Here is a 141,158-nt window from a genome sequence, read left to right as displayed (position 1 = left end):
TTCAAAATATCCTCATTTGTCCAGGCAGGTCTTGTCAGACAAATCTGATTTTAAAGAATGTTGACTGGGTGACCAGAGAATTGGAGGAGTGCTTTAGATGTGGTCTATTTAGATTTTAGCAAAGCCTTTGACAGTGTCCCACATAGGTGTCTAATAAATAAACTGAGTACCCCCCGGAATGGGCCCTAAAGTGATGGACTGGATCAGGAACTGGTTGAATGGAAGGCAACAGAGGGTAGTGGTCAATGCAGATCTCTCTGAGGAAAGGGATGTGCCAGTGGTCTGCCTCAAGGTTCTGTTCTTGGGCTTGTTCTTTTTAACATTTTTGTAAACAAAGAGGCAACTAGCAGGGAGGAAATACTCCGCAGAATAGCATTTGATCGCTCTTCAATGAAGGTTCTTGACTAAGTGTTCAAAGGCAAGGAGGTAACACTCCAAACGAAGATCAGACTTGTCCAAGTACTAATTTGCTCAGTGGTCAGTTACAGAAGTGAAAGCTGGACACTACAGAAACAAGACAGAAAGAAGATTGACTTATTTGAGCTTTGAAGGGCTGACTGGAAAGATTTGCCTCTTTGTGGATGATACCAAAATCTGCACTAGGGTAGACATCCCTGATGGTGTGAATAACAGGAGGAAGGACCTAGCAAAGTTTGAAGAATGGTCTGAAATTTAGCAGCTAAGATGCTAAGAAATGCAAGGTCATGCAAATGGGCTGCCAAAACCTGAGGGAATGGTACAGTTTAGGGGATGAAGAACTCTTGTGCATGAAAGAGGAACAGGACTTGGGTGTGATTGTATGTGACAGTGAAAACTAGAAAGATGCTAGGTTGCATAGGAAGAGGTATGGTCATTAGGAAACAGGAGGTATTGATGCTCCTGTACAAGACCCTGATGTGGCCTCATTTAGAATATTGTGTACAGTTCTGGAGACCACATCTACAAAAAAATATTCTGGACCTGGGAGGAGCATGGGTGGTCAGGGGTGTGCCTAGGAGTTACTTGCGCCCCTTGGCGTAGTAAGAGGGGGTGGATGGAAGACCACCCCAGGCACTGAGGAAAGCCAACACTGGCACGGGCAGTAAGTTAGAGATGCTGCTCACACCGGGAGTCAGTCCAGAGGAAGGCTACTAAAATGGTTCGTGGTCTTCGTCATAAGGTATATGGGGACAAACTTAAAGATCTCAGTATGTATACTTTGGAGGAAAGGCGGGAGAGGGGAGATATGATAGAGACATTTAAATACCTACGTGGCATAAATGTGCACGAGGTGAATCTCTTTCCTTTGAAAGGATGCTCCGGATAAGAGTGCAAGGATGAAGCTGAGAAGTAATAGGCTCAGGAGTAATCTAAGGAAATACTTTTTTATGGAAAGGGTGGTAGATGTGTGGAATAGTCTCCCAGTAGAGGTGGTGGAAGAGGTCTGCTGCCCCTGAGGCCCTGCCCTGAGCAGACACGAAGTCAGTGGTGTGCTTCAGTCACTGATACCAGCACTTCTACACATGCTTGGGTGGTAGACCGCTTCAGCCGTGAAGCTTGGGCATCCCTACCAGCAAAGGCAGAACTTCAGACTGCTATTGGGGGTGGGGGAGGAAAGGGGGATAGAAATGCTGAGAGGAAATGTGTGGCCCCTCAGTCCACCCCTGAGCCTCTCAAAAAAAAAAATAAAAAATGGACTTCTCCCTACATTCCTGTTATAGAATATTGAAGTATGTCCACAGTTCCACACCTAACGAACATCAGCTAAAACACTGTTCTAAATGCTTAGACACATAACTGATGATATTCTATACTGGCGCAGGCAGTGGCATAGCAAGGATGGGAAGCCCCCTTCGCCCTCTACTCCACTCCCCACGCCTTCCCCGCTCCCCTGCTGTGTGTGCTCCCCTTCCCCTCTATTTAGCTTTCCCCGGTGTCAGCAGCATCTCTAATTTGCTGCCTGTGCCAGTGTTGGCTCTCCTCGGTGCCCGGGGTGGTCTGCCCTCCATGCCCTCTTACTACACCAATGGGTGCAAGTAACTCCTAGGCACACCCTTGACCACCCGTGCCCCTCCCAGGTCCATGCTCCCATGCATTTACCAGTATGAAACTTGCAGACCCAGAGCTAGATGCACTAAAAATGGTTATTAAGGCCATGCAGGTTATTGTGGGCCAATTTTTTTGGGCTGATTTCTAAACAACAATCGATGTTCAAACAGCTTCCCACGCAAATGAGTTTTGCGGAGGTCTGCCGTAATCCCATCCAAACAGTCTTTTAGAAACTGGCTCTCACGCCCCCTCAGCTCCCTCACCAACAAGCCCTGAACAGTTGAGTGGCAGGAGGCAGCTTTGGGGCTTCCCCTGCCACTCAGCTGTTCGGGTTTCCTCAAATCGGCTCTCAAGCCCCAAAGCAGCCTCCTGCCACTCAGCTGTTCAGGGCTTTTTTCTTTTTCTAATCACACAGATGTTGTGCATGTGTTACACATGCACAATATCTGCCCCATAAAAAAAAAGTGAGTTGAGCCAAGCTGCCCACCCCTCCAAAATGGCAGGCCTTTCTCTTCCCAGTGCATCCTGGGATACACTGGAAGGAGCTTGGGAGGGCCTTAGGCTTCTGAGCCAATCAGGGCCTTAGGCCCTTTCCTATGCATCCCTGTGAAGATCTCCCAGAATATGTTGAATCAGAGGCAGTGATGGTGGCAGTGAGGGGGGTGGGGCTGGTTATCTCTACAGGGTCGAGGGAAAGGATTCTCGCTTTGTGGACCTCCCCCCCCCCCTACTATGCCACTGGCTGCAGTTTTGATTTTGGCCAAAACCTTTCAGATAATTTCAGTGGCAGTTTTGGTTTTAGCTGAAAGTGATAAAGCCTCCTCCGTCAGCTTCTAATATGGAGTTAGATTTAAGGATTGGAGAAAGGTAAGATGTAGAGTTACCAGATGCATCGCTGGGGCCGGCACAGTTAAATTCATTTCTGGTGCGTTACCGGCATGCGCAAGTTGACCGGCGGTGTAAATTACTGGCCGGCACTGTTAAATTATTTTATTTTCAATTTAGTGTTTGAATTGTGTCAATTTTGAGAATTTTAATCTGCTGTCTATATTTTGCATTGCTCAGAAAGAAATACATTTTTTTTCTTTTTTTCTGGGGGTTGTACTGCATGCAGAGTCTTGAATCTTAGGGTTTCTTTCTTATATATTAATACTTTTAGTTTTTGGCCCTGTATTTGCATAGTGGTTATCTGTGTTCTGGTAGGAATGAATGTTGAGAAGCATACAATGTACTTTGTGTAGTTTAATTTTGTGGTTCACTATTATGTTAATAAGATTATTGTGTGTGTGTGTGTGTGTGTATACATATGAAAAATGAATGGAAAAAATTGTTATAATTAGTACTATTATGGGTACTATTATAGTACTGGTCTGCGACTTAGCCTGTGTTTTGGATTTCAGCCTCTTAGTGTTTAAAACCCCTACTCTAAGGTACAGCGTGCACAACCACACACTATTCTTAATGTGGCCATGCATCATTCCTGAATCTGCTGCAGGAGAAGTGTAGAAGTCTAGGCTACTGGAAATACTTCTCAATGAAATCAAATGAAGCTGCAACCTTGTTCTGGATCTTTTCCAGATAAGCCCCGCCAAAAAGTTAACCCCCGCCACAGTTTTAACTAACACCATGCTAAGTGAATACTTGGGGAAAGTGATATACAAGGGGGGGCTCATATGAATAATTTCCTCGGAGGGCTTCAATAGTTTAATAATTTATAAGGTGGCGTGGCTTAAGTTTTCGCCCGTTCACTTTTTTGCATTAGTGGTGGCGGGGCTTAAGTTTTCGCCCGTGCACTTTTTGCAGTAGTGGTGGGGCTTATCTGGAAAAGACCCCTTGTTCTTAAGTATGAGTCGTCTGTAACTCGGGGACTGCCTGTAGTTGTGTCTGATCTTTTAATGTGGCCCTAGACTCAGTAATCACAGGGTGTTATATGCATCATAGCTGACATAAGAAAGATGAACACAACGAAAGGATAGTTCAAGAACTTTAATAGATGCACTAATGAATGAAGAGAAAAGTGATTTAGAAACTGAAATTTCAAATCATTTACCGGTATTTTCCTTTTTTATGGTGTCTTCATTTCATTTCATTTGTACTTTCACTTTCATTTTGGAATGGATAACTCCTTTCCATTTTCTTGGAGATTTATTAGCTGACTGCACTTGGGAAAGCTTAGTAGCTGTGTGTACGATGATCAAGACTCCAGCCCAAGACCACAGTAGAGACAGGAACAGTGTGTGCATGGCACCTTAAAGCGTTATCTCCCCTAAAGGACAGTCCTCCTGCTTGCTGCCCTCAAGAAACAAACCAGAGCATTGCAAGCAACACAGTAATGCAAACCATTCCAGCTAGCTTTCTTATAAAGCCCAGGGAACTTTATATTTTGGGCAGAACAGTTTTCAGATGGTTTCTAGTGATGGATCTCAATTTCAAAAGCTGCTGCTCAGGATTTCCCTGTGAAAGTCTCCCAGAATGTGTTGAGGCAGAGGCAGTGATGGTGGCAGTGAGAGGGGTGAGGCTGGTTATCTCTGGCAGGGTCGAGGGAAAGGATTCTCTCTCTGTGGACATAACACTGGTAGAATACAGTTCTGTGTGCTTTCCCAGGTTCCTGGCTGATGACTTCCAAGGCAAATGGAAACGCCTGTTGGTTTTTGAGGATGCCCATAGAGGATGAGATGCCAAGCAGTTTTCTTCATGTAAGGATAGGGGTTGCATTAAGATACGGGATTGCGCCCTCCTCCGCTTGCTTCTAATCTGAAATATTCTTTCAAGGTGAGGATTTGCGAAAGGCTTCGTCATAACCCCAATTTTGCCTTCAAGACTTTTTTCGGTCTTGTACTTGTAGACCATAAGCTGGACAATATTCTCAAGGATACATTCCAGAACCTCCTCTGCTGAGAAATACTGAAGGGCTGAGAAGTCAGTGGATGAGGTGCTGGGACAGGTCATCCTTGATTCAAATCTTCCAGTCGAGGACAGCCAGCTGAAATAGTCATGCTCCTGTGATATGAGCTAGAGTTCAATAGCAAAGAAGGAAAGAGGAAAAATAACATATTAGCAATACAAATTTAAAAGGTTAGTCTTATTACATTACAGATTTCTATTCCGCCTTTACCTTTCAGTTCAAAGCGGATTACAAAAAGAGTTATGGAAGAAGGATTACAACGTTAGATCAGAGAAGGTTTCCAAGAGAGGGAAAAGTAGGATCTGGGGTTAGAGAGGGGATGGTAAGAGGGGGGTTAAGCTTTATCATGGCATTAAGCTTTATTAAGGGATTTCTTGAAGAGTATAGTTTTTATTTCCTTTCTGAACATCTTATAGTCTGGGGTTGTTGTCAATAGGTTGGAGACTTGGTTGTCTATCTTCGCTGCCTGAGTGGCCAGTAGTCCGTTGTATAGTTTTTTCCATTTTACTTTTTTGATTGGGGGGTAAGTGAATGGGGTGTGTGTTTTTCTATGCCTGGTAGAGGTGGTTTGGATGAGGCGGTCGATTAGGTAGGTTGGGCTGTTTCCATTTATAGTTTTAAATAGTATACAGTAGAATTTAAATTGTATTCTTTCCTGGATTGGATTAATAAAATATTTTTAGTTTCTTAGAAAAAAAAGCTCTACTGTAAAGGGATGCACAAATTAAAAATTGAATATATGTAACAAAAACTTGCAGGACAAATAGACAGCTTCTTTCATCAATTTCACCTTCATTTCCCGAGATATGCACTAAATTTGATATAGGTTAAAGCAATGGGATTCAACCCAGTCCTCAGGGACCACCTGGCCATTTGGGTTTTCAGGATATCCATAATGAATATGGATGACAGAGACTTTGAAACCCCGACTGGCCAGGTGGTCCCTGAGGACTGGGTTGTATACCACTGGGTTAAAGTATTTCATAAGTGAAAGATGGCATTTGTCCCCAGATATCAATGTATAATTTGGGGCAAAGTGTCTCAAGATTCAAAGCTTGAATTCTGATGTGTCTTACAGTAGCTCCACCAGTCTCTTACACCAAAAGGTTATGATGACTTTTAAGGGTTAACCCACCACTCTTAGTGTTGGTAAATAAGTGTCATTGTCGGCTCAAGCCCCTGCTCTTCCCTTCTGTTGTTAAAATAAGATTTCCAGTTTCTCTGCCCATGGCAGAGCCAAATACAACATTAGGCCTTAATGCAGGTTTTCTGGTAATTGCTCAGAGGAAACAGCTGGAGTAAAGTGTAAACAGAGTTGCATCCCATTCCTGGAAGAAGGGGGAAGGGGGGCAACAGTATTCTGCTAACCTCCTTTTCAGGTGTAGCTATTGGATCCCATAGGCCTGACATCTACTACAGCAACAATTTAATTTAATTCTTATATACCGCTAATAACCGTGAGGTTTCTAAGCGGTTTACAAAAATGATGCATTAAAGATACAATAAATAAAAACTAAATAAGATAGGTACTTGGAAATTCCCTAACTGTCCCAAAGGCTCACAATCTAACTAAAGTACCTGAAGAAACAGTATGAAAAATAAAATAAAAAGACAGAGATAGAGATAGAAATGAAATATTCCAACAAGTAATGAATAAATAATTTAAAGATAGAATTAAAATAATAATTAAAGTAAACAAAATAGAGATAAAATTAAGCATAGAGAGAAACAGAAACACACTCCAAAAAAGCATCAAGATCTTTGACTTGTAATCATTTAACACCAGATCTTAAATGCCTTTCCGGAATACATCATATCCCTATCCCTCTCCATACCCACCTCCATCTCCACCCCAATTCACTTCAACCGCCATTCCCATTCTATTCTTTAACTGCCGTCAACCCCAGTTCCGATGGCTATCATCTGGGTCCCGAGTTTCCTCCAAGAACAATATATTGTCTGACTTCCCAAATGAAATAATATCCCATAATACTAACTTTGAATGAAAAGACTATTAAGATTGATAAATAATGCAATGTGTTGATTTACAATTAGGGAGGGGGAGGATTCATCAAAGGGCAATAAGCATGTTAGCGTGCACTAACTTATTAGTAACAGCTGTGATAGCACGTGCTAACCGCTAAAGATGCCCTTTATATTCTATGGGCATCTTTAGTGGTTAGCGCGTGCTATCGTGCTTATCGCCCTTTGATGAATCCCCCCTTAATGTTTACTATTGAGCAGAATATTAGACAAATGGGAAGGGGGGAGGGGGTCAGAAGGGCAGTGTCCGGTCATTGTTAAATTCTGTAACCTCAAATAGACCCAAGCATATCAGAGTCAGAAGAATACCTAGCTGTTTAGAAAAGTACCTGATTTAATACAGAGAAACACCCTTAGCTTAGGATTCAGTATAGAAAAGTTCTCTCTGCTTGAGTACAGGTTTTCTGATTCTGTGCAGGGTTCCATATTTTAAGATTACAGTTTTTCTGAATTTTGTTAAACTCTTCTTCTGGACTCTGATCTCAAAATACAGAGGAGTACAAACACTCAAGGGACAAAATAACAAACAAAACTGAATTTTAGTTCTGACAGAAAAAAAAAAAAATACCTCTTTGGATCCATGGCTTGAATCTTTCCTCTCTGAAATACTCTTAGAAATTTTTGGTGAAATATGTTTAGACTTAGATGTTTTGGCAACAGATTTTGCTGATATCACCTGGCTAGAGCGTGATGAGGTTGACTTGGGTTTTGCAGGTGGCACACGTGTAAAACCTGTTGTCATTTGCTTGGATTTTGTTGATGTCACAGATGGTGGCTTGGGCTTGAATTTTGGAACGACCACATGCACTGGTGAAGTGAACTTTGCTCTTGATGATGAATGAGATAAAATGTTTGGGTTAGTAGTTGAAGATGAAGTTACACTTACTTGGGAGGTATTAAGTGAACTTTTGATTGACTGAGGCTGACTTAGTATCGATGACCCATATCCAAGACTCTCCGTATACTGAGTAACTATACCTGGAAGTACTTCATCAATGCTACTCTCTTGATCCACAAATAAGGGCGGTGGCAGGTAGCCTTGGTCCTCCAGCTGTTCCTTCTGTCTAGGTGATGAGGCACGTATGAGATTTTGTGGCTCTAAAAAACTTCCGTGAAATGAAGACAACTCCTTTTTAGCGTCAGAATCAGTTTGCAGTTCTGGCTCTAGAGCGAATGAGTGGTAGCTTGCTGAAGGAAGGCATCTAGAAGACTCAGACATTCCAAATGAATCAAATTTGTTTTCACTTGGGATTGCTTCAATTAAAAGTGGACTCTCTCTCTTGTCGCCTCGAAAAGAAGCAGATTCGGTGGATGTGTTCAGAGATGAGCTTTCTTCCTCTTTCATTGGTTTAATGAGCTTATGAACCGCTTCATCCACAACATCCTGAAGAGCCACAAATACCTTCATTTGTTCCAAGAAGTCTAAGAATGCACCATAATTTTCATCAGATGAAGACAGTATGACGTCTAAGGATGCGTTATGACTTGAAGTCAGGATGCATTCGGTGTCCCCTGATGATCCAATGCTTGCATCTGGCTGCAAATCAGATAACCTAGATGTACCGATGCTTAACATTTCGTGATCTGTAGAGGATAGATTTAGTTTTTCTGATGCGCCAAAAGGAAGCTTGTTTGAAGAATCACCAGTGGCACCTTTTGGGGGAGGAGCATGTCCTGCTGGTTGTGATGCCAATATCTGTAACATAATAAATCTAAATTAATAAATATGAACAAAGAAGAGATCAGAGATCCCACTCTCTTCATAGGGTTATACTCCAGTGCACTGAAAAGTGATATTCAAAATTTCACAAATTAATTTACACTTGACTGTGACCTGTGGTTTGAGATACAACCTATAGCAAATACTGCCTGAAAAAATATGTAACTTTGCTAGTCTAAGTGCTTTGAAAATATACCTTCCTATCTAGTTCCTTTTTCTTCCTAATGGTGTGTCTTATGGAGGGACAAGATTATCCAGAGGAAGGTGAAACACCCTGCTCACTTCTGTTCAGTGCCCCCCTCCCCCCCACCCGTTTCTACACAGTGCATTGATCACTGAACCAACAGTTTCCTACTATTGGCTGTGCTACGCCAGTGATTTTCAAACCTGGCTGGGAAACTTCCAGACAGTTGGATTTTCATGACATCTGCAACAATTATGCATGAATTATATCTGACTATCACCATAAGTGGTGTGTGATGCTGATTTATCACTTAAGTGTTTTATTCAACTATTTGTGGAACATCAGTTAGTGATGCAGTAATCCTTCATATCTTTTTAAGGAAAAAAAAACTGCTTAAATTGTCATTGATCCATTTCTTACTATTTAAATTATTTTGTTGTATTTTTTTATCCTTACTCTTAACTAGGGCACTTATCTTTTAAGTTGCAGTTCCTAGTTGTAGCTCTATCAGCTGGGGAGTTCTGCCGACATGTTTCGCCCCTTGGGCTGTATCAAGACCATCCCCAGCATGCCAAAAGATATTAGTTACTACATCGCCCACTGACATAACGATAGCAGCTATATATGATTAAAGTCTTTACTTACTGCAACTTAAAAGATAAGTGCCTTACTCTGGCTCGGCCCAAAGTTAGAACACCTGCCCACCATCTTCGCACTACCCACAGGCGCTGCTCTGCACTTTGAGTTCTCAAGCAAGGTCCTTGGCATCACTATTGATTCTTCTCTCTCCCTCAACAACCACCTCAACTCCTTGGCAAAATCATGCTTTTTCAGCCTCCACATGCTGAGGAAAGTAAGATCCTACTTTCGCCAAAAACATTTCGCCGTCCTTGACCAATCCATCATCCTCTCCAAACTTGACTACTGCAATGCCATTTACTTATGCCTAACAAAAAAAAAGTCTTCAAAGACTCCAGCTTATCCAGAATACTGCAGCCAAGTTGATCTTTGCAAAACGCAAATCTGACCATGTCTCCCCACTCCTGTCCAATCTTCTCTGGCTCCCAGTGATTTCCAGAATCCATTTCAAATGCTCCTATCTGGCTTTTAAGATCATTCACGGCATCCTTCCTACCCTAATCCCACTATCCTTTAATTTCTCGAGTCCTGACTCCACCAGACCCGCCCAAAGATATAAACTATCCTTCCCCTCTCTACGCGGTATTCTCTATGCAGGTAAACTGGGAAAATCTCTTCTCTTCAAAATCACAGGTCTCTGGTACGACCTTACTATCCCGTTGCGGAACCTGGGCTCTCTCCAACTATTCCGCAAGCAACTGAAAACTTGGCTCTTCTCTAACATGTAATTCTATTTTCCCCCTTACTCTTCCATTCTATATATAAGCTCATGTAAACCTTTTCCTTTCTCTTCTTATATTTTAAGTTCTTGTAAACTGTGCCGAGCTCCACTTCCGTGGAGAGGATGCGGTATATAAACTTAAGGTTTAGTTTAGTTTAGTTAGTTAAGAGTAAGGGTAAAAAAATAATAATTAAAATAGTAAGAAATGGATCGATGACGATTTAAGCAGTTTTTCCTTAAAAAGATATGAAAGATTACTGCATCACTAGCCGATGTCCACAAATAGTTGAATAAAACACTTAAGTGATAAATCAGCACTAATGGTGATAGCTGTATGCATAAGTGTGATTACTAAGCTGCACAGCCAAATTTGGAAGCTTGTTGAATTATATTTGAAGCGTTGGAGCCCCTGCATGCAAAACATTCTCATGCATAGTCACTACAGATATCTAAAAAAAACAAGACAAGGGCGTCTTAGTACAGGTTTGGTCAATCGTTTTCTTCCATAGATGGTTTATTTTGTACAGATTAACTAGGTCCTGTTCATTGATAGCTCAAAGCTAAGTTTCATTTAGGCCAGGGGTGTCCAATGTCGGTCCTCCAGGGCCGCAATCCAGTCGGGTTTTCAGGATTTCCCCAATGAATATGCATGAGATCTATTAGCATACAATGAAAGCAGTGCATGCAAATAGACCTCATGTATATTCATTGGGGAAATCCTGAAAATCCGACTGGACTGCGGCCCTCGAGGACCGACATTGGACACCCCTGATTTAGGCACAAGTATTTCCTTGTCCCCAGAGAGCTTACAACTTATTTACTAATGTACCCTAAGGCAGTGGTTCCCAACCCTCTCCTGGAGGACCACCAGGCCAGTCGGGTTTTCAGACTAGCCCTAATGAATATGCATGAGAGAGATCTTCATATAATGGAGGTTGCCAGGCATGCAAATCTACTCCATGCATATTCATTAGGGCTATCCTGAAAACCCGACTGGCCTGGTGGTCCTCCAGGACAGGGTTGGGAACCACTGCCCTAAGGTTTTTCAGTTATCACCTAGCAGTAGTCAGAATTAATGTATGGTAACTGGTTCATAGACAGTGGCGCGCAAGACGCCAGCACGCTGACAATCCAGCGCCGACAATTCGGCGCAAGACAGAAGCGCGCGGGGGAAAAAGTAATTTTTAAAGAGCTCTGACTGGGGGTTTGGGGTGGCAACCCCCCACTTTATTGGTTAGTGTTTGCGCTGCTGTTGGAGAGGGGTTCGGGGGGGTTGGAAACCTCCATTATAGCGAAAACGGAACTTTTTCTAATTTTTTTCGGGAAAAGTTCCGTTTTCTCTATAACCCCCCCCCCCCCGCAACGGCAGGGCGAACACTAACCAATAAAGTGGGGGGGTTGCCACCCCAAACCCCCAGTCGGAGCTCTTTAAAAATTACTTTTTCCCCTTCGCGCTTCTGTCTTGCGCCGAATTGTCGGCGCGCTGGCGTCTGGCGCACGATTATCCCGTCACCATGGTAACTGCAAAACCTCTGCATTAACTGTTGAGACATTCTCGTCAATTTGAGAGGGCTGCCTTCCAGCTAGCTATAGAGAAGTCGCATTGATAACAGTTTGTGCACTATAATTAGGGTTAGCAAACATCTGCGTTTGCCTGGACATCTCCTTTTTTTAGAGGCATCCGACAGCTTTTTGAACCCCGGCACTTTGTCCGGGTTTTGAAAAACTGTTGAGATTGGGGGCCGAGTCTGGATTGAATTTGTGCGCGTATGGAATGCGATGTGGTGATGTCGCATGCATGCATGCAACATCATCGCATTGCATCTGTGCATCCAGACTCAGCCCAAAGAGACGAGGCTGGGGTAGGGTTGTGGCAGAATGGGGTGGGGCCGCGCAGCCTCTTTCTCCAGATGCAAAATCTGGTAACCCAAACCATAATGACCTCCACGTTCGTTGTTAGCAGTTCCCGCACATTCCCTGCATTACCCTCTTTAATGCGGAAGTGCTCCTGCTAAAATGAAAATAAAAAGTGTTTAAAAACCATATTCAATTGTGAACACAGCCTAATAAAAGGTCTCTCTTTACCTGAGAGAATAGATGATGAAGGTGACTTGCTCTAGATCAGGGGTAGAAAACTCCGGTCCTTGAGAGCCGTATTCCAGTCGGGTTTTCAGGATTTCCCCAATGAATATGCATTGAAAGCTGTGCATGCAAATAGATCTCATGCATATTCATTGGGGAAATCCTGAAAACCTGACTGGAATATGGCTCTCGAGGACTGGAGTTCCCTACCCCTGCTCTAGGTCATAAGGTGCACCAGGGGAATTTGAACCGTGGTGTTTAAACTACTGCTATAACCACTAGACTACTTTTCCACCAGTATGCCAGTTACTGAATGACAGTGGCATAGGCTGGAAAGCCAGTGGCGGTATAGCTTAATGCAGGGGTGTCCAATGTCGGTCCTCGAGGGCCGCAGTCCAGTCGGATTTTCAGGATTTCCCCAATGAATATACATGAGGTCTATTTGCATGCACTGCTTTCATTGTATGCTAATAGATCTCATGCATATTCATTGGGGAAATCCTGTAAACCCGACTGGATTGCGGCCCTCGAGGACTGACATTGGAAACCCCTGGCTTAATGATTAGTGCAGACATGGGCAACTCCGGTCCTCGAGGGCCAGAATCCAATCGGGTTTTCAGGATTTCCCCAATGAATATGCATGAGATCTATTTGCATGCACTGCTGTCAATTCAATTCATTGGGGAAATCCTGAAAACCCAATTGGATTCCGGCCCTCGACGACCGGAGTTGCCCATGTCTGAGTTAGTGCAATGGAATGAGAGGCTGAAAACTGGGCTCAATTCCCATTCAACTCCTTATGACTCTGGGAAGTCACTTAACCCCTGTGGCGCAGTAAAGGGGGGGGGGGGCAGACATCCCAGGTGCTGTCTTCGTTGTATTTGCTGGCGCCTCTCCACCCTCCCTTTTACAAAAGTGCACTAGCGTTTTTAGTGCCTGTCATGGCAGTAACAGCTCCGACGCTCATAAAATTTCTGTTACCACCATGGCTGGAGCTCAAAACCACGCTATGATTTTGTAATAAAAAGAGGGCCGTTGGGCCCAAATGTTTACTGGCACGAGCAGCATCTTCCACTTGCTACTCACACCAGCCGTGGCACCCTTCTGCCTTCTGACATTGCTTCCTGGTAGTGGGGCCAGAACGTAATGTCAGAAAGGTGCTGAGGCTGGCGCAAGTAGCATGTGGAGGATGCTGCTTGCGCCAGCAAACCTTTCATGAGGTATGCTGCCGGGCGCCATTGCCCTGGGCGCCAACCTCCCTCGCTATGCCACTGCTTAACCCTCCATTGCCCCCCAGAGACAGAAAAAGTGCCTGAATGCAATATGTAAAGTAGAGAATGACACGGTGACAAATTTTCCCCCGTCCCTGCAGGAACTCATTTTCTCATCCTGTCCCCACGAGTTCTTTTCCTCTCCCTGCCCCATTCCTGAAAGCTCCATCCTCATCTGCACAAGCCTCAAACACTTTAAAATCATAAGTAGCAGCATTCTAGAGCTCAGACTGTGATGTCATAATGCCTCATTCCACCAATGCCTAAGCTCTGTCCTCATCTGCACAAGCCTCAAACACTTTAAAATCATAAGTAGCAACATTCTAGAGCTCAGATTGTGATGTCATAATGCCTCATTCCACCAATGCCTAAGCTCTGTCCTCATCTGCACAAGCCTCAAACACTTTAAAATCATAAGTAGCAACATTCTAGAGCTCAGATTGTGATGTCATAATGCCTCATTCCACCAATGCCTAAGCTCTGTCCTCATCTGCACAAGCCTCAAACACTTTAAAATCATAAGTAGCAACATTCTAGAGCTCAGATTGTGATGTCATAATGCCTCATTCCACCAATGCCTAAGCTCTGTCCTCATCTGCACAAGCCTCAAACACTTTAAAATCATAAGTAGCAACATTCTAGAGCTCAGACTGTGATGTCATAATGCCTCATTCCACCAATGCCTAAGCTCCGTCCTCATCTGCACAAGCCTCAAACACTTTAAAATCATAAGTAGCAACATTCTAGAGCTCAGATTGTGATGTCATAATGCCTCATTCCACCAATGCCTAAGCTCTGTCCTCATCTGCACAAGCCTCAAACACTTTAAAATCATAAGTAGCAACATTCTAGAGCTCAGACTGTGATGTCATAATGCCTCATTCCACCAATGCCTAAGCTCCGTCCTCATCTGCACAAGCCTCAAACACTTTAAAATCATATGTTTTCGAGGCTTGTGTGGTTAAGGCAGACAGAGCTTACAAGAATGGGACAGTGACAAAACTCATGGGGATGGGACAAGGAAACTGAGATCCTGCGGGAACAGGGACAAATTTGTTCCCGTGTCATTCTCTAATGTAAACTGCTTAGGTTGTACCACAGAAAAACAGAATCTAATAATGAAATGTTTGTTTCATGTTGTTTCCAGGAATATTCATTTTTGTTTGCCCATTTTGTCATCACAGGAGCAAAATCATTGAGCCTATTTTCTTTCAAAAGAGTACGCACTGTTTACAAAGAGGGCACCTATTTGGATAGAGTATGCAGTCTTTCATAGCAGCACAAAAAACGGGGGGGGGGGGGGGAGAGAATGGAGGGAAGTGTGATCCAAAAATCCCAAAATATCACTCCAAGACAAAAGCACCACACAAGCCAAGAAAGCTAGCTTATTATTTAAGTGAAAGAAAAGCCTCAGACAAACGGAGAGGTGTACCCACACTCTTCCACCCAAGTATCATAGACAAAAAACTTTTGCACAAGTTTAAAGTTAGCAGGTGGGAGCAAAAAAATAGCTGAGAATGATTAATGGTAAAAAACACTGAACACAAACAGGCCAGGCCGACGATCGTTTTGTGGCTGGTAACCACTGCTTCAGGGCCTTAGCGCCAAATCCAGGCTATCAGTACGCAGGTCCTAACTGCTGCTTTCGCTTAAGTAATAAGCTAGCTTTCTTGGCTTGTGTGGTGCTTTTGTTTTGGAGTGATATTTTGGGATTTTTCTCTTCCACAGCAGTGCATACAGGCATGCATTATTCATACGTGTGATGGTTTGCATATGTGCGTTGGTTCAAATGTATGCACTGTTGGGAAGAAAATGTACGCTATACATTTATTTCTCAATGCAATATACTGCTCACCCTCCCCAGATGAAAGTGATTTGCAAAATTGCAGTTAAAAACAATTAGAATAAAAAAGAGCTCCATTAAATATAGGACAGACCTATCACTCTAGAAACACCAATTCAACAATATATTCCTACCACCTAAAACATGATAATTAACCATATCAAATGCTTCACAGCTTCCTCCCTCCCCTGCATTTGGAGTTACTAAAACCGTCCTTTACAAAGCTGCACTAATGTTTATAGCGCGGCGGTAAGACTTCTAACGCTCATAGGAATTCTATGAGCGTCAGAGGTCTTATCGCCGCGGCTGGCACTAAAAATGCTAGCACGGCTTTGTAAAGGAGGGGGGAAGTTAGCTCAGAAACCAGCTTAAAAAGATCTTCAGTCGGTGCATGTTAGCACATGAAAATGGCATTTTTTATTGCTCATTTTTATGTGTTAATGACATATGGCAGACTACAACCCATTTTCACAGCAAAATGTCTCTTCTCATCCTCTCCTCCCATTCATTCACTTTAAAAAAAAAAAAGCCTTGCTTATTCTGCCAACTGAGGGAACCTGAAATAAAGGCGAAGAAAGCCCTATACCAGACATGGGCAACTCCGGTCCTCAAGAGCCAGAATCCAATTGGGTTTTCAGGATTTCCCCAATACATATGCATTGAATGCATATTCATTGGGGAAATCCTAAAAACCCGACTGGATTCCGGCCCTCGAGGACCGGAGTTGCCCATGTCTGCCCTATACCATATGTGCTAATATCTCAAAATTCTTGCGGTGCTAAACATAATATAAATGATCCCTTCCTCAATAATGGTTGTACTTAGCATCCATCACCTACTGACAGCCACATTACTGGCACCTGTAACTCATACCATTCCAGAAGTCATCCAGGTAGCAGGTTATTCTGACAACAAAGCATGTTTACCTATCTCGGGGGGGGGGGGGAAGACATCTTATACTGAAACTTAGCAAGTAAAACAAATAGTTACTGGTTCATTTACTATATGTATCTTAGAAGATGATGTCCAAGCTTCATTTTTACTCCTTCCTGTTTTTGTTAACTTCACTATTTTCCAACAAAATAATTATAACTTCATAGCCAATGCCCTCATCCCCGCCCCACTCCCAAAATCATTGGCTCTAATTGAAATGAGAGTTACAGATTCAGGTTTGCTATCCATGTTTTAAAGATCTGCATTTTTGAAATTCAAGCAGTGGCATAGCTAGGATTGAATGGACCCCCTATAACACTATTGCTGCCAAGATAGTGGGGATTGAAAAGGGGGAGGGGAGAGTAAACCCCTTCGGAGCTCAGGTAAACAAATCTTGTAAAAAGCAAACACATTCTATACCTATAGAAAACCTGTCATGGTGATAGAAACTGAAATACAAGATATTAGAGATACACATTGTCGAAAGCTGACATATTGCAATTAATACATTCAGAAAAAAATTCATTTGTCTACCTTTGTTGTCCGGTGTCTCTTTCCTGCTTTTTCTTAACTCTGTTCAGGGTATTCTGTCCTTTTGACATTTCTTCTGTGTGTCCACCATCCATCCTATCTGGCATCTCCCCCTATCTATATTGTCCCTTATGCTCCCTCCATGCCCTGTATCTTGTCTCTGTGTCCTGCCCCTCCCATGCTTAGCTTCCCATCTCTCTTCCTTTCCTCCTGTACCTTAACCTTAACCTTGACCCCCATCCCCAAGGCCAGTATCTCTCTCACCTTCTCTTCCTTTCCTTTTTGGTCTCTGTCTTCCCTCCATTTCCCCATGAGTATCTCTCTCCCTTCACCCCACTACTCCCATGCAGGCTTGACATTTATTTTTGCTGCTACTCCCTTACCCTGTGTGAGTCTGGCAGCTCTTTCTGATTCCATGTAGGTCACCATCTCTTTCCTACTTCACTGCAGGGTCTGCATCATCTTGTAGCCCCCCTCTCGTGGTCCTCCTGTGATGTCACATCCTGTGAGCAGAACAGCAGAGGGAAGGCCCTGGAGGGTCTGGGCACAGGAAGAACTGTTTACATCACTGTCTCTGCCAGTCAGCCCCTTGAACTCTGGAGGACCAAAGAGGTGGAGCGGAGAGAGGCCTCAAGCTGATGATGATCCACGCAATAGGAAGGAAGAGATATCGGACATGGGGGAGGTATCAGGAAGGGAGATAGGGAGGTAACAAGTGGGATGGAGAGCAAAGGGTAGCAGGAAGTCCTTACCATTTGGTGGCCCTGGGCATTTTGCCAGGCTCGCTCAATGGTAGCTATACTCCTGAATTCAAGGTCCCAGGTTGAACCTACCAAAGACCTCAACTCTAGGTTGAATACAGTGTGTGGATGACTCTTCTTGCCAGTTTAGTTTCTTATGCTATTGATTGAGTATCACAGGTCTAGACAGAAAAACAAAGCCCACCTTTCTAAAGTAAAAACTACCATCTTCTAGTGACTTATCCTGTTCCATGGTGGGAAATGGTTCTGAAGATTTTACAAGCCTTGTTTGATGTTCACTGGACATTCTGGAAGACTGATACTCAGACTCGCTAAAGTTGGACTTTGACATTTCCCGACCTAAAGTGGACTTGGTGTTGAAATTGTGCTCCCTTTGGCTTTCATAACCAGACACTGATGAAGTTAATTCGTCTGCTAGAAAACTAGTGCTATTTAAAATCTCACTGTCAGGGTGGTAATTGCTGAATGACTGGGACTTGCTGGCTGAAGTTATGCTACATCTCTCCTCCTCCTCTGCTGACTCTAACAATTTGTCTGCTGGATCTGTCTTATCCTGGAGGGATTCTGAGGTCCTTTGTTCTTCTAGGAGCTGTATCAGTTCATTTAAATGCTCATCATTCAATATCTCGGGCATGTCGGAGGAAGTGAATTGCTGAAGAAGCGATGGCATCTGGCTGGCAATGACTGAAAGGAAGTTGTTTTTTTCTCTCCGTGTTCTGCTCTTAGCCTGAGCTCTGTTACCAACAGTTATATCTGACAAGAAACTAGATGATTCACTTGAATTCTGTTTCCTGCCAGTATGAGATCTTGGTACATTTGCTGAATTCATAGTTGGAGAAAGTCTCTTCCTACTGGGGGTTGATTGGGACATCTGAAAAAGACAAATCAAAAGGATAGTCACATGGAGGCATTAAGATGGGCAGGGGAAAGAAATTAACTATTTATTTAAGATACACGAGTACTGTATATGTTGCACATCCCATAATCCTGAATGGCTTACAAATAAACATAAAATGATGCATTATAACAAAAACCATGGAACATTGAAGTAGCATATCAATAAATCAAAACATACCATGTTCATTAAATACATTTCAATTGCAACACTTCAGAAGTAAAAAGCATGAGAAGATGGGGAGGCCATACATAGCATTATACAAAATGATAAAAAGTTGGGCATAGACCTGAGGTTTCTGGGAAGAGAATTCAAAATCTGTAGTGCAAAGACAAGAGCTCTTGCATGGTTAATCTGCTTAATCACCTACTTTGCTGTTGGCACCACAAAAGTATTTAGATGAGAGCACAGAACAAGTAGAAAACAGAAGATCAGAACTCCATGCAACACACGAGCAACACAACAGTGGAGATGACAAAAAGGCCAATGGAAGATGTTAATATACTCTTTTTTTTCAATATTCTCTGCCTCAACACGGCCATGTATGGGCTACAGTACCTACCTTAGGAGTATGAGAATGAGCCGTCGATCTGCCTATACCTGTCAGTAATGTGCAACCCTCATACTAGTCTTCTTCATCAATCAGGCTATAAGAATGACCAATGAGCATCAGTAGAATAAAACACCGCTCTCTTTCTTCTATATCAAAAACCAAGAGAGAGTAGTGTTTTATCCTACTGATGCCCATTTTTCTCTGTTAAATAGTACTGCCCTTAAGGCAGGTCCCTCAGAAACTCCATATTTAACCCCAGTACAGTCTGAAACCTCCTGACCAAATCTTGTATGCATGGATAGCTTAAGTAAGAATGAAATCAAGGCAGAACATGAAAAGAATTTGAAAGGAATGTATTGTGTGTACGAGGGACCACTGAAAAGTTCTCAGCCCAGCCAAGACAAGAATGATGTGGAGCCATGAAACTTACAAGTGATTCCACAATTTTCTTGACACTTTTAGTTTTGTTTCATATTATTGAAATGAAAAGTGTCAAGAAAGTGTGGAATCACTTGTAAGTTTCATGATTCCACATCATTCTCTTCTTGGTTGGGCTGAGAACTTTTCAGTGGCCCATCATATGTGAGATCTCTTAGGGAGAGGAGGAGATAATAGATGCTAAGACTGGATATGCCATTTGTCCTTTATCTGCCTTCATGTTTCTATGAGGGGGTGCTGAAAAATTCTCAGTCCAACCAACTTCCTAAATTCTGAGTGTTATTTTGCCACTGTAGCTGAAAAGAGTATCTTATTTCATTAAGTACCAATTTGCAGAAATGAAATTCTGTATTTTGATATTGTTTCAGATCATTGATTGAACCACATCTGACATTCTCTTCTAGGTTGGCTTGAGAACTTTTTGACACCCCCTTTGAATTGCATGATTTACCAAATCAAATTAAAGACTGAGGCCCAGATGCACTAAAGTCAGCGATCGTCTAACGATCATTGCTAAACTGGGTTTGACTGGTTTAGTGATGATCGGATTTGCTGACCCGATGCATGTGATTTTTTGCATAATTGCTCATTCTCTGATCTGACCATGCAACTAAGGTCATTAATATTGAAATGTCATGTAAACTAGCTGAGCGATTGATGCTTTAACATTGGTTCGTGATGCACAAAAAAAGTGATAGTTTTTAGCAATCCGAAAATTGACTGGTTATGTCTTACTGATAGTTCAGCCCTGAAATGAATATAGAATTTATAACATTGACTAGTGTTTAAGCCCGTTACATTAACGGGTGCTAGAAAGCAGCCCCCTTTCCCTCTCCCCCTCCAGTTCCTCCCTAACTGTCTCTCCGTGGCTCCCCTTCTGTCTTCCCCCCCCTAAGCAAAACGATCTGCCTCCCAGCACACCCCCTCCCCCCGAAGCAGCCCCCTTTCCCTCTACCCCTCCAATTCCTCCCTGACAGTGTCTCCGTGGCCCCCCTTCTGTCTCCCCTCCCAAGCAAAGCTGTCTGCCTCCCAGCACACCCCTCCCCCAAAGCAGACCCCTTTCCCTCTACCCCTCCAATTCCTCCCTGACTGTCTCTCCGTGGCCCCCCATTTTGTCTCCCTTCCAAGCAAAGCTGTCTGCCTCCCAGCACACCCCTCCCTCAAAGCAGATCCCTTTCCCTCTGCCCCTCCATTTCCTCCCTGACTGTCTCTCCGTGGCCCCCCTTCTGTCTCCCCCCCCAAGCAAAGCTGTCTGCCTCCAAGCACACCCCTCCCCCAAAGCAGACCCCTTTCCCTCTCCCACTCCAGTTCCTACCTGTCTCTCCGTGGCCCCCCTTCTGTCTCCCCCCCTAAGCAAAACGATCTGCCTCCCAGCACACCCCTCCCCCCGAAGCAGCCCCCTTTCCCCTCCTGTGAGAATGTTTACCTGCATGGGCCACCTGCAGCACCCTCCAGCCATTCCTGAGCTGAAACTCCTTCAATCGCCTCCCACCTACACTTTTTTGAAGATGCGCGCCATCCCCGCAGTCTGGCCAGCTCCCCTAGTCCCTTGCCGCCGCCACACCCTTCCCTTCCCTTCCCGCGGTCGACAAACCTCTTGGCTCCAGCACTGGCCGCAGCACTGTAAACACACTGCTTTGCGGCCTCTACTGCCCCGATTTGCTCTGCCGCGTCTCTGATGATGTCATCAGGGACACGGAAGAGCAAATCAAGGCAGTAGAGGCCGCCAAGCAGCGTGTTTACAGTGCTGCAGCCGCTGCTGGAGCCAAGAGTTTTGTCGACCACGGGAAGGGAAGGGGGTGGTGGCGGCGGTGGCAAGGGACTAAGGGAGCCGGCCAGACCGCGAGAAGAGAAAATCGGGTGGGAGGCTCAACGTGGATTGGGGGGAGGGGCGAAGACGACGATGATGAAGAAAGAACGCTAGGCGCACATGCGCACTCCTGCAATGCCACGGACCTACAGATCAGGGATTACAGATCACGCAGGTCTGAGTGCGCATGCACGGCTAGCGTTTTATTATATAGGATACCATAAATACAGTTTTCACAATAGCAGGAACGTATATGTATATGCATGTTATATGCACATTGTGAGCACATGTGTTAAAGGTGTGTCTTATGTTTGCCCATTAAAAGCGTAAAATATAAAAGAAAGGGTAGCAAAAAAGATGAGACCAATGAGAGAAGGCTAAAATTTTTGTTCCTCGTGATTAAAATATGTACAAGTTGGGCCAGGACTTTATACAGCACCACCTTCATTTATGACTCGCATTTGCATAGTCTGCTGCTACCTCTCCTCAAAGCATCAAGGGATTGCTCTTGCTATACTATTTAAAAGCATGTTAAACACCAGTATTTGTTAACTGCATGTGCTTTGTGCTCCACAAGATGTGTGTTCTTGTACTCCAGTGGTCAACATTATGGACGGTGGTTGTAGGCTGATTTATGCAGGCTACCCTTTCCCTGGGAGGAAGAAGAAACGATGATGGTGTTCGAAGGAGGGAGGACCAGCTGCCCGAGGAGTCTGACGTAGTAAATCTGGCTTATATATACATTGTCACTGTATCAACTGGATTATTCTGAGTATGTGTGAGAGTCACTCTCATGGTGATCGATCAGACGGGATTGAACAGATATTATGGTGAATCTCTGTTCAAATCATTTGCATGCAAACTTGTTTGAGCATCAATCGCTGTCTTAAAACATTGGCCCACAGTGATCCACATGGTCTTACCAACTGTTTAGTGCATCTAGCTCTGATTGCAATTTTCCCCTATATAAATTTATGACCATTTACAATTCATAGTTTTCAATGTCACGTAGTGTAATGATACCTGGACTTTCAAAATCCTTAGTATTGTCATGTTCAAGTGTAAAACAAAAACAAAATTTATTTTTTTTTTTTGCTATTTGGTCTGTGATAGGAAAACTGACTATTGGAAGGGACTTTCCAGCTACAATTATACATTGTGACAAACCCAGCCCCATTTCCAGATTTGTCACCAAGAAATAGAGGGAAAACACATTCCCCAGGGTCAGAAGAGCTGACCAGATTAGCAATGAAGAGTTGGAATTAGCTGACTACTCCTCTACGAATGAAGGAGAACAGAATAGAAAGAGTGTTATTAAAAGCAGACAACAGGTTCCTTGTGGGAATAAAACTACTTTAAAACCAGATAGGGTTTCATTCTATAGGGAGAACTCTGTCCCTTTAAGACAGCTCACACAGAGCCCTAGAGTGCTAGAACTCAATCCCCCTCCCCAGAAGGATAGGGCATGGTTTCATGGTGTATAAAGAGAAAGCTCTGTAGCCAGAGGCAGAAGGGTCTGAGCAGGAGAAAAGGGGACACATGCCCCTGGAGCAATAGCAAGGGAGCGAAATAGAAATGCTGGAGGAAAGTGAGGATTGCCAGCTTGAACCCACAGAGAGTCCAGAAGGTTTGGAAGCTATGGACACTATGGAAGGGCCTGCTGAGTCAGGTATACTGGAAGATAGCATGGAGGTGGGTCCCTAATGCTTGGTAACAGTGAACTTTGCTTTAATCGTTAGTGGTATGGTTTTCTTTTGCCTCTCCAAATTTTTTAATTTAAAAGAGAGGAGGTTCAGGTCAGTGAACTGTTTTTCCCTTTTGCCAACCTAAGACTGTTATGATCAGGACTGGGTGCAACCTGAAGCTTGTGGGTGAAGAAAGCAGCCCTCTTCAGTTATGTTTCAAATCAGTGATGGAATAAAAATAAAAAAAAAAGTTAAAAACCCCCCAAACTTTTGAATTAAAGCCTTTTCATGTGCTATCAAGGAGAATAAATGTTTATCACAGCTCTAGTACAAATCAAAGGGCTTTGGAAGTTATGTGAAGTTAGAGGTTTGTGGGGAAGCCTGTATTATAACAGTGTGAGTTTTGGGATCCAGAAGATTTCCTTTCCCTTTTTGCCAGCAGGAATGCACAGGTGCTGCAAATACCTGATTTAGAACCTTAGAGTTTCATGTTTTTTTCTTTTATTTTGTTCAATTTTCTATACCGTTCTACCCAGGGAGCTCAGAATGGTTTACATGAATTTATTCAGGTACTCAAGCATTTTCCCCAAGTAATGCACATATTATAAGTGTTTTTCTACTTGGAAAGTAATATTTCTGTTTGTCACCATGCACCAATGCTGTGAAGAATGGTTTTTTTGCTGTATGTTTTTCCTTCTTTCATTTATTGAATGGTTTGAACTGTGGACAAATAAAGATCTGAATAAAGGTTTCTTAGTTTAAGTCTGAAGTTGTACTGGTGTATCTCATTTTGGGGACAATTATACTATAAGATTTATTGTAAAGGGTAACCCAATTCCAGGGGAACAGGCCTAGATCTGGAAGGTCTTTCAGTGCTAGTGCAGCCTAGTGGTTTGGTCAAGTGACAACATATGGTTTAACAAAATTATTAATTTCATATCATAGAATCTTAGGAAGTTGTCCTTGATTTCTGAATCTTTGGGACATTTATTATTTTAGAATAATATACTTGTCATAGAAAAAAAAAAAGGAATAAAGATAGAAAGAGACCACTAGTATTTGACTTGGGGAGGGGAGGGAGGGAAGAGAGTGAGAGTGAGAGAGAGAGAGGCCAATGGTTTATATTCTTCTTACAGACATTTCAGGAGAACTTTCGTCATCTGCATAGTAATCAATCTGTAGTTCTGAAGGCCCTTCGGACTGGTTCAGCTCTCCTTCCTTGCTGACGGGATTCTCGTCTGTGATGCACGAATTTTGGTTCTTGTTCCAGAATGGTTGCTCTTTTGCCCCCAGCCTTTGGCTCTCTCGACTGGGGTGCTTTCCTAGAAGTTTCTCCAGTATCCACTGATACGGCTGATACTCCGTGCCCCGTCTGTTGTCCCGACGTTGTTGCATGGCCTTCTTCTGTAGCTGGCGTTGCAGTGTGACGTGTTTGGGCTCCATGGCTTGTTCTTCCTGTTGCTGCAGCAAAATTGCCTGCGGTGGTGATTTTGGTCCCACAGTTGCTGCGGCTCCGTTGTTTTGGTTTTTTTTTCGGTGGGTCTGTGGTGCTGAATGGACAGCGCCTGTCTCCTCTTTTCAGTCCTGCCGCTGCCTGGGTTGCACCGTCTCTGAAACGAGATTGGCCAAAACAAGTCCTGAAACAAAATCGATTCGAAATGACGCTACTGTTCCACCCCTCATACCCCGCCCTGCCCACCTCTGTGGCGCGCACAAATTACTTGCCAATATATCGGGGAAAGAGTGCGGTGCAGACACCGGGGAAAAGCTGCTAATTTGTTACCAAGCGGTAAACATTCCATTTTGAGTTAAGTAGAACGAACACACGTCTTACCGGATATGTTACTTGAGAGACAGGGGGTGGTATTTATTTCCTAGCTGCCATGTCACCTGTACACAACTGCCTCCAAGTTGCGGAGAATAACATCCAGGGCTCTGGTCTCATCCTCCCCTTCTTTGGAGTACTGAGTCATCAATTTTTTTACTTCGGTTAAAGCCATAGAACAAAAAGAGGTGTATTGAAGGCCATCCCACCACCCCTTCCCCGAATAATAAATGCAAGGTGACTTTCTGAGATGGGTCAGGATGACGCCATTAAGTTACTATGGTTGCCTCAGTGACCTCATAATTGCTCTACCTCGTCAGGGACTAAAACGTCCTTCCACCGTATAGGCACGCCTAGGTCTCATCAATTAGCCTTGCACAAACCCTCCTTTTACCTTGGACAATAGCTTCAGTTTTGCTGGGAAGGACTGAATGAGGAAAGGGATCAACGTAAAAACATTTCTGTACTAGGTTTACGCCACCACAGTGCATTTTATAATACCCGAGGGTGATATCACTAAGTGTACAGGTGGGAGTGGGAGATGACTCTGCATTTTCTTAAACTGCTCTCACACAGGTTTGTGACGATCACAGGCGAAGAAGGATCAGACATTGAAAGGTTGCTACAATGTTGGAACTCGAACCTTTGAATTTACAATTGAATTGTATCCATTGGTGGTGGTGCTGGGGGGTTTCCTTCGGTTTCTTACTAATAATTGCTACTGGATGGATTAATGTTCCTGAAAGGGGGAGGGTGAACCCCCAATTCTACTATGACAATGAGCGGTATATGAGTAATGCTAGTGAGAACAAGTGAGGTTCATTTCTGTCACGATATGCATTAAAATTACGAAGAAACTACCCCCGAGGGAAAGCATATGAAGTCAGATTTCTTTTCTCTGGCAGCACTTCCCAGTGAGTATTATATTTGGAAAAGTGAAAGCCAGTGAGTGACTGACAAAATCTGTATCCTTGCTGTTGGATAATGAGAAGTGGTTCTTCTATATCGGGAAGGGGTAAAACACGGACCTCACGGACTTCGCAGATCTAAAACCGCACGTCCTTAAAAAGCTGAGGTCCGTGCCCCTTTCTGGTTCTGACAGACCTCGATGGCAATTGAGCTCTGACGGATCCGTCGAACATGCCCATCGTATATTCCTCATGGCTGTAATGTATCCACATCCTAGGGTTTTCATGGGTCCTTGTTTATGTTCTGTATTGGGTATGTTTTCACCCTTTTGTTTTATTTTTTTGCATTTAAATTCCATAAAGATACCCAAACTTAAACAAATGAGTACCCGCGCTCTGGTTCTCTCTTGCTAACATCCTGCTAGCTGTCATTATCTAAGAACATAAGAACATAAGAATTTGCCTCCGCTGGGTCAGACCAGAGGTCCATCCCGCCCAGCGGTCCGCTCCCACAGCTGCCCCTCAGGCCTATTACCTGTGCAGTGGTCCCTGACTATTCCTATAACCTAGCTCAACTCCTATTTGTACCCTCAATCCCTTTATCCTCTAGGAACCTATCTTAACCTTTGAAGCCCTGTAACGTGCTCTGGCCTATCACAGCCTCCGGAAGTGCGTTCCATGTGTCCACCCCCTCTGGGTAAAAAAGAACTTCCTAGCGTTTGTGTCAGCATAGCTATCGCTAGCATTCAGCATTTTCAGTTAGCATTACTAATGTCAGCGAAGGCCTATGGGAAATTATATCAATCTGACTCTGGATGCAGAATTCTGTGCTCCTGCACAGAATTCACATACATTAATCATTCAGCCAGACTGGATTGTTTATCAAGAAGATAGACTGCTTGAATGGGACAAAGAAGCCAGAGACTAATCCCATCTACCTTGCCTGCAAGTATCACACCCTCCTTATCAATTAAATTAACCATTGTTTCAAACAGTTTACAAATTCTAAACAGAAAGATACTGGGACATACAATAGTTTCTATACACAGAATAAGATTCCAAGCTATAAAAGCCTCCTTTCTGCAACACATCTGCAGCTCTCTCTCTCTTTCTCTGTCTATCCTTCTCTTTATCTATGGAACACGAAGCTTGGACCATCACCCCATCCCCCTTTTCTCTCTGCCTTTCCCTGGAACTTCAGGCTTCTATGTCTCTCTTTTCCTCTGAACTCTGTAAGGCTGGGAAACTGCGTTGCTCTCTCATTAATTGTAATGCTTATAAATATTGCTTTTCTGTAAGACTATTTCTATAATATATTCTTTATGCAATCACCTCTGGCTGTGCCTCTTTGATTCTACTTCCTGGTGAATCATCTGTGAGGGAACTGAACCTGGGACCTGGCGTTTGTAAGGGCGCCTCTCAAGTGACCCCACCAACCATACATTGTGGGGGCCACTAACAAACCTTACAGTTTGTTCTAAACCTGTCCCCTTTTAATTTCTCCGAGTGCCCCCTTGTACTTGTGGTTCCCCACATTGTGAAGAATCTGTCCCTGTCTACCTTTTCTATGCCCTTCAGGATTTTGAAGGTTTCTCTCATGTCTCCTCTAAGTCTCCGCTTTTCCAGGGAGAATAGCCCCAGCTTCTTCAATCTATCAGCATATGAGAAGTTTTCCATACCCTTTATCAGTTTAGTTGCTCTTCTCTGGACTCCCTCAAGTAATGCCATGTCCTTCTTGAGGTATGTCGACCAGTACTGGACACAGTACTCCAGATGCGGGCGCACCATTGCACGATACAGTGGCATGATTACTTCCTTCGTCCTGGCAGTGATACCCTTTTTAATGATACCCAAAATTTGGTTTGCTTTCCTTGAGGCCGTCGCGCATTGTGCCAACGCCTTCATTGTTGTGTCTACCATCAGCCCCAGGTCTCTTTCAAGGTTACTTACCCCTAGCAGCGATCCCCCCCATTTTGTAGCTGAACAACGGGTTCTTTTTCCCTACATGCATGACCTTACATTTCTCTATGTTAAAGCTCATTTGCCACTTTTTGGCCCACCCTTCCAGCCTCGTTAGGTCCCTTTGCAGGTCTTCGCAGTCTTCCGCAGTTCTAACCCTGCTGCAGAGTTTGGTGTCATCCGCAAATTTGATAACCTCACATTTTGTTCCCACCTCCAGGCCATTAATAAATATATTGAACAGGAGCGGTCCCAGCACCGACCCCTGCGGAACTCCGCTCGTGACCCATAGCCAGTCTGAGTAGTGGCCCTTTACTCCAACCCTCTGTTTCCTGCCTGCCAGCCAGTTTTTGCTCCATTTCTTCCCACTTCTTAGATCGAATTCAGCGCGAGCCCTTCTGAGGCTGCGGACCCTTCTGAGGCTGGGAGAGCAGGGGCTGCAGGTGCCAGGGGGAAAGAGAATCAAGGGTGGCGGGTAACGATAATAAGCATGTGCATCGGCGCCCCCAGTCGGGGCAGAGATCGGGTGGCTCGGAGCAGGTAACAGAAGCGGTCCCTCGGTTTGGGCAGATTTCATGGACTGGGGGGTGGGGTGGGGGGAGCCCTAGAAAGGCGAGGCAGACGAAACTTTTCCGATCCACCTTAAGCGGCGGCAGTTGATTTCCCCCCTCTGCTGGGATTCTCCCCCGCTGGTGACGCGGCGAGGGTTCCGCGGTGAAAATTGCTGTGTCGGGGCGGGAGCCTCATGTGTGCCTCGCATTTGCATGCATCCTCCTCCTTGCGAGCCTCATTAGCGGATCTGATGGATCCGTCAGAGCTCAATTGCCATTGAGGTCTGTCAGAGCCAGAAAGGGGCCGGGCCTCAGCTTTTTAAGGACGTGCAGTTTTAGATCCGCGAGGTACGCGTTTTACCACTTCCCTACTATATCTGCATTTTGTAAAACAAGTTGTAACCAGAGATATACTCCGCAGAGTAGTACTACTAATCGTTTCTATAGCACTGTTAAACATATGCAACGTTGTACACATTATAAGGGACCACTGAAAAAGTTCTCAGCCCAGCCAAGAAGAGAATGTGAAATCACGAAACGTACAAGTTACTCCACGCATTTCTTGCCACTTTTTGTTTCAATGATACGAAAGAAAAGCTGTCAAGAAAAGTGTGGAATAACTTGTAGTTTTCATGACTCCACATCATTCTCTTCTTGATTGAGTGGCTCCTCCTATGCATATAAATGGGCCCTTATAAAATCTTTTATTATTATTATTAGAAAATATAATTACAGATATAACACTTGTTTAAGGAAAAGCAAACAAAACCAAAGAGCTTATCCAGAAGCAGTCCATAGGAAACATAAAATATGACCACAATCAAGTGTGTGTGTGTGTGTGGGGTGGGGGGGGGGGAGGGGGTTTCTCTGTCCAAATAACAAAAGAGTGTAAAGAAAATACATGACAATGAAAAGCTTAACATGAACATATCCTCCTAACACCATTTACCCAGAAGAGATCTTCTTGGAATCTAGAAAACCCTTAAATTGGTCTGGCATAAAAAAATAAGCAAAGTTGCTTACCTGTAGCAGGTGTTCTCCATAGACAGCAGGGGAATGCAGCCACACTTGCCTGTCCTCAATCCCCGCATGTCAACTTATTAATGAGTTAGAGACATACTGTCAAACTCGGGGGTGTAGCTACACAGGCAAGGTGGTAGCACATGCTCAGTAGGTTAAAAAAAAAATCCTACTGTACTAGGGGAGAGTTTCCAGGGCACAGGCTCAGTCCAGGGACTTTACCATCACGTGGGGCTGCATTACCCTGCTTATCTATCAAGGAGAACATATTTTACCCCAGCAAAATGGACAAAGCATTTACAGGGATATATATGCAAGCAAGAAAGTTGCTTCCAGATTCCTTGTTTCTTGCTGCAAGGCAAGTAAAAGCCTTTCTTCTCTCCTGCATCTCTTTAGTCACATCTGGATAGCTCCAAACCCTGGGTCCATAATATGGAGTCTGAGTATTATGAAAGTAAAATCTCATTACTGTATTAATATCTTGTTTGAATACAAATGTGAGCAACAAGGTAGCTCGCTCCACAATTTCCACTACTGAGTCCTCCAACATTGTTGATAAATTATTGAGTCAATACATTCTTCTTGATCTTGAGTTTCTTCAGTCAAGCCTCCTAGATCACCCCCTGCCTCTTTCTTTGAGGCAACTGGTGAAAAGAAAATTTTGCTTAAGGGAGGAATTGCTTCAGCAGCAAAATGCAAATTCTGGATCAAATATTTGCGGAATAAATCAAGTTTCAAGTTTTTATTAAAATGTGATTAAATCGCTTATTTATTTCCTAAGCGATGTACAAATATAAAATAGGGTTAAAAATTACAAAGTAACTAGCGGACACAGAAATGACCAAATAAACATCAAGAACAATATGGAAAAGGGGGAGAAATACATTTCTTAATAGGATAGAAAAACAATTAAGGTAAATCTGCTGGGGTTATATCAAGTGGCATGGGAAAATTCAATATACGCAAATTACGTCTCCTATAATGATTTTCTGATTGTTCCAATTTTCTATGCACTAAGGCCCAGATTCTGTAACCAGTGTTGTTGTTGGCGGCTGCCTTAAAAGCAGCTGCTGATCGTATGTCAATCACACAATAGCGCCAGGTACAGAATTGCAGCTCCAGCACAGGTAGGTGCCAAAAATGTAGGCTAGGCCTTTCTAGGCCATTTCTGTTGCCTACTTTTGATATGAATTGCCCCTCCGTAGGTGCTTTAGGCCGCCTAACATTAGCCACGCCCACAGTGTTTTAACCTGTTTGTCTCCCTTCTTCCCGCCCCACTAAAGAGGCATGGCACCTCCTCCTGAACCCTTCTAGCACCTCCCCCTTCAACCTGTAGGTCCTCCCTGGGATTATTTTAACATACCTGGTGTCTAAGGGTGTAGTTAGGACAGAAGCAATCCCCTGTTACTCCTGTCCATTCTGGCTGTGCTCTCAAAATGTCTAGAAGACTCGACCCTGACAGTGTTTTGGCATCTATGCCTTTGTTAAGAGTCTCAGTGGCTTTGGATACCAGATATTTTTCTGCTTGCTTCTAAATTTGACATGTATTGCTTTATTTATGTGATACCACTACCAGCCATTGAGAAACACTGTCAGGGTCAAGTCTTCGAGTGCTATCAATAAAGTGAACTTTGAACTTTACACCTGTGGCTGAATTATTGACATCTCATCCTCATGACTTCTTTGTTGTGTCTTGTCTCATCGTTGAGGCCTCCTTGGGCTCCCTTTTTGGTGTCCTCTCAAAATGTCTGCCATAACTGCGGTATAATTTCTGTCCTGATCGCACCATTAGACTACCAGAGATTGTGTGTGGAGGTGGTGGGGGGGCTACTCTGTGTATTTTGTATGTATTGCAGTTATGATCGTTTACAACAGTTCATATGGTAGAGTTCCAAATAAATGCTTTTGATACAAAATTTTAGCAGGAATTGAAGTCTTTAAATTTGGGATGATAAATTTGTTAGGAATTAGCCTCTTTGTGGAATTATGATGTCAGCTGTCATTCCAAGTGTGGCAAAAAATCAGCCATTGTAAAAGCACTGTGGCTTTTAGTTTCAGTTTTCATTAGCTTTGGTCCATGTATGTGGAGACTATTTTGCTTGGAGGTAACATCTGGTCTTTCATTATTTAAATTGCTATATTCTGGCTTGGATACACAGTGGGAACAGACTGCAATCTCTGACAATCCCCAGTGGCCCTCACTGCTTCACATTCTCACAACTATACTTGAGTTTTCAGTTTCAAGCTGAAACGGGGTGATTTTCAACTGCAGTTTTGTTTTCAGCTGAGAGCTTTCGGACAGTTTCAGTTGACCTCTAAAGCATACATGTAACACAAACTCTGTCCAACTCTCCCTTGGAACACTCACTCTAAATATGTCTAAATAGGATTACCATAGTTTTCTCTGGGAAACCCCTGGACACATGATCCCGCCCAGTTCCGCCTCCAGCTCTGCCCCCACAAAACCACATCTGGAGAGTCTGGAGTATGTGTGGATGTGTGTGATGTCATCTGTGCATGCTTAGAGGCCCTCCAGATGCGGCCGGAGCTCATCAGGGCTTTCCAAAACCTGAACAAATGTCGGGTTTTGAAAAGTTCATCTGGGAGCCCAGATACTCCTCTAAAAAGAGGACATGTCCGGGTTTTCCTGGACGTCTGGTAACCCTATGTCTGAAGGAAAATGTAGGATAACTCTCTCCACATGTGTGTATGTATGAAGCCTTGCATGTTTGTGTTTGATAAATAGCTTAAATTTGTATTTGTCAGTAACAGAGATCCTACCACAGTGCGTGCACATGTATGTAAAGGAAAGGATAGCCAGATGCTTATATATGTTGGTGGGTACACTTGTGTGGCCTCATTAATTTCAACTTCTGTTCTTTTTTAACAGTAAATGTGTAATTTTCTATTGCTGACCAGGTTCTGCAATAATGATAAACAAGGCATTGATGTGACTAGTTTGCTCTATTTGATAAGAGTTGGCATATTCATTCACTCATTCTATCAATGTGGTTGAATTTATATGTGTAATTTTGAAACATACACATCTGCATTGAAAAAAGGACACGGGCAGAAATTGGTGTGAACATAAGATTTCTTCAGCACTTTCCGAAAATAATTGATTTTTATTTTTTTTATTAACTTTGATCTTTATTGATAGTTTATTGAACATCTCCAATTTCACACAAAACAGTATCAATATAACAAATATCTCAAATCTTTGCAGAGATACAAGGTAAAATAAAGAACAAAACCTATATTCAAATATTAATAAAAAAGAATCACTCAAAAGTAACCTAACTTCCCTTCCCTCTTCCCCCTCCCCAAATATAGTTATAATACATTTGACTGTGTGGAATGGCCATTTATGTATAAGATGTTGGAGAAATTTGACGTGGATGATAGTATTTGCACTACATGAAAAGCCCAACAGTAGGATTATGGTGAATGGGGAATTTCTTTTGCATCAGGAAGTCCAGCAGGGTTGCCATATGTCAATTGTTTTTTATAATGGTGATAGAACCCCAAGCAATGGCAATTTGTAATAAAGTACAAAACTGGTTAGAGTGGGACCAACATGATAGAAACTAGGAGACATGATAGAAACTTACAAGATCATGAAAAGTATAGACAAGGTAGAGAGGGACAGATTCTTCAGACTTGCGGGGTTAACAATAACAAGAGGGCACTCGAGGAAATTGAAGGGAGACAGATTCAGAACAAATGCTAGGAAGTTCTTCTTTACTCAGAGGGTGGTGGACACCTGGAATGCGCTTCCAGAGGAGGTGGTAGAGCAGAGTACGATTTTGGGGGTTCAAAAAGGGATTGGATGAATTCCTGAAGGAAAGGGGAATTGAAGGGTATGGTTAGAGGGATACTATACAAGGCAAAATGTTGTATGTAAAAGATCACTAACAGGTCTTTGACCTGGAGGGCCGCCGCGGGAGTGGGCTGTTGAGCACGATGGACCTATGGTCTGACTCAGCAGAGGCGATGCTTTTATTCTTATGTTCTTATAAAATCTCTGGGACTTTTGATGGAGGAACCGACCTGATTCTCAACAAATTCAGGTTTTAAAATAAATGCTGAGAAAGCAGAAGCTCTTCTGCTCAGTACCATGGTAATGAAAATGTTCAGTTTTCATTTTAGTTGGTGATCTAGGGCTTTTAGCAACTGGGCAAAAGACTTACCCCCAAATTCTATACATGACACCTAAAGCTGTGTGCAACTTAATTGAATAACAGTTCTAACTAGCACCAATAATTGGCAATCAAATCCTAATTGAAATTAATTGGAAGCTTTGCACATAACTTGGTAGGCACAATTCGGCAAAAGTTATGCGTCAATTCTAGTGCGCTTACCTAAAAAGGGGGCATTGTTAGGGGGTGAATTTTGGGAATGGTTCGTTATGCGTAAGTTTTTTAAATATGCACTGATGTGTTCACAGCTTATATGCAGGCATTTAGGCCTGATTTTACCTGGCCTAAATGGCTGCACCTGTTATGGGTTGCATAGTGGTGCTTAATGCAATTCTATAAAATGTACACACACCTTGTAGAATCACGTTATGAGATTCAGTGGCTTTCCCTCACTATGACTGCAGTTATGCCATTGGGCATCAGGGGGCTACAAACAAATCAGGGAAAACTATATGTCCCAGAATGCTTTGACTTTGCAGCTCAGTGCTGAGATCCATTAGGGAAGGAATACAGGTTCCTGCTGAGTCAGAGGGGTAGGACTCAGGCAGGGAGGAGTACTTCTGCCCTAGACTGGAATCATTCAGATGGGTCCCTGAGAGAGAGGTTCCTGATAGACTTTCAGCTTTCCTTGACCATAGGCTGAGGCAGAGCTCTGGAAAGCTGAGTGAAGCAGAATGGTTCTCTAGTTGGCTAAGGTAAGCTACTAGTACATTGAACTTATGGACTGTTGTTCCCTATCTGACTAGAGCGAGACCTTGAGCTCAGTAGACTGTCCTAACCCTGTGTTTGGGGTGGGGCAGCTGTGAAACAAGAAAGACAAGGTTTGAGTAACACACAAAACTGGGAGGGGGGTGCCTTTAAAAAAAAAAAAAAAAAAAAGAGTGGAACTGTTTCCTAAGCCTGTGTGATAAAAGGCTTGTACTGTAGTGAAAATAAAACTTATTTTTGTTCATGTCAACTGTACCCTGGCTGTGTATGTGCAGACCTCTCCTGAATATTCTATGCAGCTTGTCGCACACGCTAAGTGTCATTCTAGTCAGCAACATATATAGAATCAGATCCTTACTGCATTGCAAGAAGATCTGTGCAAACCTATGGACCCTCTTACAAAGCTGCAGTAAACATTAATGTGTCCCATGTGGGTGTGCTACCCATGCATCACAAAATATTAATTTTTTGGTGCAGGGGGGAAGTTCTGCACAAAAAGTGCAGCTACATTACCGTGCACTAATTGATTAATGCAGGTTTAGCTCGTGAGTCTCTGCTGCCTTCAAAATAGGTGGTGTTAAGGGTTCACATGCTTATGGTCATTGTTGAAAAATTCTGAAAATCGGCCATTTACCACAGCAGTAAAAATGGCCTTAATGCATGGGAAAGACCTGCATAAAGTCATGCTAAGACCACTTTTGACCGGTTTGGTAAAAGGGTACCTTAATTACTTACCTTTATTGGATATTTAGAAAGACTTGGAAGACTAGGGGAAATTATGAGAGACCGCTGAAAAGTTCTCAGCCCAACCATGAAGAGAATGATGTGGAGCCATGAAATAAAACAAAAAGTATCAAGAAAAGTGTGGAATAACTTGTAAATTTCATGGCTCTACATCAGGGGTGCCCAAATGGTCGATCGCGATCGACCAGTAGATCACAAAGGCAACACGAGTCGATCGCATTGCCTTTGCGATCTTTTTCTCCCTGCTACTTCCCCGAGCCAGGCCTGGCATGTACAAGCACTGGACTCACAAGACTTCACTCTGATGTCAATTCTGACGTTGTAGAGGAAGTTCTGGGCCAGCCAATCGCTGCCTGGCTGGCCTGGAACTTCCTCCCTGGCGTTAGAATTGACACCAGAGGTGAAGTCTTGAGGGCCCGGCACTTGTACATGCCAGGCCTGGCTCGGGGAAGCAGCAGGGAGAACTTGACGTGGTGGCTTAGGGGGATGCAGGGGGAGAGAAAAAGAAAGAAAGGCAGGCAGGGGGAGAGGGAAAGAAAGGCAGAAAGAAAGAAATATTGGCTTTACAGAAGAAGGCAGTGCAACCAGAGACTTTGAAATCACCAGACAAAAAGGTAGGAAAAATTATTTTATTTTCAATTTAGTGATTAAAATTGTTAGTTATTTGTATTCAGGGTTTTTTTTCAGAGGTCAAGGCAGATGACTTTAAAATATGCAATGTCAGCTCAGTAACAACTGTACCCCCTCCCCTTTTACTAAACTGCTATAGGGATTTTTAGCACAGGGAACTGTGCTGAATGCACCCTCGCAGCTCCTGACACTCATAGGTCCCTGCGCTAAAAACCACTATCACGGTTTAGTAAAAGAGGGCCATAATGCAAAATAAAGACAGCAGATATAAATTCTCATAACGGACACTTTTCTCTGCATAAAGTATGCTTTGTGTTTTTTTAAAATTTTATTGTTAGTAGGTCATTTGGACTTGGTCATTTTAAAAGTAGCTCGCAAGCCCAAAAAGTGTGGGCACCCTTGCTCTACATCATTCTCTTCTTGGTTGGGCTGAGAACTTTTTCAGCAGTCCCTCATAACTCACATTGTGAGGGAGAATTGCCACTCTTACGATGAAGATCCGTCCTAAACTTCTGTTTGTCTTTGCTCAGCTGCCTATTTCAGTACCAAAAGGTTGTTTTTTAAAAAATGTTGGGATTGTAATGCAACCACTGTATCATTTCTATTAACCTGGTCTCAATTCTTCACAACTGGCTTTTGGTTAATTATTAAACATAAATCATAAGCCAGAAATATCATCTGTGAAAATAAGAGTAAGATTTAAAAAAAAACCCAGTTGTTTTATACAGAGCCTTCAGAAGCGGCACACAAAAGCATATTTACTCGTTTTGAGTTATGTGGCTAAGCTTCTTCATCGGCCCAAGGTCTCATGCTATACACTGGGTCTGTGTTGATACTAGTCGCAAAGTTATCGCTCGACTGTGCTTCACAGTGTTGACAAACAGTTCAGCAGTATGGAAGGTGGGTTAACAACACAGCTGAGCGAGGTGTTAAACTGATAACTACTGACTTTGGCCTAGATGCACTAAAGATAATTGGTAATACCGACTGGATCGCTGTTGGCCGATTCTCTGGCCAGTTTTAGAGCTTTATGTAATCAATGACTTTGAGCGATTCCAGGATGGGCCTTAAAAGATTTTAAAAATTATTTTCTGATCAAGCACAATCAAATTCATGGGATAAACTTCAATTTGCATAGCTTTTTCTGGACAACCCTACTCTAGTAACTGTATGAGACTGCCCCCAAAACTTAGTGCACAGGGATTGTACATTCCAAATAGTAGTTTGGGTGCTGTAATTGGCAGGGCCTGAAAAACCGGCGCCAGTTACATGTCACTCAGATTACAGCGCCATTTTCAGACTCGTGACCTGCGTCGAAGGCAGGCGGTGGAAATGTATGTCAGGGTCTTTACAGGCCTACGTTTCCGACAACTACTTTCGACTAGAATCACGCTTAGCGACACTGAACATCAACCCCACCTATAACCACGCCTCGTCTGATGTTGGGCGCCGCTAAGCGTCTGTGTAGATGCGATTCCAGTGTCATGTTTTGTAGGTGCCTTGTGATGCTTACTTTTTTTCTTTTGGTTTTAATTGGTTTTTAATGGTGTGGTCAATTCACCACACCGTTAATAGCCAAATAAAACAATTAACTTAGCTTCTGGTAAAGCACCTACCAGCACCGCTTTTGGAATCCATCATTACTCCTATAGTCCCTATGTTTTGCTAAATTACTGCTGATTCAGTCTCCAATTGGGTTAGTTTTGCACATACTATGATAGTAATGCACCTCGATCCAATGGCAAATGACCTCAGTCAGTGGCATAGCGAGGGTAGGAGGCGCCTGGGGTGGTGGGCCCCCCTGCGCACTCTTTTCCACCTCTCCCCCACTCCTCCATCTCACTGGCATTCCCTCTGATGTCACTTCCTGGCCCCGTGACCTGGAAGTAATTTCAGAGGAGCCAGGCTGGCATAAGCAACAGGCTAGAATAGTTGCTCACGCTGGCGAAGATTTTTAAAGCAGTAAGGGGGCGGGGAAGGGAGGGCGCATAGGGCAGGATTAATTCTTCGAGGGCCCATAAGCACTCAAGTACACTGGGCCCCCGTGGCCCTGCCCCGCTCACACCCCGCACCCATTTATCTGTTTACTTATTTACTTCTTTTTTTCCACTTGTATTTCTTTTTTTAAATTCAAAACATAGATTAGCATACCAGTGCACAGTTTTTCTTCTATGCAACCCAAACATCTCTGAACAAATCCCCCTTCCTACCTACTTACCCAGGACTTTAACTCTGAACCCTTTCCATACATATATAAAAGTGGCATCTCTCTCCTCTCCTTCCAATTCCTCCTCCCCCTCCATTATCTGGCATCTCCTCTCCTTCCTTTCTCTCCCTCCCTCCTTCCTTCCTTTCCCCTGGTCTGGCATTTGTCTCCTTCCCTCCCCCATGACCCCCACCTCATTCCTGCCTTGCTGAACCTCCTGCTGTTTCATTGAAGGTTAAGAACCAAAATTACATGAATGCTCTTCACTAAATCTGACCACTTTCTACAATAACATATACATGAGATCAAATATTAATATTGACATTTCAAAATTAATTCAATTACTTTTTAAAAAAAATATATGGACGTCAACTTGTCTGGCTCTTGTTTTAAGAGATAATTAGGCAAATAAAAAATTAATCGCTAGCCCATATAGAGTAACTTAAAATGTGAAAAACCAGAGGCAAAAACGAAGACAGAAGCCGTGGGAGTTTTCCCCTTGCCTGCATCGCTCTAAGTTCTGCCACTCTCAATACCGCCCCTCAAAAACAGGAAGTCACTTCAGGGGGGTGGGGGGCGGGATCAAGATCAGCAGAGCCTATAGTGATGCAGACAAGAGGAAAAGTCAGCACAGTTACTTACCGTAACAGGTGTTATCCAGGGACAGCAGGCAGATATTCTTGACTGATGGGTGACGGCACCGACGGAGCCCCGGTACGGACAATTTTAGAGTGATTGCACTCTAAGAACTTGGAAAGTTCTGGCATGCCGCACCGCGCACGCGCGAGTGCCTTCCCGCCCGACAGAGGCGCGCGGTCCCCAGTTATGATAAGCCAGCTAAGAAGCCAACCCGGGGAGGTGGGTGGGACGCAAGAATATCTGCCTGCTGTCCCTGGATAACACCTGTTACGGTAAGTAACTGTGCTTTATCCCAGGACAAGCAGGCAGCATATTCTTGACTGATGGGTGACCTCCAAGCTAACAAAAAGAGGGATGGAGGGAAGGTTGGCCATTAGGAAAACAAATTTTGCAAAACAGATTGGCCGAAGTGTCCATCCCGTCTGGAGAATGCATCCAGACAATAATGAGATGTAAAAGTATGAACTGAGGACCAAGTAGCAGCCTATTGCTCGGACTCTATGGGCCGTGACAGAACCTTCCAGTGTCAGTCCGGTCTGAGCATAACAGAATGAAATGCACGCTGCCAGCCAATTAGACAACGTACGTTTAGAAACAGGACGTCCCAATTTATTTGGATCAAAGGACAGAAAGAGTTGGGGAACTGATCTGTGGGGTTTCGTACGCTCTAGATAGTAAGCTAGAGCCCTTTTACAATCCAAAGTATGCAGAGCTTGTTCCCCAGAATGAGAATGAGGTTTTGGAAAGAAAACAGGCAGAACAATGGATTGGTTGAGATGGAATTCAGAGTAGAGAGCTGCACGGGAACGGGGACGACGGGAATCCCGCGGGACCCGCGGGCATCCCGCGGGTTCCCCCTTTGGGTCACGGGGATCCCGTGGGGACGCCCCTAGGGTCGCGGGGATCCCGTGGGGATGCCCCCTAGGGTTGCGGGGATCCCGTGGGGACGCCTCCGAGGGTCGCGGGGTTCCTGCGGGGCTGGATGTACTCAGTGCCGAACGGAAGTCTTCCCGACGTCAGCGCTGACATCGGAGGGGAGGGAGGGCTTAAACAAAGCTGGATGTACTCAGTCGCGCGGCTCTTCTCCCTACCTTCTCTGCTTGCAGCACAGAGCCGAACGGAAGTCTTCCCGACGTCAGCGCTGACGTCGGAGGGGAGGGAGGGCTTAAACAAAGCCCTCCCTCCCTCCGACGTCAGCGCTGACGTCGGGAAGACTTCCGTTTGGCTCTGTGCTGCAAGCAGTGCAGGTAAGGAGGAGAGTAGCCTCGCGGTTCGAGTGGCTACCAAGGGAGGGGGCGGTCCGCCCCGCCACACCCCGCCCCGGTTGCAGCACAGCCGGCCAGGTCCCCTTACTTTTGTGGCACTTCCCCGACCGACCGACCGACAACAGCCCCGGTCCGACAATCCTCCCTGCCCTGTAGCCGCGATTCTAAATTATCTTCTTACAGCAGCTGTAATAAGGTAATTTAGATTCGCAGTTAAGGGCAGGGAGGTTTGTCGGACCGGGGCTGTTGTCAGTCAGTCGGGGAAGTGCCACAAAAGTAAGGGGACCTGGCCGGCTGTACTGCACCCGGGGCGGTAGAGAAGGAGTGGGGAGAAGGACGCTGAAAGGCCATGGGGAAGACGGGAGGAGGGGGGGGAAGGACTCTGAAAGCACTTGAAGACAGAGGAGGGAGAAGGACGCTGAAAGCACATGGGGAAGACAAAGGGGTGGAGAAGGACGCTGAAAGGACATGGGGAAGACAAAGGGGTGAAGGACGCTGAAAGGCCATGGGAAGGGCGGGGGGGGTGAAGGAATCTGAAAGCACTTGTGGAAGACAGAGGGGGGAGAAGGATGCTGAAAGCACATGGGGAAGACAAAGGGGTGGAGAAGGACGCTGAAAGGACATGGGGAAGACAAAGGGGTGGAGAAGGACGCTGAAAGGCCATGGGAAGGGCGGGGGGGGGAAGGACTCTGAAAGCACTTGTGGAAGACAGAGGGGGGAGAAGGATGCTGAAAGCACATGGGGAAGACAAAGGGGTGGAGAAGGACGCTGAAAGGACATGGGGAAGACGGGGGTGGGTGGGTGGAGAAGGACGCTGAAAGGCCATGGGGAAGACAGAGAGGGAGAAGGACGCTGAAAGGACATGGGGAAGCAGAGGGGGGAGAAGGACACTGAAAGCACATGTGGAAGACAGAGGGGGGAGAAGGACGCTGACAGGACATGGGGAAGATGGGGGGGAGCAGGACGCTGAAAGGAAATGGGGAAGAGAGAGTAGGGAGAAGACACTGGCAGGGAAGAAGACAGATGCCAGACTATGGGGGAGCGGAGAGAAGAAGATGGGTGCCAGACCAATTTGGAAGGGGGAAGAAAGGGAGAGGCACAGTAACAGAGCAAATGGAAGATGCAGAAGGAAGAGAGACAGTGGATGGAAGGAATTGAATGAGAACATGAGGAAAGCAGAAACCAGGCAACAAAGGTAGGAAAATAATTATATTTCTTTTTTTTTATTTTGCTTCAGGATAAAGTAGTATATTAGTTGTGTTGATAAAAATTTATAAACATTAGAGGCTCTGGTAGAAACCCATTTGCAAAGTATGTATTCTTCCCAATTAATATTTTCAAATTAATAAAGTCTTTTTGCTTATTTGTAAATGGGTTTCTACCAGAGCCTTTAATTCAGTAGCATAATTAAATGAAATAACTATTTCTGAAGTTTATATGGACGGGTGGGGACGGAGGGGATTCCTCGCGGGGACGGGTGGGGACGGAGGGGATTCCTCGCGGGGACGGGTGGGGACGGAGGGATTCCTCACGGGGACGGGTGGGGACGGAGGGATTCCTCACGGGAACGGGTGGGGACGGGTGGGACTTTGGCGGGGACGGGTGGGGACGGGTGGGATTTCTGTCCCCGCGCAACTCTCTAATTCAGAGACAACCTTAGGGAGAAACTTTGGATGTGTACGCAGAACCACCTTGTCATGGTGAAAGACCGTAAAAGGTGGATCTGCAACCAGTGCATGAAGCTCACTGACTCTCCTGGCAGAGGTAAGAGCAATAAGGAAAAGTACCTTCCAAGTGAGAAACTTGAAAGGAGAGGTAGCCAAAGGTTCAAATGGAGGCTTCATTAAGGTGGAAAGAACCACATTGAGATCCCATATAACAGGAGGGGCTTTAAGAGGTGGTTTCACATTGAAAAGACCCCGCATGAACCTGGACACCAGGGGATGAGCTGAGAGAAGTTTTCCATGGACCGGCTCATGAAAAGCAGCAATGGCACTGAGGTGGACTCTGATGGAAGAAGACTTAAGGCCAGAGTCAGACAAAGAAAGCAAATAATCCAACAACGTCTCCACTGCCAGGGAAGTGGGATCAAGATGATGAAGAAGACACCAGGAAGAAAATCTCGTCCACTTCTGATGATAACATTGCAGAGTGGCTGGTTTTCTGGAGGCATCTAGAATGGAACGAACGGGCTGAGACAAAAGAGTATCATGAGAGGTCAGCCCGAGAGATACCAAGCTGTCAGGTGCAGAGACTGGAGGTTGGGATGTAGAAGGGTCTCGTGATGCTGTGTAAGCAGAGAAGGAAACAGAGGAAGAAGAAAAGGTTCCCTGGAACTGAGTTGAAGTAGAAGGGAGAACCAATGTTGCCTGGGCCACCTCGGAGCAATCAGAATCATGGTGGCTCGTTCCCTCTTGAGCTTGAACAAGGTTCTCAACATGAGAGGCAGAGGAGGGAAAGCGTACAGGAACAGATTGGATCAGTCGAGGAGAAATGCATCCGCTGCCAGACGGTGAGGAGAGTAGAGTCTGGAGCAGAATAGGGGCAGCTGGTGATTGTGAGGAGCTGCAAAGAGATCTATCTGAGGAGTGCCCCATTGAGCGAAGATAGATTGTAGAGTTACAGGATCGAGTGTCCACTCGTGAGGCTGGAGAATTCTGCTGAGCTTGTCCGCTAAGGAATTCTGTTCTCCCTGAATGTAGATAGCTTTCAGGAATAGATGGTGATCTATGGCCCAAGTCCAGATCTTCTGGGCTTCCTGGCATAAGAGGCGAGAGCCTGTCCCACCTTGTTTGTTGATGTAGTACATGGCCACTTGATTGTCTGTGCACAGCAGAAGGACCTGAGGAAAGAGAAGATGTTGGAAGGCCTTGAGGGCATAAAACATCGCTCTGAGTTCCAGGAAATTGATGTGATGCTTCTTTTCCTGGGCTGTCCAAAGACCTTGAGTCTGGAACTCGTTCAAATGAGCTCCCCATGCATAAGGAGAGGCGTCGGTGGTGATGACTAGTTGATGAGGAGGTTGATGGAACAGAAGACCTCTGGATAGATTTGAGGATACCAACCACCATTGTAGAGACTGACGAAGAGATGATGTCACAGATATGTGTCGTGAGCAAGGATCCGTCGCTTGGGACCACTGAGTAGCAAGGGTCCATTGAGGAGTGCGCAGGTGAAGACGTGCGAGGGGTGTGACATGGACTGTGGATGCCATGTGACCCAAGAGTATCATCATTTGTTTGGCCAAGATGGAATGTTGTGGAAGCACCTGCTGACGACATAGAGACTGAAGGGTCTGAAGACGATTGGATGGTAGGAATGCTCTCATGAGGAGTGTGTCCAGCATCGCTCCAATGAATTGAAGTCTCTGAGTGGGGATGAGATGAGACTTGGGTAGATTGATCTCGAATCCCAATAGTTGTAGAAACTGGATGGTTTGGTTGGTGGCCAGGAGAACTGCTGGAGCGGATGTGGCCTTGATTAACCAGTCGTCCAGGTAAGGAAATACCTGAAGGTGGTGAGAGCGTAGAAAAGCAGCTACCACGATGAGACATTTGGTGAACACCCTTGGAGAGGAAGCAAGACCGAAGGGCAGCACCTTGTACTGGTAATGACAATGATTGATCATGAAACGGAGATACTGTCTTGAGGTTACATTGATCGGTATGTGAGTGTATGCTTCTTTGAGATCGAGGGAGCATAGCCAGTCGTCTTGGTTGAGAAGAGGATAAAGAATGGCTAAGGAAAGCATCTTGAATTTTTCCTTTACCAGATGTTTGTTGAGATCGCGAAGATCCAGAATTGGTCTGAGATCTCCTGTTTTTTTGGGTACTAGAAAATAACGGGAGTAGAATCCCTGCCCCTTTTGATCTAGAGGAACTTCTTCTATAGCGTTCAGAAGGAGGAGGGATTGGACTTCCTGAATAAGGAGGGCAGATTGAGGACTGTTCAAAGCAGACTCTTTTGGCAGGTTTTGGGGTGGAAGAGTCTGAAAGTTGAGAGAGTAGCCGTGGCAGATGATGTTGAGGACCCATTGGTCCGAAGTGATAACTTCCCACCGGCTGAGGAACAGAGAAAGACGACCTCCTATAGGTTGAGGCAGGAGAGCAGATATAGGAGTACTGGCTATACTTTGGAGAATTAAGTCAAAAGGGCTGTGTCTTCTGCTGTGGAGGTGGCTTCACAGGCTGCTGTTGCTGCTGTTGTCTGGGAGGCTGACGTTGTTGCTGCCGTTGACGCCTGGGTTGCTGAGCTGTTGCTGGCAATGGGCGAGCTGTGAAGCGGCGTTGATAGGCTGACTATTGTCTAAAAGGCCTTGCTGGGGGAGGCTTTTTCTTATTTTTAAGTAGGGTATCCCAGCGTGTTTCATGGGCAGAGAGCTTTTGAGTAGTCGAGTCCATGGATTCCCCAAAAAGCTCATCCCCTAGGCACGGAGCGTTGGCTAACCGATCTTGATGATTAACATCAAGTTCTGATACTCGAAGCCAGGCCAGGCGACGCATTGCCACAGACATTGCTGTCGCTCTGGATGTAAGTTCGAAGGTGTCGTAAATGGACCTAACCATGAACTTACGTAGTTGAAACAGAGACGACAAGCAATGGTGAAAGGATTGTTGTTTCCGTTGGGGAAGGTACTTCTCAAATGAAGCCATGGTGGTAAGGAGATGTTTAAGGTAGAAAGAAAAATGAAAAGCATAATTACCAGCTCTATTTGCCAACATTGCATTTTGGTAGAGCCTCTTACCAAATTTATCCATGGCTTTACCCTCTCTGCCAGGAGGTACAGAAGCATATACACTGGCTCCTGAAGATTTTTTAAGGATGGATTCGACAAGTAAAGATTCGTGTGGAAGTTGAGGTTTATCGAACCCAGGAATGGGAATTACTTTGTATAAACAGTCTAATTTACGTGGGGCCCCTGGAACCGTTAAGGGAGTCTCCAAATTCTTGTAGAAAGTCTCCCTCAAGATGTTGTGAAGAGGGAGCTTCAAAAATTCCTTTGGAGGTTGGTCAAAGTCAAGGGCATCCAAAAAAGCTTTACACTTTTTGGACTCAGCCTCCAAAGGAATAGACAAAGAGTCACACATATCTTTCAAAAAACTTGAGAAAGATGAAGTGTCATGCCTAGAGGACGGGTCAGGTACAGCTGAATCCTCCTCATCTGAGGAACATTCCCCTTCAGAGAGAAAGGGTTCCTCTGAATCTCCCCACAGATCAGGATCCCTGACATGGGAAGAATGGTCCCGAGACTCTGGAGTAGATGGTTCTACATGTCGGGTTTTGCGCACCGACTTACCCAACCTCATCGATACCGAGCCAGGCGATGTAATCGGTGGCACCGGTGCCGAAGTCTGCACCGACTGATGTTGAGCTCTCGGCTCCGGTGCGAGGACTGGCATCGATACCGATGAGGTCGAGTGAAGCGGTACCGAAGGAGTGGATACAGACAACACAGGTTGTTCCACTATCGGCACCGGCTCAGTGCGGACCGGCACCGGAAGGTTCGGTGCCAGGATAGCTGGAAGGAGCTGTTGTAATTGCTCCTTGAGCTGCACCTGGAGAATGGCCACAATACGGTCATCAAGGGATGGCACCGGTACCGCCTTTTTCTTCTGCGGTACCTGCGGTGCCGCTCGACGCCCCGGAGATGAGGAGCCCGATGTCGAGGGACTCACCTCGATAGGGGCGGAGCGCTTCCGCTGGCGCCTCACAGTCGGCAGGATTGGACTCACTGCACTCAAGACCGGAGGACGCTCCAGCGGGGAAGGCTTCTTAGCCGGCTTACCTGAATGCTGGGACGCCGGTGCGGTGTTGTGCGGCGTCGAAGAAGAGGGTGCCGACTGAACCGGTGCCGAAGCCGGAGTCGATGGAACGGGATCGGACATTTCGGCACCGAACAGTAATCGCTGTTGTATTTGGCGATTTTTTAAGGTTCGTTTTTTAAGTGTGGCACAGCGGGTGCAGGTGGAGGCCTGATGCTCAGGACCCAAACACTGTAAGCACCAGTTGTGTGGGTCCGTGAGAGATATAGGCCGAGCACACCGCTGGCACTTTTAAACCCTGGCTGAGGGGGCATGAACGTAAAGACGGCTTCAGCCAAATCGAAGGCCGAGGCCTCGATGGTGGCAGAAGGCCCCGCAGGGGAAAAGCCAAATTTGACTAAAAAAAGAAAAGTTTTTTTTTACAAAAATTAAAGAAAAAGGAAACAGGCAAAAAGCCAAAAAGGTTTACGCGAGCGGGAAGGCAAGTCAAAAAATTTTCAACAGCCGTTGAAAAAACACGTCTTCTTAGCTCCGCGGAAACTAAGAAACTGGGGACCCGCGCGCCTCTGTCGGGCGGGAAGGCACTCGCGCGTGCGCGGTGCGGCATGCCAGAACTTTCCAAGTTCTTAGAGTGCAATCACTCTAAAATTGTCCGTACCGGGGCTCCGTCGGTGCCGTCACCCATCAGTCAAGAATATGCTGCCTGCTTGTCCTGGGATAATCACAGCTTCTGTCTTCATTCTTGCCATTTGGGTTAGCGGTACCGGCACAGCTGAAGACAGGGCTGATGGCAGCTAAGTGAGCTGCCTGGATCGTGGGGCCCCTTTGAACTGTGGGACCCAGGGAAACTGCCCTATTTGCCACCCCCTAACGCTGGCCCTGAGAATAGGGAGGGTGGTTCTGGACCTGGCGGGCCCCCTGACCATTTTGGGCACTAGGCCCATGCCTACTGGGCCTACCCATTAATCCAGCCCTGAGGGCGCAAGCTTGGCATGGTGGGGTGGAGAGGTACCAGTACCCCCAAGATGGTGCCCAGGGTGGTTCCCTCCCCTGCTCCCCCTTACTATGCCTCTGACCTCAGTCTCTGAGTTCTGCTCCTAATGCTAACCATAGCATTTGAATTGTGCCAGAGAATATAACTGTGAGCTATGAAGTTTGTAAACAGATGTTACTTGTGTTAAATCTGTTATGGAAGTAGATTTATCCCAGGATCATTTTCTAATCTAATTATCGTAGAGGAATGACTGCATAACCTTTTTCCCCTCCTTCACACTGACAAATAGACAAACACTGAATAAACTTGAATGTTTATCTGCAACAGATCCATGAAATGGCCCACAGCAAATATCAGGTAATCTCATTTACCTATACTTTCCAGATGAAAGGCCCTGAGGCCCCCAGGGAGAGTCTCTGATATTCCAGGATTACCAATGGTGACGGAATACAAGTTTCTCACATTCTGTATTTCCTGTGAATGGCACACACACATCAGCTACTTCCTTTGAAGGAACTCACCCATCAAATCGGAATGACATTTCTGGCTGTACAGCACGCAATGTGGGACAATTTCAAGGACCCAGAAGAATCAGTTTCAAGTGAATTGGATCTTTTTGGTTTTGGCATGATTGTTCTTATTCTTAGGTTGACTGGACGTGTCCAGCTCGGAGCTCGCCTCTTCCTCTTTCACGACGTTAAGTAATCGATTCACGGCCTCATCTACAACATTCTGAAGGGATGCAAATATCTGTTTCTCTTCCAGCAAGTGCAAGAATTCACTGTAACGTTTATCAGAAAATTCAGATGGATTAACATATGAGACTTCTTGACCTATAGAAGATAGCATGTTTGGTTTTGCCAATATTTTTGACAAATCACTGAATGCTTTTTGGAAAGTCAGCTTTTCTGGTGATTGCGATTCAAGTGCCTGTAGAAAAAAAAACCAAACAAACATCTGAGCATATCAAAAAAGAAAAGAAAGATTCTATTCTCACCTGAGGACATATGGTGATGCTACTTTGGAACTGAAAAAATTCCACCTTAGAAATACAGTACTCCCCCGCAAATTCACAGTTCAGCATTCACAACCTCAGTCATTCGCGTTTTTTCTTCTTCCTCCTGCTAATTTTGAGAAGGGCCAGCTCAGGTGAAGGACCCGTGAGGAGAAGCAGCAGCTTCCGTCCGTGCGGGAGACGACTCGGAGGACATGGTTCCCAGTGTCTGGTGCTGGTGCTCATCTGCCCCCCCCCCAATCATCCCTCGCGCTTTGGAATCTGGCCCGCCTGCTCCTGCAGCGGCACCTACTACTTCCAGCAAGGCCACTGTGAGGGAGATTGGGGAGGGGGCAGAGAAAGAGAGGAGATCGGTGGCAGTTGCAGCGGTAGAGCGCGCATGCATGATGGAGCCTTCCAGCTGATGGCAACCAATGGCAGCAGCCAAAAACAGAGTGGGGAGGGCATTTTTGTACCACATCCATTTTTCGCGGTTACTCTGAGAACCTAACTCCCATGAATTTCGGGGGAGTACTGTATACTTATTAATGTATCTCTAATAAAATTGTAAGAGCATTATCTACATGTACTATGTATGACCTCTTGGCTGAATCTGCGTTTCATTGCCCTTCTGGAGAGGAAAAACATAATAACGCGACCTTAGAATTACAGGGTTCTAAGTGACAATTTTCAGTATTTTTAACTCTGATGACTTCCGGGTTCTATCTGACATGTAGATGTTACAACACTCACAAGGATTTATTGCAACTTAACCGTTCCTTCATTTCATAAGAAATTTCATGGTTCTATGTACAGAAATTAGTCTATGCATGGGATTACAAGGTTCTAACTGCGGTACAGTTAGAACCATGTAATTCTAAGGTCACGATAAGTCGCTTGTATCTTGGGTAGTGACCAGTTTATAACCCTAATAAACATTCACACCTCCAGATGGTAAAAGAGATGAAGGCGAGTATCATGGAAGAATAAACTAACCTATGTACCTGTAATAATGAATCTATTTTTATGTTCCCTTTGTGTTTAAGATTCCAAATTCCCTATATAAGGGGCTGGCTTTTGTCCAGAGTTTAGAACATACTATGTCCGCCTTTAAGACTTATGTGTTTTCATATATCGATATAGTAAACAATTGCTAAACTGAGCACAAGCTAGTGCTTATTTCCACACTGCCATAAAATACTCCATAACTCCAAGTCCATGAAACAGTATCAGAAATAGCAGAATAACAGCAAAAATGCTCAAGGAGCATCACCTTTTAAAAATGTCCCCTTTTTTTTTTGGGGGGGGGGGCTAACAAATGGATCAATCTCCTTTCACCCCATTACATTTGTGCACTTTGGCCTGATTCTATAAAAGGCGCTGAGTCAATAGGGGTGCTAGCACCTCTCTACCCCACCCCACCATGCTCGCGCCATCCCCCCCATCCCGTACCTCTGTATTATCTTCGCTAGCAACTTCTGCCTGTTGTTCGCACCAGCTTGGTTCCCCTTTGAATCACTTCTGGATCACGGGGACAGAAAGTGATGTCATCGGGAAATCCAATGCTGGCGTGACGCGCATACTGCCGAAGCCACGCATGCTGCCGAAGATTTAGAGGAGGGGGGGTGAGCACAAGTGTGGAATGGGAGGTGGGAAAGAGCGGTGGGGGTGTGGAAGGAGTGAGGGCACAGAGAGGGGGGCGCGAGGGGAGCACCACTGCCCTGGGCGCCTCCTACCCTTCCTATGCCATTGCCGAGGAACGTGGTATATAGGTCCAGATTCTCTAACTGGTGCCATTGTTAGCGGCTACCTCAAAAGTGGCTGCCGATTGTGTGTCAATCATGCGATGGCGCACGGTTACCGAATCGCACCTCTAGCAAAGGCAGGCACTGGAAATATAGGCCAGGGTTTTCCAGGTCTACGTTTCCGGAACTTTTGCTGTGAATCGCACCTCTGTAGGCGCTTTAGACCACCTAATGCCACTTCCGGTGTTAGCCATGCCCATGGTAGCATTAGGCGGCCTAAAGCGCCTATGGAGGCAAGATACCAGCGTTGATTTTTTTTTTTAGGTGCCGGAAGATGCCTTGAAACTCAGTTAAGAACGTCATTTAAACATCGTTTTTTACTGAGCTTGGACACCTACCGGTGGCTAACAAAACAGCCTCGTTTAGAGAATCCGGGCCATCGCGCAGGTAAGTCATGAGTTAGGCACCATTTATAGAATCGTGCTTGGCGGCGCCTAAACTGAACTTAGGCACAAATAGGCATCAAAGCATTAGGCACCCTCTATTTATGCCAGGGCTTTCTTGGCCTAAATCCCGGTGCCTAAGTCCAAGTTAGGTGTCTGCAAGCAAAACATGCTCATGATCTGCCTATTATCCACCCTTAGCCACACCCACTTTCGGGCTGAAAGTAGTTGGCTCCTACTAAGTTAGGTGCCTAGAAAGCAATTAATTTTAATTTAAGCTAATTAAGCTTGTTATCGGCACAGATTAAGCTTTTTAAATAACTAAGGCCAGGATGTTCATAAACCCGCATTAAAAAGAGACAGTTTGCTACCGCAGCCGTTTTGATACTGAATCTAAACCCCCCCAGACATTCTTATAAAATCGCATATGCAAATAAGATTGGCGGACAGCAGCAAAGATTTCCTACATTTGCATAAAAACGCTGTAAAAAAAAACCCCAAAACACACTCTCCTGCTGCACTATTGGATGAATGGAAGGGAGAGGAGGGGAGAAGCAACGTCGACTTTTTTTCAATCGCGCATAAAACATGCCTTTCTCTCCATAAAAACTGCTATAATTATGGTAAATCTTGTAATTTGTTTTTAATGTAAAATTTAATCAAGACCCACAGCCAGAAACACACAAGACAAGGGAATCATACACGCGATTAAGAAGAAACGTTGGCTTTTAACAAGCGCGCATGAAAACTTTCCTCCCAAACTCAAAAGAATAATGATTTTACTACCCTCCACTAAAAATATATAGATACACATTTTTTTTCATTAGCCACAGTCAAAACACAAGTGCTGGCACTGTAACGGCACCCCCTGGACTAGTTGCTGATTTTTGTTGCCAAAAGCCAGTGCCGCTCTTCGATAATGCCTCGGCGATTTTTAACAATCCACCGGAGGGCTCATTTCAATATTAAAGAGCACATTTGCATGCCATTGTCGGAGACTGATAGAAACCTCACTAAAGACAGATATAATCCATTTTGATAATCCGCCGCTAAAATGAGTGCAAGCTAAATCACCAGAAAACAGTTTAGCGACTGTGTTAAAGTTTTGAGAATCTTGCCCTAAGATAGGTGCCTTGATCAGCTGGGTGCCTAACTTTAGATGTCTTTTATAGAATCTGGGCCTTCCAGTCAGGTTTGTGATAGGGAAATCAATGAGAAAATCAGGACAAGTCCAGGCATGCAATGGGGAAAAACCAGGACTGGATCAAAATTTCCTAGCATAAAATAGAAGAGAGGGTATATCCTTATTTTACACCTGAAAGAAATAAAGCTGTGCTGAAAGTAGTGTACTATTCTGTGTTTACTCATGGAATTAGAGAAAGCACTCGGATAATCTGACTTTAAAATCATGTAACATAGTAGCACAAAACAGAATTATGGATTTCTAGGGGAATTTCCTGTTGATCTGTTTGTGCTGCATTTTCAGTCTTTTCCTATTTTGACTTTATTGCTTTCATACATTCAATCAACAGTCAACCATTAACATAACTTTTCAGAACTCTGTAGTCCAAAACAGATTTCTGAAGTGTATAAAGTACTTGAAAATTCAAGTGACCTTTTCCATCTTGAAACTCATTGTGGTAAATTTATGTGTGTGTGTGTGTGTGGAGAGTGGGGCTAAATAGCCTGTGGCAATACATCTTATAAGCCACTCATAGCTGTGGGCTAACTAATACTAGATATCCAGGTTTGTGGGGCAACCCAGAAGTTAACTGGCACTCAATGATATTTAAACCGGTGCCTGGTTAACCCAGCATGCTTATTTAGCTAGTTAGTGGTCTCAATATTGCCACTAGCCAGCTAAGTAATGGCTATGTCCAAATTCCGCTCCCAGATCACCTCTACCCTAACTGGTTAGGGCATAGCCTGTTAGCAGTGAAATTCAGCAGTACCACTCATTGAAGTGCCACTAAATATCAGCAGCTGACTAGCTCAGTGGGACTGAAGGGAGCAGGAGCCTCTCCATTTAGTGGAATATATGATGATCTCTAAGGACCCCTGATGCAAACCTAACATTTGGATGCCAGTTTTTGAAACAAAAGCGAAACCATAAACCGCTACTACGCAACCTATAAATTATATTTTGCTGAGCAGGTTTACCGTTTCACTGGTGTTTCAAAAATTGGTGTCCAAACGTTTGTTTTTTTGTTATATACCATCCATTTAGTGGAATACATGAAGATCTTTATGGACCTCTAATGCAGGCTTTTTAGCTGATACACACAGACTGAAGATTCTATCTCCTCAGGGTAGAACAAAGAGAAGCAAAAGAGGCGACCTTGGTGCTCAATCTTTTTTTTCATTCAAGATCCGACATATACGTGTTTTGGCGGTATGGCCTGCCTCAGGGGTCTTATCCTCAATGAGAAGCACTTTGTTTTCAAATCTCCTCTTATAGTGAAACAGTCTAAATGTAAATACACGAATGGTGGTTTCAAAGGATGACCATTCAAAGCTAATCAGTTGTGCATAAGAGCAATGCCCTATCTCCACTAAACACAAAGTGCTTCTCATTGAGGATAAGATCCCCGAGGCAGGCCATACGGCCAAAACACAAGATTTGGTCATCCTTTGAATCTGATGAAGGCAATATAACTCCTGAAAGCTGGTCAAGAAATGGATTAAGTTGGTCTAATAGAAGAGTAACATTTAGAGATCCTTTTACAAAGTTTCAATAAAAAGTGGCCTTACATAAAAACATAGGCATTGCCATACTGGGACAGAATGAAGGTCAATCAAGTCTAAGAAACAAGGATACTAGGCAATATCCCAAAAGAGTAATACAGATTTTATGCTGCTTATCCTACGAATATGCAGTGGATTTTCCCAAGTCCATCTTAATAATGGCTTATGGCCTTTTGTTTTAGCAAATTATCCAACCTTTTTTAAAACCCTGCTAAGCTAACTGCTTTCATCGCATTCTCTGGCAATGAATTCCAGAGTTTAATTACATGCTGAGTGAACAAATATATTATCTGGTTTGTTTTAAATCTGCTATGTAGTAGCTTCATTGCATGTTCTCTAGGACAGATAGGGAGAAATACTTGAGTACCTAAATGTAAACCACTTAGGCTATAAGTGGTATATAAATACTAAAATAAAAATAAAAAATATTTTTGTAAAGAGCACACAAGCAATTCATGTCTACTCATTCCACTCCACTCAGTTATAGGCGTTAGTGCATCCTATAGGTCTTTCCTGTGGGCCTTGACCTCTCTATGCTGTGCCCAGAAAATGGCTGAATTTCTATTTTCAGCATTAATGGTCATGTGCCAATGTTGTCATTAGCATGTGGCCACTAGTGTGTGCCCTTACCACTCTCCATTTTGTAGGTGGTAAGGGCTCACATACTAATCACGCTTTAATCAGTTAGTGTGTGACAACATGGTTCTGATGATTAGCATAGACACACCCACTCTCCATACCAGACACACCCCCTTGGCCAGAAATATAATTTATTGTCTAGAGTGGGATTTTATTGTGAGATGCTTCAGCACACCCCAGAGAAAGCCCTTTTAAGCAGCAGTAAGCACATATTAGTGTTTACCAAAGCTTGGCAAAAGGACACTTATTTTTTAATTAAGCTGGTTCAATAGAAAATTAACATCTTATTTTCCCATTGATCTAGTCCAATAGAAAGGTAACATCTTATATTTGTTGTTTTTGTTATTCATTGACCTTTATGTGCAGGCATTGATATAAAAAAAAGGTGGAAAATACCTTTCTGATACGAGGGTCAATGTTTTCTTCCTGTGACATCCTCTTCCCTGCTGTTTCTAACAATTTACTTATTGCGGTCTCTGCCACATTCTGGAGAGCATCTGAAACCTTATGTTCTTCCAGAAACCTCATAAATTGAATGAAACGCTCATCATCTGATGTTTTGGGTAATTCAGGGGCAGTGAGGTGATGGAGGAGAGATGGTAGTTCGCTGGTAATGACAGAAATGAAGTATTCCTTCTCTTCCTCTGTCTTGCTCTTGGCCCTGGCTTTGTTAAGAGCTGATATATCTGAAAATAAATTGGATGGGTCACTTGTATTCTGAGAAGATCCTGCTACATTTTCTTGCTCCTTACTGTACATAGCTGGGGAAAGTTCGATCTTAGTCTGCAAAAGACATAAAAGAAAAGGGAAGTGTCTCAAGGAGACTTTAAGGGTGAAGGTCGCAGTAGCTTCACTAGGCAAAAGAGGAAATTTATTGTTTAAAAAAGAATTTCCTGACAAAGTCTTTAGATCATAATTTAATTTAGAAAATATTAATACCATTTTAATGGAGAGTTCTCAGAGCACAACCAGCCTGCCGGGTGGATGATGATATACTTAGACAGACATGCTAAGAGGAGAAAAATGTCACAAAGTCTACTCTGCATGCAAAAATGGCAACTAGGACATGTTATTCACCTGAACAGCATTATTAACCATTTTAGCATTGTAAATAGTAATATTTTACACATAGCTTTACATTGTGAAAATCTCTTTTAAATGAATACTAATGAGTCACTGTATGCAAAATTATGCAAACCAACTCTTTACCAGTTACCCCCAGATTTGGACACACTGCCAAGATGTGCACACATCTTAATTGGCTAATGAACCATTAATGAACGATAATTGGAGCTGGCAACAAATTATTAATGTAGAGTGGAGGAGTGGCCTAGTGGTGAGAAGTGGAATGGAGTGGCCTATGGTTGTGGGTTCAAGCCTAGTGCCGCTCCTTGTGTCCATTGCCCCAGGTACTATATAGTTAGATTGTGAGCCCACCAGGACAGGTGGAGGGGCATAATCAAAACATATGTCTAAGTCCAATTTGTAATATAATCCAAATGGAAATTGGCTAACACTCTTGTTCTCTCCTGGGGGAAATGTTTGAAATAAAAAGACTTTAAGTAAAGACTTTGAATAATGGACATCAGTATGAGCCCTTCAGATTGCACACAAGGAATTATTGGCTCAGGCAGTAACTCATTGGTGACTAGCACCAGACCTAAGTCTAAATAAGAACTGCCTCATACATCATGTTGTCCTATTTTGTGTATAATGAAAAAATGTGTACTTTAAATCACTTGCAAACATTTACTCCAGGAGAAAAATTGAAGAAACTAAAAAGATATATGAGAAAAAATACTAAAACAAAAAATTAATGAATTATCTCCCAAAACGTGATAAAGTGAAAGTGCTAGAAGTCCTTAAAGTGCTGAAAATACATCTTAAAAAACCTTTAAAAAGCCTAAAGTTTAAAGTGCGAGTGCAAACACTGGAAAAAATTCCATATTGAAACAGTACCATAAACTATACCCTACTTCCATGTAATTCATAAAAATAGAAAACAGTTCATATCAAAATTGATGAATAGTGAAGTGGAAAATTCTAAATTCAGTAAATTGATAAACAAATATAGTTCATAAATATGGTTCATAAAATTCAAACGAGTCAAAAATAGTTCATTCTGTTAAAAGTTCATATTCTTTATGGCAATCCATAGTATTGTATGTAGAATTCTACATACAACACTATGAATTGCCATAAAGAATATGAACTTTTTTTTTTTTTGACTCGTATAAATTTTTGACTCGTATGAATTTTACTTAAAGTCTTTTTATTTCAAACATTTCCCCCGGGAGAACAAGAGTGTTAGCCAATTTTCATTTGGATTAGTTTGGACATTATTGGCAACAAGGTCCAAAGAGTTCTATCATTTGAGCTGTTTTATGTCCAATTTGGACATAGGGCACTAGTCGTCCAAAGCTGGCAGGGCACTAATGTCCATTCTAAAAAAAAATATATCTAATATATACCTTTTTTTTCCTAAAATCGTTCATCTGTACGTATAGGCATTTGATTGTCCAGACCGCCACTACATTTATCTTTATACAACATTCCCATCCAAATATTTGTCCAAGTCCCAAACGCCCAGAACAAGACCTTCTGGACATGGGAAGGGACAGCAATGTGATGGGCACTGCTGTAAACTTTACAAAAAGGGTGTCACATAAACATCTCACCAGAACTCCCAAATAAGTAATGTTGAGTCCCCCAAAACCCACTATACCCACCTCTTTCCAACCCCAATAGTCCTTATGCCTGCAGGTGACACCTATATGACAGTACAGTAAGGTTTGGTTTTTTTTTGGTGGGTTCAAATTTTCCACCATGAATGTAGTGGTTAGAGTGGCTTATGGGCCTGGGTCCTCCTCTCTATGGTTCACTAGCCCATTCTCCAGGCTACTTAACAGACCTCTGTGCAGCTCTACTAGGGTTTCCTATAGCAGGTGTTGATGTTTCGGAGACAGGTATGTATGTTTTTATTCCGATTTTTATGGCGGTGTAAGGGGGTCAGTGATCACCGGGGGCGTGTGTGTGGGGTCTGTACTTTGTGTCTGCTGTGGTTATCTGATCACTTTGGATACCTTCTGGGCACTTAGATCTGGTTTTAGATCGCCTAAGTCACAACGTGTAAGTTCCGTCCAGGAAGTCTTGTAAAACTTTCGATTATCCCTATAGTATGACTAGGTCTAGGTCAGCCCACGTCCCGCCCAAATCCCGCCCTCACCATTCCTCCAAAAACACTGCTTTCAGCTCTGGGCACACAGCGGCATTCAGAGGCTTAAAATGTCCATTTCAATTATCAGCACTTAGACACCCTTCTTTTAGGTCATCCAAGTGCTGACTTGGATGGGTTTTTAGATATATTTCCATTTTGATTATGAGTCCCATAGGGGAAATACTTAAGAGTCCCTGCTTACTAGTCAATATAGTGTAAACCGCTTTGATATCTGCAGAAGAAAGGCAGTATATCAAATAAAGATAATCATAGCTATAATGCTGGGTGCCCAGATCTCGTCACACACAACTCAAAAGGGGGCCTGTGTCAGGGCTGTTCCAAAACGTTCCACATTTTATTACAGGATAAAGAGTGCCAGCATTTATACCAGGTTTCAGCAGGTGTAAGTATGGTGGCCAAAGTTAGGGCATGGAAGTTGGCATTAAGCACACATTTCCGGCCCCCTGTGCTAGCAAAAGTCAGTTTTGCTAGAAAAAAAAAAAATAAGGATACCTAGACCTTAACAATGTATACTCGTAATATTTTCCTTATGAAATTTCCTGTAGTGGATCTAGCTGAACATGATCACAGACTATTTCAGAGTCAGTATGCACATTTTTCATACATTGGTACATTGCCCTCACTGCTGGCTTTATGTACACATTAAACAATCCAGAAAGCATAAGGTCCTATTACATTTATTAGCTCACCTTATTTTAAAAAATCTGGAACGCTCTTCCAGAAGCTGTTATAGGGGAAAGCACCCTCCAGGGATTCAAGACAAATTTAGACAAGTTCCTGCTGAACCAGAACGTACGGATTTTAAAGTTTGGCTATTTAATTGATTAAGTTGACTTGGGGCTCCTTTTATTAAGGTGCACTATGGGGGTTAGCGCGTCGGACATTTCATCACGTGCTAACCCCCGCGGCACACCAAAAAACTAACACCTCGTCAATGGAGGCGTTAGCGACTAGCGCGGCAGGCGGTTGAACGCGCGGTATTCCACGCGTTAACCACCTACTGCAGATCAAAAGAGCCCTTGGTCTTTATTACTGTTATTGGATGATTCTTTAGGGCTCTATTTACTTATGTCCAGCTTGATTTTAGGTCTTATTAATTTGTTATTGCTACTGCTAATTTATTGCTTATTTGCTAGTCTTTTCATTTTTATTGTTCTTAGTTAATTATTTACTGCTGCTAGTTTTTTAATTGCTTACTACTGCAGGCTTATTATTTTGTTATTGCTGCTAGTCCATCAATTGTTAATTGTTAGTAGTTTATTAATTTTTACTAATGTTAGTTTATCAACTGTTAATGCTGTCCATTTCTTAATTTATTTTGTTGCTATTTCGTGATTATCTATTGCTGCTAGTTTACTAATTTGTGCTATTGCTAACTTATTAACTGTTATTAGCAGGTGATATTTTTTTTACTTAGGGCTCCTTTTATTAAGCTGTGCTAGCGGTTTAAAGCGCATAATAGCGTGCGTTACACCGCCGGCTGCGCTAGCCGCTACCGCCTCCTCTTGAGCAGGCGGTAGTTTTTAGGCCAGTGCGGGGGTTGGTGCGTGATGAAAAGTCGCGCGCATTAACCCCGCTAGCACGGCTTGATAAAAGGAGCCCTTAGTAGGTGGTATCAATTCTTTTACCTACTTTTAATATAGAAACATAGAAGATGACGGCAGATAAGGACCATAGCCCATCAGGTCTGCCCACTCTACTGACCCACCCCCAAGTCTACTATCCTAGGGATCCCACTCCTGGTGACAGGTTCCCTTGGCTTAACCCTCTAAGGGATCCCACATGGGCATCCCATTTGTTCTTAAATTCTTGCATGCTGTTTGCCTCGATCACCTGCACCGGGAGCTCGTTCCAAGGATCAACCACTCTCTTGGTGAAGAAATATTTCCTGGTGTCACCATGATTATCTTAATATGGATCTTAATTTTTGTCTTGTCACGTTCCTACTCTATTGGAATGTAGGCAACATACATTCAGTAGACTCATCTCCTTTAGACTCTATTGAATCCATTCTAGCAGACTGTTCTTGTTTGCGTCAGAAAATTCCTGTTATTTTGAGTAATAGAAAATTGTCTTATAGGAGGGCGGAGCTTGTCCAACATGGCGATCGGACGCACGGATTGAATGCTCTCCGAGGCAGCAGGCTATTAATAGAATATTGTCTCCTTTCAGCTTTATAAAACAGTGTTATCAGCTCCGAAATTAATCGGCTAACCCAGCATGTCGCTCTCAAAGAGCAGCAAAGCGGAACAATCACCCACCGCAACCCCCAGTGGAAAACGGCCTAAACACGAGGCCCCATCACCAGAAAAACAGGCGCCAAAGTCTGTGGACTCACAGCTAGAGCTCCTTCTAACGGAGATGCGTGCTTTCAAAAATATAATGACAAAGCAAGTAGAAGAATCACAATTGATTTGTGTGGAAATCGAAGCTTTAAACTCACAGTTCACGGATGCGCGCCACAGATTGGACGCGCTTGAATCTTTTCAGGCGGCACCTGTTCAACATGTCTCCCTGATCCCCAAACATGAACGGGATATTGCAGCCATAAAAATAGATCTGGAAGACCTTTCGAACAGAAGTCGTAGAAATAATATTAGAATCTTAGGGATTCCAGAATCGGCTGAAGGAAATGATACAATTGAATTTCTGACAAAATTGATTCCTTCATTGTTAGATGTTAAATTTGATATGCCGCTTGAATTCGAGAGGGCGCATCGTGTTCCATCTAAGATCAACCCTACTCATAAAGCGCCACATCCTATAGTAGCTAAAATTCTACGATACCAACATGCGCTACAGATTCTGCTTGCTGGAAAGGAAAGAAAACAAATTTTATATCAAGGAAGAAAAATCCTCTTGGTGCCTGACCTGGCGAAGTCGACGGCGAACCGCAGGAAAACTTTTTTACAGCAAAGGCAAGATCTGAAAGATATTGGTGCCCGGTTCGGCCTCTTATATCCGGCCAAAATGCTGGTCACCTATCAAAATAAAACCATCACTTACTTAGATCCGGCTGAGCTGCAGCGCTATATTGACTCTATCAAGATGCAATGAATTGAATGTGTTGAATCACTTTTTTCCTGATACAGTTTATAATGTATGGAAACAGTCTTCACATACTTCGGCATTCCTTAACATGGAACCTGCTGTTCTTGGAGGGCTTCGTGAGGTGCACTGATCGACCTCCTGAAGCCACAAATCCACCCAGATTCACAGTTGTTGTTTAAATGCCCTCTCTCTGGCACTGTTTGCCTTTTTTGAGATGGCATTTTCATTTGTTCATCAATTCCAAAAGCCACTTGTACTTCTCATGTTTCTTGGTTCTATTATACTTCATCACTGCTCATTTGTATATTATTTATGTTTCAAAAAGTGTAATGTATGATAATATATGACTACTTTGCATATTCTTTCATTTAATGTCAATGGTTTGAATCACTGCATTAAAAGAAAAAAGGTGACCAATTATTTGCGTTTCCTTAAACCGGATATTATCATGTTTCAGGAAACGCACTTTAATCACACTGATAGTGCTAAAACATTAATTCCTGGATATACTTCCCCTCACTTCTCTCCTGCTCAAAAAAAAAAGAACGGTGTCTCTACTTACTTTAAATCTTCTCTTAACTGTTCAGTTATTACTACAGAATTTGATTTAGAAGGAAGATGGTGTTTCGTATATGTTACTCTTGATAAAAAGCCTATGATATTTTCAATATATATGCTCCTGTTTCAGATAAACCTGAATTTTACCGATCCATTCAAAATGTTTTACTAAAATTTCCGAATGTTCCACTTATCATAGGGGGAGATCATAACCAACCTTTAGATCTTGTATTAGATAGGACGTCCAAATGCAGATTGACTAAATCTAAGACCCTAGAAGAACTTAAAAGCCTTATGAAAAAGTTTGCCCTTATTGACCCTTGGAGAACTTTGAACCCTACTGAACGTGAATATACGCATTTTTCAGCTCCTCACAATACTTATGCCAGATTAGATTATTTTTTGGTTTTCTCCTCTTTATCATCATACATTTCAAATGCTATTAATCACTCTATTATAATTTCTGATCATGCACCTATTTCACTTTTTCTTACAATTTCCTTCTCTCCTACTAATAAACAAACATGGAGATTAAATAATAGTATTCTTTTAGATGACACCATTATTTCTCAATTGAGTTCTTTTACTACTAATTTTTTTGTCACTAATTCAGACCCTTCTCTAACATCGGCCACGATTTTGGAATCTTATAAAGCCACATTACGAGGAGAAATTATCAGCCTGATGGCATGAAAGCGTAAACAATCCAATACAAAATTAAATAACTTAGAATCAGAAATAGCAACACTTGAAGCCCAATTCTTTTTTAATCCCACAGATATGATCACACATACACAACTGCTTAAGAAAAAATATGAGTATAATGTTACTGCATCTGCACTTGCTAATAATGATATTTTTATTCTGAAATCTGGACATTATATTGGAGGAAATAGGATGGGTAAAAACTTAGCTCGTTATTTGAAAAAGAAAAATGAAGCACATCATATATCCTCTATTATAAATTCCAAAAATCAAATTATCACTGATCAGGCTGGTATTAGTTCTGAATTTGAGCAATTCTATACTGAACTATTTCAGTCAGAATCAGATTCATCGCAAGATGAAATAAATAATTATTTAGAGACTATTTCCCGCCCAACCCTACCTTCCAATCTTAAAACAGATTTAGAGAATCCAATAACTACTCAAGAAATTCAAAATGCGATTCAGTCACTAGCTTCGAATAAATCTCCTGGCCCGGATGGCATTACCAGTGAATTTTATAAAACTTTGTCTCTTCAATTAAGCCCCCATTTACTACAATATTATAATTTTGTTCATTCCCATCCAGACTTGCAGCGTAATTTCACAGAAGCTAATATAGTTATATTCCCCAAACCAGATAAAGATTCGACAAGGGTTGGTAATTACCGGCCAATCTCGTTGCTAAATACAGATTATAAGATACTTGCAAAAATTCTTGCGAATAGAATTAATAAGGTAATCCAGCTGCTGATATCTTCTGATCAAGTAGGATTTGTCAAACAACGTTATATTGGAGATAATCTTCGAATTTTTCATAATATCTCTAGCTTAGCCAAAACCGTTGATGAATCTGTAGTGGGATTAGCAATTGATGCCGAAAAGGCTTTTGATCGTGTAGAATGGAGATTCCTGCTACAGGTTCTGAAATGGTATAATTTTGGAGATAATTTTGTGGCTTGGATTCGTGTGCATTATATTGGAAACCATGTTCAAGAATTTTAATAAATAATTCTCTTTCAAATCCAATTTACTTATGTAGGGGAACAAGACAGGGATGCCCCCTTTCACCTCTTCTCTTTAATCTTTCTTTAGAACCCTTTTTATCTGCCATTAGACAGTCCCCCAATATACAAGGAATCCCCACTACCTCACGAGAATTTAAGATTGCAGCATATGCCGATGATATTATGCTCTATCTTAAAAATCCTAAACAATCGCTTTTGGCCCTCATCTCACTGACAAAATTATATTCAACATTTTCAGGGTATAAAGTTAATTGGACTAAATCCGTTATTTTCCCACTAAATGAATACGCTTCACACTCAGACATTCATGACTTTCCATTTTCATGGACTACTTCACCTGTAAAATATTTGGGTACGTTTGTACATAAAGATCCTGAAACTATTATGGATTTCAATGTCACCAAATTAAAAGAATTAATTACTCATACAATCTCGAATTGGTCCCCACTCTATATTACATGGTGGGGTCGCATTTCAGCACTTAAAATGACTCTGGCACCTCAAATTTTATTTACACTTATTATGCTGCCTAGCTTATGTAAATCACAGGTATATAAATGGATTGACCGACAATTATCTTCCTTTATTTGGCACAATAAACGTCCTAAAATAGCTCTAAGTAAATTAAAAGCTACTAAAAATCATGGAGGAGTTAATCTTCCTGATTTTTATAAATATCATCTAGCTTTGTTAGCTAAATATGGGTCATATTGGATTACTTATAGTGAATCTGATGATGTTTCTACCATGCCTTCCTGGCTAAATCTAGAAATCTCCATTAGTAACCCAATACCTATTTATGCTCTCCCTACTATGCATATCCCTAAAAATCTGAAACAATTTCTTCTTTTTCCGGCAACTCTTACTGCACTGCATGCTTTGGATAAAGTTACTCTTAAATCCATCTTTTCCCACAATAATATGTCTCTTTGGAATAATAATTCCCTGAAAATTAACAAAAGATGCTTAAATTGGAAAAGATGGAAAGCTGCTGGCATATGGACTGCTAGATCCTTATTTAATGGATCGATATTGTTACCCTTTTCTGTTTTTTGTGCAAAATACCCGACATTGTCGTCTAAACAACACCAATGGTTAATTCTTTCTTCTATCCTATCATCTCAATGACATTTCCACTATCTCAGAATGGAGTGTCTTATCTAAAGAAATAGGGAAAGAAATGTCATTTTTTTACAATATATTAAGGGATTCTTGTTATGTTCCTTCTTTAACTGTTATGGATAAATGGTCTATGGATTTTGAAACCTCTTTAACAGAAAAAGAATGGTGTCGTCTATGGTCTAAAATCAATAGACCACTGTTATCTGCTAGTATGTCTCAGTCATTACTATTTGTCATGTGGAGAGTAATATAGACTCCCTATAAGAAGAAGAAAGCGAATCTTACATCTGATGATACATGCTGGCATTGTCTAAAATCAAAGGAATGCTTAAACACATGCTATTCTCATGTCCTCAAATCCAGCCTTTTTGGACTCAAGTTTGGTCCCTTATTTGTCACATTACCAACTGTACTGCAGATCTCTCTTTTAATATTATTATCAAACGCTCTTTACATCCCTGTTTTGAATTTAGTAAGTATGAAGATAAATTGATAGATATTATGATTTCAGTTGGTATTCAACATGTTTTGCAAAATTGGAAATCAGCTTCAAGACTGAATTTTACCTTCTGGTGGCACTCTTTATGTTTGTATAAGCGTTTTGAACAATATGCAGCTGAAAAACTACCATATAGACAGGGACAATTGACTAAAACCCTTTGGTCCCCCATTGACGAATACTTGCAATCTATGTAATCATTTTGGTATATATGACAATTATTTATTTAAGTATGTTATACTTTACAGAGTTATGTTCTGAGGCTTTTGTGAACTCTGATGATTCTTGAATGTAATTTTGTTTATGTTCTTATTCAATAAAAAGATTGGAACTGAAATAAAAAGAAAATTGTCTTATAAATCAATTTCCCCTAGAAATTTAATAACTCTGAAAACTACACAGTCAGTTTAAAAATGACTCAAAGGCCTTTCAAGACTCACTTACTCCGGTTCCAGTCCTTTACTGTAATGTCAGATCCTTTTGAAATAAACAGCAGATCATCAAAGACCTGTTAACTGACCTAGACCCAGGTTTAATATGTATTACTGAATCTTGGATTTCTCAGGATGATACATTTACCCAAAATCATATTTGTCCCCAGGGTTTTAGGGGTTTACTGTCTTTTAGAAATAATAAAAAGGGGTGGTGGACTTGCTTTAATTTTTAAATCATTTTTAATGTTCAATTACTTGAAAAGGTTAGTAGTTCAGATTTAGAGTTTTTGTTTGCATCTGTTAAGGATGAGTTTTCCTCACACCCTTTGGGTATTCTCCTTTTATATCGTCCCCGTATTCCTTAGACTAGGTCATCAGCTTTCATTTTCGATATAATTACCAATGTGTCAATTAAATTTCATAGACTTCTGGTGATAGGGGACGTAAATCTGCATCTTGAAGATACCAACAATAAGGAGGTTTCTGACTTCCTTTCTTTCCTTCAATCATTGGGTTTTTCTTTACCATCTATTTTCCCAACTCATGAAAAAGGTCATACATTTGATCTTGTTGCTTTTTTAGATCAAACTATTTAACAAACCTCTATTGATACTGTTCGCTGGTAACAAGTCCCCTGGACTGACCATTTTCTTGGTGAATTTTTACTTCCCATTTATATATCTCATATTCCGATATAATCTTCGCAGAAAAAAACTGACACATTTAGAAAGATTAAACTATAGTTTTTGGTGGAATTCAGTGTGTCATATTTATAAAATGTAAAGAACATTAGTTCTTCAGAAAGGAAATTTTAATAAATTTCAAGATGTGTGGGGGCTATTAACAAATTATTACAATGAATAAATATCATTTCCCTGGTTAGTACAAATGAAATAATGGGGAGGGGGTAATTTTTTGAATTTTCACTAGGTGCTTTGAATGAAAGGAAAGTCTTTATTATATGACTAGTCTTTAAGCCCGTTACATTAACGGGTGCTAGAATATATGTCTGTCTGTCTTTCTTTCTGTCTTTCTACCTGCCCCTGTCTTTCTTTCTGTTGTTTGTCTATCTGTCTCTCTCCCTGCCCCTATCCCACTTCCCTGTGCAGCAGCATTTCCCTCCCCCCCAACTTTCCTGTGCAGCAACAGCAGCGGTATTTTGCGTGCATTCTAGAGGAGGAAAAGAATCAAAAGTGCCTTTCAGGCGATGCCTGGTTGGGACCTGGCGAGCAAAAAGCCCCTTCCCCTCCACTTGGGTCGATCACCGCCAGCAGGTGGCGCCGCCGCCCTTTCCCCAGTGGCGTCCCGCGCCCCTGAGCCCGGCTCCTGTCACTCCACTCCTCGCCCGCCGGTGATCATGGTGCTGGAGGGGGGTCCCCCGCCACCTTCCCCCCACGGGGACCCTGCCCTTGCTCCTGCTCGGGCCCTGCCAGCTGCCTGTCTCCCCGGGGCGCTTTGGAAGAGCAGCGGCTGCTGCCGGGGAGCTGCTCGTGCTGCTCAGCACCTCGTTCGTGCTCTGGGGGGATGCGTCGCACAACCAAGCGATGGTGCACTGGACCGGCGAGAACAGCAGCGTAAGTGCAGTCCTGGCATGCCTGAGAAGCTAAAGATACCTAGGCGCACACTCGTGCATACTTTAGGCTATTTTACGGCGAGGCCAGCGGCAGAGTGACAGGTCAAAAGTGCGCGCCAACAAAGGCGTGCCGAGACAACTGAGCGCCGAAGATAAGCAGTGTTTTAAGGGGCTCCGACGGGGGGGGTGTGGGGGGAACCCCCCACTTTACTGAATACAGATTGCGCCAGCGTTGTGGGGGGTTTGAGTGATGTAACCCCCCACATTATGCTGAAAACTTTACTTTTTCCCTAAAAAACAGAGAAAAAGTTAAGTTTCCAGTATAATGAGGGGGGTTACAACCCCCCACAATGCCGGCGCGATCTGTATTCAGTAAAGTGGGAGGGTTCCCCACCAACACCCCCCGTCGGAGCCCCTTAAAACACTGTTTTTCTTTGGCGTGGGCTTCCGCCTTGCGCTCAGTTGTTTCGGCCAGCGGCAGTGTTCTGGCCTGCCTCCGTGTTCGAAAATCGAATTCAGCACGGAGGCACACCTCACGGAGCCAGGAATCACAAAACTCTAAGTGCGCATGTGCGCTTAGAGTTTTATTATTATTGATATATGTGTTATGATATATTGAAGAGTTGGGAGGGAATGGGATAAAATATATTGAGTATGATTAATTATAGAATTTCAAGTGATATATTTAAGTTAAAATGATGTTACTTTTTGTTACACTTGATGTAAGTTATAAAAATGAATAAAGAATTTTAAAAAACCAAGAAAATCTGTCCTGAATATTTTTGGTCTTATGTTTTAGATTCTCACCCTAGCTCTCCCAGGGAACATACCATTGATGATAGTTGGCATAACTGGAGCTCCATTACAGAATGTGCCTATCAATCTTTGGCGCCAGTTATCACCAATATCCTATGCCCGGAATGCACCGTGGTTTCTACCCATCATAGACCCCTAAAACAAAATTGTAGGAGGCTAGAAAAGAAATGGAAAAAAATCTCTTTCAGATATAGATAAAATAAATTGGAGATCTGCAATTAGAAAATATAATTTTGAACTTAGGAAAGCGAGAAAAACCTATTATGGAAGCAAAATAGCTAAGTCTAATAATCAGAGTAGTACTCTTTTTAAACTTTGGTGTACTCTGACTAAGTCTGACTCAAAGTCTGAGCAATCTCCTTCTGTGGATGTCTTAGCTTGTTTTTTTCAAGACGAAATTTCTCTCATTAGGCAATCTTTTCTTGCAGGAAATATTGGACATCTAATCTAATCTAATCTAAATCTTGGGTTTATATACCGCATCATCTCCGCAGATGGAGCTCGACACAAAATTCTACACTGGAGATAACAGTTGATTGTTACTGGTGTTCTTTTGACCCAGTTTCTGAATACCAAGTATCCAAATTATGTGAAAAGTTGAGAAAGTGTAAATGTTCATTGGACCCTTTTCCATCATATCTTTTTTTCAATATTCCTTGTCAGGTCATAACTTGGTTAACAATTTTATTAAATTATTCACTGGAAAATGGATACTTTACGCAATCTATGGGGCAAATAACTCTCCCCCTTCTGAAAAAGCACAATTACTTACCGTAACAGGTGTTATCCAGGGACAGCAGGCAGATATTCCCACACATGGGTGACGTCACCGACGGAGCCCCGCAGCGGACAGCCTCGAAAGCAACTTGCTTGAAGATCTCGAGCTTTCGAGTGCTGCATCGCGAATGCGCGCGTGCCTTCCCGCCCGAACTAGGGGGCGCATCTCCTGTGAGGATCCTCAGTTCAGATACCAAGCTAAGAAGCCAACCAGGGGAGGTGGGAGGGTTGTGGGAATATCTGCCTGCTGTCCCTGGATAACACCTGTTACGGTAAGTAACTGTGCTTTATCCCAGGACAAGCAGGCAGCATAGTCCCACACATGGGTGACCTCCAAGCTAAGTAAAAGGGAGGAGGGAAGTTGGCAATTTACGAAAAAAGATTTTGCAAAACAGATTGGCCAAAATGGCCATCCCTCCTGGATAAAGTATCCAGACAATAATGAGAAGTGAAAGTGTGAACCGAGGACTAAGTGGCAGCTTTGCAAATTTCCTCAATAGGAGTTGATCTGAGAAAAGCAACAGAAGCCGCCATAGCTCTGACTTTGTGGCCCGTCACTCGACTCTGTAGAGGAAGACCAGCCTGAGCATAGCAGAAAGAAATGCACGCAGCCATCCAGTTGGAGATGGTACGCTTCGAGACGGGATGACCTAATCTATTTGGGTCAAAAGAAATGAAAAGTTGAGGAGAAGTTCTGTGAGGTTGAGTACGTTGAAGATAGAAAGCCAACGCACATTTACAATCCAAAGTATGTAGAGACGCCTCACCAGGGTGAGAATGCGGCTTAGGAAAAAATACCGGTAGCACAATAGACTGATTGATATGAAAATCAGACACTACTTTAGGTATGAATTTGGGATGTGTACGGAGCACCACCTTATCATGGAGATCAAAGCTTGCAACTCACTAACTCGACGAGCTGAAGTGAGAGCAATCAAGAAAACAGTTTTCCAAGTAAGATATCTAAAATGAGCCAAGTCAATAGGTTCAAAAGGAGGTTTCATCAGTTGAGCCAGGACCATATTAAGATCCCATACAACAGGAGGCGGTTTGACAGGTGGATGGAGATTAAAGAGACCCTTCATAAAACGAGAAACTAGAGGTTGTGCCGAGAGCGGTTTTCCATCCAAAGGCTGATGAAAAGCAGCAATTGCACTAAGATGAACTCTAATAGATGTGGATTGAAGACCTGACTGGGATAAATGAAGCAAATAATCCAGAACAGAAGCCAAAGAAGAAGAGTTTGGCTGAAGACTATGAGTGGAACACCAAGACGAGAATCTGGTCCACTTTTGACCATAACATTGACGAGTGGACGGTTTTCTGGAAGCCAGAAATACAACCTGAACAGACTGAGAAAATTTAGCAGAATCCGTCAGGTAGAAAGGAACCATGCTGTCAAATGAAGAGACTACAGGTTTGGATGAAGTAAAGACCCCTGACTCTGAGTGAGCAGAGAAGGAAAAACTGGCAGAAGAAGAGGTTCCTTGATGCTGAGTTGAAGAAGAAGAGAGAACCAAGGTTGTCGGGGCCACCGAGGCGCTATGAGAATCATCGTGGCATGGTCTGACTTCAACTTGACAAGGGTTTTGAGAATCAGAGGGAAAAGAGGAAAGGCGTATAGGAACTGACCCCTCCAATCCAGAAGAAAAGCATCCGCCTCGAGACGAAGAGGCGAGAAGATGCGGGAACAAAACAGAGGAAGTTTGAAGTTGTTGGGTGACACAAAAAGATCCACCCGAGGAGTCCCCCATCGAGTGAATACTTGACAAAGTGTGGGGGAGTTGAGCGTCCATTCGTGAGGCTGAAGCAGACGACTCAATTTGTCTGCAAGGCAATTCTGAAGACCCTGAATATAAACAGCGCGAAGAAGGATGTTGTGCGAAATCGCCCAATGCCACAACCTCAGAGCTTCCTGACAAAGAGAGTGGGAACCCGACCCGCCCTGTTTGTTGACATAATACATTGCTACTTGATTGTCCGTCCGAACAAGGACTACTTGGTCGTGAAGGAGGTGAAGGAAAGCTTTGAGAGCAAGAAATATCGCTCTGAGTTCCAACAGATTGATGTGACATCGACGATCTGTGGCAGTCCATAACCCTTGCGTACGGAGACCATCTACGTGGGCTCCCCATGCGTACTCGGACGAATCTGTTGTGAGAACTTTCTGATGAGGAAGATGGTGAAACTGCAAACCTCTGGAAAGATTTGAAGAGAGCATCCACCAGCGGAGAGACTTCTTTAATGAAGGCGTCACCGCTATATGACGAGAAGGTGGATCTAGGGCTTGTTGCCACTGGGACGCCAGTGTCCACTGAGGAATGCGAAGGTGGAGTCTTGCAAATGGAGTGACATGCACCGTAGATGCCATATGTCCGAGAAGGACCATCATTTGGCGAGCCGTGAGAGCCAACAGGGAAGTTACGTGATGACAAAGGCTCAAGAGAGTATCCTGCCGATTGAGGGGGAGGAAAGCTCTCATGCGAACAGAATCCAACACTGCGCCAATAAATTGGATCGATCGAGTTGGAACCAACTGAGATTTGGGAAAGTTGATATGGAACCCCAGACTTTGAAGAAAAGAGATAGTCTGAAGGGTCGCTTGAGTAACCCCTGGAAGAGAAGGAGCTTTGATAAGCCAATCGTCGAGGTAAGGAAAAACTTGCAGTCTCCGAGCCCGAAGGGCCGCGGCTACCACAACTAGACACTTGGTGAAGACCCGAGGAGAGGTTGCCAAGCCAAACGGAAGAACCCTGTATTGAAGGTGAAGGTTCCCCACCTTGAACCTGAGATATTTGCGAAAATTTGGATGGATAGGAATGTGAGTATAAGCCTCTTTGAGATCCAGTGAGCACATCCAATCCCCTTGATCCATGAGGGAGTACAGAATCGGAAGAGAGAGCATGCAAAATTTCTCTTTGACTAGAAATTTGTTGAGAGCTCGGAGATCCAGAATGGGTCGCAAATCCCCCGTCTTCTTTGGAACTAGGAAGTATCTGGAGTAAAACCCCAGGTTGTGTTCGGAAGGAGGAATCTCCTCCACCGCTCGAAGGCGAAGAAGCGCCTGAGCCTCCTGAAGAAGAAGGGGGAGTTGCGAGGAACTGGAAAGACACTCTCCTGGAGGGTGATCTGGGGGCACCTGAAGTAGGCGCAGAGAGTATCCCTCGCGGATGACCGTAAGGACCCAAAGGTCCGATGTAATGGTTTCCCAGACAGATGAAAAAAGGGAAAGGCGACTTCCGATGGGTAGGGAGGAATTTGGATGTAAGGAGGTTGGAATGCTCACCACTGGACCGTCAAAAAGACGGAGCTGTTTTGGTTGGAGCAGGCGCCTGAGACTTTTGAGGACGTTGTTGCTGTGGCCGTCTAGGTGGAGGCCTAGAAAAAGCCGGTGTGGACTTCATCGGGTAATGACGAGCTGGAGGTTTGTAAGCTCTAGTCACAGAAGGTTTTGGTTTTGGACGAAGCAGAGAGGCGAAGGAGCGCTCATGCTCAGAAAGCCTTTTAGTAGCTGCTTCAATAGAGTCATCAAAAAGCTCAGAACCTAGGCACGGCAGGTTCGCTAAACGATCCTGTAAATTGGGATCCATGTCTACTATTCTGAGCCACGCAAGACGTCGCATGGCCACTGCAAATGCCGAGACCCTGGAGGACAGCTCAAAAGCATCATAAGATGCCTGCAACATGAATAGACGCAATTGAGAGAGAGACTAAAGAATGTGTTTGTATTCAGAAAGGCGTTCTTTGGGCCAGTCTGGGCAAAAGGATGACAACTGCTTCAAAAAATAATTAAAATATGAAGTAAAGACATAGTTGTAATTCAAAATTCGATTTGTCATCATTGAATTTTGATAAAGTCTGCGCCCAAACTTGTCCATAGTTCGCCCTTCGCGTCCTGGTGGAACTGTTGCAGACACCTTAGAAGGATGAGCCTTCTTCAGGGACGATTCCACCACTAGAGATTGATGAGAAAGTTGAGATTTCTCAAAACCTTTACATGGAACAGTGCGATACCGAGACTCCAGCTTCGATGGGATAGCTGTCACAGAGTAAGGAGTCTCCATATTACGTAGAAAAGTCTGCTTCAGCACCGGTGTCATGGGTAGACGCAAAGTCTCCTTAGGAGGATGGGAAAGTTCCATATCCGCCAGATATTCAGGCGTGTACTTCGAATCGGAATGTAAGTCAATATTAAGCGCCTGCCCCATGTCGAAAACAAATTTCGCAAACGAAGAAGACTTCGAGGTCGAGGCTTCCTCAGGGGAGGCAGAACGAGTATGAGGCGCCACTGAAAACGATGGAGAAGCCTCGCCTGAATATTGAGATACAGGCTCTGATTCAAGGTGCAAAGTGATGGATGATGCTCCACTGCCCGTCAGAGGAGGAGTGGCTGAATGCTTCCGCTTAAGGCTCCGAGTTGGAGAGGTGCGCGGAGTACGAGGTTTAGCCAGAGGAGATCGATCTTGAGACAAACGCCTCGAAGGTGGAGTCCTCGACCTCGAATGCCTCGATGAAACTGAAGAGGCAACGGTACTATGAGAGCGAGGCACAATCTTGGAAGCGAGATCCGAATGCCTCGAGCTCTTCGTGGAAGCGAGCTTCGAAGACCGAGATCTATGCTTGGATCGAGACAATGATTATTTAGCAACCCGTTCAGGCGAGGAATCCGACGAGGAAACCCTGGATCGAGACCTGCGACGAGGAGATCGTCGACGAGGTGCAGACTGCTGCTCAGGCTGGAGTTGCGAAGACAGAGTCGAGGCCGGAACCAACTGAGCCACTATCGAGGAAATTTGCGTAGTCAAAATTGACTTAAGCATATCCTCAAACATGGGGACGGAGACCAAGGGACTTGGAGTCACAAGAGATCTCGTGCGTTCCAAGGAGGGCGACCTCGATCGAGAGTATTCCCTAGACTTGGAAGCACGTTTTGAAGGTCGAGAAGACGGAGTCAAACCTGGAGCCCCAGGTTGGATGGATGCAGACTCCGTCGGCTTCTTAGGGATGGTACCTGAAAAGGAAGCAGGAGACTTACCCCCCAATCCAGGCTTCGAGGACACCGTCGAGGCCTTCGAGGCCGAGGACCCGGAGGTCTTCGAGGTCGAGGCCTGTCGAGGAGGCGAGGTCGAGGTTTTAGCACTCGAGGTTTGACCCGAAGTCGAGGTTTTAACAGATGCCTCGACCGAGGCCACAGCTTTTTCAGGCTCGATGCGAGGGAAAAGTTCTAAAAACCTGTCGCAGCGGCGCTTGAAGGCACGAGGTTGAAGAGTGAGGCAGCGAAGACAATCTTCAGGGCGATGAGTCGACCCGAGGCAGATCATACACCGACTATGTGGATCAGTGATGGAAATAGTCCTGCCGCACTGATAACACCTTTTAAACCCGGTAACAGGCCGGGACATAGATAGGACAAAGTCCGTGTCGAGAACGAGGAAGAGAGGCCTAGGCCCCAATCTTCCAACGACGTCAAATGAAAAACAAAAGGATGTTTGTTTGTTTGTTTTTTTAATGGAATAAAATAAAATAGAATAAAATAGAATCAGAACACAGCGACCGAAAACTATAAAAAGTACTCAGCCGCGGTGAAGAGAAGGCACAACGCTACGGGAACCAAGTCGACAAGTCTTCTCAGCTCCGCGGAAAACGTTGAACTGAGGATCCTCACAGGAGATGCGCCCCCTAGTTCGGGCGGGAAGGCACGCGCGCATGCGCGATGCAGCACTCGAAAGCTCGAGATCTTCAAGCAAGTTGCTTTTGAAGCTGTCCGCTGCGGGGCTCCGTCGGTGACGTCACCCATGTGTGGGAATATGCTGCCTGCTTGTCCTGGGATAAAATCAGATCTAGACCCCATTATCCCCTCATTTTATCGACCAATTGCTAATATACCACTGTTGACAAAGTTATTAGAATCAATTGTAGCGGGTCAACTTACCAATTATCTGGAGAAATTTTCATTGCTTCAACCTTTTCAATATGGGTTTCGTTCTAATTTTAGTACCAAAACTTTATTGATTTCTCTTCTTTCTAAAATCCAACAACTACGACTTCAAAATAAATGTTCAATTTTGCTTCAGTTTGATTTGTCTGCGTCATTTGATGTAGTACATCATGACATTTTGCTCCAATTACTTTCAGATATCGATCTTAATCAGGTTGTTCTTGTTTGGTTTTCTAAATTTTTATTGTCCCGATCTTATTCAGTTAATATTGATGGTAATATTTCTAATTCCTGGCAACTTCCTTGCGGAGTTCCCCAGGGTTCTCTGCTTTCCCCAATTTTGTTCAATCTTTATATGACAACTTTGAATATTTATAAGCTGCCAGCGTGGGAAATGCTTTTTACTTATGCGGATGACATTTTTATACTGATTGAGATTGATCCAAATATTACCAATTTAACTTTTAAAATAAATCACTTTATCTCTAAACTTCAAACTTGGGCTAGGTCTGTCCAGATGAAGCTAAATGCAGCTAAAACTAAACTTCTGTGGTTAGGCCCAGAATTGGATCATCTTCCTTCCACAGTACTTTTGGATTCTGGAGCCTCCCTACAAATTGAGTTTTCTTCTAAGATTTTGGGAATACTTTTTGATTCTTCTCTTACTTTTAAGGATCAATAAACTCTCTGGTTAAGAAATGTTTTTTCAGCTTATGAATGTTGAGGAAGGTCAGATCTCTTTTCCATCAATGTCATTTTTCTGTTTTGGTCCAATCTATTATATTATCCCGGTTAGATTATTGTAACACCATTTATCTTGGCATCACTAAGAACTGCCTTCAAAGACTACAATTGATTCAGAATACCGCTGTGAAGTTGATCTATGGAAAGAGCAAATTCGACTATGTGACTCCTTTGCTTTTCTCTTTCCATTGGCTCCCGGTTTATTTTACAATTCAGTTTAAGTGTTTATGTATTGTTTTTAAGATTTTACATGGTATCTTTGCCCCTCTTGTTCCTCTGCTATGGAATGCTTATAGATTTTCATTCATCGATTTAAACTCTCTCTTCCTTCTAGGAAAGGAATTCAAGGAGTTAAGAATTTTAGCAGCTCTCTGGCGTTTAAATTTCCCCAATTATGGAATGAACTTCCCCTATTTTTGAGGTGTCTTAGTTCCTTCCAACTCTTCCATAAATTTCTAAACTTTTTTATTCGCTAAACATTTTGAAAACTAGCTCTCTTGTATTTCAGTTTACTTTATTTTTTTTAATTTATTGTTAACCGCGTCGAGCTTCCTTTGGTTGAAGACCCGGTATATAAGGTTAAGTTTTAGTTTAGTTTAGTACGCAGGTAAGCCTAGACTCAATTAGGGCACTGGTCTTTGACCTAAGGGCCACCGCGTGAGCGGACTGCTGGGCTCAATGGACCACTGGTCTGACCCAGCAGTGGCAATTCTTATGCTCTTAACATTTTTATAGTACTCATTTGCAAATACAGGGCTTAATTGCTAGGGGAAGGGCAGGGAACAGAGCTCTACTGCATCTTTACAAACTCAAACGGCAGAATAGCAGGTTGTCTCCTCCAGCTTGAGGAAGGGAGGTGGGATCCTGAAACAGATGCTCTAACTATGCCAGAAATTAAGCACTGTTGGTGATGCTCTATCTCTGGCCCTCATCAGCGCTGACCCCCCCCCCCCCATCAGCCATCTTTTGCCCACAAGTGTTTCATGAAGGATAAGAGGACGAAGAATGTAGAGTGTTCATGTGACAGTGTTTAACACCTTTTCTTTGAACAGTGATAGTTCACCTTGACCCTTGACTCTATTTCTCAGTTCCATTTCCTTTTTATTTACAAATGAAGACCTACTTATACCCAGTTTTCCTTGGGGAAAACATATAAGGAGGCGAAGACTGGGAAAAGAGGATAGTACTTGGTCTCAAATATTTACTAATATAATAATAAAGTCAACTAATAAACTAATACTGAACCGTCTCTATTTAAAATATTGAAATGATAGCAATTAAAAACTAGGAAAAAGGAAGCCGATATGGTTCTCCAACCTAGTGGCTGAGAAAATAAAGGCGAAAGAGTTGGCGTTCATGAAATATAAAAAAACCCAAGAAGAGGAGAGCAGAAAGGACTACAGGGTGAAACTGAAAGAAGCCAAGAGAGAGATACGTTTGGCGAAGGCACAGGCGGAAGAACAAATGGCTAAAAATGTAAAAAAGGAAGATAAAAATTTTTTCAGATATATTAGTGAAAGGAGGAAGATAAAAAATGGAATTGCTAGGCTAAAAGATGCTGGGAACAAATATGTGGAGAGTGATGAGGAGAAAGCAAATGTGCTAAACAAATACTTCTGTTCTGTGTTCACAGAAGAAAATCCTGGAGAAGGACCGAGATTGTCCGGCAAAGTTACACGAGAAAATGGAGTAGATTCTGCGCCGTTCACGGAGGAGGGTGTTTATGAGCAACTTGAAAAACTGAAGGTGGACAAAGCGATGGGACCAGACGGGATCCATCCCAGGATACTAAGGGAACTCAGAGAGGTTCTGGCGAGTCCTATTAAAGACTTGTTCAACAAATCTCTGGAGACGGGAGTGATTCCTGGGGATTGGAGGAGAGCGGATGTAGTCCCTATTCATAAAAGTGGTCACAGGGATGAAGCAGGAAACTACAGGCCGGTGAGCCTCACTTCAGTTGTTGGAAAAATAATGGAAGTGTTGCTGAAAGAAAGGATAGTGTATTTCCTTGAATCTAATGGGTTACAGGATCCGAGGCAACATGGCTTTACAAAAGGTAAATCGTGCCAAACGAACCTGATTGAATTTTTTGATTGGGTGACCAGAGAGCTGGATCGAGGACATATGCTAGATGTAATTTACTTGGATTTCAGCAAAGCCTTTGATACAGTTCCTCATAGGAGGCTGTTGAACAAACTTGAAGGGCTGAAGTTAGGACCCAAAGTGGTGAACTGGGTCAGAAACTGGCTGTCGGACAGACGCCAGAGGGTGGTGGTTAATGGAAGTCGCTCGAAGGAAGGAAAGGTGACTAGTGGAGTCCCTCAGGGTTCGGTGCTGGGGCCAATCCTGTTCAATATGTATGTAAGTGACATTGCTGAAGGGTTAGAAGGAAAAGTGTGCCTTTTTGCAGATGATACCAAGATTTGTAACAGAGTAGACACCGAAGAGGGAGTGGAAAATATGAAAAAGGATCTGCAAAAGTTAAAGGAATGGTCTAATGCCTGGCAACTAAAATTCAATGCAAAGAAATGCAGAGTAATGCATTTGGGGATTAATAATAGGAAGGAACCGTATATGCTGGGAGGAGAGAAGCTGATATGCACGGACGGGGAGAGGGACCTTGGGGTGATAGTGTCCGAAGATCTAAAGGCGAAAAAAACAGTGTGACAAGGCAGTGGCTGCTGCCAGAAGGATTCTGGGCTGTATAAAGAGAGGCGTAGTCAGTAGAAGAAAGAAGGTGTTGATGCCCCTGTACAGGTCATTGGTGAGGCCCCACTTGGAGTATTGTGTTCAGTTTTGGAGACCGTATCTGGCGAAAGACGTAAGAAGACTTGAGGCGGTCCAGAGGAGGGCGACGAAAATGATAGGAGGCTTGCACCAGAAGACGTATGAGGAGAGACTGGAAGCCCTGAATATGTATACCCTAGAGGAAAGGAGAGACAGGGGAGATATGATTCAGACGTTCAAATACTTAAAGGGTATTAACGTAGAACAAAATCTTTTCCAGAGAAAGGAAAATGGTAAAACCAGAGGACATAATTTGAGGTTGAGGGGTGGTAGATTCAGGGGCAATGTTAGGAAATTCTACTTTACGGAGAGGGTGGTGGATGCCTGGAATGCGCTCCCGAGAGAGGTGGTGGAGAGTAAAACTGTGACTGAGTTCAAAGAAGCGTGGGATGAACACAGAAGATTTAGAATCAGAAAATAATATTAAAGATTGAACTAGGCCAGTTACTGGGCAGACTTGTACGGTCTGTGTCTGTGTATGGCCGTTTGGAGGAGGATGGGCAGGGGAGGGCTTCAATGGCTGGGAGGGTGTAGATGGGCTGGAGTAAGTCTTAACAGAGATTTCGGCAGTTGGAACCCAAGCACAGTACCGGGTAAAGCTTTGGATTCTCGCCCAGAAATAGCTAAGAAGAAAAAAAAAAAAAAAAAAATTTAAATTGAATCAGGTTGGGCAGACTGGATGGACCATTCGGGTCTTTATCTGCCGTCATCTACTATGTTACTATGTTACTATGTAGGTGGGCGGAGAGGCAAGTAGATACCTCTAGCTTTGCTTTGTCGGGGGATTGTTCCTCCAGCATTTGTTCCCTGCCTGCAGGGAGCTGCTGTTCTTGAGGTTGCAGTAGTGCCATGTCAGAGGGAGATTTACCTTCTGTGTCCATGTGTAGTTCTTCTGGCGTCCATTGATATTGCTGATGGTCTACGTCCCACTGATGTTGGTTCAGGGCCTGTTTGTGCAGCTCGGAGACCTGTTGGCGTTGCTGGGTTTCCGTGGCGCCGTTGTTCGGTTGCTTCTTGGTCCCATTTTGCTGCTTGGGCTTGTTTTGCTGCCGGCCGTTCTTTTTACCTTCCATGGATTGTTTTGGCGTCACATATCACTCTTTTCCTTCTTGTTGCCCTCTATTTTAGAGGCCATATGGTGCTGAAGGGACAGCGCTTTCTTCCTTTAGTTCCTCGGTTCTTTTTTTGTTGTTATATTGCACGGTCTCTAAAACCAGGAAGTAAAACACAGCAGATTAAAAACAGCAGAATCTCCCCTCCAAGTTTCTCCCTGTCTCTCACACATACAGTACTAGCTTCAGGTAGCCCCTCCCCATCCCCTTTTACAAAACCGTAGGGCGGTTTTTAGCGCCTGGTCGCGCGCGTTGGAGCTGTTACCGCCGCGACCGGCGCTAAACACGTTAGCGCAGCGGTTTTGTAGAAAAAAAAATGGGGGGGGGGGGGTTGGGATCTGCAAGAATCGTTGCTTGTCACTTCTTACCGGAGATGTTTGCTGCTTGGCACGGTCGGTGGTTCGATGTTAGTTGTAGTTATCATGTGCTCCGTACATAACTGGCTGAGAGTTATAGGGGGCAGAATCCATGGCTTTAGGCTCTTCGGCTATCCATGCCCAATAAAGAGACGTGCGGTGAACCCCGCTCAAGTTACAAGCGCCTCATGGTCTTCCCGAAGAGTGGTTGCGGATGGCAATATTAAGCCTATATCTATAGCCGCGTCAAGGCCGTCATAATAGCTCTACGTGTCTCACGTTGTACGTCAGAGAATATTGTCACTTTGCTATGACTCTCCGTTTCCTCCTCCTCGGCATATAAGATGGCCTGATTCTGTGGGAGATGATATCCTGGCCTTTCCCATACTAACACTGAGCAAACAGATCAGTTTTCACTTTGTCAGCTGTAACAGCCCCGCACAAACTTTAACCATATAAACTGAAGGCGTTTTACATTTTAACTTAAAGAGCTACTTTATCCAGCTCTTTATAGCCGAAGTGGAAGGGTGTCCTTTTAATAGGCATGATGGATAACAGTTCTACCCTGGAATACATATTTGGTATTGGACAAATTGATGCGGAAAGCGGTAAAACGCGGACCTCACGGATCTAAAACCGCACGTCCTTAAAAATCTGAGGTCCGTGCCACTTGTAGTTAGTTTCTGGCTCTGACAGATCTCGATGACAATTTAGTGCTGACGGATCCGTCTCAGCATAGGGAGGGAAAAGTATTAGGATCTGTCAGCGCTAAAATGTCAGTGCTGAAGCGGCTCTAAAACGAATCCTTTAAACCGGTTTCCTGCAGCCTCAGTAAATTTAAAAATCTGAGATCCGCGGCTCTGACAGACCTCTATGACATTGTAGCGCTGACGGATCCTAATACTTATCCCTCCCTATGCTGAGACGGATCCGTCAGCGCTAAATTGTCATCGAGGTTTGTCAGAGCCAGAAACTAACTACAAGTGGCACGGACCTCAGATTTTTAAGGACGTGCGTGCGGTTTTAGATCCGCGAGGTCCGTCAGGTCCGTGTTTTACCCCTTCCCCAAAAATTGCTCCCCCTCCATTGCCTCCCATTTTTTGGCAGAAGTGCAGTGGGTAAGGGTGTTTATTGCATAGAGTGCAATTCCAAGTGGTCCAGAAGAATCAATGGTTTAAGTACAGAAAGCCTCTTCAGAAACAGTGCTGATAATGAATGGTTAGTGTTGTGGGTGGATTGGACTTATTGCATTTGATATACTGTTTGAACAATAAGTATTAATAGGTTTACAATATTAATACATAGGCATTTTGAGATACCCTTTCTGTCCTGAATGGGTTTACAATCTAATTAAAGCATCTAAGAGAAGACATCCCACACACACATATATATTTATTTATTTATTAAGAAGAAAAAAGAAGATACTCCAGGGAAAGTACAGAACATTAAAAACAAAACAAAAAACCCAAGAGATCAAAAAAATGAAGTATTTTGGTCACATTGTAAGGGGGAAAAAAAAGAATAGTTACACTAACAATGTGGATTTATAAATATCAATATCAGAAAAACAGTAGAAATAAAAATTTAAACTACAGCAAACTCTAGTTAGTTTCAAGTTCCAAGCTTCATTCCGGTCCAGTAAACAGAACATATGCTTCAGTTTTATCATCCAAGAAGACTAGTGACAGATATAGTAGTTAGCGAGAGATGTTCACTAATGAACTTTGGATGGATCCATGATATCGATGAAATAGAATAGGTTTCAAGTTTCCAGAAGAAGAAGTAGGATGTTCCCACATATATGAAGGCTCTTCTCCTAGTTGCTTAAAGTTTTATTTCTCTTGGACCTGGCACTTCAAATTGGTCATGAAATGATCTTAGAGTTCTGTTAGGCTGATATTTGGCTAGTTTCTTATGTAGATAATCAGGAAGCTGAATATGCCAGGCTTTGAAGACTAGGCAAAGTAGCTTGAATTCAATCAGCTTAGCTATTGGCAGCCAGAGCAGTTCAAACAGAACCGGAGTGATGTGATCATAGTTGTGCGTGTCTGTTAGGAGTCTAGCTGCAGTGTTTTGGATTAGCTGTAGGCATGATAGATTGGCTAAGCTTGACCCTAGAAATAGTGTGTTACAGTAATCTAAGCAACTAGTGATGAAAGCATCAGTTAGTTTTGTAAAGACTGTTCACAGAGAGCACAGGTTTTAGTTGCTGCAATAGTCTTAGGTAATAAAAACACATTTTTACTACATGGCTTATTTGCGGTATGAAGCTTAATTCAGTTACAACGCATTTCCAGTGTTAAGAATTTGTGCTCGAGTTGGATGGATTTGCCAACTAGTTCAGGAAATTTATGTACTACAGAGTGGCTGTATGATAGCCACATGACAGATGATTTTTCTGGGTTAACAATTAGACTGTTATCTGCTAGCCAGATGTTAAGTTTTCTATATAGGTCAGAGATCATTTCTTCTTGGTTGTTACCCACAAATGTTAGCAGTTGAATCTGCAAAGTTGTGAAATTTGAAATTCCAAGACTATATGATAAAGCACAGTTACTTACCGTAACAGTTGTTATCCAGGGACAGCAGGCAGATATTCTCACACATGGGTGACGTCACTGACGGAGCCTTACAGCGGACAGCCTCGAAAGCAGACATGCTTGAAGATCTTTATAAGAGCTTCCGAGTGCTGCACCGCGCATGCGCGCGTGCCTTCCCGCCGGAACTAGGGGGCACGTCTCCTGTGAGGATCCTCAGTTTAGATACCTCGCTAAGAAGCCAACCAGGGGAGGTGGGTGGGTTGTGAGAATATCTGCCTGCTGTCCCTGGATAACAACTGTTACGGTAAGTAACTGTGCTTTATCCCAGGCCAAGCAGGCAGCATATTCTCATACATGGGTGACCTCCAAGCTAAGCAAAATGGGATGGAGGGAGAGTTGGCAATTTAAGAAAAAAGATTTTGCAAAACAGATTGGCCAAAATGGCCATCCCTCCTGGATAAAGTATCCAGACAGTAATGAGAGGTGAAAGTATGAACCAAGGACCAAGTGGCAGCCTTGCAGATTTCCTCAATAGGAGTTGATCTGAGGAAAGCAACAGACGCCGCCATAGCTCGAACTTTGTGGCCCGTGACTCGACCCTGCAGAGGAAGACCAGCCTGAGCATAGCAGAAAGAGATGCAAGCAGCCATCCAGTTGGATATGGTACGCTTCGAGATAGGACGTCCCAACTTATTTGGATCAAAGGAGATGAAAAGTTAAGGAGATGTTCTGTGAGGTTGAGTGCGTTGGAGGTAGAAAGCCAAGGCACGTTTGCAGTCCAGAGTATGAAGTGCCGCTTCTCCAGGATGAGAATGAGATTTTGGAAAAAATACTGGCAGAACAATAGATTGATTGATGTGAAATTCTGAAACAACTTTAGGTAAGAATTTTGGATGAGTACGGAGGACCACCTTGTCATGGTGAAAAACTGTGAAAGGTAGGTCCGCAACCAAAGCTTGTGACTCTTCGAGCAGATGTGAGGGCAATCAGGAATACTGCTTTCCAAGTGAGATACTTGAGGTGAGCTTTGTCAAGTGGTTCAAATGGAGGTTTCATCAGTTGAACCAAAACATTAAGATCCCAAACCACTGGAGGCGGTTTAATGGGTGGATGAACATTAAAAAGTCCTTTCATAAATCGGGAAACAACGGGATGTGCAGAGAGAGGTTTCCCATCAAGAGGCTGATGAAAAGCAGCAATAGCACTGAGATGGACTCGAATAGATGTAGATTGAAGTCCAGATTGTGACAAGTGAAGTAAATAGTCCAGAACAGAAGCCAAGGAGGAAGACATTGGCTGCAGCTGACGTGTGGAACACCAAGCAGAAAATCTAGTCCATTTCTGTCCGTAACACTGGCGAGTGGATGGCTTCCTGGAAGCAAGTAAAATATCTTGAACAGACTTAGAAAAATGAGAAGAGTCTGTCACGTAGAAAGGTACCAAGCTGTTAAGTGTAGAGACTGCAGATTGAGATGAAGCAAGGATCCATTTCTCTGAGTGAGTAGAGAAGGAAAAACTGGTAGAAGGAGAGGCTCCCTGGTGCTGAGTTGAAGTAGAAGGGAGTACCATGGTTGTCTGGACCACCGAGGAGCTATCAGAATCATAGTGGCGCATTCTGCCTTGAGTTTGACAAGGGTCCTGAGAATCAGTGGAAATGGAGGGAAGGCATAAAGAAATTGAGCCCTCCAGTCCAGGAGAAAAGCATCCGCTTCGAGACATTGAGGAGAGTAGATGCGGGAGCAAAACTGAGGCAGCTTGAAGTTGAGGGGTGACGCAAAAAGGTCTATCTGTGGGGTCCCCCAACGAGCAAACACTTGACGAAGCGTGGGGGAATTGAGTGCCCATTCGTGAGGTTGCAGAAAATGATTCAATTTGTCTGCCAGACAGTTGTGTTGACTCTGAATGTAGACAGCTCTGAGGAAAATGTTGTGATGAATTGCCCAATGCCACTGCCTCAGAGTCTCCTGAGAGAGGGAGTGAGATCCTGTCCCTCCCTGTTTGTTGACATAATACATGGCCACCTGGTTGTCCATCCGGACAAGAACCACCGTGTCGTGAAGGAGGTGTTGAAAAGCTTTGAGAGCATTGAAAATCGCTCTGAGTTCCAACAGATTGATGTGACACCGACGGTCCGTCGAAGTCCACAGACCCTGAGTATGGAGACCATCTACGTGGGCTCCCCAAGCGTACATGGACGAATCGGTTGTGAGAACTTTCCGATGAGGAAGATTGTGGAACAGCAAACCTCTGGAGAGATTGGAAGAAAGCATCCACCAGTGGAGAGACTTCTGCAACAAAGGAGTTACTGTAATTTGTTGAGAAGGTGGGTCCGTGGCTTGTTGCCATTGAATGCCAGGGTCCACTGAGGAATGTGAAGGTGAAGTCTGGCAAAAGGAGTCACATGAACTGTAGACACCATGTGACCGAGCAGAACCATCATTTGCCATGCAGAAATGGATGGAAGATGAGAGACCTGATGACAAAGTTGAATGAAGGTATCCTGACGTGGTAGAGGGAGATATGCTCTCATACGGACAGCATCCAGAGTCACCCCAATGAACTGGAGAAATTGAGATGGGGTTAACTGAGTTTTCGGAAAGTTGACTTTGAACCCCAGACTTTGAAGAAATATAATAGTCTGTTGGGTCGCTGAAATAACCCCTGGCAGAGAGGGGGCCTTGATAAGCCAGTTGTCCAGGTATGGAAATACTTGAAGACCCTGGGTGTGAAGAGCCGCAGCTACCACCACCAGACATTTTGTGAACACTCTGGTGGGAGGAGGCCAAGCCGAAAGGAAGAACTCTGTATTGCAGATGAAGATCCCCCACCTTGAATCTGAGGTACTTGCGAAAAGCTGGATGAATGGGGATATGAGTATGCGCCTCCTTGAGGTCCAGCAAGCACATCCAATCTCCCTGATACATCAGGGAATACAAGGTCGGCAAAGAGAGCATCCAAAACTTCTCCTTGACCAGGAATTTGTTGAGAGCTCTGAGGTCCAGAATGGGTCGCAAATCCCCCGTCTTCTTTGGAACCAGAAAGTAACGGGAATAGAACCCTAAGTTCCGTTGAGACAGAGGAATCTCCTCAACAGCTTGAAGGCGAAGGAGAGCCTGAGCTTCGTGAAGAAGAAGGGGAAGTTGCGACTGATTGGAAGGTGATCTGGAGGCACCTGAAGCAAGCGAAGAGAGTATCCCTCTCATAGGATGGTAAGAACCCAGAGATCCGAGGTTATCAGCTCCCACTGGTGATAAAAAGTGGAAAGGCGACCCCCTATGGGCAGAGGAGAATTCTGAGGAAGGGAGATTGGAATGCTCAAGCTTAGAACGTCAAAAAGACTGAGCTGGCTTGGTGGCAGCAGGAATTTGTGACTTTTGTTGACGCTGCTGTTGTTGAGGACAGTGAGGTGGAGGCCTGGAAAAAGCAGGAGTCGTTTTCTGAGAGTAACGACGTGGAGTTTGTTTATATGCCCTAACTGGTTGAGGCTTGGGCTTTGGTCTAATCAGAGAAGCAAAAGAGCGCTCATGTTCGGAGAGGCGCTTAGTAGCAGCTTAGTAGCTGCTTCAATAGAGTCATCAAACAACTCATTCCCTTGACAAGGTAAGTTTGCCAAACGATCCTGAAGATTGGGGTCCATGTCAACAATACGTAGCCAGGCCAGTCTACGCATGGCTACAGCAAAAGCAGAGGCTCGAGATGATAATTCAAAAGCATCATAAGAGGCTTGCAGCATAGAGTCTCAATTGAGAAAGAGTCTTGAGGATTTGCTTAAACTCAGGAAGATGTGATTTGGAAACATCAGGATAAAAAGAAAGGCAACAATTTCAGAAAATGGTTGAAATAGTTGGTGAAAGTGTAATTATAATTAAGAACTTGGTTGGCCATCATAGAGTTTTGGTATAAACGACGACCAAATTTGTCCATGGTACGACCCTCCCTGCCTGGAGGGACTGCAGCATAAATCTTTGAAGGATGGGCCTTTTTCTAAGATGATTCCACCACCAAGGATTGATGAGATAGTTGAGATTTCTCAAAACCCTTACAGGGAACAGCACGATAACGTGATTCCAGTTTGGATGGAATAGCAGTAACAGAATAGGGAGTTTCCATATTCCTAATGAAAGTCTGTTTAAGGACTGGAGTGAAAGGTAATCTCAAAGACTCTTTAGGTGGATGAGAGAGTTCCATATCCGCCAAATATTTAGGAGTATATTTGGAGTCTGAATGAGGATCCAGTTTGAGAGCTTGTCCCATATCAAACACAAACTTAGCAAATGAAGTGGACTTTGAAGAGGAGGCCTCATCTGGAGAAGGACTATGAGACAGTGGAGCCACAGAATAGGAAGGTGAAGCCTCCCTAGAGTATTGAGACAATGGTTCAGACTCAAGACGCATGGTAATTGAAGAAGCTGCACTGTCAACATGAGGTGGAGTCAAAGAATGTCTACGCTTCAGGCTCCGCAAGGGTGATGTCCCCGGAGTCCGAGGCATAGAATGTGTCGAGGCAGGAGGAGAAGAGTCTCGGAGAGCTGACTTCGAAGGAGAAGTCCTCGACCTGGATGGACTACGAGTCGAGGCAGCCGGCAGTCGAGACTTGTGCTTCGATGTGGAAGAGCGAGGCAGAGAAGCCTCGGTGTCCATGGAAGTAGATTGTACCACAGAAGAATTTATACGAAGCTTGGAAGCGAGATGCCTTGAATGCTTGGAGCGATGCTTCGAACGAGGCAACAACGGAGGCTCAGGTGAAGAATCAGTGGAGGACAGCTGCTTCAATTTGCGAGACCTGCCTCGAGACACGAGGACTGGAGGATCAGGTTGGCTCCCAAGCTGGTCTACCAGAGGCAGAGTCGAGGACGGAACCAGTTGAGCCACGATGGAGGATATCTGAGTGGTCAAAATGGACTTTAACATGTCCTCGAGCATGGGCACCGAGACACAAGGATCCGATCTCGTAAGTGCAGCAGTGCGCTCCAAAGAGGGCGATCTCGAAGATGAGTATTCCATTTTCTTGGAGGCACGCTTAGAAGGAGGTCGTAAGGAGGACTCTGGTGGCTTCTTAGGAACGGCACCTGAAGGAGAGACAGGAGACTTACCCATCGAGGACGCCTTCACAGGAGGGCCCACGAGGCCTTCAAGATCGAAGAGGACGAGGTCGAGACCTTCACAGGAATGGAAGCCGGAGTCGAGGTCGAGGCCTTCGAGACCGGGGCCACCATCGAAGTCGGAGTCGAGGCCTTCGAGACCGGAGCCACCGCCAGGGCCGAGGCCTTGTCAGAAGGTTGCTCCATACTGCCAAAAAGTTGGTGAAATTGGGCACAACTGCGACGAAAAGCCCGAGACTGAAGAGTCCAACAGCGGTAACAATCTTCAGGTGAATGACTCGGGCCTAAACAAGTCAGATAACGGCACTGAGGATCGGTGATAGAAATCACACGACTACAATGGCAACAGCGTTTAAACCCGGTAAAAGGCCGGGACATAGAAAAAATAAAGTCCGTGTCGAACGATGCGAGCGGTAGGGCTTAGGCCCAAGGCCCGCCGACCGGACGAAAAAGAGACCAATGTAGAAAAAAAGTTAAACCTTTTTTTTAAAAAAAAAAAAAAGAAAAAGAAACACAAATGAAAAAGACACAGCGACCAAACTTAAATAAAATAAGAACCAGCTGCGGTGAAGAGAAGGCGAAGTGCTGCAGAGCTGAAAAGAAGATGTCTTCTCAGCTCCGGGGAAAACTTTGAACTGAGGATCCTCACAGGAGACGCGCCCCCTAGTTCAGGCGGGAAGGCACGCGCGCATGCGCGGTGCAGCACTCGGAAGCTCTTATAAAGAACTTCAAGCAAGTCTGCTTTTGAGGCTGTCCGCTGCGGGGCTCCGTCGGTGAAGTCACCCATGTGTGAGAATATGCTGCCTGCTTGTCCTGGGATAAAGGGTTATTGTCTATGCATTTATATTGTCTGTGTGCTTTTCTGAGTGTCACTGATCATCCCTTCTGACAGAAATAAGTGGTGGAACAGCACCCTACCACCACGGTCCCGTTTTTTTTCTTTTTCTTTACATTAAAGTCAATGGACGTAAACTCCGGATAGTTGCACTTTTGATAAGCACACAATCCACTTATCCACACTGATGTCATAGGTCCCACCTCTATTCTTTCACGTTACATTCACTCCGGTTAAATGCAATCACGGGTCCTCTATATTTATTGCATCGCATTTACTATCCCCCCACCCCCTCCCCTGGAACGTCTACAGCATCATGAGCTGTCTTAGGCAGCAAGTAGATAGGAGACCTATGCCAGTGCGCCGAGCACTCACCAGCACTCTTCCTCTCAGCACTGCTTGCTGTTGCCGCCACCACCCCAGGTAGCTGCCGATACTGGCTAAATGACTGCCTGACTAAAAAGTGGTACTCCTATTAAACACACACTCCGTTTAAGTGCACATGGCAGTCTGGTCCTGGGGCCTTGCACTTAAGCGGAGTCGACTGCATACTTAACTTTACCACCTTTCTTTGGGATAAGTCATTTTTAACCTTCTAAAATAATCAGAACTCCCTTTATGTCATGGTCATTGTAAATCAATGTTTATGTATCATAAAAACCTAAGACAATAATTTTCAATAATCCTACATTAACTACTAAGCAGTTTGATTAGTATCAATTATGAAATAATTTTAACCACAGAAAAATTATAATGTGCTTTGCATATATATTTTTATTTTGGATTTAGTTCAGGCCTTTTCAGTAGTCATTCAGCTATTGTTAAGTATTTCCTACTTACAATCTAAGGGCTAAATTTACCCTGGTGAGTGAGTTAAGAGGAGACAGAGTGAAACAGAAATCAGAGCCTAGGTCCAACATGACTTGAAAAATGAATAACCAGATAACAAAAGGTAAGAAAAAAAATTGTATTTTCTATTTTGTGATTAGAAAATATGATAACCGAAATGCTTATCAGTGCTAGTGTCATCTTCAGCTTCCAGCAGGCTTAGGGCTTTCTCTAGCCAGGTTGCAGTTGCCTTAATTGCACTCCTTCGCCTAACACCATCCCTGGCATGTGTGATCTTTATATTTTGCACAGTATAGGAGGAAATGGATCTTTCTATTTCTTTGGTGTTGTACTACATGGAAGGTGTGGCTTCTTGAGATTTTAGTTTATGTTTATCATTTTTGGCTAGCTATTATGTATTTGGCATTTGTGTGCTATGTGTGTGACCGATATATTCTGTTAAGATGAATTTTCTATGTAGCATTCACTTTTCCTGATAGTGGAGGGGATATTGTGAGGGGAGACAGGTTTTGTTGATCCTTTTTCTATTTGTGATTTATAAAATGAGTTGTACAGAATATTGTTTGTTTTTATACTTTAATAAAATGATTTCAATATAAAATCATAACTATTCAAGGCTTGTGCGGATGGGTTCAGAGTTCATGGGGACGGGGACAGGGCGGGGATGAGGACAGTTAGTGGGGATGGGGACAAATTTTTTCCCCTTGTCATTCTCTATTCCAGATCCCCCAGGGCCACTGAATCCTATGAGAGAAGAGTTGAATGAGGGACATTGGTCCCTCTGCAGATGGACCAGAGCCACGTACCATAGCCGACGTGGCCAATCTGGGGCAACAAGGACTACCAACGTGGATTGCTATTCTTCAAATGACATGGCCTATCATGGGCCATGGGAGAAACACATACAACAGCCCCTTCTCTGGCCAAGGTTGTACTAGAACTTCCATGCCAATGCTTCTGCATTGTCAAATCTTCGGCTGAAGAAGTAAGTGACTTTTTGTTGCTGTTTGATGTCCACAGTGATGTACAATGATGTTGAAGGCCTTCCGGGAAAGAGACCACTCCCCTGGATCTAGAATCTGCTGGATGAAATAGTCAGCATGCACATTGTCCACTCCCACAACATGGGCTGCTGATAGTGCTTGCAGGTGGACTTCTGCCCATCGAAATAACAACTGGGCCTCAACTGTCAATACCACCCCTGTCTGTTAATATATGCCACAGCTGTAGCTTTGTCTGAGAAGACCCTGACCATCTTGCTTTCCAAGGTGGTTTCCAATGACTGCAGTACTAAATGAATGGCCCGCAGTTCCAATCTGTTAATGGACCATTTCCTCTGAGAGGGCGACCGGCAGCCCTGAACTGGATGACCCTTGCAATGACCCCCCCCAGCCCTAAAGATTGGCATCTGTTGTCAGCATCACCCAAGAGAAGCGGAGCGGTAAGCCATTTGACATGGAGCCACCAACAACACAAACTCTGACGCGTTCCCACTGTCCAGGCCAGCAGCATCTGAAGACTGAGGGGACAACAGTGTGTACTGAACAGGGCTTGGATGAGCTTTTGCCCAAGGACTGACCTATATAGTCGCTACCATAGACTTGGAGATAGTGCCAAACCGTGGAAGCTGGCATCTCCAGGATTTTCAAAATCTGGCATCATAGCTTCAATTTGCATGGCTCTGGAAGAAAGACATGGCCTTCCACCATGTCAAAGTGGATCCCCAAGTACTCTAGGGATTGCGTTGGCTCCAGGTCACGTTTATGAAAATTGATGATCCAACCCAATTCCCACAGCAATTGGACAATCTGCACCACTACTTTGTCAAAGTCGACCAATCAATCGTCCATGTATGGAAGCACCTTGGTAAATATGCAAGGTGCCAGATGGAATGGAAGCACCAAGAATTTCAGGAACTTCCTGTGAGCTGAAAATATAGGAATATGTAAGTAAGCCTCAATCAAGTCCAGCAAGATTAGAAATTTCCCTGGTAGTACAGAAGCAATGACCGAACAAACGGTCTCCATCTGGAATAGGGGCACTTTCAGTACTGCATTGCCCTCCAGTCATCGGAGTCTTTCTTGAGCACAATAAAGTATATAGAGTATTTGTCCAAGCCCAAATACTCAGACCCTGATCACTTTCTCTGGCCATCCAGCCAGAGAGTCCACATACAAATCCAGCAGAGGATGATGGAATTCCAACTTGTAGACCTCTCGAATAATGTCTAACACCCAGTGGTCCAAGCAAATTCTTGTCCAAGCCTCCCAGAAAACTGACAACCTCCCTTCCTACTACAGGAGTTAGGCTGCTGGCCTGGCTTTACTGTGACTTCTTGGAGGCTGCTGTGGTGTGTGAACCTGATGGCTGAGCTCATCTGGAGCCTCAAAACCTGTCGAGACCCCTGAAACGATCTCTAAGCAGACCTCACTGAGTACTGACAAAATCATCAAAAAACAAGAAAAGCACCATGACCCATTCCCCCAGGGGCACGCGGTCTACTGTCTGGCAAAGATGTAGTGCGATGATCTACCACACTGGCCATAAAATCATCCAGCCCCTTGCCAAAGAGCATGTAACTATTGAAAGGTAGCTTACTCAAACTAACCTTGGAAGCAAAATCTCCCATCCATTGCCTGATCCAGAGCATTCTACGAGTGGAAATAGAATAAACAGAGACTTTGCTCATCACCCTGAATATGTCAGAGCATCTGCTACTTAATCCACTCTCAATATCAGTAACTGCTGTCAGAAACTGACGCAGGATAGTATGGCAGGCACATGCGACAAAGGAAGTCACTGCTTCCACCTTCGGCCCCAGAGCAAAGGCTTCAAATTGCCCTTTGATGACTAAATCCACCCTACTGTCTTGTGCATCCTTTAAAATTACTCCATCTTCACTAAGTAGAGAAGTATGTTTGGTAACCTGTGCTATCAATCCACTTTAGGGGGGACAAACAGCTCTTGGAAATCAGGAGCCAATGGATACAATTTTGCCATAGTCCTGACAACCCACAAGGGACCTTCCGGAGTCTTCCAATGCTCCATTAACATCAGTGTAATGTCTGGATGCGAGATCAAGATGGCGTCGGGAGCGGACGCCTGAGCGAGCTCTCCGCTTGTTTGTACTTGAATCTGTGTCGGTGCCTCTTACCCGGTGGTGTTATGGGGAAGAGGAAGGGAGTCGCCCGCGCAGTTCCTCCGGCGGCTGAACCCCTTCAACGGCTGATTCAATCTACCATAACGAGCGCTTTTGCTCGCATGGGTGAGGCGACCCCAGTTACTTCGGGAGGGAACCCGGATCTCTCGGCGAACCTCAGCGCAGAGAGTCGGACTACTTTGAGTCCGGACCAGAGGCTGGTTCCTCCCCAGCCCGGAAGTGCACAAGTGCAGGGACTGCTTGGAGCCCGATAGCCCCGAGAGGGAGAAAGTGACTCCAGCATTGGAGGGACATCCCTATCAAGCCTTTCAATGGAAGGAGGAGATGGGAGCCATCAAGAAATTTCCTGCACTTTGGAAGAAGAGGTGAGAGGTGCCTCGGGAGGGAATGTTATCAGTTTTGGGGAGATGAAGAAACCAGATAAGATAGATATGGAGGCGCTATGGCAGGCCATATCAGTCATGGACTCCAATCTCAAATTGACTTTATCTACAATTAAAACAGATTATGGAACTGTTTTCTCCAAAGTGGAGCAACAAGGGGTGCTTCTTACTAAGGTTAATGAAAGGTTGGAGAAACAGGAAAATAATTTGAATGAAGTAAAGAAGGTTCAGGTGGAACTGGTTAAAGAGAGATCTTATGTTTCCCGTAAGATGGAAAATTTCGAAAACCAACTGAGGAAAAATAATTTAAGATTTTTGAATTTTCCTAAGTGTCCTATTATTTCACCAGTTGAGATGGCTAGGAAATATTTTCGAGAGACTTTAGCCATCCCACCAGAAAACTTGCCTCCAATTGTTAGAGCTTACTACTTGAATTTAAAAACAACACAAGGGGAATCCACACCTATAGAAACCCCAGTGGATAAAGTAGTGGACTTGAATCTGTCTTCATTTCTGGAAAATTCCCTTGAGGTTGTCACTCAAAGAACTACCATGTTGTTGACTTTAGCCTTGGAGAGTGACAGGGAATTTATTCTTCGTATGTATTTTCGACATATAAATGATAAGTTTTTGGGTTCTAATGTTCGAGTTTTTCCTGATTTAGCTCAGATAACCCAGAGACGTAGGAAGGAGTTCTTGTCCTTGAGGTCAAGGACCCTGGCTCTGGGGGCTACTTTTCTTGTTAAATTTCCTGCAAAATGTTATGTATCTTTTCAAAATAAGAATTTTCTTTTTTTCGAGCCCAAACAACTTTTGGAATTTATTGGATCAAAGGAGAAAATGGTAACCATGACTAGTAATGTATGACTTGCCAGCTGGTTGTAACTTGGGAATCTAATGCCGTGACCTTGTCTAGTTGATTTGTTACTAATGTTTTGGAAGTTTATTTCCTTTCTTGATCTTTAAATTGTGGTTTAAATTGTGGACTAAATAAGACATAATGTTTTTCCTAAATAAGTTTTGTTGAAATATTTTTTCTGGATCTTTTGCATTGTATAATGTAATGCTTGTATTAAAATGGAAAATCTTATAAATAAATAAATTAAAAAAAAAATGTCTGGATGCAAAATAAAAAAGGTGGTCTGAGGCTTAGAGCTGCTAATGACAGAGTGCTGAGCAGTAGAGGTCTGTGGAGGTTCTAGCTTCAACACCCACAAGGATTCTGTGACCTCCAGCAAAGCCGCCAGCCTAAAATGACGGCATACCATTGGGTCTTCCCTCTGGTCCAAGGCCATCACAGACTCCTGACTGGAGGCCCCGTCTGAGACCCTCATTCCTCCAAAATTGAAGAATCATTTTAAGGGAGCAAAGGCATAGATTCTGACCCCCAGTCATCCCAGACTTTCTTCAACTGGACATCCAGCTCCTGAAGAAGAACTGTTAGGGGTGGAAACCACACTTTGTGAGTGAATCCCCCTCCATGCACCACAACCAGCATGAAACCAGAGGGCACAATAGAGCATCAATATAGGCTTCGAACATAAGCCTGACAAAATCAGGGGTAAATCCCTGAACAGAATACCCTAAACATACCTGTAGGGACTCCCTTTGTCTCCTCATGGGCATCTGCACTTTGTCAAAGATGCCAAGTCACTGTCCGAGGGCTCTAGGGGAAATTTTTTCCCCCAAAAAATGGGCCACCTTTAACCCCATTGTCCTAAATGCAGCTTTTGCCAACTGGGAGAGGGAAGGGGTCTGGCAGTTGGAGCATATGATGACTTTGGAGGTGGAGCTTGTGGCGTTTGAGGATTTGCAAGCTCGGGTGGGATGTAAATGGGGTAATACTTTTGCGTATTGTCAGCTTAAGCATTTTTGGGCCACCTTAGACTCTGGGCAGTTGGCTAGTCATATAGGGTCTCATTTGCGTGTTTTTTGGGGGGAGGACACGGAGGAGGAGATCTTGGTGTCCATGATTTATAAGGGGTTGGGGTGGGTAGAACCAAGTAAGGAGGTGGGCCTTTACTGGCAGGGCTGGGAGAGGAAATTATCTGTGCATTTGCAGTCTTGGGATTTTTTGACCTAACTACAGGGAGTTCCCTCCTTGACCCGTTGGGCTACCCTACAGGAATGCTATTATAGGGTGCTGTATATGGCGTATTTTACGCCTGCACAGTATTTTTATTGTGGGGGTGCTGCTACGCCTTTGTGTCTGAAATGCGGGAAGGAGGTGGGGACCTTTGGGCATATGTTTTGGGGATGTAGTTTTATTCAATCGTTTTGGTGGGAGATTCTCCAGTTTATGCGGCAAGGGCTTCATCTGGCCTTGGCCGGCACACCGGAGCAATTGGTGCTGGATTTACTTGCTGCGTTTGGGACTATGGGGGGGGGGGGGGTGGCATGCCGATTATTGTGTCGCAAGCTAGGGTTGGGGGCTCGGAAATGTATTATGAAATATTGGACTTTGAGTGAGCCCCCGGGGTATTGGCATTGGTGGGCTGATGTACATCAATTGGCCTGCTGGAAAGCGAGAGATGCACGGGGATCCCGTAAAGGGGGTCAGCAATATTTGCAAATTTGGGGCCCATATTTGCATCAGTTACATCCTAAAGGCCGTAGTCTTATTTTGAATACCCTGCAAGTGCTGTAGTCTGCAACTTGTGAGTTTTGGGTATGGGGGGGTTGAGCTTGGGGTTTTTGGCGGAGGGAGTGGTAGGTGTAGGAGTGAGCTTACTGAAGTTAGTTTTGGGAACCATGTGCTCTTTTGGGTTGGGCTTCTCTTGATTTGGGGGTGTTAGTTTGGAGATGAGGGGAGGGGGTGGTGGGATTGCTTCTGACCATAAGGGGGTTTTGTAGTGGGCGGTGGGGTGACTACCGGGATGCTTATGTATTGTGGTGGAGTGTGGCTTCGGGGATTATCAGAACACAGATCTCCGAGCCTCATGTTGTGGTAGGTTTGCTAGAACTGGGATACAACCTTTGGGTGAGAAGTGATTGGGGAGGGATGTAATTTGTTATGTCATGTTAAGTATTTGTTGTTTTGTTTCTTGGAAAATTAATAAAATATTTCAACACTAACCCCATTGCCCTAGAGCAGTGGTTGGCAAACCGCGGCTCTTTAGCCACTTGAGTACGGCTTGTGGCTCAGATAGCTAGAGCAGGGGTGCACAAGCTGCTTCCCTTCCCCGTAAAGATAAGGTGACCATACATCCCGTTTTGAATGGGACTGTCCTCTTTTAGATCCCCTATCCCGTTGTCCCCAAGCACAGCTTCATGATACTGAAATGTCCCGTTTTCAGGGACAGCGTCCCGAAGCTGTGTGTGGGGACAACGGGACAGGCGATTGCTTCCCCTCCCTCCAGTGCCGAAGCCTGCCCCTCCCCCCCCCCCCGGTCCGCCACACCTGCTGCCCGCCACAACTAAAGAGAAGGAAGGTCCAGGTGCCGGTCCACAAACCTTCTTCCTGATGTCAATTCTGACATCGGAGAGAAAGTTCCAGGCCAGCCAATCGCTGCCTGGCTGGCCTGGAACTTCCTCTCCGACGTCAGAATTGACGTCAGGAAGAAGGTTTGTGGGCAATGAAGATGATAAATGGGATGGGATGACTTCCCTGTGAGGAAAGACTAAAGTGGCTAGGGTTCTTCAGCTTGCAGAATAGTCTACTCAGGAGAGATATGGAAGTCTATAATATACTTGGTGAGTGCTTACCCTTTCCAAAAATACTAGGCCCAGAGGGCATACAATGATGGTACTAAGTAGTAGATTTAAAACAAACTGGAGAAAATGTGTAATTAAACTCTGAAATTTAATGCCAGATAATATGGTGAAAGCAGTGAGGATTTGTTTGTTTGTTTTTTTTTAAGTTTGCATTATTTCTTAAAAGTTGAGCTTACCAAGGTTTAAAAAAAAGGTTTGGATTATTTCTTAAAAGTTCATAAACCATTATTAAGATGGACCTGGGAAAAGTCACTGCTTATTTCTTTTTTTTATATTTCTTTATTGATTTGTTACATTTACATAACAAAAAGTATATCCAGTTCAGTTCAAATATAGCATATAAATGCTCATCAAATAAAGTCAAAGGCAATAGTTTATTAATTATCAAGTCCACATTAAATGGCCGAGAGTGTCTTTAAATCATCAATTACACTCTACAGCAAACAAATAATAATTTAAGAATCTATCTGCAAAGATTTATTTCTAAGAAAATCTTCTAACTGGACTGGATCATTTGTCACTTGCAAATGAAATAAGGCATTTACAAGGGAATTTTAAGAAGGTCACTTAGAAACATCAGGAAATAACACTCGTTGGCCACAAAACAGAGCTTCTTTCTTAGTAAAGTACGACTTCAAAATAACCTGTTTCTCTAGTTCTGTTTTGAAAGCTACCAAGTGTGTAGCACATTTTGTAATTGTGTCCTTAGAGGACTCAAGAAAATGAGACAGATCCAAACTGTCTGGTGATACTAATGTATCTGTTTCCCCCTCATCTACCACCTCCCTAGAAGCCCTCGGAATATAAAAGAGATTATCAGGTTCAAAGGTATCCACATTAGAGTATTGCAAAATCTCCCTCATATACATTCTTAATAGCTCCAATGGAGATAGGTAATGAGTGATGGGAAAATTTAAAAAAATGAAGATTTTTAGCTCTCATATAATTCTCCATTTTTTCCATCTTCGCATGAACCGTTATACTATCTTTAATGTTAGCAGAGGCAGTACTCTGTAAACTATTCACTGATTTATCCAATTTATTTCCTAGCTGTTATTCGAGTTTCATGCTCATTTATTTTAACTGCTGTATCCAGCAGCACTTTTCATTTCATCAGAGGCAGGCAGCCTCCGCAGCAGTCCCGGCGTCCAGCGCAACGAGAGAGGGTCCTTTGAGGCTCTTTAAAAATCAAGGGAAGCTGCGAGGAGGGAGCCACCAGTGCCGCAAGCAGCATTTTTCATTTCATCAGAGGCAGGCAGCCTCTGCAGCAGTCCCGGCTTCCAGCGCAACAAGAGGGGTCCTTTGAGGCTCTTTAAAAATCAAGGGAAGCCGTGGTATGCAGCCCCGTGGCCAAAGAGGCAGGACACACCCATTTTGAGTCCCTTCGGAGCCCATGAGGAGCCGGGAGCGGACTGTTATCAATTCCTTCCACCATGGGCAAAAGAAAGGCAAAAATCAATCTATTAGCCTCATTGCCACGGTTGGAAAAGCAGGTAACTTTAGGTATACAGTCTGCTTCCCTCTCCTCTGGGGAGCCATTACCACTTCCCCAGCCATTAAGCTTTGTTGGAACAGTAGAGACACTCTCCAAGGTTGAAAATGTAACCTCCTCCTTACAACTGTCTGATATAACTGGACTTAGTGCTTCAGATCAATCTGGTATGGTGGGAACAAAAGGTTTGACTCCTGTACAAATAGTTGTGGAGCCAAGCCTGAATGTTCTCCCTAAAGAAAAAGTAGTCATTTTAAATGATGCATGGTTAACTGTTAATAGAATTGAGTCTTCATTGCAAAATACAGTTTTGAAATTGTGCCAGTTCTCCTCTGATACAGTCGCTGCTTATTTCTAGAATAAGCAGTATAAAATTTATTGTTTTGGGATCTTGCCAGGTACTTGTGACCTGGATTGGCCATTGTTGGAAACAGCATACTGAGCTCAATTACTATAGCAACTCTCATGTTCTTAGTTGTATGTCAATTTTAGCAAATAAAATGCACAGATGTGCACCACCACCTAAACGCACACTTCGAACACCTACTGGCCTCTTGAAAGCACTCCCGTTAGCACATCTGATACATGTACAGTATACATATCCTCACTATTTTATAAAAGCCAAATTTCCACATGTAAAACATGCTTCACTTACAGAAAATGCTGTGTAAAATTATATTCAAAGTGGTTAAAAGGAAAAACCCTTTTTTCGAAATCGCAACAGCAGCACAATAAACCTACACGGCACAAAAAGATTTTGCATTTACAGACTCAAAGGCAGTAAGAGTGGGCCAGTGTGGTGCAAAGTCTCTAGGACACGTTTGTGAGGCTCATGAAGACCTTGCGTGGATACACACACAAGGCTTACACCAAACTGTGGCTCTGGATCGCGTGGGACGGGAGTAGAGGTCTGCTCAGGAACTGGGATCGTGGGAATCCCGCGGGGTTCCCCCCCTAACCCACGGGACTCCCACGGGGACCCCCCTCTAGCCAACGGGACTCTCACGGGGATGGAAGGCTTTGGAAGCAGGGTTTGTCCATATAATATAATGGACACGTCAGCCCTAGTAAAAGGAGGGGTTTATAAGTTAATTACCTGAACAGAAAACAAAAAAAGGGTTCCAAAGAGATTCCACAAGGAAAACAGCAGCGCAAACATAAAAGAAGCTGTGGAATTGATGATCCTATCAGAAGTAATTGCTGCTTTTTATGGGGACGGGCAGGGATGGAGGTAATTCCTTGAGGGGATGGGTGGGGACGGAGAGGATCCTGGCGGGGATGGGTGGGATTTCTGTCCCCGTGCAACTCTCTAGACGGGAGCTCTCGTTTTAAGGATTTCCCAAAGCCGGGTCCTGCACAGGCACCACCTCAGCGGGGAGGCGGCAACGAAGTCTGATTTATCGACGGCTCCAAGCGCTGCGAGGGGCAATCCGCGGGAAGCAGACGCTCAACAAGGCACTCACGACCCCTACATATGTGTCTTTGTTCTACCTTCAAATGTCTTTTGAGATGTCCGCAAGCGAGAGCGACTCACAGAGCTCAGCCGCCACATCCCGCTCGCTCTCCCCGGCCGGAAGCCGGAAGTTGCGCAAGAGGAGGGGCGGGACCCAGTCCTGGACGCGGCAGAGGGAAATCTTTGGGACAGGTGGTAGGTAAGCTGTGTAAACAGCTGCTGATGCTGCGCTCAGAGACACGTCTGAAGGTAGGACCGGGAGCGAACCGGAGCGCGGATGGGGGGGGGGAGAGTGAAGAGATGCCCCCAGGGAAGTATTAATGCGTGTGATCAGAGTTGGTTCGGCATGGGAGACGTCCATTGCATCATATGTCACGCTTACGGGGGAACCTCTTGAGTTTTCAACACAGTGCTCCAGCACGGTGCACATACGAACACGGATGCATTCTCTCTCTCCCCCCACCCTGACAGCCTCTGTATCTCACTCCACACATGCGCATCGGTTGAGCAGCGGCGCTGTTCCTTAAGTTTCCACTCGCCGGCATGTTCAGGACACACTTATTCGGTGTATTTAGGAAGTTCCTCATGCGAAAGAAGTTGAGTGAGTGAAGGTCGTCCCGTCCTGCTGCTTTACTTTCCACCTCTGTTTCAGCATTGCTTCATCCCTTGCACTTCCCCCCTCTCTGAGATACAGCATTTGCTGGCAAGCCCTATTCATTTAATGAACACTGGATGCATTTCATTCTTGCATCAGGATTTGTATATATTTTATTGGAAAAGTAAAGATAACGAGGGGGGCTTTATACTGGGCATGCAATGTGGTCGGGGATCTTCAGATTTGTTGTTCATACTTTTCTGTTTGCTCTCTCTTTGCTGCCCCTTTTGCAGCGCATAATCTGAATGTAATTCACTTCCTGTATATTCATATCCTTCTCTTTACAGTCAGTGCCAGTCAGAATGCCACAGTCCAGAATAAAGTTAATAGTCACAGGGGATGATTTTGGCTATTGTCCCAGAAGGAACCAAGGCATTGTGGACTGTTTCCTGGCCAATGGAATTTCCAGTGCTTCCTTGCTGGTGAATGGTACTGCAGCTGTAGATGCAGCCCAGCTAGCAAGAAGGTGAGTTGTACAGCAAGGACCTAACTACAGTATATGCACAATCGTTTCTTCTGTTTTTCCTTAGATGGAGGGCTTATTGGTACATAATATAAAAAAGGAGTGAACCTCCCAAGTCGTAAATATTTCCAAATAGTATATATTCCAGGTAAAGATTTCCCTCCACCTTCTGGGTCAGCTGGGGTGGCCCCACAGTCTAGGCACACCAAGCTAACTACAGCAATAAAGAGCCCTCTTCTGCCACCCTCCCGCTGCCTGTTAGGGAGTCCGGAGTCTATACAAGGCCTGGCACTGGTGCTAGCTTAACTGACGCAGGCCTTCGAGTCTGTCCGCTCATGATGCCCTGTTGGTACCACCCCTCAATTGCAAATGTGTCAAAGTGGGTGAAACCAGAAAAAAGAAGGGGAGGGGGTTGGAATAATAAATATTATTCAAATCACTATTATTGCACATAGTGTCACAAGCTTAACATACTTGAATACCAAAACATCACTAATGTAGTACTTGAGCTGGTCATACAGCAACCCAACCCATCTCATAACTTTTCCCAAGTAAAAGATAAACTAGGAGGATGAAGTATCATACAGTGGCTTCAAACTCAGTGCATAGAACCTTATAATCATCTACGTCAATCCTCCATCCCACCCTTTATTTCCTATAGCTTTATTTATTTATTTCCAACTAAGATTAAAAAGTTTTAATTTATTTGTTTACAAAACTCTAAAACTGTGTATGAATGAATGAATTGCAAAAAAATGAAGAAAATAGCAACACTTATCTAGATGGCCAACTGCCAAAACCAGCGTTGGCAGGTATTCCCAAAATACCCAAAGTTCTATTGTGTCCAGAGCATTTCAGCTATACATCAGCCTTCTTCAGGGGACTCTATATCAGTGTTCTTCAACCTTTTTACACCTATGGACCGGCGGAAATAAAATAATTATTTCGTGGACCGGCAAACTACTAAGACTGAAATTTTTTTTAAAAAAACATCGCCGCCCCGTCCCCACGAGTTCGGTCCCACAAACCATCTGATCCCATCCGCACAAGCCTCAAATAGTTATAATTTTATATTGAACATATTTTATTAAAGTATAAAAAGAAACAATATTCTATACAATTGTCATTTTATAAATACAAATAATACAGGGCAAAGATCAACAAACCCCCTGTCTCCCCTCCCCTTCACATATATCCCTTCTACTATCAAGAAAACTGAATAAGCCAAATTATTACAGAATGCTACACAAATATCAAGTAACAGAATACCACAGTCACACATGACAGGAATGGTGTTAGGGGAGTGGAACTAGGGCAACTGCCCCCTGGTCAGAGAGAACCCTAAGCCAGCTGGAAGCTAAAGAAGCACTGCCTGGGCTTTGCACTCCCCAATTATGTCTAGCAAGATACATATTTCAAATCTGATATATTTGAATCACAAGATAGAAATAAAATTATTTTTTTCTACCTTTTGTCGTCTCTGGTTTCTGCTTTCATTGCCTTTTCACTCTCTTCCAGCCAGTGTCTGCCCTAAGAACATAAGAATTGCCACTGCTGGGTCAGACCAGAGGTCCATCATGACCAGCAGTCCGCTCACGCGGCAGCCCTCTGGTCTAAGACCAGCACCCTAACGGAGACTAGCCCTACCAGCGCACGTTCTTGTTCAGCAGGAACTTGTCAACTTTGTCTTGAATCCTTGGAGGGTGTTTTCCCCTATAACAGCCTCTGGAAGAGGGTTCCAGCTTTCTACCACAGAACTTCCTTACGTTTGTACGGAATCTATCCCCTTTCAACTTTAGAGAGTGCCCTCTCGTTGTCCCTGCCTTGCAGAGGGTGAACAACCTGTCCTTAGCTACTAAGTCTATTCCCTTCAGTACCTTGAATGTTTCTATCATGTCCCCTCTCAATCTCCTCTGCTCAAGGGAGAAGAGGCCCAGTTTCTCTAATCTTTCGCTGTACGGCAACTCCTCCAGCCCCTTAACCATTTTAGTCGCTCTTCTCTGGACCCTTTTGAGTAGTACCATGTCCTTCTTCATGTACGGTGACCAGTGCTGGACGCAGTACTCCAGGTGGAGGGCGTACCATGGCCCAGTACAGCGGCATGATAACCTTCTCTGTCTCTTCAGTCCAGCATCTGCCCCTTCCATTCACTGTCTGTCTTTCCCTACCATCTCTCCTCCTGCCCCCCCCCCCAATTTGGTCTGGCATCCATCATCTTCCTTCTGTTCCCCTCATGGTCTGGCATCTCTGTCCTTCCCTCCCCCCTGTGGTTTTTAGCATCTCTCTCTTCTTATTTCCTCCACTCAGATCTGATATCATTCTCTGCTCTCTCTTCCCTTTTCTTCTCTGGTCTTCCTTCTCTATTTTCTGCCTCCATCTAAATTAAATTCTTTCTTACTATTTAGTCCCGTTTCCCTCTTTTCACTGTGTCTACGCACAGCTTGTCACCCCTTTCCCTCACCCCTCCATTATCTTACTATTTTCTTCCCCCTTTATTTATCTCCTCCTTCCATCCAGTATGTGTTCTTTCTCCACTTCCATTCAGCATCTGCTCTCCCCTCTCAACTGACATCCATCTGCCTTCTGCTCTCTCTCCCTTCTTCTCACTTCCATCATCTGTCCCCTTCTCTCTCTCTCATCTCCTCCATTCCATCATCTGCCCCTTCTCTCTCTCTCTCTCTCCCCCCCAACTTCCATCATCTGCCCCCCTTCCCCTCACCTTTGTGGGTCACTTTCTTTCCCCTGAGGGTGGCTCATGTCAGAGGGGAAGCTTTGGCCGAGCAGAACCGCTTGCAAGGAACAGTGGAACTTACTTGATTGATGTCGATGCTGGGGCCCGTTGCCGTTTGAAGGAAAAAAAAAAAGGTGGAAAAAAGGGACCTGCAAAGGCGAGAGGAAGGGAAACCTCCAGGACAGCTGCTCTTTGCCCTCCTTCAGTGGCCCAAGAGTTCAGACCAACAGCGGCAGCTCTGTGTACTTCTAACTTCGGCACAGAGCTGCCCCTAATCAATAGTTTAGCGTGGTTTCATGAGGCAGCCTCGGGGCCTTTGATAGCCGGCCCGCTTCGATGATGCGATGTGGGCCGGCCTAGCAAAGGCCCCGAGGCTGCCTTATGAAACCGCGCTAAACTATTGATTAGGGGCAGCTCTGTGCCGAAGTTAAAAGCATACAGAGCTGCCGCTGCTGGTCTGGAGGTGCGGAGACAAGGCAGGAGGCAAACGCGGTGGAAGGCAGGAGTCCCGGCACAGCGACTGCAACAGGAAGTTGCAAGTCAGCTGACGCTGGCCTTTCGTTGCTGCGGGGACCGAATCCTTCGCGGACCGGCAAGATTTTGTTTGCGGACCGACACCGGTCCGCGGATCGGCGGTTGAAGAACTGTGCTCTATATCATGTTACTGAAAAATAGCTTTCAGCGAGCGGGAGCTCTGCTTGGGTGTTCCATAGCCATACATCAACGCGCCACTGCTGTGATAGGTAAACCAATTATTGTTGGTTGGATAATTTCATGAAGTGATCCGTGTTGTTTGTAAAGTGGGTGGAACCGACAGGGCCTTCCCAAGCACATGGACATGAAGGCTCTTCATTGAAGTTAGTGCCGGTGCCAGGTCCTGCATGGAATCCAGATTCTGGGTCAGGTAGTGGTAGGGTGTCAGAAGGAAGGTTAGAGGAGGAGAAACACTTGACTTGTTGGGGGAGGAGAGAGGGAGTGATGTTGGACTGAGGAATGTGGGGAAATGGAATTGGTAAGGCTGGCCAGTTGGCTGGCTGGCTGAGTGGGGGTGGAGAAATGCTGGACATGGATGGAGGAGAAGAGATATGTGCTTTATGACATGAAAAGGAAGGGAAGAAAGAGGAGGAAATGCACATGGATGGAGGAGAGGGAAGGAGAACTGAAGAGAAAGGGAAGATATACACATGGATGAAGAGGAAAAGAAGAAGGTACACATGGATAAAGTGGAATTGAAGGAAATAGAGAGAGGAGATGCACATGGCTGGAAGGGAAAAGGAAGAGGGGAAAACATGCATGTGGATGGAGGGAGGGCGGGAATGGAAATGGAGAATTGTTGGGCATGAGTGTGTGAGTAAGAGGGAAAGAGATGGTACACATGGGGAAAGAAAGAAAGAGGAAAATTGTTGGGCATAGCGAGAGAGAGAAAGAGTGAGGTAGAGATGCATGGGTAAGAGAAGGATGACAGGCAGAAATGTTGGATATAGTCGTGGAGAGGGAACAGTGGGACAGATTGAAAGGGATGCAAAGGGGAGGAATGTTGGACATAGTGGTGGAGGGAGAGATGTGGCATAGTGCTGGAGAGGGATGATAGAAGGAGAAATGTTGGGCATGGGGCAGTGGTGAAAGATGCTGCATATGATCTGGGGGATGAGAGGGGGAGAAATACTGGATGTGGTAGTAGAGGGAGGGAGAGATGCACCATAGATCTCTCTCTCTCTTTCCCCACTTCCTTTACAGAAAGGGAGGGAATGAGATAAAGAGAGGGAGACATGTTGCCAATGGGGGTGGAGGAGAGGAAGAAAAGTTGGACTCATGGAGGGACAGAGAGAGATGTTGGTTGGGGAAATGAGGTCCAGAGGAGAGGACGTATGCAGGAGACAGAAAGAAAGAAATGTTGGATGCACAGTCAGAAGGAAGTGCAACCAGTGACTAATAAAATCATCAGATAACAAAGATAGGGAAAATGATTTTATTTTCAATTTAGTGATCAAAATTTTGAACCCCCCCCCAAATATACCATATATACTTGAATATAATGAATATAAAAAAATTGGCCCAAAAATGAGGGTCTCAGTTTATATTTGGACCAGCCCCCCCCCTCCCACCGGACTTAGTGCAGGCCTCTGCCAGGAGCCATTCAGGAAGCTGCTAAACACCGAGCAACAGTGCCAAAGTGTGCTCCTGCTCAGTACCGCTCAGCGGCTGAAGCTGGAACTCGCGGCAGCGACCGACCAGGTTAGCAGCGGGGCAGGAGTGCTGAAAGTTCGCTCCTGCCTGCTACACCTTTGGACACCAGGAATTCCAGTGGCAGAGGAGGTACAATGGCCAGGGAGGGGGGACAGGGTGGAGAGGGAGGGAGGGAAGGGGGCTGTGTGCAGGGCCTGACAGGGAGGGGCCTGGATTCAGAGCCTGACAGAGGAGGGAGGGAAGGGCGCTGGGTGAAGATCCTGGCACGGCACTTGAATATTAAGCCGCCTGACTTATATTTGAGTCAACCATTTTTCCTCCTTTTTGGGAGGGGAAAAATGGGGGTCTCGACTTATATTCAAGTATATATGGTAAATGATAATTAACATTTTCTCTGCATACAGTGTGCTTTGTGTTTTTTAATTTATGTATTGTTAATAAGATTATATTTATGTGTATATGAAAAATGAATGGAAGAAATTGCATTATAATTAGTACTATTATGGGGTGGGGTCAGGGGCAGAGCTTGGGCGTAGGCACTTGGTTGATATTTATTAGACTTGGCTTGAACAAGTTGAGAAACACTGATGTAGAGAGCCATTCCTTAGATTTATGGAGTCTGGTGTGTCTTTATGCACAGGTTCTTCCTTTCTACCAAAGGTGGTGTCAGCATTCCGTGTTAATCAGGAAATCTGCCTGCCTGTGCTCCAGGTTATAGGTGTAAAGAAAAACGAGAAAGTTTTGGCAGTACTGGACGTGAGGGGAGGTCTCCATTATCTTTAAGTGACATAATTTTTGTCTTTCATATCATCTTTTTTGTGCTCACCAGTCCTGGCTGACTGGGAAAGCCAGCTTCTAAAGCCTCTATTTCCAGGTTGATCTGCATGGCTATTTTGTCTGTGCACATTGGCTATGGTAAACAGCTCCCAATCTCCTTGAAGGCACCTTCCATCAGAAGTGTGGCTTCTTCATAGGCAGAATCAAGACAGTCCCACCTGAAGAGATTTGTAGGGCAGCTACAAGGTCTACTCTCCATGCTTTCACAAAGTTTTACAGAGTGGGTGAGCGGCACAAATGGACACTGCATTAAGTCCTCAGTGCTAGCAGACGTCGCATCTGCCCTGCCCTAGACTTAGGGGACAGTTTTTGCTATACTGGTCAGTTTTTGACCTACTGGTCAAGACTCATATCTCTTTTGCATGGGAAGGGAAGATTAGGTTCTTATCCTGATAATCTTCTTTCCAGTATAAAGAGACGTGAGTCTTAAACACCCATCCTGTCAGATGTCAATTAAGATGTCTCCAAAGGCTTGTCTTAGAGCAGCCAAGAGAATATGAAGATCATTGTTTTACAACTGTCAATCGAGTACAATAAGTGATGCAATGGCTCAGGAGATGGGGCACTGTCCACTGACACAAGGAGGCGGAGCTGAGAAAGCTGTAGATGATTCCTTATCCAAAAGCTTGCAGGTAGACGTGAATAGCCCACTGGTCAAGACTCATGTGTCTTTATACTAGAGGGAAGATTATAAAGGTAAGAACCAAATCTTCCCATGCAATGCCTTGTTACATTTTTTTTCTGTGCAGTATTTTAGTATCTGTGCAGAAAGAGCCTGGTTCTGATCATCTGTTCTCTCTTGTCGTGTTGCAGGTACAATATCCCTACAGGGCTCCATGCCAACCTATCAGAGGGTGCCCCGGTGTGCACCACACTCAGAGACTCTTCTCTGCTCAATAGAGGTGGCTTCTTTCATGGAAAAATGGGAATTCGCAAAGCCTTGGCCAAGGGTTGTCTTAAGATGTCAGAGGTAGGAGGAAACAGTCTTCACAGGAATTCCTGAGTTTCTGCCAGGTCAGGAGAAGTCAGACAAGTGTTCACTTTATACTATTGTTACCTTGTAAGGTTATTTCGAAAGAGTTGATTACTCAAATTTCTAATATCTTGGATAAGGTAGAACAGTGGATGTCATAGTTTAGGTTGAAACTTAACCCCGGAAAAACCAAGATTTTCCTAGCAAGCTCTAACGGTAAAATACAGGAAAAAACTATCCAATTGAAGGGTCAACGCTTCGAGATAGTGCCAAATTTGAAAATTTTAGGAATAACCTTGGATCATAGTTTAACTTTTCAGAAGCATACAGATTTGCTAATTTAAAAAAGTTATGCTTTATTGTGGAAATTAAGGACCATCAAGAAGTTTTTTGATATGGAGTCCTTCCGGTTGCTGGTCCAATCTACGATTCTATCAGTTTTGGATTATTGTAATGTTGTTTATTTGGGGCTACCGAAAAAGACTTTATTAAGACTCCGATTGGTTCAGAATGCTGCTGTACGTTTTATTTTTGGTCTTAAAAAATATGACCATGTCAGCACTTTTTATGCTAAATTACATTGGTTACCATTTGGGGCTAGAGTGTTTTTTAAGTTTGGGTATATATGTTATAAGGCACTTTTTGGATTATTGCCATCCTATTTGGTCCCTTATTTGAAACTGTCCTGTTCAACAAAAGGTACTAGAAACTCAGGTATGTTTATCTTCCCGGCCCCAAAGGCCTGCCGTTACAAAACTTTCTTAGACAGGACATTGGACTACCAGGCCGGGAAGATGAACTCCTGGTTATGCCCACTGATCGCTCAAACCTATTCTTATTTTATATTTAGGAAATCATTTAAAACATATTTATTTGATAAACAAGAATGTTGATTTTAATAGTGATGTGGTTCCATTAATAATAATTAATAAATAATAATAATAATTTTATTTTTATATACTACCTAACCAAGAATGGTTCTAGGCAGTTTACAACAAATAAGCACTAGTCATACAGTGGAGAGTACAATTTAAAAGGAAAAAAAACAATTCTACGCAATATACAATAAATAAGAACTAATCCTACAGTGGAGAATATGATTTAAAAGAAAAGTACAATTTAAAAGAATGGTTCTAAGCAGATTACAATAAATAAGAACCGACCATACAGTAAAAATGCAATTTAAAAGGTGATACATTACATAATGAAAGCACAGAATTTTTAAACGAGACAACCAGTTAGGATACAAATTTTTCAAATAGTTGGGTTTTCAATAATTTTCTAAAATCAAAATAAGAAGAAGATCCTAACATAATTTTACCGAACCAATCATTCAATTTGGTAGCTTGAAAAGAGAGAGTTCTCTCAAGAAATCTTTTGTAACAACATAATTTAACGGAAGGAAATGTAAACAAACAAACTCTGCGTGTGACCTTATTTGGGTGGTTCAAAGAAAAATGGGAAACAAGGTAACCAGGCGACAAGCCAAAAATTGATTTGTAACAGATACAAGTAAACTTAAACAAAACTCTGGCCTCAATCTCTGTATATTTTAAATTGTATTTTAATTAATGTTGTATCTGACTGCTTAAGGATGTACTGTTCCATTCTTCTTCTTAGTTTTTATTTCATAGTATATTTTAAACTGTATTTTAACTAATGCTGTATGTAATCGCTGTAGGATGTACTATTTTTTACGAAATTGTATTTTTTCGCTGAAATGTATCAGTTTTTCTTCTTTGTTGTGAACTGCCCTGAACTGATGGTGGGGCAGTATATAAGAAAATTAATTATTATTATTGTCAATTCACATGTACAGTGGCATAGCGGGAGTAAACGGCACCCCTTCCTTGTACCTTTTTATCTTAGGCACGAGCAGCTATGAACTAGCTGTTTGCGTCGGCTTTGGCGCTCTCTCTAACATCTCTTCCTAGGTGCGGGTCCCAGAAGTGACATCAGTCGAAGTGAGCAATAAGGTCGTGTCTGCTTGTGCCGAAGTTAAAAAGGTTCGGGGGGGGGAAGGGAAGGTGCACACATGCGGCAGGTGGAGGAGTGGGACGGGGAGGCCGAGAGCGGGAGGGGAGCCAGCACCCCGAGGAAGTCTACACTCGGGGTGGACTGCACCCCTCTTACTACACCATTGCACATGTATAAGTAGAAACATTTTTTCAGGTCTCCCTCCTACTTGTCATAAAGTCTTCTACAGTTGGGCACATCCACAACCTTGAAATCTGGAGCTCAGCCCTGCCTGCCTCCCTCTCCTCAAACAGGAAGCAGGTCTGTGATTTTGTCCTTATCATTAGGAAAGTTCACTTTGCAAAACTCTCTCTATGTATATAGAAGCTTTCCACTTGTGGCTTTGCTTTTGCCTTTGAAGAAGGAAGCCACCCAGACTCCTCAAAATCAGACATTAAAGCTTAATTCCGATAACAACCAAATTGTTGATTTTTTTTTTTTTTTGCTTCTCCAGCAAATTGTGTAGTAGAAAAAAAAATCTGACAATGGCGGACCCTCAGTGAAACCACATTAAACGAACTAGCTCCAATAAAAAACAAATACAAAATAGACAGACCTTCCAACAAATGGTTCGACGACGAACTCTTACAATTAAAAAGGAAATGCAGACAACTGGAAAGGTCATGGAAAAAACAGAAACATAATCATACCAAAGATGAATGGAAAATCCAAATCAAACTATACAATTCCAAACTGAAGGAAAAACGAAAAAACTTCTACACTAAACTCATTGGCACTGAAAAACCAGACACTAAAAAACTTTTTGAAATCGTAAGAAACCTCACCGACACCAAACCATTTCTCGCCACCCAAGGAAACCAAACTCCCACAGCCACCCAATTAGCGGACTATTTCAAACACAAAATCATCACAACCAGATACACATTCAACAATTCACGAATCAACTTAGAAGAAATACAAATCAATCCCACAATAGATGAAGCAATCCCAGCAGACAGGATCTGGACAACCTTCCCAAAGATACAATGGTCAGACGTGGACAGGCTTTACAAAAAATACAGCAAATCCTCATGTGACCTGAACAACTGTCCCCCATACTTACTAACTACAGCCTCCACCAAATTTAAAGCCAACCTCACACTATGGCTACAAATTACACTAAGGGAAGGTCATTTCCCACCGGAACTAGGAGAAATCATAATTACTCCTATCCTAAAAGATCCCAAAGGTCCTATAGACAATCCTACAAACTACAGACCAATCGCCTCAATCCCACTATATATCAAACTAACAGAAGGCCTAGTCGCACAATATCTCTCCAACTTCCTTGAAGACCATCACATACTGCATCCATCCCAATCTGGATTCAGATCTAACCATAGCACAGAAACGCTACTGATATCACTATTAGACACAGCCCGACAACACCTTAGCAAAGGAAACAAACTACTTCTCATTCAACTTGATCTCTCTGCTGCATTTGACCTAGTTGACCACCCCACACTACTCCAGACATTAGATGCAATAGGAATCTCTGGTAATGTTCACAACTGGTTCCAAGGCTTCCTTAAAACTCGAACATACAGAGTCAAGTCAAAAGAGCATCTATCCGACCCATGGTCAAACCCATGTGGAGTACCACAAGGATCGCCATTATCTCCTATATTATTCAACCTCTTCATAGCATCCCTCGGCATTACCCTAGACGCCCTAAACACAATATCATTCAGCTATGTGGATGATATAACAATCCTCACCCCCTTCAACATACAAGACCCCTTATCAACAAACCACCTGAAAATAATAATGGAAACGGTAGAAAAATGGATGTCAAGTTATAAACTGAAACTGAACTCGGAAAAAACTAAATTCCTACTATTAGAGAAGGAAAAAAAACCATCATGCACAGAACTGGAATTAAACACAATCAAGTACCCAATGCAAAGCACACTCAAGATCCTAGGAATTCAACTAGACAGAAATTGCACAATGCAGACCCAAATCCACAAAATCATCCAAAGAGCATTCTTCACAATGCGTAACCTAAGAAAAATAAGAAAATTCTTCATCATGGATCAATACAAGATAGTAGTACAATCCCTAGTTCTAAGCATAGTAGATTACTGCAACAGCCTATACCTATCATGCCCAAACTACATGATAAAACAATTACAGACCGTTCAGAACACGGCCCTCAGACTCATCTATTCCCTCAGCAAATTTGACCACATCACCAATGCTTACCTTGACTCACACTGGCTACCAATAAAAGCAAGATCCCAGTTCAAATTCTACTGTCTACTATACAAAGTAACACACGGAACAGCACCCAGCTACCTAAACAAAAGACTACACCGTAATCTCTCACACAGACTAAGGAGAACTCAAAACCTATTCGCTTACCCTCCTCTCAAAGGTACACGACGCATGAAACTATACGACAGCCTTTTAGCTACACAGGTAGCAAAAATTGACACTACCATTTCCAATCTACTGATCAAATCAATAGACATAAAAGAATTCCGAAAAGAAATCAAAACTCATCTCTTCAAAAAATACTTTCCATCATCTTAACCTCAACATAGCACTAGAAAATACACACACGATCACCCACCATAACTATACCTAAACATTGTACAACTCTCTTCACCAGCCTACTATTCATCTACTATGAGCTCTAAATTTCTCCTGGAAACTTCCAGACTAACAATTGTAACTTGATACATTCCTGATTTTATGTACTGTAATATTCCTGAAATTGTCCAGTCTCTTAATTTGTAATCCGCTTAGAACCGCAAGGCACAAGCGGAATAGAAATCTGTAATGTAATGTAATGTAATGTAATGTACTATTAACTCGGAAATTAGAATCCTAGGGTGTTTACCTAGAAAGGAATCTTTCTATGAAGGCATTTACTACCGCACTGGTCAAAAATGTTTTTTCATTTTATGGAAACTGCTTACGATTAAATCTTACTTCAATCTTATTTCATTTAAGATGTTGGTTCAATCATTAGTACTTTAGATTATTGCAATTCAGTCCATCTTGCTGGTCATTGCACAAATTTATATAGATTACGCAAAATTCAGAATGTGGCAGCCCTTTGATTTTTAATCTAAAGAAGTCAGATCATGTTACTCTGTGCTATAGAGAACGTCATTGGCTCCCATTTGAGGCCAGAGTACTGTTTAAATTTGGGACCCTTTGTTATAAAGCTCTCCACGGTCAGACACCTGCATATCTACTTGATCAATTTACTCTTTAATCCAGATCGCCCACTTTGAGTTACTTCATTATCTGTGTTTCCTTCTGTACGAGGCTGTATCTATAAGAAACATAGAAACATGATGGCAAATAAATGACTGTTTGCCTACCAGGCAGCCAGCTGGAACACCGAGCTTCACAATTTGTTCTCGCTTTGATCTTCATATATGCATTTTAGAAAATTATTAAAATCAACACTATTTGTAAGATTTTTAGGAAATTAATTGTTATAATGGATATTTTGTAGATCACTGTGCTTGTTCAGTCTATTAGCTTTGTGAACTGCATCGATCTAAGAGGTTTTGCAGTCTAGAAATGACATGTTATATTACATTTGATCCTGTTAGTATAATTCTTCCATTACAGCATGCAGCTAAGATATTAATGGCCTAACTGCATGAGACCTTTGCACTAGCATGACACACAGTAACTTCTTTTCTTTCTCCATAGGTGAAGCAGGAACTCATAGCCCAAGTGGACTTGTTTATTCAGCTGATGGGCCACATTCCTCATCACATGGATGGCCACCAACACATTCATGTTCTTCCAGGTGAGATTTGGCACTGTGCAAGGAGTAGTATAGAGGTTGGTACTAGGCAAAAACATGATGGCGAAATGTAGAACAGAGTATAAACAGCACACTGGATTCTTTTTCTGTGCATCTCTGGCATCTTGGGAAAATGTTCTTCCACTCAGTTTGTATGAAAACCGGATTAGGTTAGCAGAGCTGGTCATTAGCTGGGCAGCTTTGGTACTGGTCTAGCACAGAGGTTTCTAACATGTGATACACATACCCCTTAGGGTGCATTGTGCCAAGGTACAACTATTACCTTCCCCTCTCTGCTGTACATCCTTTTGCTCACCTGCTTGACTGCTGCCCCTCTGACTCTGTGGCTGCAAAGAAACGGAAACTAGGTGTGGGACTATAGTCCTGTGTTCACCCTTGGCACAGTCCTCATAAGGAGGAGGTACAATAAGAGCTGCCAGCGTTCAGTTTCAGTGATTGTTTTTGGCTTCATTGCAGTCATAGAGTTGGGGAGCAGGTGAGTGAAGGTGCTGGTGAGGGAGGGGGTCATGTGAGACAGATGGGTAACACTGGATGACTGTAGGATAGGAGGCAGGAGAGAGAGATTGATGATGATGGTTCATGATGGAAGGAGGAATAGAGAGAGACTGGGTGATGTTGGGGTGAAGAGAAGAGGGATGGAGCATTGCTGGATAGTAGGGGTTGGGAGAGGGGAGAAAGACTGGGATGCTAAATGTGGAGGAAGAAGAGAGAGATGGGGCAATGCTGGATGGTGATGGGATAAAGAGGGGTGATTTTGGATAGAGGAGAGAGAGAGAGATGGCTAGGGTGGGGGAAGGAAATGATGCACAGTAGTGAGAAGAGAAAGAGACATAGACTGATGATGGTAGTGGGGGATGAGAGAGGCAATTTTGGATAGCTCGAGGGGGAGAAACAAAACAGAGGAAATGCTGCATGTCTTGTGGGGGGGGGGGGGAAGAGACACAGAAAGGAGAAATGCTGGGTACGGAGAGATATATGAATTGTTAAATAGACAGTAGACCCCGCCAAAAGAGTTAAGAGTAGATAGAGAAAAGCAGAAACCAGATACTAGGAGCAACAGTGATTAGAAAAATTAAATGCCAAGATAATAAAGGTAGAAAAATTTTTATTTTCTATTCTGTGATTAGAATATGTCAGTTTTTGGAATGTACATCTCTCAAAACAACAGAAAAAAAATTGACCCTGTTCACTGCACAAAGTGTCACAGACAGAAGAACAAAGAACTTGTGGAGAAATGATGTCCAAGTTGATAACTTTATTGAATATAGTATCCACATAAATACATCTAGAGCTCAGGAGTATTTGGTTGAAATTTGTTTGACTAAGGGGATAGTTGGCTTGAAATAATTGAGAAACACTAGTCTAGCTGCTAGCAGATTGTTGCCTCTTGTATCATATCTTGGACAACAAGTCCTATTATTTGGCCCTCAACTCTTTGACTGTTTATGACACAGACATTTTCAGGAGGATTGCGAAGACCTGCAACGTGACATAAACACACTCGAGAAATGGGCCGCGACATGGCAAATGAGGTTTAACGTAGATAAGTGTAAGGTGATGCATGTTGGTAACAAAAATCTTATACACGAATACAGGATGTCCGGTGCAGTACTTGGAGAAACCCCCCCAGGAAAGAGACTTGGGAGTACTGGTCGACAAGTCAATGAAGCCATCCGTGCAATGCGCGGCAGCGGTGAAAAGGGAAAACAGAATGCTGGGAATGATTAAGAAGGGGATCACAAATAGATCAGAGAAGGTTATCATGCAGCTGTACCAGGCCATGGTATGCCCTGGAATACTGTGCCCAGCACTGGTTGCCGTACATAAAGGACATAGGGTCCAGAGAAGAGCAACTAAAATAGTTAAGGGCCTGGAGGAGTTGCCGTACAGTGAGAGATTAGAGAAACTGGGCCTCTTCTCCCTTGAAAAAAGGAGACTGAGAGGGGACATGATCGAAACATTCAAGATACTGAAGGGAATAGACTTACCGTATTTTCACTCATATACCGCGCACCTGTGTAAAACGTGCACACGGGTATAGCACGCGGGGAACTGTAATTTATGTAAATAAATTTTTATATACCGCGCACACCTGTATACTGCGCATGCCGCCCCGACTCTCCCGTCACTGCCCGACTCTCCTTTCGCCCGCCCCGACTCTGCTCTGGCCAGCCCACTCTCCTTTAGCCCGCCCCGACTCTCCTCTCCCCCTTGAAGTCCTGTCCCCACCCTGAAAGCCTGATGCCCCCCCCCGAACGACTGCTCGCACCCTCACAGCCTCCCCCCCCCCCCCATCATGTAGAAGTTTCCTACCGTCGTCCTGCTGCTTCCTCTGCCAGCGATCCTGCCCCTTCTCTTAGCCCTGCATCTACGCTGCGTCTACCCTGCTTCCTCTTCCGGTGGTCCCGCCCTTTCTCTGACATCAGAGAAAGGGCGGGACCGCCGGAAGAGGAAGCAGGGTTGACGCAGGGCTAAGAGAAGGGGCAGGACCGCCGGCAGAGGAAGAAGCAGGATGACGGTAGGTTTGTGACCCAACAGCAGCAGTTCTTATGTTCAGCTCGGTGATCACCAAATACCCAGTCATCTAACCAGCATGCAGTGACATTTTTAATTAGAGAATGACATGGGGAAAAATTTGTCCCCATTTCTGCGAGCTCGGTCCCTAATCCGTCTCCTCAAACCATCTGATCCCATCAGCACAAGCTTCGAATAGTTATGCTTTTATATTGAACTTATTTTATTAAAGTATAAAAAGAAATGATATTCATTTTATTGTAATTTTATAAACACAAATAATAGAGAGTAAGGATCAATAAAACCCCTGTCTCCCCTCCCTTTCACAAATATCCCCTCCACTATCGAGAAAACAGAATAAGCCAAATTATTACAGAATGCTACACAGAAAAATCATGCTAACAGAATATCACAGTCACACATGACAGGAATAGTGTTAGGGGAGGGCAACTGCCCCCTGGTCAGAGAGCCCTAAGCCAGCTGGAAGCTAAAGAAGCATGGCCTGGGCTTTGCGGTCCCCAGTTATGTCTAACACCAGCGCTAGGAGGATACATATTTCAAATCTGATATAGTCTAATAGAAATAAAATAGAAAATAATTTTTTTTTCTACTTTTTGACTCAGGCTCTGGTCTCTCTTTTCTTTTGCCTTCTCTTCTCACTTGCCAGGGTCTCCTGACCATTTGACATTTCTTCTTTCTCTTGCTCAACATCTATCTTCTATTTCTGTGTATGTATTATTCCCCATGTTCAACATCTCCCTTCTCTATGTCTCCTATACATCCCTTTCTAATATTTCCCCTGTGCTCATCCCCTCTCCCTGTGTACAGTATCACTCCTCTATATCCCTATGCCCCCCTGTCCATCATCTTTCTTCTGTGTTCTTATTCTCCTTCATGTCTAGCCATCTTCTGTGTCCATATACCACCCCCATGTCTAGCATTACCCCTGTGTCCATTTACCACCCCCATGCAGCATTCCCTTTTGTCCCTGTTCCTATGCTCCCATCCATGCCCACTATCTCCCCTCTCAGTCTCTCTTTCCTCCCTTCCTCTGCAATATTCAATATTTCACTCACTCTTCCTTCTCCCCCTTGGTTCAGCTTTTCTCTTTCCTTCTCTCTTCCTCCCTGCAGGTCCTACACCTCTCTCCCCTCCCTTCAGCACACAGGTGTGGGTCTGGCATCTTTCCATTTCCTCCAGCTCCACTCCACCCACCACATGGGCCCAGCACCTGTTTCCCTTCTTCCCCCAATTCCCAGACCAGATCCAGCAACTGTTTCTTCCTTTCAGCTCCAGCTAGTCCAGCAGTCCAAGCAACCCCCTTCCCCTTCGAAGTTGCAGCAACAGCAGCCCCTCACTCCCTATTGCGGGACCAACAGTCCCCTTCCCTCACAATCATGGCTACTGGCCCAAAAAACCTACGCCTCACGGAACAGGCCTACCAGCCTCTTAAAAGCTTCATAGCCATCCTACTGTTTTTGCTTTTTGATGACTCGTAAGGGAAATCCTGGCTCCCTCTGGTCTCTACATTAAGCGACAGGCTTTGGACTTCTTCCTCAGGTCTCCTAAGTATTAACTCTTTCCATCTCCTTAACTTTCTTTCTAGAAATTCGGCATGTTTTTGCAGAAGTACTAGAGAAATACAGCATCGCATACAGCCGGATCCCTATAGAACCAGGACTGTGCAATTGTGACTGGATAGAGCAAGACCTCATGGAATTCTACCTGGGGGTAGAAAAGGATTCCATTAACACCCTGGATGTGTTCACAAGGCATGGCATAAGGTAGACGAAGGATATTTAATACGCATCTCCCCCCAAAAAACATTGAGATTTGTCTCTAAGAAACATTTCCTGGTAAAGTGTACATGTCATGTCTGTTTTATGAGCACATTTTCCTCTGTAGCATTTATCTTCCTTGGAAGAGTAGGAAGGCTATCAGCCCAGCCATCACTGGAACCTGCACAGGGCAGGCTAAACGGACAGCACAGTTACTTACCGTAACAGTTTTTATCCAGGAACAGCAGGCAGCTATTCTCACAAGTGGGTGACGTGATCCAACGGATCCCCGATGCGGACGCCTCACAAGCAATCTTGCTTGAAGAAACTCGAAGTTTCGAGTTGCCCGCACCGCGCATGTGCGAGTGCCTTCCCGCCCAGCGCAGGGCACGTCTCCTCAGTTCAGATAGCTAGCAGAGAAGCCAACCCAGGGGAGGTGGGTGGGATGTGAGAATAGCTGCCTGCTGTCCCTGGATAACAACTGTTACGGTAAGTAACTGTGCTTTATCCCAGGACAAGTAGGCAGGTATTCTCACAAGTGGGTGACCTCCAAGCTAACCAAAGTGGGATGGTGGGAGAGTTGGCAATTTAGGAGAATAAATTTTGCAATACTGTTTGGCCAAACTGTCCATCCCGTCTGGAGAATGTATCCAGACAATAGTGAGAAGTGAAGGTATGAACCGAGGACCAAGTAGCAGCCTTACAAATTTCCTCAATAGGTGTCGATCTGAGGAAAGCAACAGAGGCTGCCATTGCTCTGACCTTATGGGCTGTGACTTTACTTTGAAGGGGTAATCCAGCCTGGGCATAGCAGAAAGAGATGCAAGTCGCCATCCAGTTGGAGATGGTACGCTTAGAGATAGGACATCCCAACTTGTTCGGATCAAAGGAGACAAAAAGTTGAGGAGCAGTTCTGTGCAGTTTGGTGCGTTCCAAATAGAAAGCCAAAGCACGTTTACAGTCCAGAGTATGAAGAGCTGATTCTCCAAGGTGAGAATGAGGCTTTGGAAAAAACACTGGAAGAACAATGGATTGGTTGAGATGAAATTCAGAGACAACTTTAGGAAGGAATTTCGGATGAGTGCGAAGCACCACTTTGTCATGATGGAACACCGTAAAAGGATAATCCACAACCAATGCTTGGAGCTCACTGACTCGTCGAGCAAAAGTGAGGCCAAAGAGAAACACCACTTTCCAAGTGAGATACTTCAGATGAGCCTTGTCAATTGGTTCAAATGGAGGTTTCTTAAGCTGAGAAAGAATGAGGTCCCAAACCACAGGAGGCGGTTTGAGAGGAGGATTGACATGAAAAAGTCCTTTCATGAACCTGGAAACCACAGGATGAGCAGAGAAAGGTTTCCCTTGGAGAGGCTGATGAAAAGCAGCAATTGGACTCTGATCGACGTAGACTGGAGACCAGAATGAGAAAGGTGCATAAGATAGTCCAAAACTGAAGACAAGGAGGAATGCTGTGGCTCCTGATGATGAGAAAAACACCAAGTAGAAAATCTAGTCCATTTTTGGTGATAGCATTGTCTAGTAGTAGGCTTCCGTGAAGCTTCCAAAACATCCCTCACAGATTGAGAAAACTGTAGATGAGCTATGTTGAGAGGAACCAAGCTGTCAAGTGGAGAGACTGCAGGTTGGGATGAAGCAGAGATCCCTGATGCTGTATAAGCAGCGAGGGAAAGACTGGTAAAAAGTATGGCTCCCTGCTGCTGAGTTGAAGTAGAAGGGAGTACCAAGGCTGTCGGGGCCACCGAGGACCAATTAGAATCATGGTGTCATGACCGGACTTCAGCTTGACTAGAGTCTTTTGAATGAGAGGAAATGGAGGAAACGGATATAGAAAGAGATACATCCAGTCCAGAAGAAAAGCATCTGCCTCGAGGTGATGAGAAGTGTAGATCCTGGAGCAGAACTGAGGCACCTTGAAGTTGTGGGGGGCTGCAAAGAGGTCTATCTGAGGCGTTCCCCACAGAGAGAAAATGTGATGAAGGAGCATGGAATGGAGGGTCCATTCGTGAGGTTGTAGAAGATGACTCAAGTTGTCCGCTAAGGCATTGTCCGCCCCTTGAATGTAGACAGCTTTGAGGAAGGTGTTGTGGCGAATTGCCCAGTCCCAGACTTTCAGAGCCTCTTGACAGAAGGAGGCCGATCCCGTGCCTCCCTGTTTGTTGACATAATACATGGCGACTTGGTTATCCGTGCGAATGAGGACTACACGGTTGTGAAGCAGATGCTGAAGAGCATTGAAAATCGCCCTGAGTTCCAGGAGATTGATCTGGCACTGGCGATCCGTACTGGTCCAATAGCCTTGAGTGCGGAGACCATCCAGATGAGCCCCCCAAGCGTAAGTCGAAGAGTCGGTCATGAGGACCTTCTGATGGGGGTGTGTGTGAAAAAGTAAGCCTCTGGATAGATTGGAAGAGAGCATCCACCAGCGAAGAGACTGTCAGAGCAGGAGTGACCTGGATGTGTCGAGACAGAGGGTCGGAAGCCTGCGTCCACTGAGATGCCAGGGTCCACTGAGGAATTCTGAGGTGAAGTCTGGCAAAAGGAGTCACGTGTACTGTCGAGGCCATGTGGCCCAGAAGAACCATCATGTGTCTCGCCGAGATGGACGGGCGAGAGGACACCGTATGACAAAGGCAGAGAAGAGCTTCCAGACGCTGCTGAGGGAGGAATGCTCTGAGTTGGATAGTATCCAGAACAGCTCCGATGAATGGAAGAGTCTGAGAAGGTTGAAGATGGGATTTTGGAAAGTTGATCTCGAACCCCAGACTCTGCAGGAACCAGATAGTCCGCTGGGTCACCAGGACGACCCCCTGAGACGTGGAATCCTTGATGAGCCAGTTGTCCAGATAGGGAAACACCTGAAGACCATGGTTCCTGAGCGCTGCGGCCACCACAACCAGGCACTTGGTGAAGACTCTGGGTGAAGAGGCCAGGCCGAAAGGGAGTACTCTGTACTAATAATGAAGATTTCTCACCCGAAATCTGAGGTATTGCCTGGAGGCCAGATGGATGGGAATGTGAGTGTAGGCCTCCTTGAGATCCAGAGAGCATAACCAGTCGTTCTGCTCGAGGAGGGGATACAGAGATGCTAGGGTTAGCATGCAAAACTTTTCCTTGACCAGATACTTGTTGAGCACCCTGAGATCCAAACTAGGACGCAGATCGCCTGTCTTCTTTGGAACAAGGAAGTACCGGGAGTAAAATCCCTTGTTCTGTTGAGCCAAAGGAACTGGCTCGATAGCTCGGAGCTGCAACAAAGCCTGAGCTTCCTGAAGAAGAAGGGCGGTCTGGGCAGAGGATACTCTCTTGGAGGATACTCTCTTGGAGGATGTTCTGGAGGAACTTGATGGAATTGAAGAGAGTATCCCTCCCTGACGATGGAAAGGACCCAGAGGTCGGTGGTAATAGTCGTCCATCGATGGTAAAAATGATGGAGACGACCTCCGATAGGGGGAAAAACGGGGAAGGGCAGAACGACTGACGTTATGCTCTCTAGAAGACAGACAAAAAGGCTGAGGAGCCTTGGGCACAGCAGGTGGTTGAGGCTTCTGCTGCTTCTGTGGATGCTACCTCTTGACAGGCTGGCGAATGGCAGGAGCCTGTTTTGGTGGATAACGCCGTTGGTAAATCAGAGGCGGGCATGAAGGACGAGAAGGCACTGGCTTAGGCTTAGGACGGAGAATAGATTGGAAGGATTTCTCATGGTCTGAAAGCTTCTTGTTCACTGCCTCAATGGACTCATCAAAGAGGTCAGTGCCAGCACAAGGGACATTAGCCAGCCGGTCCTGTAGATTAGAGTCCATGTCGATGGTCCTGAGCCACTCCAGGCGTCGCATGGCCACCGAGCAAGCAGTCGCCCGAGCAGACAGCTCAAAGGCATCATATGAGGACTGAAGCAATTGCAGCCGAAGTTGAGACAATGAGGCCAGAACCTCCTGGAACTCAAAATGTGCCCGAGGATCCAAGTAGGCCATGAACTTGGGAAGGATGGACAGAAAAATCTCAAAATATGTAATGAAATGAAAATTGTAGTTGAGGACTCTGGAGGTCATCATGGAGTGTTGGTAAATCCGACGACCAAATCTGTCCGTCGTCTTGCCCTCCCTGCCCGATGGAACAGTGGCATATACTTGAGAAGGGTGAGACCGCTTCAATGAAGATTCCACCAGAAGGGATTGATGAGATAGTTGAGCACCATCAAACCCCTTATGATGAACCATCCGGTATCTGGAATCCAATTTGCCTGGAACAGCAGGGACGGAAAAGGGAGTTTCCAGACAGCGGGCAAAGGTCTGATCCAGTAGCTTATGAAGAGGAAGCTTGAGGGATTCAGCAGGAGGTTGAGGGAGATGCATGGTCTCAAGATACTCCTTGGAAAATTTGGACCCTGTGTCCAGTTGAATGTCCAACTCAGCTGCCATCTGACGGAGAAAAGAAGAAAAAGACAGCTGATCAGCCAAAGCCGGGCCTCGAGAGGGACTTGAGGATGTCGAGGCTTCTGGATCCAATGAGGACGGTGATCTAGATGGGGAAAAGGATCCCATCGTGTCCTCGAGCTCCGGCAGTGGAGGAGGCGAAGTAGCCGGTGGAGAAGGCTGCTTCCGATGAGGCAAAGCATGCCTGGATGAGTGCCTCGAAGAATGTCTCGATCGATGATGCGAGCTGTGTCTGGAAACAGGCCTCGACAAACGAGGTGAGTGTGTCTTCGCTGAGGCCCCCAGAGAATGGATGGGGCTGGAAGCGGTGGATCGAAGCAGAGGTGGTTGGCTGGAAGCACCACAAGGCACTCGCAAGGATTCGAGCCCTTGCATCGAGTGGATCGGTTCCAATGGAGGCACTCGCAAAGACTCTACTCTTTGCATCAAGTGAATCAGTTTCAATGGAGGCATGGGCAAGGACTCTGCTCCTTGCGATGCATGCATCGATGCCAGACCAGACACTCTGGCATGAGGAGTGTGTGGTGCAGTGGTTGGATCTACAGCCTCAGCACCCTGGGGTTGTGGGTTCAAACCCCGCGCTGCTCCTTGTGACCCTGGGCAAGTCACTTAATCCTCCATAGCCCCAGGTACGTTAGATAGATTGTGAGCCCACCGGGACAGAGAGGGAAAAATGCTTGAGTACCTGATTGTAAAAACCGCTTAGATAACCTTGATAGGCGGTATATAAAATCCTAATAAACTTAAACTTAAACTCGCAGAGATTCTGCTCCCTGTAGAGAGTGTGTGTACGGCTGAGGCACAGGAGGCGGAGAGACCTCCATATGCCCAGGCTGGAGTTGAGAAAGAAGCTTCGGCCCCATTGTGGTAAAGAGCTGAATGAATTGCTTCTTAAGTAAGGTCTGGAATGAAGCCGGCAAAGATGGATCTGCGTCACCAACGGGACCACCTGCACGGGCTTTGTACTCCCTTGACGCAGCGTGAGAGTGCTTGGACTTTGATGTCTTGGGCACTTTGAGCACTACCGGGGGAATGGGGAGCTGCGCTATCTGACCTGAAGAGACAGAGGAAGGCACTGCAGCTGGCGTCGAAGGCTGAGTCGGTACAAACGAAGCAGGTTTGATGAGGCTCGGAGCAGCAGACGTAGAAGGCTGGAGAGCTTCAGATGAGGTCAAAGGTGAAGCACCCTTCGATGACAAAAGCTCCGTCGAAGACTCCATGCTGTAAAGCTGCTCCCACAAGAGGCAACGACGCTTGAAAGCACGGGCTGTAAGTGTTGAGCAAGGCCGGCACGATTTCGGGAGGTGTTGAGGCCCAAGACACCGAATGCAGCGTCGATGAGGGTCCGTCAATGAAATCGCGCGTTGACACTTGGAACACTTTTTAAAACCGGTCGCAGGCTGGGACATAGGCCGAAAAAGCTCCGCCGCAAGATCGAAGCTGCAGGGCTGCGGCCAAGTGGCCTGCCCGGTCGAACGAATGGAAGAATTTTTTTTTTTTTTTTTTTAAACAATAAAACATGATGAAAATCAGCGATTGTGAGAAAAATAACCCAAAACCGCGGACTTAAGAAGGCACAAGTGAAAAAACTTCACGCAGAGAGTCGAAGATGGACTTCTCGGCTCCGCGGAAAAGTAAGAACTGAGGAGACGCGCCCTGTGCTGGGCGGGAAGGCACTCGCGCATGCGCAGTGCGGGCGACTCGAAACTTCGAGTTTCTTCAAGCAAGATTGCTTGTGAGGCGTCCGCATCAGGGCTCTGTTGGATCACGACACCCACTTGTGAGAGTACCTGCCTGCTTGTCCTGGGATAATGTAGAGCTATGTCTGGATCAAATTTTCACAAATGTATCCATTTCTAGCCCAGTAATTATGTACCAGAAATTTCATGTCCCAAGAGTTGCAAGTGCATACATGCTGTCTGTGATATCCCTACCAGGCCCTAGTTATGTTATGTTGGTCATTAATACTAGTTTATAAAGACTGTTCCATAAAGCTTCTCCTAGTGAAAAGCCATGGCTGAAATTCTTTGCCATTTGTGCAATGTGCTTAATAAAAGCTGGTGTCCAGGAGAAAACAGTGGTCCTACTTAGCAGGCCTGGAAGTGCCTTCGCTCTGTTATACAAAAGGTCTGCCAATTGCAAAGATTTAATTCTTATTTTTCTGTCTAGATTACATTTAGAGACAACAGAGATCTCTTTTGTATATTAATGAATGTAAAAAGCTTGGGAATAAAGTGACTATGGGCATTCCACAGAAGAATGTAGGGTATGTATTTTAGGGTATGTATTTTGTTATATTTATTTTGACTGCTGCTTGCCTTTTGTAGGTGGCCTGAAGTTTACATAGGTTTGACCACAATGGGAAGACACATGTCTGGCAGGAGCATACAGCAAGCTATTGACAGAAGCATTGCAGCCATCAAAAGCAAGGCTGAGCACACCAGTGATGATTGGAGTTCATTACCTGCACACAGCTCTCAAGGCAGAACCATATCTATTGAATTAATGGTGCACCCAGGCTATCCCAGCATCGCTCCTGAGGGCGGCTGTGGTGAAGGCCCAGATGACTTCTCCCAGTCATGGGAACGTGGCCATGAAATGCAAATGCTGATGGCTCCAGCAATGCAAAAGTATTACCGAGAAAGGAACATTCAGCTCTGTGCCTTTCAAGAACTTTAGCACAGAAACTCTAGGAAGCTGCAGATCCATAGCCGGGAAACCTCTGGGCTTGGTTGCTGAGATTAAGCCCATCACCTTCCATGCAGCTGCCTCCAGCATGGCTATACCAAGAATAGAGGCCACATGCTGAAATACCAAGGTTTGAATGCAGCCCCTGTGAAATGGCATTAGCCTGTTCTATTTGTGAGCTAGTACAGAGCTGGTATTACAACCCTAGTTGTAATACCAGTGGATGCTTAGTAAAACTGGATAAAGGATTCTCAGCCAGAAAAATCTACTACTACACTGTGAAGCACTGTAGAGGCAATGTAGCATTAGGCCAAATTTAACATAAGTTGTTACAAAAAGCCAATGCAAACTGAAATTATATTAGTCATACACCACAGCGAAACATGATACATACAGTACAGTTCACATGCCTCTTTGGCCCTAGCAGTGCTAATTTTAGCCTAGGAATATACTGTATGCTATATATGGTGGCAAATATTTTTATTTAAAAAAAGGAAATTGTATTCTGCCAATCTCAAAGTTCTTAGTATTATCCAGTGAATATTGACAGCTAGAATCACATTACAGATATATCATAATACATAGACTTTAAAAACACACATAATATTTAAGACATTTGACAATCTTTTACAAAAATCACTCACCGAATCATGCTATTGAGGAGAAAATACCTGAATAAAAAAATATTTTAAGAACCTTTCAATATTTCATTAGGTCTCAGTCTGAGGAGGCAACAGACAAAACACAACTCCCAAGTAGCTGATTGTACTAGCCACTTTAAGAGAAGGCACGTTTAACAGACTCTGTTTCTAATACAGTAGAGCTCTGATGTGCAGACACAAGAAATTGCAAAATAAGCTACTCCCTCCTTATTTAATAGAGCAGCAGGCTGAGAACTAGGGGAACCTGATTTAAATCCTACTGTAGCTCCTTGTGGTCTTGGGCAAGTCACTTTACCCTTCATGCCTCAGGTACAAGTTTATTGTGAGCCCTTCAGGGACTGCAAAATATTTATTGCACTTGAATTTATGCTTGCAGGTAGAATATAGGAAAATTATGCACAGTACATGGGAAGCTAGTGTAATTCTGACTAAACAGGAATGTGCCTCATGAATGTGGGCAGCCAAATTCTGTACTAGTTATAGGGCTTCCACTGAGGACCTAAATATAGAGTTACAATAGTCATTCAGGGACAGCATAAACTGTGCAAAAGTCACACATAGATAAGTACAGCTTAAACTTATGCAAAGATTGTGGTTTATGAACCCATTGTGTTTAGTATGTGGTTTAAAAGTTAGATTACTACTACTATTTATTAAAGTGCTACCAGAAGCACAATGTGCTGTACGAAAGATGTGCAAGAGACAGTCCCTGCTCAAAGAGGTTACACTCTAAGACAGAGAAAAGTGACATATATGTTACTTAGGTGGAGGAAATATAAGGGCCTAGAGGTAGGGAAGAGGGAATTACAACAGATATGGATGGATGCTTTACAAGTTGTCAGGGTAGGATATAAACACAGCTTCAAAAAAGTGGGTGTTTTTAGCCTGGATTTGAACACCACAAGAGAGGGGGCCTGACACTGAGTCAGGCAGGATGTTCCAGGCATAAGGCGCAGCAAGGCAGAAGGGACCGAGTTAGGATTAGGCAGTAGAAGAGAAGGGCATTGACAAGAGAGACTTGGATTCTAGTCCTAAATACTGAACATCATTCAGTATGGTAGAAAGTTGTTCTTGTTCAGCTCCTCTCCTTCAGTTTGGTCTAGGGGCCATGTGTGGTCTTCTCAGAGGTCATCAATTTGGCCTGGCTTTGGATTCAAGCCTTTACAGGACAGAGTCCACTGGCTCGTACTGTTAGATTGGTGTTTTTTAGATAGAAAATTTTGCATAGGTTAAGGCTGTTTTATCAGATGCTCTATTCAGGCTAGTTGAGTGGTTAGTCCTAATTTTAGACTATTGCAGTGTTTGAGGCTTTCAGGACAGTTATTACACCATTTTCAGGTAGCCCAGAATACAGCACAAATTTTATTTTATTTTTAAGGTATCTAAATGGCCAGTAGCACATCTTCTTTTGGAGATATTACATTAGTTCTCAGTGGAAACATAGGTGCAATTTAAGGTGCTGTGTGGTTTTTCAGGCTTTACATGATAAATGCCCTTTCCAATGGAGTAAGTGTGCCATTCTGGATGGACAAGTAATATCTCCAGTTTTTCATCACCTCCTCCTTCACCAGAGGGCTCTGCTGCCCCCTTCAGTTTTTCCTTGAGTACACGAACTGAAGGAGTCTCTGATCTGCTCTGTATATTTCTTTGGTCTTTTTCAGTTTTGGGTAGTTTTCAGTGCTCGGAACAACCTACTTCAAGGAGTAAGCTCTGCCTGCATGGAGAAGCAGACTGAGGTCTGTAGCTGACAGGCCAATCCCTCTGTGGTACCTGTTAGTTAGTATGCAAAAAATTTTGTGGAGCTCAGGGTCTGGTCTCCTAGTAGCTTTGCTCACCTATTGGGTCACAGGAGCTTGAGCACAGGCTATCAGCCATATGTAGGGGGCTCAGCGAGGATCTTCAGGGTCCTGGTTGAGTTTGCCACACTCCTTCATGCCCACAGGTTCAAGGCTCATTCAGACTTTGATCCAACTAGCAGCCTGAAGTTTTCAGCGTTGGAGGAACTATCTCATTGAGGCAGTGATTTCTGCTCCCAGATCCAGCTAATTGAAGAGCTGAGGAAGGCTGCAGCACACATCTCTACCACAAATCACAGCCTATGGGGGGGGGGGGGTGTCCTATAAAAGCTGATTTTGCAGGTTTCTGCCCCTTCCTTAGGGATCCCTACTCCAAAATCCCCTTTTTGGTGTTTCATTTTTAGTTATGGCATTTTGGAGCCATTTTTTGATGCTAAAATGCTGCCTTGGGGGCCATCTTAGATTTTCTGACTTTTTTAAAAAAAATTCTCCAGAACTTTCAGATCACTTCATTTTGCCTCAAACTGGCTGGGATAGATTATCAGGCTCATTTACCCATAATTCATGCCAGGTTTGCATTGGATGGGCACCCGTGCCACGCAGCACATGAAGAGGGTGGGAGTGTCTGGCTTAGCATCCCCTTTGCTCTCTAGGGCTGAGGGGGCTCTCTTAACTAAGGGAGGAGGGGTCTGTCAGCTGGGATTAAATCCCTTCCACAGCCACGGAATAGTGGTCTACTTAAGCACAAGAGCATAGAGGATGTGGAGCCCAAGAGACAAGCTGGGAGTCATCTAAAGAGGACTCTATGCTGTCCAATACACCATTTTCTCCTGAATTTGTCAATCTGATGTGGAGAGCTTATCTGGATGGACAATATCCCCAGAGGTCTGGTCGTGCACTAAGAGGCACGGGAGGGGGCTTTGGCTCTCAGGGCATGTCTAGCTCAGTATCAGAGGCTAGCTAGGATCCGGTGGACCTTTCGGATGGAGACTCAGTGGATGAGGGGGCTATCTGTGTGCCTTTACTGGCACAGACTGAGCCCTCCCCGCTGGGAGATGCAGGGTCACAAGCAGGTGTGAATACGCAAGATACAGTGGTGGCCCTCAATCTGAAGGATGACCACACTATTCACCAACTATTCAAACCCTCAGCTCTGTTAGAGCTTATTGTTGACTCTCTGCAGGAGTTAAACTTGGATTCCCATCTGCTCCCTGCTCTATACTGAGTGGAATGAGAGACCAGTCATCTTCGTTTCCCTGGCATCCTGATATGAGTGTTTTAGTCACGGAGCATTGGGATGCTTCTGAAGGATCCCTAAAGGTAGCCAAAATAATGGCTAGGCTGTATCTGATAGCACAGGAGTGTCAGCAGATGTTTGCTCAGCCTAAAGTAAATTCCATAGTAATGCAGGTTCCTGCCAAGTGCAAGTACTTGCCAAGTGAGGAAGGCATAGGACAACCAGAGAAAGCAAACAGTTCAGAGGTTGTTAGATATGCAAGCCATAGAGACCGTGCCGCCCAAGGATTCAGGCTCAGACAGATACGCCATATATTTCATAATGCCTAAGGCAGGCTTAGAAGATTGGAAACCCATTCTGGATTTTACACACATTCAATGCAGCACTGAAAGTTCCATGCTTACACATAGACACAGTGCAGTCAGTCATAGCAGTGATGACACGGGGGGGGGGGATTTCTGGCCTCTCTGTATTTGACAGAGGCCTACCTGCATATTCCCATCTTTCTGGAACATAGAAAGTTCCTGAGATTTCATGTCCTGAAGAACCATTACCAGTTCTTGGCTCTTCCCTTTAGATTGGCAACAGCAGATCACACGTTCACCAAGAAGATAGTGATGGTAGCTGTGCATCTTTGCAGGACAGGACTGCAGGTGCATCCATACCTGGACGACTGACTGATCAGAGCCTCATCATTCTCATAAGGAGAACAAGCGGTGGTTCATGTGGTCTAAGTCTTGCAGAGCCTGGGCTGGATAGTGAATTTCCAACAGAGATAACTGGTTCTGTCCCAATCCTTGGAATACCTGAGAGTCTTCTGCAACACGGCAGTAAGTCATGTCCTATCTTCCAGAGGCACGCAGACAGAAGCTTTGTACTCAGAATACAAACTTGTTGGTTAAGCCAGCTCCATCCATATGGCACTACCTTCAAGTGTTAGGCTCTATGGCAGCCACAATAGACGTGGTCCCCTGGGCAAAGGCTTACATGTCCTTTCCAGAACGCTCTGCTATTGGGTTGGTTGCCTCAATCCCTGCCTTTATCTCTGCTGTGGACTCAAGAATCCAGGACTAGTATAGGCTGGTGGCTCAATCAACAGGTGTTATCAAGAAGGGCTCAAGCCTCTCAGAATAGCTTCTTGGGTAATCATGATCAAAGATGTCAACCTATTTAGCTAGGAGGCTCACTACAATAGACACCCAATCCAGAGGCATTTGTTGCCCCCCCCCAAGAAGTGGTTGTACAACAGATTGAAGCTTCGAGCCATTCGTTTGGCATTGCAGATGCTGGAGAAGAGTCTGGAGGGACAAGCAGTCAGAGTCTTCTCAGACAATGCTACCACAGTAGTGTATGTCAATCACCAGGGAGGCACCAAGAGGGCACAGCTGAGCCTTGAGGCCCACTCTGTTCCAGTGGGCACAGTGTTATCTTCAGGCTTTTTCAGCGGCGCGTCAAGGCCTATTTTCTCAGCAGACAGACACTGAATCTGGGAGAATGGCCAGTCTGCTACAGCCTTCCAAGCCATTGATCAAGCGCTAGGGTCACCCAACGTTCGATCTGATGGCAACAGTAAGAAACAAGAAAGTGGACTGCTTCTTCAGTCCAAGATCTGAGCCTGGAAATATAGGTCTGGATGCTCTAGTCCAGTTGTGGCCAAAGAATGAGCTCTTGTTTGTGTTTCCTCTGTGGCCCATGATAAGGTGGATGCTCCAATTGGATTGCAGGCCATCTGGGAAAAGTAATTCTTGTGGCACCAGATTGGTCACAAAGACTATGGTATGCAGATCTAGTGCATCTTCAGAGGGGTGCAGTTCTCAGACTAAGTGCAGCCGGGCCCTCTTTCTCAGGGGCCAGCGGTCATAGAAGATCCATATTACTTTGCTCTTAGGCATGGCTCTTGATCATGTGGTGCTAGTGTGAAAAGGATACTCAAAGATAGCAATTGCTCTGTTCTCAGAGCCACAAAGCCTACAACAGTTTCTGTTTATTCTAAAGCATGGGAAACATTCCAGCACTGGTGTATTAAGGAGATGGCGGAGCTGTTCTCTGCTCCAATCTTGGTGGCAGTAGCTTTCCTCCAGGGTGGCCTTGACAAGGGTCTTACAGTGGCATCCCTCAGAGTCCAAGTGGCGGGACTCTTGTTTCAGGGCTCAAGAGTTTAATGTTTCCTTGGCATCTCATCCAGACATAGCCAGATTCCTAAAGAGGCACTACAGCTCAGGCCCCTAGTAAACACCCATTTCCATCAAGGAACCTTAACATGGTTTTGCAAGGTCTCAGTCAGGCTCCATATGAGGCACTTAAGGAAGCATCCTTGATGGATTTTATGCTCAGACAGTTTTTCTTGTGGCTATTACCTCGGTGAGAAGTCTCAGAGCTACAAGCATTTTCATGCAGATAACCCTTTCTCAAGATCATGGAGGCTAAAGTTTCTAGGTGCACCATTCTGTCCATTTTGCCAAAAGTTGTTTTGACTTTTCACGTCAATCAAGAAGTAAGATTGCTAGCATTCCAGTCCACAGGATCTTAGGAGGACCAGATTCTAAAAATGTTGGATGTGAGGAGAATCCTACGATATCTTGAGGTTAACAATGAGTTCAGGCTGTCTATCTTTTTGTGTTCCCCAGACTTGATGGAGCACACCAGCATCCAAGACCATGATTTCCAGATGGATCCGCAGGGCCATTTTGTCAGCATATACTGCCCATGGAAAATAGTCATCAGTATTCATGAAGGTGTATTTGACTAGGAGCATGGCTTCTTTGTAGGCAGAAGTTTGGGCAGTTTCCCCTGCGGAGATTTGTAGGACAATGTCCTGGTTCACTCTACATACATTTTCTAAGTTTTATAGAGTGGATGTGGCAGCAAGGAGGTCCTACCCTAGATTTCTGGGACTGCTTTTGTACATCTTGTTCATCCAGAATGATACACCTATTGCACTATAAAAAGAGATTAGATTCTTACCTTGCTAACATCTTTCTTAGTAGATGTGTCATTTTTGAGCCCTGCCCTATCAGTATCGCCTACACCTGCCTACTGTCTCAATCAGAAAGTCCAAATCCAAACTGATATTTTGGATGTCAGACCTTGAGGGTTTGAAGAATAATCTATTGCTATAACACATTAGTGGAATGTTTGAAATCCGCAAATGTTTCTGATTGGTACATATGATTATTTTGATGTTTTGATTGTTCAACTTCAATGTTTAACATGTCTGTTATATTTTCAGAGCAAAATGGAGTTCTAGTTCAGGGAGTTTCCCTATATCCCTCCTTCACATGTGTTTCTATATAGAGCTATTACCTGCTTTGGTACAAACTGAAGAGGGCAGAAGAGCACACTGGTGGAGGTGGTGCTGAAAAGCTGGATTCCTTCTGCACGGTTCTTGAGCATGGAGAGATTATCTATCCATCCAGAATGACCCACCTATCTACTAACAAATATATTAGCAAGATAAGAACCTAATCTCTTTTCTATCTGGATCAGAAGTTGACAAGATATACCCCTTTTTGCACACTTCATTCTAATCAGGGAATGCTGTTAAGACGTTCCTTCAGCCATCACATAAGGGGTTCTTGTTTGAAGGTCAATGCTTTTTTGGAGGCTTTCCCCATTCTGTGGAATAAATTGTCAATCATGGAAAGTTTTAAAAACTTGGCTGTTCCCAGTAAGCTTAAATAGGGATAGTGGAAGATCGGAGGTTTTTTAAGACTAGGTGTGGAAAGTGTTGAAGGGAAAAGATGATTGCATTTGGATAAGAAAGATAAAATTGTATTTATTTAAAACTGTATTTATTTAATTTTGGGACTAAATTAAGTTATGTTATGTAGAAATGGGGAGATATATTTGGGTAGCTATGTTGGGATTTTATTTGTACACTGCTTTAATTGCTTTTGATTAAGCAGTATATCAAAAACAGTATTTAGAAATACAGATGTTTAAATAATGTTGTACAATAGAGTGATTGAGTCTAAAGCTCTGCCAGTGGTTCAGGTATTCCCTGGAATCAAGTGCAATATAATGCTGGAATTTTATAATTAAGTGCAATACAGCTGATTTCCTAGAAAGCCGCTTTTACTTTCTCTATGGGAAAGACAGCAAGAAGTAGCAGTCAGGTTGCTTCAACAGCTTCCTTGAAAATGAGAATTATTTGTTTGAAATGTGCCTTATTTAAAATGTCAGTAATCTTAACAGTGAAATGGAAAATAAAATCAATATTAAGGTATGTGTCACACTGTGTGAATATTGCAGAATTTTTTAAAAATCAGCATTAGTCCCAAAGGAGAACAAAATTCATTTTTCTAGGTAGATAGTGTACATTTATAAATGACTGAATGAGGCCAAAACATATCCATTACCCCTCTCTCATTTGCCACTGCTAAAATAGCAGCCCCTGCAAATTAATCATTTGAATGCAGTCATAGTTACTGGTCCAGGTATGCCATCATAGCCCCTTCATGTGCACTCCCTCCCTCAATCCATCGGTAACTTAGGAGGTGCTTTTTGTATGACACTGGCTCTTATTAAAGCAGGCATGGGCAACCTGGATCAAGGTTTGCAACCCTGTTGCGTTTTCAGGACTGCATGTAAAAACCCAACTGGGTTGCCCAGCTCTGTCTGACAGGATATCAGTAGAGTTGAGAGACCAAGCAGAAAGCATGCAGAATGACTAACTCCACATAGAAAGTTAAGGCTGCTTTGAGCACAAGGCTGTGAAAGAAGCTGAACTACCCTACAGCCATAGTTCTCAACACACATCCACCCAGTTAAGTTTTCAGAACATCTACAATGAATATGTATGATATAGATTTGCATAGAAAGAAGGCAATGCATGTGAAGCTCTCATGAAAATTTATGGTAGATTAATGAAAACTCAACTGGCTACAGTAGGTGTACAATTCTGGAGGCCGCACCTTCAAAAAGATATAAAAAGAATGGAGTCCGTCCAGAGCAGTGGTCTCAAACCCTTTGCAGGGACACATTTCGGATTGTAGGTACTTGAAGGGCCTCAGAAAAAGATAATTAATGTCTTATTAAAGAAATGACAATTTTGCATGAGGAAAAACTCTTTATACTTTATAAATCTTAACTTTTGGCTAAGTCTTAATAATAATATTGTAATTTATAGCTGAAGAGACATATGATCAAGAAACTGTTTTATTTTACTTTTGTGATTATGATAAACATACCGAGAGCCTCAAAATAGTACCTGGCGGGCTACATGTGGTGTCCGGGCCGCAAGTTTGAGACCACTGGTCCAAAGGAAGGCTACCAAAATGGTCAGTGGTCTTCATCAAAAAGCTTATGGGGCAGATTTCAATATGTATACTTTAGAGGAAAGGTGAGCGAAGGGAGATATGATAGAGACATTTAAATACCTATGTGGTGTAAATGCGCATGTGTCAAGTCTCATTTGAAAGGAAGCTCTGGAATGAGAGTGAATGAGGCTTAGGAGTAATCTAAGGAAATATTTTTACAGAAAGGTTGGTAAATGCGCGGAACAGTCTCCCAGAGGAGGTGGTAGAGACAAGAGACTGTGTATGAATTCAAGAAAGCATGAGACAGGCATGTAATCTCTTAGAAAGAAAGAGATAATGGTTACTATGGATGGGCAGACTAGATGGACCATTTGGCCTATCTGCCATCATGTTTCTATGTTACTGAATACCCATTATATGCAAATCTATCTGATACAGTGTCATTGGGTATCCTGAAAACCCAATTGGTTAGATGTGTTCCCGAGACAGGGTTGAGAAGTCAATCTCACAAGTAACTTGTTCTCATTTTACAATTTCTAATTGCTCTTATAGCTTGTGTTAGTTATGGTGTCCTTTAGGGCAGGGGCTCTCAACCAGGCATCAGGGTGCATCTGACCAATCCGGTTTTCTAACTATGCACAATGAATATGCATAAGATAGGTTTGTATACAATAAAGGTAATGCATGCAAATTTAGTTCATGTATATTCATTGTGGATATGCTGAAAACATGACTGGGTCTGCCCTGAGGACGGTGTTGAGAACCCCTGCTTTAGGGGTATTTCTAAACTGCAGCACTTGTTTATGCACAATGTTATTATACAAGGAGAGGAGTCCTATATGCCTTAGTTATTATTGATACTACTTACTGAGTCTCATGGTCTATCCACTGTTTACAGAAAAGATTCTGCCACAAGTCTGAACCATTGTAGAAAGCATCATCTCAAAATATAAAATTAGCAGACCTCAAAATTCAGTTTTGTAATGTCTGGAATGCTCTTGTAACAGAAACTCTGGTTACAGGTTGCATAATTAAAGGTCTTGTCTAAAAATAGCACTATGAAAAAGATTAATTCTGTGAAGTATATTTAAATCACACTATTTTTCAAAGAACAAAAGATTAGGTTCTTACCTTTGCTAATCTTCTTTCTTGTAAATCCATACTCTATTCCTGGACAAGTGGGTTATGCATCCCATGTCATGAGACTGCTTGTAGGAAGCCTCATTTATGTAAGTTTTTCAGACTCCCCCCTCTTACCTCAGGACTGCCCTCTGGTCTCCAGTTCATGCAAAAGCAGACAGTGACACCTGTAGAGGACATAGACAAAAGGGAGGGATACAGGTAAACCCCCCAACAAGTCTAATCTGCTCATAACATTATTTATAACACGTGAAACAGGTTAGCAAACAGTAAACACTAGATTCACTCTGGCTGAATCGATTCGTTTTTGTTTTTTAAAATCAGCTTTACCGATTCAATGGTCAGATCTCAGCTCCTTCTCTCTCGCAGCAGCAACAGGACCACGACTGAAGTGATAGTGCAGAGGAGGCAGCTGCAAGAGCAGAGCTTCCTTCTCCTACAGAGCCATGGGAGCAGGTTCCTGCAGCTAATCCCCCACTATTCTGAGGTGGGTAGCTATGAGCAGCACCAAAGCACAGCTCTCTGGGCCAGGCAGAGCCGCACACACACAGCACCAAGGGGGCTGGCAGCTGCAGGCATAGTCGTCAGAACAGGGGGACACGGGAGGTCATGGCTTCCTCCCAAATTGTGTCTTTTGGTTTCTCCTCATTCTCTCCCCCTCATGCCCCCCCCCTTCTGCACTCTTACCTTCCTAGCCAGAAGTGCTTTGGCCTTACACGCTAGCACTGCCGGCTGGTTGGCTGGCCAGTTCAAGTCTTCTCTCTATGCCATAGACTGCCATAGAGAGGAGACGAATCGGCCAGCCAGCAATGCTAGAACGTAAGGCAAAGCACTTTTGGCTAGGATGGTAGGAGTGCGGAAGGGGGGCCATGGGGGAGGGAATGAGGAGAGATCGAGGAGAGACCAACAGCTGGGGGAGGGAAAGTAGGAGGGAAAAGACTGGATTGCAGGGAGGAGTGAGTTAGAAAGAAAGGAGAGAGATACCTGACCTTGGGGGGAGGGGAGGGAGACTCCACAAAGGAGGGAGAGGGAATGAGAGACAAAGACCCATAGAGACCCACAGAGAGGGAGAGAGAGCCAAAGACCCATAGACATGGAGAGATGGTAGACAGTGGGAAAGAAACAGAAATGTTGGATATGGCAGTGGAAGGGAAGGTAGAGATATGGAAGACAAGATGGTGAGCATGGAGAAAGAAGAAAATGTCAAAAGGGCAGGAGATCCTGCGAGTTAACAAAAGACAACCAACCAACCAACATGATTTGAATAATAAAATGACCAGACAACTAAAAGGTAGAAAAAATAATTTTATTCCCTGTTTTGTGATTACAATGTCAGATTTGAAATGTGTATCCTGCCAGAGCTGGTGTTAAGACAGCAAGAATGAGCTAAGACCTAACAGAGAGAAAATACTTTATTTACACCACAGCACTGGCATGGGGTTAGAGAGGGCAAAAAGGGAGTGGGGTGAAGAGGTTACAAAATAAACCCGCCAGGATGTCTGAAAAAACATCCGATTGGACGGGAAAGCTAATCAAAAAATTGATTCAATAGGCCAAATCGAAGCAAAAATTTTTTTCCCCTAAATCGAACAGCCCTAGCAAACGCCTGAAAAGAACTGTGCTATAAGAAGACACAGCCTGTACTAACAGAGGGGGTGCCACAACTAGGGACCCATAAGGAAAAGTGCATAACATGTTTGGATGGTACTCTTAGAAAGGCTGGTCAAGAAACCACAATTCCAGTTTACCAGTAGTTATCAAGGCAGACAATTGGCGAATCAGCAACTCCCAGGATGGGTTCCAGGAATAGAGTGGCGCAATGGTTAAAGCTAGAGCCTTAGCACCCTGAGGTTGTGGATCCAAACCCACACTGCTCCTTGTGACACTGGGCAAGTCACTTAATCCCCCCATTGCCCAGGTACATTAGATAGATTGTGAGCCCTCCAGGACAGACAGGGAAAAATGCTTGAATACCTGAATAAATTCAAGTAAACCATTCTAAGCTCCCCTGGGAGAACAGTATAGAAAATTGAATGAATAGTGTGGAGTTACAAGAAAGATGGTTAGCAAAGGTAAGAACCTAATCTTTAGTTTTTGTACAATCATATTCTATTCCCAGACAAGTGGGACATAACAGAGTAGTCCCGTAGAGTCGGGGTGGGACTGACAAGCCTGCTGCCAAAACAGATGAACCGAAAGCAGCATCAATCCTGTAAAACTTTGTAAAAGTATGCAAGGAGGACCAGGTAGCTGCTCTGCAAATCTTAAGAGAAATTACCAACAACTCTTCCTATGAGGAGGAAACACCTCTAGTAGAATAAGCCCTCACAGAAAGAGGGTGGCTTCTTTCCAAAAGCAATATAGGCAAACGAGATAGTCATATGGATCCATCTCAAAATGGTGGCCTTTGGAGCCGGCCTGCCCTTATGGGCAGGACCCACAAATACAAACAAGTGATCGAAAACCCGAAACTCATTTGTGACTTCCAAGTACCACAACAAAATGTGCACACATTCAGCAAACTCAGCACTCATTCAAGGAGGGAGTAGGCGTAGGAAGCTGGACCTCCTGGTTGATATGGAAACTAGAGATCACCTTCAGAAGAATGGAAGGAATAGTATGCAGAAATAAGCAGGGATCCGTAATCTGAAGAAAGAGATCTCTGTAAGATAAAGCCTGAAGCTCGGCAACTCTGCGTACTGAAGGTATAGCCACCAGGAAAACTCTCTTAACGGTGAGATCCATTAAGGACGCCTGTTCCAGAGGTTCACAGGGCAGACGAGCCAGTGACCAGAGAACTAGATTGATATTCCAAATTGGACAGGTTAGCCACAGCGGAGGATGAAGCCTTGATGCACCTCTAAGAAGTCAAAGAGCCTCTCAGAGGCTTAGGACCAAGACAAGACTGACCAGTAATCTGAGCCCTCAGAGAGCCAATGGCCAAACCCTTTTGCAGCCTGTCTTGAAAGAATGCTAGAATCATTGGTATTGAATGCAACGATGGATTCTCATTCCTCCGGATGTACACCAAAATTGATAACATCTCCAAGCCTTAGCATAGGCCACCACAGTTGACTTCTTACTACGTTAAGACAGTAGATTTCACGCCCGAAGAATAGCCTCTGTGGACTAAGACTGCGTGCTCAAGAGCCAGGTTATAAGACCAAAGCGGTCCAGATCCTGGAGTACAATCAGGCCCTACGTAAGGAGACAAGGATGACAGGGAAGCCAGAGCCACTGATCCAGCTGTAAGCAAACTAGATTGGCATACCACCGCTGCCTCAGCCAGTTGGGCGCCACGAGAATCACCTGACCAATGTGCAACTTGATCTGTCTCAACAGACGGCCTATCATAGGCTACAGAGGGAAGACATAACAAAGCCCCTCCAGTGGCCAGGGCTACACCAACACATCCAAGCCTTTGCTTCCTGACTCGCAACAGTGGCTGAAGAACCAATCTGCCTTTTTGTTTGCCACCAACACCAAGAGGTCAAACGTGGGGCGACCCTACTGCTCCACTATGCATCTGAAGGCTCTCTGGAACAGGGATCATTCCCCTGGATCTAGATTCTGACAGCTGAGATAATCTGCCTGAGACGTGAAAATCGCCAAAAGGTGACTTTCCGCCCAATGAAGAGAAGCTGGGCTTCCAAGCGCAAGGATGAGCTCCTGGTGCCTTCCTAATGACTGGCATAGAGCACTGCTGTGGCATTGTCCGAAGACACGCACCTCCTGATTCTGGAGAAAGCACTCGAAGTGCAGAAGAGCCAACCAAATTGCCCGAAGCTCCAGGTGATTAATCAACCACTTCCTCTTAGATGGGGACAACCAGCCCTGAACCAGCCTGTCCAAGCAAAGAGCACCCCAGCTGTACAGGCTAGCATCTGTTCTCAGGATCACCCAAGCAGGGACTCAGAGGGTAAGACTGAGGCCTGCTGTCGGGCAAAGTCTTGGGTTTACAGTCCTGCACACTAGCCATAAGGTCTTTTACCAAACAATAATTGCTCTCTAAAGGGTAACTTACTCAGGGTCGCCTTAGAAAATGAGTCACCAAACCACTGTTGGATTCACAACATCCTACGTGCCAAAAGAATATGCCGAGAGCTTGATCACCACTCTGAAGCTTTCAGGATATTTACGATAGCAAACATGTTTGAGTAGTTTTAAGAAAATGTTGAAGAAATACCTCTTCTGTAAGATGAAATATGGGACTTGATTTATACACTTTCCCCTCCCCATTCACGGTTTCATACTTGCGGTTTCACAAATTCGCTTTTTTTTTTTGGGGGGGGGGCATATTTTATTATGTTCCCGCCTCTCTCCCGCATCCCGGCCTTACCTGGTGGTCTAGCAGGCTTTCAGGGCAGGAGCAATCTTCCTACGCTCCTGCCCCGTGTAGATCGCCAACAGGAAATGGCTGCCTTGAGTTCCTGCCGTAGTCGAGAGAGACGGGAGGGAGGCGGGGTGGGTCAGAGCCGGACAAGAAGATATTCGCAGTTTTTCTCCATTCGTGGTCCGGCTCTGCCCCTATCTCCCCCGCAAATACTGAGGGAGATGTGTAGTTTTTTGATGCAAGGCGCTGGTAACCTCGTTGTAATTTTAGGAGGCTTTACATTATCACTATTATGTTTTATTCATGTTTAATTTGTTGTACTGTATGCAATTTTGTTTGTATATGTACTCTATTATGACCCGACTTGGGAATAATAAATAAATGCAAAATACAAATCATACAAGGCATCTGTCACATAATCGATGCCTGAAATTAAAAAGAGAAGATCTTGGAGCACTAGTGTCAATCCTGTTGAAGCTTTGAATGGCAAGCTCTGGCCTCAAAAGAAACGGTCGCAGCTGCTTTTAGTCCGGAGGCCGCAGAGTCAAAAAGCCATTTGAGGACAAAATCAATCCTAGAGTCCTGGGCATTCTTCAGCACAACCCCTCCATCACAGGGAGAGAAGTGCACTTGGTAACCTGTGCCACTAAGGAATCCACTTAAGGGAACACAAAACACCAATTAAATGTGTCTGCCATCGGGCAGAGTTTGGATATGGCTCTAGCAACTCTCAGACGACCCTCTGGTGCCTCTTAGTGATGCGTGAGCATTTTCACTATGTCCGGATGATTAGGAAAGGACGAAGACTGCAGTTTCATGCTGCTCATAAGGGAGCATTCTGCCCAATCTCCAATTTCAACTCCTGGAGGGATTTGGAAATTAACTGAGGGCTTAAAGAATCTCCACACTGTGGGGTCCTCACCCAGATCCTGATCATGAAGATATGTGAGCGCTGCTACATCCCCTGCAGTTGTAGTGCCTGCCTGCATAAGCAGTGGCATTGTCAGGTCATCCTGATCATCCGTGTCATCAGCCAGTGAATCAATCCCCGGCCAATGTGGGAATTCTGGACTTAGGACCCTTGTTCCTGGGAAGGAGGACCCCTGATGTCAGCAAGAACACCAAAGGTGGCGCATTTGGCACCTTTTTCTTGGCTAGATGCATCTGAAAGAGCATGTTAATAAATTCCAGCTGCCTCCTGGGAACTCTTTTTGGCGTTTTTGGAGGATTTTTTTCACCTTCAATACAGAATCGAGGATGCGTTTTGCTAGGCCTGCAGACATGCTGTCCCCGTGGGCCAATTTTGAGAAAATCCAAGATGGTCACTGCAGGAGCAATTTTCAAAGGAAAATAGCCCAGGAGAGCACAGGAGCCCCCAGAATGTGGCAATTTTAGGGGTGGAGGAACTAGAGCTAACTTTCAAACTGCCCAAAAACTATTTTTTAAGACCCCCCAAAAAAATCATTGTGACAGGCTGACAGCCCTGTACTCACTGTGCATATAGTGCTGGGAGCTGCAGTAAAGCAAACAAACATCAGGGAGATCCTCTCCTCAACAAGCCTTGCAAAATGGACTCCAGCCCAACACCAATGGACAGAGACCTCTGCTACTTTCGGAACACACTGCGCACATGACCTGGTGGAGGAATGCAGTCAGCCCCAATCCCGTACACGCCTCCAGGGAGCCACGCAGCCTGCGTTCAAACCCACTAGTGGACAAATTTGGGGTGAGTCAGCTCCCAAGGGAACAGTTCCCGAGTCCCCAATCTGAAGGTGCAGGCTATCCAGGAGGTGCACTACAAAGCAGCCAACCCCCTGGAAACAGACTTAATCCACAAACTCTGCAATCTCCTGCAGCCAAAGCTGTCCCCGCAGGAAACCTTTGCAGCATGAAGATGCAAACATAAGAACAGCCTTACCGAGTCAGACCAATGGTCCATCAAGCCCAGTAGTTCTCATGGTGGCCAATCTGGTGGCCAATCCAGATCACTAGTACTTGGCCAAAACCCAAGGAGTAGCAACATTCCATGCTACCGATTCAGGGCAAGCAGTGGCTTCCCCCATGTCTTTCTCAATAACAGACTATGGACTTTTCCTTCAGGAACTTGTCCAAACCTTTCTTAAAACCAGCTACGCTATCCGCTCTTATCACAACCTCTGGCAATGCGTTCCAGAGCTTAACTATTCTCTGATTGAAAAAAAATTTCCTCCTATTGGTTTTAAAAGTATTTCCCTGTAACTTCGAGTGTCCCCTAGTCTTTGTAATTTTTGACGGAGTGAAAAATCGATCCACTTGTATCCGTTCTACTCCACTCAGGATTTTATAGACTTCAATCATATCTTCCCTCAGCCGTCTCTTGATATTCATTCAGTCTAAAATGGTAATTGTCAATCATCTACATACCTAATCTTTCTCCAAATTTGCTCATACTTCCTCAGTTCTCTTCTCAAATTCAGAAGAGGCTCAGTTCTCCATACACAACTTTTTGTTTTCTGCTGTAACAGAATAGGAGAAAAAAATGAAACACGAGCAGAAAAAATAAAAATTGCCATACAGGGACAGACAGAAGGTCCATCAAGCCCAGTATCGTTTCCAACAGTGGCCAACCCAGGTCCCAAGTACCTAGCTAGATCCCAAGTAGTAAAACAGATTTTATGCTGCTTATCCTAGGAATAAGCAGTGGATTTCTCCAAGCCATCTCAATAATGGCCTATGAAAGACTGACTCCTAGTGTTTCGTTTGTAGGAAAGCAACTGGAGACTAGAGGGCAGTCCTGAAGTAAGAGGGGAGGGTCTGAAAAAATTATGTAAATAAGGCTTCCTACAAGCAATCTTGCAACATGGGGTGCATGGCCCACTTTTCCAGGAATAGAGTAGGATTGTACAAGAATTACTTAATCTGATAAATCCTTCACACATGTAGAAGGTGGGGAAGGAAAGTCCCTAGAATATGTTAACAAGGAGGGGCAGATTATTTTAAAAAGGAAATGTTACATTTAAATACACACCTGATACTCTAAAGACCTGTTCACATTATACAGACAAAGGAGCTTGAGGTGACTTTCCTCTAAAGTTTATAGTGTCACCAAAAATGAGGCACAGTCTTCATGGAGTAGGCCATACTGAGAAACTAACAAGCATTCAAAAGAACCACTTTTAGAATGTGTACAATGAGAAAAATCTTAATATTCATATTAATCATCTCACAAAGATTGCCCTGGAGATCAATGGCAGTGCTGTCTCTTCACCATTACAGAAGATCTGGCACTTCTGTAACTCACTGTCCAGAACCAGTTCAAACTCTAAAACCAGTGGAACCATTGGAAAACACTGGGGGAACAATCTGTATAAGCATCTCTAAAATGAGCATTTGTGTCTTACCTGATTTTTTTCCCCTTTAGTCAGCTACAATGTTCTGCACAAGTGGGTGTTATCCCTTTTTACTAGCAGATGGAGACAGAGAAAAAAAAAAAGGTAAGCATTACCAGTGATCTCTCTGATATTAACTGGTAAGATCCCTGGAAAGATCCAGTATGCATTTGCCAACATATCAGAAGATCCCTTTTTGTTACCCACTTACTCACCCCATAAACCACTGCAGCTGCAATGATAAAGTGAGTGTACCATCACAGAGTAGCACTCGCTATCCTGCATACTCCAGGATAAATTGTAAGACATATGATTTCACTCTTCTCATTTTTTTCATTTCATTTATTTATTTTTAATACTGAAAAGGAAAGTGCAGAGCAACAGAGTCCTGGGCACGTTGCAGAACAATGTAGCTGACAAAAGGAAAGAAAATCAGGTAAGCTCATTTCTCCTTCCTTATCATCTAGCTACACTCTGCACAAGTGGGATGTACCAAAGCAGATCTACTGAGTGGGGGTAAGACAAGGCTCCCGAATGACAGCCCTGCCAAAGTACAAACAGACCCTGGCTGACATGTCCAATCTGTACTGCTTGACAAATGAATACTGATATTCTACAAATCTATTCAGGAGCTACCACCTGGGCCTCTGCCAAGGGAGTAGCCCTGGCTGGTGTGAAGAGGACCCTTAGGCCTGGTGGTTTTTGCATAAGTAGGCCATCTCAATAGCTGCCTTGATCAACCTCACAATGGAGGTCTTAGAGGCCACCTGTCCCTCTTAATGCCATGAAAAAAAAAAAAAAAAAGAGGCAACTGGAGTGGCAAACACTTTGTCTCCTCTGGATTTCCAGTTTGTGGAACCTCCAGTCAACAGAAACAGAGTCCCTTCCTCAAAGGAGAGCAAGCAAGCCTCTTGATTCATATGGCAATGCAAAACCACCTTAGAGAAAGGAAGGGACTATGCAAAGAGAAACAATCCTCCACAATGGAGAG

At 44.2% G+C, this 141,158-nt stretch overlaps 2 protein-coding genes across 9 annotated transcripts; one reads left to right on the top strand and one right to left on the bottom strand.

Moving 5' to 3' along the window:
- Positions 1-46,753: 46,753 nt before the first annotated feature.
- On the bottom strand, positions 46,754-97,442 carry LOC117365286. 5 transcript variants are annotated; one of them, XM_033955525.1, is made up of 4 exons: positions 97,323-97,442; positions 77,157-77,495; positions 53,415-53,704; positions 46,754-47,382 (listed from the first exon to the last, which is right to left on the bottom strand). In XM_033955525.1, exons 2-4 carry the CDS (start codon positions 77,359-77,361, stop codon positions 47,050-47,052), a joined length of 828 nt encoding a protein of 275 aa, XP_033811416.1. In that variant the 5' UTR covers positions 77,362-77,495; positions 97,323-97,442; the 3' UTR covers positions 46,754-47,049. The 5 variants fall into 5 exon arrangements, with proteins under 5 accessions (XP_033811416.1, XP_033811417.1, XP_033811415.1 ...); XM_033955526.1 differs by lacking the exon at positions 97,323-97,442 and adding an exon at positions 77,769-78,007 and having other exon boundaries at positions 53,415-53,801; XM_033955524.1 differs by lacking the exon at positions 97,323-97,442 and adding an exon at positions 77,769-78,007.
- On the top strand, positions 97,147-130,275 carry YDJC (YdjC chitooligosaccharide deacetylase homolog). 4 transcript variants are annotated; one of them, XM_033955522.1, is made up of 6 exons: positions 97,147-97,483; positions 98,227-98,405; positions 104,971-105,127; positions 110,822-110,921; positions 115,060-115,237; positions 122,013-130,275. In XM_033955522.1, the coding sequence occupies exons 2-6, from the start codon at positions 98,242-98,244 to the stop codon at positions 122,362-122,364; spliced, it is 951 nt and encodes a 316-aa protein (XP_033811413.1). In that variant the 5' UTR covers positions 97,147-97,483; positions 98,227-98,241; the 3' UTR covers positions 122,365-130,275. The 4 variants fall into 4 exon arrangements, with proteins under 4 accessions (XP_033811413.1, XP_033811412.1, XP_033811414.1 ...); XM_033955521.1 differs by having other exon boundaries at positions 97,436-97,885; XM_033955523.1 differs by having other exon boundaries at positions 97,451-97,479.
- The last annotated feature ends 10,883 nt before the right edge of the window (positions 130,276-141,158 follow it).

Source organism: Geotrypetes seraphini, chromosome 8 (genome assembly GCF_902459505.1).
Source record: "Geotrypetes seraphini chromosome 8, aGeoSer1.1, whole genome shotgun sequence".
Lineage (NCBI taxonomy): Eukaryota > Metazoa > Chordata > Amphibia > Gymnophiona > Dermophiidae > Geotrypetes > Geotrypetes seraphini.
Note: the sequence above shows the minus strand (reverse complement) of the source record. Positions and strands in the feature narration are given on the sequence as shown.

What these genes read in the sequence shown, in the direction of transcription:
- LOC117365286 (XM_033955525.1), bottom strand. Translation starts at nt 77,361, where the DNA reads ATGGAAGGTAAAAAGAACGGCCGGCAGCAAAACAAGCCCAAGCAGCAA. An exon ending in ACTACACATGGACACAGAAG is followed by an intron (nt 53,705 to 77,156) that starts GTAAATCTCCCT and finishes ATTTATTTTCAG; the next exon opens with ATATATCAGCTCTTAACAAA. An exon ending in TTGACCCTCGTATCAGAAAG is followed by an intron (nt 47,383 to 53,414) that starts GTATTTTCCACC and finishes TTTTTTCTACAG; the next exon opens with GCACTTGAATCGCAATCACC.
- YDJC (XM_033955520.1), top strand. Translation starts at nt 97,507, where the DNA reads ATGCTGCGCTCAGAGACACGTCTGAAG. An exon ending in ACACATTCATGTTCTTCCAG is followed by an intron (nt 110,922 to 115,059) that starts GTGAGATTTGGC and finishes CTTTCTTTCTAG; the next exon opens with AAATTCGGCATGTTTTTGCA. An exon ending in TTCACAAGGCATGGCATAAG is followed by an intron (nt 115,238 to 122,012) that starts GTAGACGAAGGA and finishes TGCCTTTTGTAG; the next exon opens with GTGGCCTGAAGTTTACATAG.